The sequence below is a fragment of the Anas acuta genome, chromosome Z, assembly GCF_963932015.1.
Source record: "Anas acuta chromosome Z, bAnaAcu1.1, whole genome shotgun sequence".
NCBI classification, from domain to species: Eukaryota; Metazoa; Chordata; class Aves; order Anseriformes; family Anatidae; genus Anas; species Anas acuta.
In genome coordinates this window covers 41,796,632-41,940,810 of record NC_089017.1, presented here as the reverse complement: position 1 = coordinate 41,940,810, position 144,179 = coordinate 41,796,632, and the positions used below count along the sequence as shown (strand labels likewise).

At 38.4% G+C, this 144,179-nt stretch overlaps 1 protein-coding gene and 1 long non-coding RNA gene across 3 annotated transcripts; both read left to right on the top strand.

Annotated features, from left to right (window-relative positions):
• Window positions 1-26,709: 26,709 nt before the first annotated feature.
• LOC137847888 (uncharacterized) lies at window positions 26,710-88,186 on the top strand. 2 transcript variants are annotated; one of them, XR_011091113.1, is made up of 4 exons: window positions 26,710-27,046; window positions 45,977-46,074; window positions 64,297-64,442; window positions 87,353-88,186. It is a non-coding gene; the product is annotated as an uncharacterized lncRNA (long non-coding RNA). The 2 variants fall into 2 exon arrangements; XR_011091112.1 differs by lacking the exon at window positions 64,297-64,442 and having other exon boundaries at window positions 26,729-27,046.
• Window positions 88,187-107,906: 19,720 nt separating this feature from the next.
• MFSD14B (major facilitator superfamily domain containing 14B) lies at window positions 107,907-138,905 on the top strand. The gene is made up of 12 exons (XM_068666520.1): window positions 107,907-108,200; window positions 119,659-119,754; window positions 123,126-123,188; window positions 125,574-125,701; window positions 126,602-126,716; window positions 128,498-128,716; window positions 130,148-130,261; window positions 130,817-130,888; window positions 132,934-133,046; window positions 134,896-134,993; window positions 136,849-137,006; window positions 137,298-138,905. The coding sequence occupies exons 1-12, from the start codon at window positions 108,057-108,059 to the stop codon at window positions 137,499-137,501; spliced, it is 1,524 nt and encodes a 507-aa protein (XP_068522621.1). The 5' UTR covers window positions 107,907-108,056; the 3' UTR covers window positions 137,502-138,905.
• The last annotated feature ends 5,274 nt before the right edge of the window (window positions 138,906-144,179 follow it).

Genomic DNA, 144,179 nt, shown 5'->3' with positions numbered 1-144,179 from the left:
ATTGTTGGAGCTGTGCCAGGGGGAACAATGGCAAGGCCAGGGGATAAGGCAATGGCCCAGCTGAAGTGCATCTACACCAATGCACGCAGCATGGGTAACAAACAGGAGGAGCTGGAAGCTATCGTGCAGCAGGCAGGCTACGACTTGGTTGCCATCACGGAGACGTGGTGGGACCACTCTCATGACTGGAGTGCTGCAATGACTGGCTATAAGCTCTTCAGAAGGGACAGACAGCACAGAAGAGGTGGTGGTGTGGCTCTCTATATTAGAGAGATTTTCGATGTTGTAGAACTCGAGGCTGGGAATGACAAGGTCGAGTCCCTTTGGGTTAGGATTGGCAGGAAGGCCAACAAGGCTAGTGTCCTGATCGGGGTCTGTTATAGACTGCTGAACCAGGATGAGGAGACGGATGAGGAGTTCTACAGGCAGCTGACAGAAGTTGCGAAATCTTCAGCGCTTGTTCTCGTGGGGGACTTCAACTTCCCAGACATATCCTGGAAGCACAACACAGCCCAGAGAAAGCAGTCTAGGAGGTTTCTGGAGAGCGTGGAAGATAGCTTCCTGATGTAGCTGGTTAGTGAGCCTACCAGGGGTGGTGCCCTGCTAGACCTTCTCTTCACAAACAGAGAAGGACTGGTGGAGGATGTGACTGTCGGGAGCTGTCTTGGGCAGAGTGACCACAAAATGGTGGAGTTCTCTATTCTTGGCGAGTCCAGGAAGGGGACCAGTAAAACCACTGTATTGGACTTCCGGAGGGCTGGCTTTGTGCTGCTGAGGACACTGCTTGGTAGAGTCTCTTGGGAGGCGGTTCTGAAGGGCACAGGAGTCCAGGAAGGCTGGGCGCTCTTCAAGAAGGAAATCTTAATGGCACAGGAGTGGTCTGTCCCCACGTGTCCAAAGACGAGCCGGTGTGGAAGAAGACCGGTCTGGATCAACAGAGAGTTGCAGCTTGAACTTAGGAGAAAAAAGAGGGTTTATAATCTTTGGAAAAAAGATTATAGATTATAAAAGATTATAAAAAGGTCACTGAGGAGGACTATAAGGAGGTAACGAGGCTGTGCAGGGACAAAATTAGAAAGGCCAAAGCTCATCTGGAGCTCAATCTGGCTACTGCCATTAAAGACAACAAAAAATCTTTTTATAAATACATCAACACAAAACAGAGGACTAAGGAGAATCTCCATCCTTTACTGGATGGGGGGGGGAAAACCTTGTTACAAAAGATGAGGAAAAGGCGGAGGTGCTTAATGCCTTCTTTGCCTCAGTCTTTAGCAGCAATACTGGTTGTTCTCTGGATACCCAGTACCCTGAGATGGTGGAAGGGGATGGGGAGCGGGATGTGGCCCTCACTATCCATGAAGAAATGGTTGTTGACCTGGTATGGCACTTGGATGTGCGGAAGTCGATGGGGCTGGATGGGATCCACCCAAGGGTACTGAGAGAACTGGCAGAGGAGCTGGCCAAGCCCCTATCCATCATTTATCAGCAGTTCTGGCTATCGGGGGAGGTCCCAGTTGACTGGCGGCTAGCAAACGTGACGCCCATCTACAAGAAGGGCCAGAGGGCAGACCTGGGAAACTACAGGCCTGTCAGTTTGACCTCAGTGCCAGGGAAGCTCATGGAGAAGATTCTCTTGAGAGTCATCACACGGCACTTGCAGGGCAAGCAGGCGATCAGGCCCAGTCAGCATGGGTTTATGAAAGGCAGGTCCTGCTTGACAAACCTGATCTCCTATGACAAAGTGACGTGCTGGGTGGATGAGGGAAAGGCTGTGGATGTGGTCTACCTTGACTTCAGTAAGGCTTTTGACACTTTTTCCCACAGCATTCTCCTCAAGAAACTTTCTGCTCGTGGCTTGGACTGGCGCACACTTCATTGGGTTAGAAACTGGCTGAATAGCCAGGCCCAAAGTGTCGTGATAAATGGAGTCAAATCCTGCTGGAGGCCGCTTACTAGTGGCGTTCCCCAGGGCTTGGTGCTGGGGCCGGTCCTCTTTAATATCTTCATCGATGATCTGGATGAGGGCATTGAGTGCACCCTCAGTAAGTTTGCAGATGACACCAAGTTAGGTGCGTGTCGATCTGCTTGAGGGTAGGAAGGCTCTGCAGGAGGATCTGGATAGGCTGCACCGATGGGCTGAGGCCAAATGTATGAAATTCAACAAGGCCAAGTGCCGGGTCCTGCACTTGGGGTGCAATAACCCCAAGCAGAGCTACAGGCTGGGAGATGAGTGGTTGGAAAGCTGCCTGGTGGAGAAGGACCTGGGAGCATTGGTGGATAGTCGGCTGCATATGAGCCAGAAGTGTGCTCAGGTGGCCAAGAAGGCCAACGGCATCCTGGCTTGCATAAGAAGCAGTGTGGCCAGGAGGACTAGGGAAGTGATTGTCCCCCTGTACTCGGCGCTGGTGAGGCCGTACCTCGAGTACTGTGTTCAGTTTTGCGCCCCTTGCTACAAGAAGGACATCGAGGTGTTCGAGTGAGTCCAGAGAAGGGCGATGAAGCTGGTGAGGGCTCTGGAGAACAAGTCCTACGAGGAGCGGCTGAGGGAGCTGGGCTTGTTCAGCCTGGAGAAAAGGAGGCTCAGGGGCGACCTTATTGCTCTTTACAGATACCTTAAAGGAGGCTGTAGCGAGGTGGGGGTTGGTCTGTTCTCCCATGTGCCTGGTAACAGGACGAGGGGCAATGGGCTAAAGTTGCGCCAGGGGAGTTTCAGGTTGGATGTTAGGAAGAACTTCTTTACTGAAAGGGTTGTTAGACATTGGAACAGGCTACCCAGGGAAGTGGTGGAGTCACCATCCCTGGAAGTCTTCAAAAGACATTTAGATGTAGAGCTTAGTGATATGGTTTAGTGGGGACTGTTAGTGTTAGGTCAGAGGTTGGACTCGATGATCTTGAGGTCTCTTCCAACTTAGAAATTCTGTGATTCTGTGATTCTGTATATCTATACAATCTAATGTTTTGCTGAGCTTCTTTCTCAACACATTAGAAATAGATATCTTGTATTATTCAGCACAAACTGATACATCTAATGCATATATCACCTTTGGATCATATGTATGTATTCTATTGACATATAAATATAGATGTATATCAGATATATTAAAACCTGTGAAATCAGCTGAGGTGGTTTATTAGACAGTGTATCCGACTAGAAGTCACAAGTTCAGCAAGAGGGAACTTTGACTTGGAAAGAACAAAATAAGCTATAGATGAGAGACAGTAACTTTGGAAACACCTTTCAGAACAAAATCACACACTTCTATATCCTAAATTTAAAGACATTTACATATTGTTTGTAATCTATAACTGTGTAGTTAATACGATAGTTAAGGGTTAACAATAGAATCCTATCCTTTCCATCAATGTCAGATCAAAGCTTTATCTTGCAAGTATTTTCTAAAAATTAGTTGTTGATAAAAGGCAATATCATTAATTGTGTTGTAAGAACACTCTCTGAAAAAAAACAGCTCATTGCACACAACAAACTTACACATCTGATAAGGTCTGGTGCTTTTTCATCCAATTAGTAAGAATACATGCTCTTTCTAAGACTGACATCCTGTACTTTGCCCTCCTTTTCAAAATAATGCATCTTTTCTATACACATATCTCTCTGGAATCTAATAATTTCAAAATTGCAAAACCAAAAGATTTAGTATATGGAACAAATCTATATGTTGTAGAACAGTAATCTTCACAGCCCTGCAATACAGAGCTACTCTTATAAATAGTTTAATGAGAGATAATTGGGTCAGCTCACAGTTATTTTTCCTGACACAGTTTCAAAAGAAAATGATTGCAGAGCCTTGCACTGCTATTGAATCCTGGAAATTTAATTTTGAAAATCAAACATCAAGTTGTGAGTAATTCTGAGAAGAAATCTGGCTACAAGAATGGCAAGTCTGATATCCTGAGAAGGTGGGTCTATATGGTCCCTCACTACAAGAAGGACATTGAGGCCCTAGAACATGTCCAGTGAAGGGCTACAGAGCTGGTGAAGGGCCTGCAACACAAGTCCTATGAGGAGTGGCTGAGGGAACTGGGGTTGTTTAGTCTGGAGAAGAGGACACTAAGGACCCTTATTGCTCTCTACAACTAGGAAGGTGTGGGAAGCTGGGGGTTAGCCTCTTCTCACAGATAACCACTGATAGGACTAGAGGGAATGGCTTCAAATTGTGCCAGGGGAGGCTTAGGTTAGAAATTAGGAGGCATTTCTTCTCAGAAAGAGTAGTCAGGCATTGGAATGGGTTGCCCAGGGCGGAGGTGGCATCACCATCCCCGGATGAGTTCAAGGAAAGGTTGGGCCTGGTGCTTAGGGTCATGGTATAGAGGGTAATATTGGTATTAGGGTGATAGTTGGACCAGATGATCCTGGAGGTCTTTTCCAACCTTAATGATTCTATGATTCTATGTGGAAAAGCAAGGTCTCAGTACTGCTACTTCCTTACTACATTACTGGATATAGCAATTGTATAATGCTATATATATTGCTATGTATAATGGATATAGTACTACAGTACTGGATATAGTAGTTGTATAATGACAGTATGATATAGAAAATTTTGAAGGAAAATAATAACTTACTCTGTAAAAATGCTGTGATGAAGACTTGAGTGGTGTTTGGATTTAGCTCATATTCTATTCTCCCAGGAAGAGTTGAAAAGTGTTGGAACACCTTTGGAAACTCTTTGCATTTTAAATCCAAAATTGCATTATGTGAAGACTGAAAAAATATCTTTGCAGTCAATATTTTGGAAAAATATACATTCACCTTTGCATCTGCTATTTAACCATGCTGATTTAAAATGAAAGAACAGATCCTTGCATCCCATTCAACCATTTGCAAGAGCATGTAGCACTGCAAAAATAAATAAATAAAATAAAGTATCTTGACCTAAGTATTACCGGTTCAAACCATGTAGGATGCCTGAGAGAGGCATACCTTTCTCCTGACCTGCATTAGTCTTGTTTATTTGTAATGAAGAGATTATTAACTTTTAGATATTCCATATACTTTTAAAGATTGAATTTCCTGCATGTAGCTGTTTCTACTTAAGTGCAATTTCATATACTGTTAAAATAGTGGACAACCTCTTTATGGAGGTCACCATCATTTCTCTTTTTATGTTCATAATTGGATCTAAATACATAAATAAAATACAGGTGCTTCTTGCAAGATTCTAGGAAATTATTCATTTCTGAGTGTAAAAATACCTGGTTTTGATATTTTGTATTATTTTCACTAGAAAAAAACAAACAAACAAAAAAACCAATATGTAAAGGAAAAGTACTGTCTTTAAATATTGATTTGGTTATGTATTTAATTTACCAAACACATCAATACAGCACAGTCTAATCTAATCTAAATACTACTACTGTTGTATAATTATATTTAGGTCAACTCATACATATTTCAACAACAGTAAATTAAGATCCTACACACATAATAACATGGGAACAGATTTTCTAATCATAGCAGAAATCCATCAAGATGGTAAAATTTGCATTTAGTGCAGAACTCATTTTTATATTTTGTCAGTTCAAGCTAATTCAGTATTCAAAGTGAAAGGTAAAGAAACTTTCAAATAAATTCTCTTCTCCTGAATTCCTGTCCTCCTAGTTAAAACAAAACAGAAGAAAATAAAACAAAATAAACAAATGTTCAAGGATTGTAATTAATATATAATTACTTTGATGACCCAATAAATAAATATGTGTTCAAGTGATGTCATTACACATCAAATCTTTTGATCCTTTATCCTAAGTTTGTTTTCCCAATGATATTCCGTGGTCTTCAGTCTGGTACATTATTTTTTTAATGCAACACTAGTGTTAAAAGTTATAAATACCTGATCTAGAGGGAGGCATCCCTGCCCCATGGCAGGGAGGATTGGAAATAGATGATTTTTAAGTCACCTCTAGCACTAGCCATTCTATAATTCTATGAAATACAATTTGTTTCCCATGCAGAAAAAGATGGGATACAGTGGTAATGTGTCTTGGCGGTTTGACATTTTCTGTCTGCCAGATGCTAACTCAGTTGGTCTCTTACCTCCCTTCCTCAATAGGATGGGGAAAAAATAAGCTAGAAAAGCTTATGGGTTGAGATATTGGCAGTTGAATAAGGAAAGAAAAAGTTCCACATGGAAACAAAGACAAAAAAAGAATTTGTTCACTACTTCCCATCAGCAGGGAGATGTCCATCCACTTCCTGGGGCTCAGGACCTCTGTATGCCTAACAGCTGTTTCGGAAGTCAAGTGCAATAACCATGAAAGTCTTTCATTCCTTCTCCTTTCCCTCAGATTTTATTGCTCAGTGTGATGTCATACAGTATAGGAAAACTCTACAGCCAGTTTAGGTCTGCTGTCCTGGCTGTGCACCATTCCTACCACTTACCCAAACCCAGCTTCCTGGCCTTGGGGGATGGGCACTGGGAAAGACAATGTTATGCCAGCACTGTTCAGTAATAGCCAAAACATTGGTGCATTACTAACACTATTCTAGCCCCAAATGCAAATTACCATCCAAGCTGATACAAGCTGTTGTGAGTAAAGTTAACTCCAACACAGGCTGACCCAGTACATATACACTATTCCTTTTTTTTTTTTTTTCTTTTCTTTAGTTGTCCTATTTTTTTGAGTATTTACTTACAGAAAGTTTGCTTGGAAATAAACTGTTGCTAGTCAGAATTTATAATCGTATCATAAAGTTCAAGGTCCTGTACCTGAGCTGGGGAAATCCCAAATATGAATACAGGGTGGGAGATGGATAAGGAGCTGCCCTGCGGATAAGGACTTTGGGTTACTGGTGGGTGGAAAGGTTGACGTGAGCCAGCAGTATGTGTTTGCAGCCCAGAAAGCCAGTCGTATCCTCAGCTGCATAAGAAGCGTGACCAGCAGGTCAAGGGAGGTGATTCTCCCCCTCTACTCTGCTCTTGTGAGACCAGACCTGGAGTACTCCCCTTTCCCTGGAAGTGTTCAAGGCTGGGTTGGATGGGGCTTTGGGCCACCTAATTTAGTGGAAGGTGCCCATGCCCATGGCAAAGGACTTGGAGCTAGATGATCTTGAAGGTATCTTCCAATCCAAACCATTCAATGATTCTGTGATTCTATCTTGTATACTGAGAAATTATGCATTGTAATAATGTGATGGATGAACAACTGGCTAATGAGTTAGGCTTAAAGAGTTACAGTAAATGGGGTTATACCAGGCTGGCAACCAGTAACAAGAGGGGTTCAACAGGGCGTCCTTTTAGGGTCAGTTCTCTTCAATGTTTTCATAAAAAACCTGGATCCAGTACTCAAAGCTATATTAAGATTGTGTACTATACTAAATTGGGAAGACCTGTTGACTTCCTCAAGGGTAGAGAGGTCTTGCAGAGAGCTCTTGACAAATTAGAGGGGTGGAAAACCACCAACCACATGAAGTTCAACCAGAGCAAGTGAGAGGTTCTAAACCCATGACAGAGCAAACCATAAAATACTTACAGACCGGGTGGGGGGTGGGGGAGAGAGGCTGAAGAGCAGCTCGGCAGAAAGAGATCCAGGGCTTCTGGTTGATGGCTAGTTGAACATGAGCCAGCAGCGTGCCCTGGCAGCCAAAAGGGCCAACTGTACCCTGGGGTGCATCAGGCACAGCACTGCTAGCTGGATGAGGGAAGATTGTCCTAATCTGCTCTGCACTGGTGCAGCCTCACCCTTGATCTGTCTTTAGTTTTGGGCGCCACAGTATGAGAAGGACATAAAACTATTAGAGAGTGTCCAAAGGAGGGCTAAAAAGGTGGTGAAGGGTCTAGAAGGCAAGACGTATGAGGAACAGCTGAGGTCCCTTGGTTTGTTCAGCCCAAAGCAGAGCAGGCTGAGGGGAGGCCTCATGGTGGCCTGCAGCTCCCTCACAAGGGGAGCGGAGGCGCAGGCGCTGAGCTCTGCTCTCTGGGGACAGCGACAGGACCCGAGGGAATGGCATGGAGCTGGGACAGGGGAGGGTCAGGCTGGGGGACAGGGAAACATTCTGCACCCAAAAGGTGGTCAGGCACTGGGACAGGCTTCCCAGAGCAGTGGTCACAGCACCGAGCTGCTGGAGTTCAGGAAGTGATTGGACACCACTCTCAGACACATGGTCTGATTTTTGAGTGGTCCTGTGTGGAGCCAGGAGTTGGACTCAATGACCATTGTGGATCCCAAGGGTAGAATCATAGAATGATTCTCAGGGTATTCTGTGATTATATGCTTCTGTAAAATTGTCCATAAATACAGTTTTATGATGGATGTGTAAGGTATTAAGTCCTTTGGTTTTACAGGTATCAAGGGCAGAATGAATAGTCCAGCTTTATCAAAGTAACATTCAGAAATAAAACTGAGAAATCTCAACTTTCCAGTCCCTTTTCTTCCTAAAGGGCCAACTTTTCTCTAAAAATAGACTACATACCATGTGATTGCTCTATTTTCTGCATAGAAGATGCTTATATGAGCAGGATGCTTATATAAGGTGTATCTTGTACTAAGAAATTAACCTTGCATTGTGGTTTGAAAATTTTTAAATGTCAGACCAAAATAATGAAAGAATGATATGCTTTGTTGTGTCAGACAGTAAGATGTCCATGAAATCCTATCTGATTCTGTGAAAACAACATTCTGTTATTCAGGGTTAAAACTTGTCAATTTCTTTTCTCCATTGCCATGGCAGCCTTCATCTTCTGCATAATTGCTAATACATTCACCTCACCATGAGAATGAAAACCTCATCTGAAGATTAATTTATAAAATTTAGATATTCATATTGCACACACTTTGTGCCACCTACTGCTTTTCCTGCTACAGTCAGGCATGTCAGAACCACACCTCTGTTTCATTCCATTTCTACTGCTTCAAAAATTAGATATGAAATTTAACAGCAACAATGAGCACAGCTAAGTTCAGCTTTATTGGTGGGCAGGTTGTTTGTGTCTTAATGCTGAAGTAGATATATGAATGCAAATTCCAGCTTGAAAGGTCAGAACACTCTTTTTTTATTTTACTTACTAAGGTATGTGTCGTGGTTTAACCCGGCCAGCAGCTAAACACCACGCAGCCGTTCACTCACCCTCCCCCCTCCCTCTCTGGGACGGGGGAGAGAAATGGAAAGTGAAGCCCGTGAGTTGAGATAAAGACAGTTTAATAAGACAGGAAAATAATAATAACAAAAATAATAATAACAACAATAATAATAATGATACAATAGTGATAGTACAAAAGTAATAATAGTATGTACAAACAAGTGATGCACAATGCAATTGCTCACCACTCGCTGACCGATGCCCAGCCTAACCCCGAGCAGTCCGGCCCCCTCCCCCCGGCTAGCCACCCCTATATATTGTTTAGCATGACGTCAGATGGTATGGAATACCCCTTTGGCTAGTTTGGGTCACCTGTCCTGGGTCTGTCCCCTCCCAGCTCTTACTGCACCCCCAGCCTGCCCGTTGGCAGGACAGAGCAAAAGGCTGAAATGTCCTTGGCTTAGTATAAGCACTGCTCTGCAACAATCAAAGCATTGGGGTGTTATCAGCACTCTTCTCATCCTAAGCCAAAACACAGCATTCCACCAGCTACTAGGAAGAAAATTAATTCTGTTCTAATTGAAACCAGGACATCTATCCACCCCTTATTCCATACCATTTATGTCATGCTCAGGTTACACTCTTTTCCATACATTCTAATTAGTCACCTATAGTAATCATGGTAGTGATAACATACAGTATAATATACTAATTAACATGGTACAATTCAGTTCATGGGCTATTCTCACCCAGTATTAAATCTCCTTGAGGTACACACCGGACCTCTCCGTTCTTTTGCATCACCCACCAAGTGTATCCAGGTCCCTGAGCGAAAACAATTCCACGAATAGGTTTGCCTTTTCCTGAGGCAGGAGTAGCCCAGACTGTTTTACCCAGCATATTTTTTACATGCACTACAGGAACTTTATCCCCATCTACAGTACGTAACAGGTTTGATTGGGCAGGTCCAGCTCGGTTGGTAGATCCCCTAGTATTGACTAACCAGGTGGCCTTTGCCAAATGCGTATCCCAGTTTTTGAACGTCCCAGCGCTCATTGCTTTCAAGGTAGTCTTTAACAGGCCATTGTATCGTTCAGCTTTCCTGGAGGCTGGTGCATGATAGGGGATGTGATACACCCATTCAATACCATGTTCTTTGGCCCAAGTGTCTATAAGGTTGTTTCGGAAGTGAGTCCCATTGTCTGACTCTATTCTTTCTGGGGTGCCATGTCACCATAGGACTTGCTTTTCAAGGCCCAGGATGGTGTTCCGCGCGGTGGCATGAGGCACCGGATATGTTTCCAGCCATCCGGTGGTTGCTTCCACCATTGTAAGTACGTGGCACTTGCTATTGCGAGTTTGAGGGAGTGTGATGTAATCAATCTGCCAGGCCTCTCCATATTTATATTTCAGCCACCGTCCTCCATACCAAAGAGGCTTTGACCGTTTGGCTTGCTTGATTGCAGCACATGTTTCACAGTCATGAATAACCTGTGCTATAGCGTCCATGGTCAGGTCCACCCCTCGATCACGAGCCCATCTGTATGTTGCGTCTCTACCTTGATGGCCTGAGGTGTCATGGGCCCATCGGGCTATAAATAATTCACCTTTATGCTGCCAATCCAGGTCCACCTGAGCTACTTCAATCTTAGCAGCCTGATCTACCTGCTGGTTGTTTTGATGTTCTTCAGTAGCCCGATTCTTGGGCACATGAGCATCTACGTGGCGTACTTTCACAGCCAGGTTCTCTACCCGAGCAGCAATATCTTGCCACAATGCAGCAGCCCAGATGGGTTTGCCCCTACGCTGCCAGTTGTTTTGCTTCCATTGCTGTAACCATCCCCACAGGGCATTTGCTACCATCCATGAATCAGTGTAGAGATAGAGAACTGGCCATTTTTCTCGTTCAGCAATGTCTAAAGCCAGCTGAATGGCTTTCACTTCTGCAAACTGACTCGATTCACCTTCTCCCTCAGCAGCTTCTGCAACTCGTCGCGTAGGACTCCATACAGCAGCCTTCCATCTTCGATGCTTCCCCACAATACGACAGGACCCATCAGTGAACAGGGCATATTTCTTTTCATTCTCTGGTAACTGATTGTACAGCGGGGCTTCTTCAGCACGACCCACCTCCTCCTCTGATGATATCCCAAAAATATTCAATATCTTGGAGAGCTATTGTGACAAGCTCAGGGGATAAGAGGGTGGTGAAGGAGGAAGGCAGAGTGATCCAGGAGGATACAGGGGTGGTGAAGGAGAAAGGGAGAGTAATCAAGTAAGAAAAAATATCTTCCCCTTTCCCCTCCACAGATTGACTCTCTAACAGAGAAAAACAATAGGTATAATTGCTAATAGTTCCCAAGATACTGTTTCCAAAGTACAGAGTCCACGATGTTACTGAGTATAAATACCAAGTTAGAGTCATGACCAGATATCTTATCATCTCATAAGCCATTGCTATAACACTCAGTACCATAATGATCTGAAACCAGGGCCCGGAGAGGATAAACAACACGACAGAGAGCAAATACGGAAAATAATGTACTATAATACTCAATTTGGAAAACAGGTGCAGCAGAGTTGAGATTAAAGCAATCAGCATCATGACAGGTGACTATTAAGCAGGTCTAATCCTTACACCAATTTTAGTTTAACACACTCTGGTCAGATCTGCCGTTATCTCAACCTTTCGGGCCCCACGTTGGGCGCCAAAAAGACTGTCGTGGTTTAACCCGGCCGGCAGCTAAACACCACGCAGCCGTTCGCTCACCCTCCCCCCTCCCTCTCTGGGACGGGGGAGAGAAATGGAAAGTGAAGCCCGTGAGTTGAGATAAAGACAGTTTAATAAGACAGGAAAATAATAATAACAAAAATAATAATAACAACAATAATAATAATGATACAATAGTGATAGTACAAAAGTAATAATAGTATGTACAAACAAGTGATGCACAATGCAATTGCTCACCACTCGCTGACCGATGCCCAGCCTAACCCCGAGCAGTCCGGCCCCCTCCCCCCAGCTAGCCACCCCTATATATTGTTTAGCATGACGTCAGATGGTATGGAATACCCCTTTGGCTAGTTTGGGTCACCTGTCCTGGGTCTGTCCCCTCCCAGCTCTTACTGCACCCCCAGCCTGTCCGTTGGCAGGACAGAGCAAAAGGCTGAAATGTCCTTGGCTTAGTATAAGCACTGCTCTGCAACAATTAAAGCATTGGGGTGTTATCAGCACTCTTCTCATCCTAAGCCAAAACACAGCATTCCACCAGCTACTAGGAAGAAAATTAATTCTGTTCTAACTGAAACCAGGACAGTATGTGAGAAACACTCCACAGCCAATAACTTAGGCTCAGGCGACGATCTCAGTGAAGTAGTAATTTAATCGCGATTGCAGTGGTGGGTGCCCCACAAGCAGGAGTGCGCACCTACTTTTTACTGCTTGAAGTAGTAATGGTTCTTCACTTACCTGGCTTGACTTAACACCTGTGATTTTCACCTAATTGTTCTAAGGAGTCTGTCTGGTTGTCTACATTTTACAAGGTTGCCTGCTAAGCTTTCTTGTCACTGTAAGCATATCTCAATACCACATTTCTTACCTTTCAACAATGTAATTCTGCAAAAGCAACATTTCTATTCCCACAGGTATGAGTAAGTTGAGAGAAAAGACTTTGCTCCTGGTTGGGGTACTACAGCTGCAGAGTAAAGCAACATTTATTTATTTATTTATTTGTATATATCATAAACCTCTGGAGTAAAGTCAAGACCAATTGACTCCCATTGACTCCAGTAGTATCAGCATTCAATCTCTGTGATAAAAACATAAGGTTGGGGACTTAAAAGTCTTCCTATTACATCTGCAGAAAGTAAGAACTTATTTATATTATTTACATGGAGAACATGTAAGGACCAACAAAATGGAATATTTTCATCCATGCAAACGTGGTGGTTTCGCACTGGTAGGCGGCCAGGCATGACCATGCCTATTTCTCATTCTCCTTCCTTAATAGGACAGGGGGAGAAAGTATTATGACAACAGCTCATGGGCTGAGATAAGCGCAGGGAAATAACACATATACTGCTGTCACCAGCAAAACAGACTCAGCACAAGGGATGTTAATGTTTATTGCCAGTTAATAACAGACCATAGCAGTGAGAACTAAAAGCAAATTAAAAACACCTTCCCCCAGTCCAACCTCTTGCATCTTCTCCCACAGCTGGTGCAGGGGAATGGGAAATACAAGCTGTGGTCAGTCTATAGCACTTCATCTCTGCTGCTCCTTCACAGTTCTCCTCTGCCCCTGCTCCCCGTGGGGTCCCTCCCATGGATGCCGTCCTTCCCCAACTGAGCCTGCAGGGCCTGCCCACAGGCAGCAGCTCTCCAAGCACTGCTCCCACACAGCTCCGTCCCACGGGGTCCATCCATCCATCCCCCAGGAGCAAACTGCTCCAGCACGGGTCCCCTACGGGTGGGGGCAGCTCCCCCCAGACCCCCTGCTCCTGCGTGGGCTCCTCTCCACGGGCTGCAGCTCCGGCCCGGGGCCTGCTCCTGCGGGGGCTCTCCATGGGCCGCAGCCTCCTCCAGGCCACATCCACCTGCTCCACCAGGGACTCCTCCACCCATGGGGGGGCTGCAGCGTGGAGATCTGCTCCATGTGGGACCCATGGGCTGCAGGGGGACAGCCTGCTCCACCAGGGGCCTCTCCCTGCACAGGCCACAGGGGAACTGCTGCTGCCTGCCTGCCTGCAGCACCTCCTGCCCTCCTTCTGTTGCACTGAGCTGGGGGCTGCAGGGCTGGTTCTCACTCCTCTCTCCCAGCTGTGGTTGTGCAGCAGTTTTGTTTTTCCCCCTTCCTTCAATCTGCTCTCCCAGAGGCCCACCGAGCATCGCTCCCTGACTTGGCTCTCGCCAGCAGCATGTCCCTTTGAAGTCAGCTGGAGCTGGCTCTGCTCTGACATGGGGCAGCTGCTGGGCTCTGCTCGGAGAGTTCACCCCTCCAGTCCCCCTGCTACCAAACCCTTGCCAGGTAAGCCTGTTACAGATAAACAAACACCTGAACATATTGAGCTTATGTTGGTAAGAGAAAGACACTGCTTTATGGAGATGAAGTTTATTATGGCTCCTGATACTGGGAACGTGTATTTTTTTATGTGTCTTTGGAGCTGACTTTATGGGCAACTTACGTCACAGGAGGACTTGTGACAAGATGAAAACAGCATTGATAGAGGTTGTTATGCTATCCTGTTTTGCTCTTGTTGTAGTTCCCTTCCCTTCCCTTCCCTTCCCTTCCCTTCCCTTCCCTTCCCTTCCCTTCCCTTCCCTTCCCTTCCCTTCCCTTCCCTTCCCTTCCCTTCCCTTCCCTTCCCTTCCCTTCCCTTCCCTTCCCTTCCCTTCCCTTCCCTTCCCTTCCCTTCCCTTCCCTTCCCTTCCCTTCCCTTCCCTTCCCTTCCCTTCCCTTCCCTTCCCTTCCCTTCCCTTCCCTTCCCTTCCCTTCCCTTCCCTTCCCTTCCCTTCCCTTCCCTTCCCTTCCCTTCCCTTCCCTTCCCTTCCCTTCCCTTCCCTTCCCTTCCCCTCTCTCTTGTTTTCTCTTTATATGGGCCCATTATATGGGTAGTCAGAATTCCAACATCCCAAATAGCTTTAGCAGATTGAAGACTTATTACCTGTGCTGATTCTTGTTAACTAACAGTCTTTTATAAATTTTGGGATGACCAAAGGTCAGAGGTTTCCATCCAGCACTCTTGACAGGACCTCTAAATGTAATAGGGTTGCTGCTTTTCCTGTATACTTGTATGTAACTGGCTAAGCCAGTTGTGGGATTATTTTATTCTGGTGAGAAAATTTATCTAATCTAGGATAGAAATCATTTTCAGTATTCTCAGATTCATGAAGCAGTAATTTGATTTAGTTTGTTGGTCTGAAGGCAGTATAAGGGAAGGTTAGATGGGACATCTCTGTGTAGGTAGCTGATAAGACACAAAGCTCTGCTGTGCTATGACTCCAGAAGCCTCCCCAAACTGTGTGAGAAGAGCAAATTAAAAGCAAACAAAATAAAACAAAAGAAAAAAAACACTCAACGAACAATAAATAATTGTTATAAATTGTAATAATCTGTTATTAAGATCTTTATGGGGAGCTAAATGTTAAAAATCTATACATGAAAAGAAATATATATTTAGCAAACACTTTTAGAGATTAATATAAGAACTAAAAAAGTATTAAAAATAGTGATTACAACAAAATACTAAATTAACAAATTCCTTCTTACCAGCTGTCTCATCTCCAAATATTCATGTTTCAAATTTACTTAGAGGTATGGATTATAGTGCCAACTGCCAAGTTCTGTATCATGTATACATTTTTCACCAATCAGAGTCCCTTTTTGATCAATTAACTAAAATAGTAACCTAAAAAGCAGCCTCTTCTCACCACCAGTATGAAATTTTTATGAAGACATCCTACTGGTACCATTAATAAGGGGAATTGAACAGCTGGGAGAAAAAATCATGGAAATAAAAGTATCCAAGGACTAGAAAGCAGGATGTTTAGGAAGCTGGGTTTATTTAGCTGAAAGAAGTTAAGAAATTAAGGGAAACTTAACAATCTTCCAATATGCAGAAGGCTGTTTAATTAGGAATGGAATACTTTAATCTATATACCAATGGAGGAGAAAAAAAAAAAAGATTAAATTAACTTAGATTGTGGTAGAAAAGAAGTAGATAAGATATAGTTTGTAGAAAAGCAAAAACTGAATGCAAGTAAGTGCAGGAACAAATTGGTTAAAGAAGTGGTAGAATTGCATGCACACTGAAGGAAGTTGCAAGCAAAATAAAAATGATCTGCCAAGAACAACGTAGGTATGTTGTCAAGGTTTCTCCCAGCCAATTTTTCTATAGTTCCAAGGAAAACATAGAGGAAAATAGGGAAATAGTTTACGGTTGTGACACAGAAGAAAAGTGACACAAGTGAGTTACACTGCTTGACAAAGTGTTACCATAGAATATTTCAAAATTTTCTGAAGCAGGATGAAAGTGGTTAAAGGGAATCAAGACTGGGCTTGTTCCTACAAAATTATTAAACAGACTTCCACTGTAAGGTGGGTCACTAAAGATAACTTTAATGAGACTTCCCTGTCCCTAATCCTTGTTATTTTCAGATGATGTCTCCTTGGTTTAAATATTTGAAGGCTCTCACCAAGATTCACTTGGGAATATCTAAAACTACAATGTTGTTTGTTTGTTTTCAATAAAAATAATAATTGTTATGAGTACTTATTTTTTTTTTTTTTTCAGAAAGATTTATTTGAAATTTTTCAAATAAATTTCACCTTTAAAGAATTGTTCAGCATGGATACTAAAATATAAACAAAATTTGCATTCCCTCACTGTGCTCTGTGATACTACCATTGACTTAATCAGGAATGGATACATTGTAGGACCTGAATGGCAGAAAAACTAGACTTTATTGACAGAGTATGTCTTTTAAACAGCAGTTCGGTTTACATGCTGGAAGGACAGACATCTTTTTTTTTTTTATTTTTTTTAAAAAAAGGAAAATCAAGGAAAATCATCATAATTTTTAACACATGTTAAATATGGAGGGACAAGGCTCAGAAGAAAAGAACTTGCATATACTCTTTCCTCTCAGAACATCAGCTAGCAGTGTTGAAGATGGTTGAAGACAATACCATTGTAAACTAGAAGGAAAGCAACATTTATGACTTGAAACCAAATTTCTTCTCCAAAAATGTGCATTGTAAAGACCAAACTATCAATACTCCAGTCAATGTTATTCTGATCACTGTAGACACTGATTAAACCTGCAAATCCATCAGAGACACAAGGAAATGCACAGACATTGTGTATGTATATACGTGTATATATATATGCCCTTAAAATCAAGTCACTTAGAAAAAGAATAGTTATTAAATGGAATGAATTTAAAACAAATTTTAAAGCTTAGCAGGAAGTTAAATATATCTTTCTCAAAAGTTATTTATAAAGGAAATGAAAATTTAGTCCTATTACAAATGAAATCAGATGATTTAATGTGGAATACATACTGAAAAGAGCTAAAGGAGCACACTAAATGGGCTAAGGTGTAAAATTCCTATACCGGATACTACTTAGAAATATTTTTTTTCTGTAAGCATAGAAAATGCAAAAAGCAAGTGAGTTAGTAGGAAGTGGCAAAGTTCTTTTCATATACTAACCAGCACCTGGCATCATTAAACTCATTAAGACAATGAAACAAACAATGCTTTTCTCTAGTGAAGGTGGATCACAAATGTGAGGTACAAGAAAGCTAAAACACAAAACTCTGGCATTAAGTAGTTGGCAGGGTCCAGAGCAATTTACTAAAATAGTTCAAGCCCTTCCTAGACGGTAGACCCCATTGAAAAAGAATGGGAAACTCTATGTCCCATTCACCATCCCATTTTTATTGTCTGGTTAGCTGGGCATCAATATTTTGTAGATGATGTTACATTCTCAACACATTAAATACCTCATATCTTTCAGCTGTAAGCTAGTGTAGCTGCCTGGGGATGACAAGCGCTTAGGAAACTCCAGGTGGTATAGAGCAGCATACAATGTTTCCTCAGCAACAGCATTATTGGGAGCAGTTGCTCAGTGCCTGCATTGTTTTCTTGTAGGATTGGTTCCCAACCCATCTCAAAGACCTGGTCCTTTTCTTCTAGTCCCTTCATTGCCAGAGCCCAGGAAGTTTAAAAGACCATGTGAAACATGATGGTGAAAAACATAACTGACAGTTTAACTCTTCCAAATCAGTATAATACCCTGGAATGCCAGAAAGACAAAACTCATCTAAACTCACTTGGCAGCTGGCTTATCACTGTGAAATGAATTTGCTTGAACACTAAGGATCATCACTGTCTTATAATTTCCAGGCCATATGCAAAATAGTTATGTGTAACTGTCTTTACAAACATATATGTATATAGGAAAATGAAAGAATCCTTGAACAAGATAATATTTTAAAAATAAAAAGTCCCTCCCTAGCTCACCTCTCGAATAGAAATAAAAACCTGACTGAAAGCCGTGATTGGACTATGTTTTTCTCCTTGGGAACATGGTAACTGTTCACATCACTTCTGGTGGCATGAATCTATGCTTCCAGTCATATGCTTTGACTGGAGGACTCAGGTCATGAAAACCCGTATTGAACTTACAAGTTCTGAGATCACATTTGTAAGTAGACTAAAACTGTGAAAATATATTTGTTTCTCCACATTCTTCTAGTGCAAAGAATGGAAAAATTAGGTTAGAAAGAGGTCCATCTGTATGTTTACTAAGTAAGAGACAGGGTAATCTGAACTACTTGCTCTTTGATCCTCAGATATGTTTCTCTTTTCAAACCTATTTAGAATTTTAAATATTTCCTTTTTGTTATTAAATTGTTCCTTTTTGAAATACTGCTATAATTTCTCATATGATGTATACATGCTTTAGAACAGACTAACTCTATCAATGCTTTTGTGCTGACTTTTCTTTAACCTTAGTTACTGACATGCCTGTTCTTTTAAATAAGAAGAGTTTGAGTGTACCCTGTCACTAACTCCAAAGTGATCAAAGCATGTCTTGGGATTGTGGAGAAATTGTAAAAACCTAACAAAAGAGTCATCCTCATAAATGAAAGTAAGGAACATAATTTAGCTGAAAAATGCTGAGAACATTTTGTGTGAAATATGTTGAAAGTAACAGACATTTCAAATTGTTGTGAGAAATCAAAAGAGGTTTCAGATGCTTTTGAAAGCCCATCAGAAGAGGAGCACAAAAGAATTCAGCTCACATGCATTCTATTTTAAACCTGGTGAAATAATATTCAGATTTCTTTCTATATACATAAACTCACAGTTAACATGCTAATTCAAATACAGGCTTATATATAGAGTATATCATGAAAACACAGAAAAAAAAAAAAAAAGTTTATCTGATATAATACTATTAAAATGCAGAAAGCAGTCAACCAGATTTACTGAGTAAAATCCTGGCTCCATTTCAAACTTGGGAGTTTTGCCAAAATTTTAATAGAGCCTGGATTTCACTATTTGCATTCTATGATAGGAAAAAAAAAAAAAAAGAAAGAAAAAGAAAAAAAAAAAGATTAAATACAAAGAATGGAGGGAAAAAATGTACTTATATTCAGCATATATATATTCATAAAGCTATGTATTTCATGTATAATGATAACTATCAAATTTTGTCAATGTTATTTAATACTTTTAATGAAGCTTTAAATTTATGCTTATAGATGGGAAAATCAAGGTATGCTAAGATCATTGATTTTCTATAGCAACAGTTTTTTTCAAATGTGGTTTGAGAGTCTAGAGACTGAATAAAGATTAATATTGAAAGAAAATAGAACAGAAATTCTGATAACAGCCTGTTTTGTTCAAGAATGACATGAACACATGAATAGAAGTGTCTGTGTCAGTAATTTTTATCTTCATGGATGCATATTTGTGCTTGGGGACAGTGCTTTTGAATCTTGGAAATATAGTTATTTAAATAATCTGCCCATTATAAGACTGTTCTTTTTAATACAGGTAAATTGCCCATGTCTCTCTGGGTGACTCATGCGGTGGCTACTAGCTGCAAAATGATGTAAGCATGAGCCAGAACACTTTAATTTTCTTCCTAGATACAGTTATTTCAATTTTTTATTTCTCCAACCGTTTTTTTTTTTTTTTTTTTTTTTTTTTTTTTTTTTCTGCTATTGTTTTGACTGTGTGCCATTATCCTTTAAAAATAAAGAGAGACTGATTTATTTGCATTCACAATGATTCAGTAATCCATAAAAGAAGTGGTTTAGTCTTTGGCAAAGAAAATAATTTAAGTTCCTGGAATTATTCCAGTTTCCTTTAGCCCTGACAGTTGTTAATGAGCTGGGAAGTAAGAGGAAGAAAAATAGACCACATCCACTGTCTTGTCAAGACAGGAGACTAAAGAGATGGAAGAACTGGTATCTATATGCAATGACCATACAGCAGAAAAATGAGATGCCAATTCCAGTCTGCCAGCCTCTGAAGCAATGGGAATACAGGCACTAGAGTAGATATTCTAGAAAGGGAATGTGTTGGTGTGAGTGACCTGTTTGATCTTTCCTTGTTGGAAACCCTGGAGACCAATACTGTGTGTTTTCTCCTTGGTAGAGTCAGATGGTGTTCTCATTATCATTTCTTGCCTTTGTTCTGCCTTTTAGTAGGCATTTCAAGTGCAGAATTAGCACACAACAGCACTCAATCCATCTGTTTAAAGATAGCACTGTCTCTCATAGTTTTCTTCTTGCAGCTTAGCATTCCACCGTAAGTATAAATCTCACGATTCTGTTCATATCTTTTCAAGAGCATGACAAAAGTGTAGATGCCAACACTGAAATAATCTTTACAGAGCTTTACAAAGATGGTTGCTTTTTACTGACAAGACTGAGGACAATTATAAAATGGCCAGTGACATGAAATTCCCAGCTCTGACTCACAGTCTGTCTTGAGAGTTTGGTGAAGAGACACCAGATTGCTGCAGCCTGCCCTTGTTTTACCTGGTGTCTATGGCAGTGCACTGCAGGGTGCTCATGAGACTTGATCTGCATCCCTGCTTGCATGGTGACTTGACTCGGCTGCTGTGTGATCTGTTGCTGTTAAACCAATTCTCCCAGCTGGAGGACAACCTTTGCATGGAGTTGCCTTCTTTCAGTAGAGGATCATCAGGTTTAATGATGCATTGTTGTTAGACCGGGTCTCTACTGCATTGAGTATCAACACAACCTGGAAACAAAAAAAAACGAAGGTCAGCTGGAAAGTTAGTGGTGTTTCTCAAGTGGAGCATGGAGCAATAATGAGCATATATGCAGCGTGTTCGTGATCTTAGGCAGAATTAAGAAGTAAACACACACACACAGAAGTTATTATATTCTAAAAGTCTTTACAGTAAATGTGGTTAATTAATCATTATCATGCAAGGAAATGCCAAGCTCAGAAGTCTGTTTGAAAAATTATTTTATCTTATGTTTACATTTATGAGAAAGTCTTGCTAGTTGTAATTGTACCTCAGAGGGAAAATTATTTCACATGCTCCATCCTTTAGTTATATGGAAAAATCTGAATAGAAGTAAAAATTGCGTATTAAACAAGCCTGGTTCCAGACTAACAAAGACTCATAGTATCATGAATAAATAGATGGAATTGTTAGCTTTTCATTTCTATTTATTTATTTTTTTCATCTCTTCCACTTACGTGTACTTAGTAAATGCCTGTGTCTTATAAGTTCAGACACAGTGGAACTTGGAAAGTAAAACAGAGACCACTGCTCTCTATAAAAATAGCATATGCTTTTTGTGAGGTTTGGGATTTTCATGCTCATAAAGCACAAATTATGGAAAAGGGTGCTGAAGAATTAGAGGAAAAAAGATAGAAAAAACTGAGGGATGCAGACAACATTGTACTAATAACATACCATCCTGAGTCTCTGGATGCAGAAAAAGACTTTGTTGAGCAGTTACTTCCACACAACTGTTCTTCTTCTTTCTCCTATGCTGATTCAGCATGCAAAGTTAATTCTTCAAAATCAGTCATGTTCATACATGGAAGTGTCATACATCAGTTCATGTTCAGACATGGAAGTGTCACTTCCAAAAGAGTGTGGCAGTGACATTCAGCAACAAATCCCTCTGCAAGTATTGCAGCCTTGCGAGCAAATAAACCCCGGAGGAGAAAAGTAAGAGTATGGAGAAGGTGATGGCACTGAAGCTCTGCCAGAAAGCAGAGCTGGTCTTGGAGCGAAGGTGTAAAGAGATCCAGTGGCTGTCAGATGACATTGGGAAAGTTCATTCAGGAATAGCAGTTTTAACAGGAAGCATAATTAAACACTGAGAAAATCAAATGTATGAGGAATCACACATTACTTGGAGACATGAAAAACACAGCTCATTACAGGATTAGATACAGGACTTGCTAGGTGAAGCCTGTGGCCTGCTTTATGCAGTGAGTCAGATTAACTGGTAATTAAATATTTCTGATCTGAGTGTATGAGCAACTGTGGTGTAGCTATTCACATAAAAACATAAAACACAGAGGAAAACACAGACACAGTGGGGTCTGCATAAGAATGTTTGCTAAAAATATGCAAATAACAGAACTGAGCTATTTCTACATGTGCTGTCTGGCTCTGACATGCATCTGGGAGCCTCAGAAAGAGCTACAAACTAAGTGTAGGCTATATAGGGGGTTGAAAGAGTCCAAAGGCACTATGGAATTCCTACAATTCCTTTTGGTTCATAGATGAGAGCACTGAGCACTATAATATTTCCCACCCTGACCATCATGGAGATGACTTTCTGTCACTGTGAGCCAGGGAAGAGGGTTTCATAGGCAGAACACTGGCCACTGTAGTTTGGGAACAGTTCCAGGACAAATGCATTTGGATTAGTGAGGAGGCCTGGAAAACCTGGCTTTCAAAAGAAAATTTGAATTAGATGGAGACTGGAAAACCAGCCTTTAAATGGAAACAGGACCATGGTGGAGTTATTACCATGAATCCATAAATTTTAATTTGAGCTTTTTAAATTACATAGTTCCACTTCGTATCAAATCCCTGTCTCAAACTGACAACATCTGTTCAGAATGAACAATTACATAGGGAGATCTGGAGGATTTTTAATTTAAGATGGGGATGGCTGGGAACAGGAAGGTGAAAGCCTTGTGTGGAGGATGTTTTGCTCCATGATCATTTTCTACAGGGCGTCGAGAGAGATGGGAGCCTAACATAATCCCACTTAATTCCTAAGAATTCTTCTTTTGATTTGTCACGCCTCCAGACAGGGCAAGGTCCGATGTTCTTCTTGTTAAACAACTGGAGATCAGGACTGTTATCTGAAAGGAGGCAGCAGTGTGTGTGCATGTGCCTATGCTCACATATCCTTTCTCTTACTTCCTGATTCATGGGTTAAATGTGAATGTAAGAACCGTTGTGAACAGAAGTAGAAAGAGAGCTAAATACAGCTTACTACTAGTGATGCATCAGAAATATATCTGGAATTTAGCAGTCTGTCACACATTTCAAGGATTAAAGTGAATTTCAAAATTGCAGGTGACAGGTAATCACCTAATTTCAAAATTACAGGTGACAGTTCACACCAGGTTTGTCGATGTTAAATCAATCTGACATCCTCTGCTGCTACTGAGTCCTGCAACAACACAATCAATGGGAGTTTGACCAGTGCTGTTATTGTCAGAACTCTGGAATTTTAGACCTGTGACAACAACAAATGTGTAGTAACTGTATCTTTATTGGCAGCTGGTCTAAATATATGGTAATATAATGCGTATCAGAATTTGGAAACCAGTATGTGTCTATATTTTTAAGACAAGTGAACATTTACCTTGATGTTTTCAGAGATAACATATAGAATCCAATCCCTGTAAATATAAGTCAGTGCAAAGTAACAACATAGAAAATATTACTTTCTCAGGAACTGAAAATGCATGGTAATTGCAACCAGTGTGCCAAATGGGCTGGTCAAATCCTCACAGATCCTTCAAGTCCTCACAGAACTGGGGGAAAAATATAACAAAGTGTGAACACAAAGTAAGGTACCTTTGGTACAAAACTATTTATTTAGGAATATTGTCTAAGGTCTCTTTTCTGAAAAAGAATTAAATACTGAGTGACAATTTCCAAAACTTATTTAATTTACTGTCTGGTCTGTTCACTCCTAGTGAATTTTCACAAGGTGCTGTTTCCTCTGGATCAGTGACCATTTAAAACTCAATGTATTCATATTTCTAGCTCTGAACATATTTGTATTTGGATTTTGTTTCACTCAAGACTTTTTCTGTTTGAGACCCCTTGTAATGTCAGAGCAAACCATACATTTGCATAGATGTGAATATGCAAATGAAGGCATCATCTAGTGTTTTTTACTACTAAGTAAATTATGAGTACCTTCTGTTCCAAGGAATCTCACATTGTGGAAATGGTAAATCAACTTCCAATCTCTCTAATCTAGTTTTCTTCTTCCCCTTTTCTTTCTTTTATTTCTCTCTCTCACTTTTTAACCTTCTGTACAAGTGGTTTGTAGATTCAGACAGTCCACAAGGAGTCTGAGCAACCGCGCAACAAAAGACAAGATACAGTAAGGAGCATTTAGCAATGAATAGTGCCACAGCAAGGGGCAGTAACATGGCCTAGGGTGTTGACAGATCAAAAGAGTAGAACCTATGATGAGACATAGGCAAGAGAGTGACTCTTACAGTAAATAACCTCTTAAAAATCACCTGTTAATGTGGTGTTTTGAGTGGCTGTCCAACATTTTGGAAGCTTTCCAGCTCATCAAAAGCATTGTTGTTTAGTATTGGTAGTGTAAAGCATATATTTCTTGGAGGACTCAGTCTACTTCAGGGACAAAAGCTTGGCAGAGTTAAGTACCTTCTAGTGAAGAGGCACCACTGCCAAATTTTAAAAGATTTGGTATTACCTGTTCAAACCTTTGTTGAATCTCATTGGAGAAACAAATTATCTTTTTCATGTCCCTCCCCATCCAATTCCTTTTTTTCCTCTCTCTACACTTTACTTTTTATGTTTGTGTGTGCATGTTTTATTTTAATTTGTTGTTTTCTCTTTGTGCTTTTATGCCAAAATGTTTGACCCATACATATGGAACTGGCTGAATCAGTAGTTTGAACCAGGAGGGCTGGAGTTTAGAGTGATGTGACACAAACAAAATTGCTGTATAAAGTTATGACATAGAATTGGCATTATTTCACTATACTGAATTTATATATATTTATAATTCAAACTCTTCACTACTTGACAAGGAAGCTGTAGTTATTGGAAATTCCAATTTTTGACTCTTTGGTCCTTTTTTATTTTTCCTCTGATTAATAAATGTAGTAATTAAAGAGAGAGTTGGAGAATCCCCATTTAAATTATTACCCACACTTTAGTTATCTAAGTTAAACAAAACACAATTTGCTGCTCCTTCAAATCAGACTAATTAACTCTAGGAGAACTAAATTAGTCTTTATGTTGGCTGTATTAAAGATTCTTCTTAACTGGCAGGAGCATAAGCTCATTATATCCCTCAGAATTCATAAGAAATAAAGAATTAAGACCTTTAAATACAGTTCAAAAACTATAAATAAAACTAACTACTTAGAAAGAAAGATAAAAAAATAAAGAAGAAAGAAAGAAAAAATATATTTTTGATAACATCAAAAAATCAAAAACAAAAGCCTTAGAGATGTTATGGTTTTTATGCTCTTATACTTCAACATTTTGTCTTTTTGTTCATAAAAAAGGGGATTTTTTTTTCTACCAAAATTGCAAATAATATTTAAATATTTTAAAATAATCTAATTTTAAAATAGGCTTTTTTTTTTTTTTTTTTTTTTTTTTTTTTGTCATTTAATTTAAAAAATGGCATCTGATGAATGGCTGAATATCTTTTGTTTGTGTGTTCAGATAAGCAGGAGCTCTGAATTACATCTCTCCTATTGCCAGGACAAGAGGAGGATCCATTCCACATTGACTCTTTGTTGTTTATTGAAGTGCAGACTTTTTGTCTGGGTCAAGATGAACTAGAAAATTGTTTTCTGTTTTTCCTAACCATGTATTTAACTTTTTTTTTTTAGTATTTTTCTCAAATTTAAATAAAAAAATCATTTGAATAAGCCAACAGGCCCAACACGTATTTGGAATAGCAAGATAAACAGATGGACATGTAAACAAATTTTCAGACAGACTAGCTGCAGAAGTGTAATTTTCTGGAGGGAGGGGGAAGAGAGAAGGAGGAGATTGCTTTAGTTGAGAAAACAATTTTCATTGAGAAATATTTTCTTGAAAAAATAGGCTACCTCTAACTAGAACCATAACTTCTTGCACCAGGTTTGATGTGAGACCAGAATTTGTAATGGAAATGAGCTGATATATAATATTAGCTAGTCATGTAATAAAAGCAATTATTCCACTGTGTTCAAATATATGCCTTAGCAATACAGATTGGAGGGTTCTCTGTGGAATAAAGATACAGATTTGCCTGGGAAAGCGTGAGATAACTCATAAAAGCTAATGTTATCCTCACATATCAACTCAAAAGATTAGTTGTGTATTTTGATAGCTGTTATCATCTGGAAGAACTTTCTCAGATTTTTGTAAAAAATGTTGCTACATGTATGTAGATAGAAACACATTTAAGCATGACAGTGTGTTCTATAGTGTTTTCTCAAAGACTAATGGCTGCAACAATGATAATCATGAGGCCAAATTTTACATAGTATTTAAGGGGACGTTAATTGATAGGAAACCATCCATCCATCTTTCAAAATTAAAGTTGATACTGTGGGAATAGAAATATTGTTTTTGCAGAGTTTCATTGTTTAAAGGTAAGGAATGTGGTATTGAGATATGCTTAGAGTGATAAGAAAGCTTAGCAGGTGACCTTGTAAAATGCAGACAGACTCCTTAGAACAATTAGGTGAAAATCACAGGTGTTAAATCAAGTCAGATAAATGAAGAACCATTACTACTTCAAGTAGTAAAAAAGTCAAAAGAAATTTGAAATTTAACAGGCCAGCAACTGAAGGCCATGCATTGCCTGTGAAGCATCAGGTAGATTGGGAACCTGCATTACCTACTCAGTGGGGAAACAAGGGAGGGTCTTGTCATCCAAAAGTATATAAACTGTGTTTTGGAACTAGTAGGTGCACACTCCTGATTGTGGGGCACCCACCATTGCAATCGCGATTAAATTACTACTTCACTGAGATCCTCGCCTGAGCCCAAGTTATTGGCTATGGAGTGTTTCTCACAATTTGGGGGCTCGTCCAGGACCCAGTCACCTGCTGGGGAGCCCCACTGCCACAGCAGCAGGAAGGCATGCCCCGCTGATTTCAGCGGTCCTGTGCATCGACGGTGGTGGTTCTGCAGAGAGCTGACAGAGGGCCTGAAACTGATTACAGAGGCAGGATCCGTGAAGTAGTGGGGAAAGGAAGAAGGTAGGCACTCCAGGTTTTAAGAATTGATCTGGTAATTCTGTGCACAGACCAAGGTAAGAAATATTAAGTATTGCCTTGGGGGTCAGGTGAGACTCTGTGTGATGTGTGATTGAGATGTAGTTTTGTACCAAGCAAGCGTTGAGTCTTGATCCGCGGTTCTGTAGCTCCATGAGGGGTGTGGCTGGAGATGGACTAAGCGTGAGATAAGGGAGAGAAAAGAAGAGTCTTGGGAAATTTGGTGTATGGGTAAGCCCTTGTACAGTGAAGTGCTTGGCAATACACCAGGGAAATTTGGTGTATGATAGCCCTTGCATGGGGAAGTGCTTGGCAGCACACCAGGGAAATTTGGTGTATGGTAATCTTTGCACGGGGAAGTCCTTGGAACTACACCAGGGAATCTGGTTAACTCATAGGTGTGTGGTACCCCTTGCACAGTGAAGTGCTTGGCAGTACACCCCCATTTTCCAGAATCGGAATGTTAGTGTGTGATACCCTGCAGGAGGGCAATTTCTGTAGCAGCACACTGACAAGGGCTAGGAAAAATGGGAAATATGAGTTCCAGGGGACAGGGAGATATCCCTGGGGGGAGTGCCTACTGGCAGTTCTTCCTGAAGAATGACAAGAAATTGGAAAAATAATCTCAAAATTAGAGATGATAAAAAAAAAAAAAAAAGTTAAATATTGTGTATCAGTCTAGACAAAATAAATAATTAAGGAAACAGCAGTATTTTGGCCAAAATACTGGTCTGATGAAAATTCAGGCTTTAAATTTATATGTAAATAATAAGATTCCTTTTTCGGAGAAGGAGCCAAGTTATGCTCCCTATAATCCTAATATTGCACTGGTGGCAGCAGCAGTTGCTCCAGGAAGGGAGACAGGGAAAGCAATTAACACTGTCCCTAAAGAAGGAGCGTACTCTAGGCTCTGGCAAAAATTAAAACAAAGTAGAAGAGATATTGAGAATTTTGCCTTCCCTAATACTAACAGTACTAACACTAACTGTATCCTCTTAAGTGAACTCTCAGCCTAGCTGAACTATTAGACCAGTTCCTAGGACCTAACTTTCACTCCTGGGTGGTGTGAGGTATGTGTGGGAATTATGTCTATAAGTATGTTGTTTACAGGGAAAGAAATGGGAATGATCAGGAGGAGAACTGCTATACAAAAATGGGAAAAAGCTCATCCTCCAGGACCAGGGGTAATACCGGCAGGGCAGAAATACCCACTTGCCGATCCTGGCTGGAATAATAATAGTGTGCAAATCAGAAATCATATGAGAGACTTTGGGTCAGAATGATAAAGTATTCAGGGATGAATCCCAAGGGCTCTTGAAAGTTCATTTTGTGATTAAAGCCTGGCAAGATACACAGAAAATGCTCCAGAAGGTGGGGGGATGTAGTGAACAGTCACTGGGGGGCCCTCTTGTGGAAGGCCCGGAGGGTGTATGCCAGGAGGGGAGATGAGAAGGAAAAGCAGAGAGTGAAATTACTGGTATTGACAGTGCAGCAGGTAGTGAGGCAGAGTTGGAGAAAGAGGAAGAAAATCTTCAGGGGGAGTGAGGGCCAGGATGGAAAGGAGAAGAAGAGAAATGAAGGAATGGCAGGCAAGGAAGGTTGCCTGTGTTGTGGTCTGAGTCCTAGCAGGGACAAGCTTTGATAAGATGTTTTAAGTGTGGTCAGGCTGGCCTCTTCAAATAGGAATATCCGGGGTGGAAGAAGGAGGAAAGAAGGAAAAAGGGGTTAATATGGTATACTTAATATGGTATACTCCCCCCCCCCCTTCCCCCCCCCCCCCCACCTTACCATTGAACCCAATACACTGGGGCAGCTAGGTCATTACTGGCCTGTAAAGTATCAGGGATTAAATTAAATAATGAAACTAAAAAGCGATGGAGGTAGAAGGGGCTGGGATAACAGTGCCACTTTGGGAGGATACCAAGCTGAGACTAGGGGATAAAATGATCACTGGGCAATTATTGTATGTACCCAAGGCAGGAACTAACTTGTTGGGAAGGAATTTGATGATGAAATTGGGCATTCAAATAGTAAATTTTTAGACTGGAATAACAGTGTTATTAATGGAGCGCTCTCACGCCTTCAGAGCAAACTTATATTCACCTCTGATTGGAAAGACCCTGAAATGGGAGTGGAAGCAACAATACAGATTGACAGTTTTACCTCGGATTTACATGTCCACCAATTTATTTGGGCAAGTTCTAGAACAGATTTTGGAGCAACTGCTCCTGAGGAGGTATTACTGTTACAAATGTGTGGATGATTTTTATTGTCAAGACAGGAGAAAACAGTTGTGAAGGAAGCTATTCAATTTTCAAGCTATTCAACTTTCTGGGAAAGCAGGGCTTGGGAGTATTGAAAAATAGGAGAAGTCAAGTATTTAAGGCATTTAATGTCTGAAGGAATACGAAGAATAAATCCAGGGAGGATTCAGGGAATTGTTGAAAATTAAGAAAGAACTAAAAAGTTTTAAAAGAAAGATTTCTTTTTAAGGAATCAGGAACCATGAAGTCTGCAGGAAAATGGATATTCCATGATGGGAGAGAAATGCTGAATAAAGCACCAATGAGGCAAATATTGTTTTACATCAAGAGTCATTGGGATGTGCAAGTAATGTGTGATGTTGTGCTAAGAAAGTACGTCTGTGTTGGAATACATGTATACACTTTAGCAAAGCAAATATGCAGAGGATGTACCATATGTCAAAAGGTAAATAAAAAGGTCATCAGTAACCCACCTAGAGAAGGACGGAAACCAGGGATTCAACTTTTTCAAAGTATACAGGTAGACTCTACTTGTTTGTCCTAATTGACCAAGTGACTGGATGGGTGTAAGCCTTACTGTAAGGGTTAAAGCAGGCCTTAGAGATTGAGTGGGATTTTTACACCCCCTGGCACCCCTCCTCTTCTGGGAAGGTGGAGCAAATGAACCAGACATTAAAGAAGCAATTAACTAAATTAGTGTTAGAAATCCAACTTCCTTGAGTAAAATGCTAACTCCTACAGGTTCAAACAGCACCAAGAAAGGATATAGGAATTTCACCATATGAGATGCTGTTCAGATTGCCCTATCTGGGCAGAAGGGATGAGATACCACAATTCAAAACAAGAGAGTTTTCTTAAGAACTGTATTCTGGGGTTGTCCTCTTCTTTGCCATCTCCTAGGACCCGTGGGCTGTTGGCTCAAACCCCAGGAAATTGGGTCCTGATTCGGACCTGGAAAGAATCACTTCCAGCCTGAATGGGAAGGACAATTACTAACCACTGAAACAGCCATAAGAACTGCGGAAAAAGGTCAGACTCACTATACTCGAGTGAAGGCATCCATTGACCCTAGTACCTGTGAAGTTGTGCCTGCAGAAGACTTGTTGGAGGTTGAAATTGAAGAGAAAAATCTCATAGTGGACTCTGAGTGGGATAAAATCTTACAACTGTAAATCAACCTTTTATTTTCACAGGTAACTAATGAGTGTGGCTTGTGAGTGAGAGAAAGGACTGGCCTATAGCAAATCGAAGTGCTCCCAAGAGGTTTTTATTCTAGTAGTACATATATTTTATTCTTTGTATTGATTTGGAAATCTACAGGTAAAAATAATGACAGGGTAAATTCAACTGTTAATTTTGTTTTTAGTAATAGTAGGCCTTAGAGAAGGTCTTGTTCAATTGGCAACTTGGAAAAGGCATGACCAGATCATGGGAAGACGGGATACCCCATCAAAATATGGGTGACTGTGACAGAGGGTTACGTACCACAATCCATCATGTTTGATGCTTGTGAGATGTTAGCTTGTGGAGATTTAAATGCCCAATGACAATTGAGCAGAGAGAACAAATAACTGGGAGAGACCCAACAGCCAGATTGAGAACAGCTGTATGGAAACAATCCTCTATTGCCATCAGAGAAAGGGAGAAACTGAAGGAGAAAACAGGAGAGAAAACAGGAGGCCCTCTTTGAAATGTGGTAGTTCAAACATTTGAATTGAAACAGGGTATGGGGATGTGAATGCCTGGATAGAATGGGTCAAATATACTGTCCAGAGTCTCAACCGTAGCTAATGCTAAGCTTGTGCCTTGGGACAACTGATTGCCCAGATAGTGCCCTTCCCATGGTGGTGGACGAAGGATTCCCAGGGGATGTGATGTATGATTGCATTGTACCAAGAAAAGACTGCCTGAGGAAATAAGGCCTCTCTCTTCACTGTTCTTTGCATGATCTCTACAGCTATAGGTAACCACACAGCACACAGCTTGTCTCTCATGGCAGGGTGTGAGTGCTACCCGGCATCTGGGAGAATTTGCCTTGTACTACCAAGGACTTGATGGGAAACTGCTCAAGACTTGGGATCCCCAGGGCAGATCACTGGTGGTACTGTGGAGGGAAGATCTTACAGTCCACCCTACCATCTAACTGTGGAGGCACTTGTGCACTTGTTCAATTAGCTATACCCTTCACCCTGGCATTTGAAAGAGAAACATCACATGTATCTGGAAGAAATAAAAGAAGCTTAGGGGTATCATTCGATGATAGAGAGTACAGAGAGTACAATGATAGAGAGCACCCCATTCTACTGGGGTGCCTAGAGGAGCTCCTGATGAACATAAAACCAGGAATCAAATTGCTGCAGGGTTTGAGTCACTGTTCTGGTGGGTAACAATCAATAAGAATGTGGATTGGATTGTTTGTATTTATTATAATCAGCAGAGATTCATAAATTATACAAGGGATGCAATAAGAAGAATTGCTGAACAACTAGATGCCACCAGCAAAATGGCTTGGTAAAACAGAATAACATTAGATATGAAGTTCGTGGAGAAAGGAGGTGTACATGTATGTGCGTGATACTGGGCAACCATTGTTGCACTTTTATACCCAACAATACTGCCCCAGATGGCACAGGAACTAGAGTATTGTGAGGGTTTATCACCTTTGCCAGTGAATTGGCAGAAAACTTAGGAACAGGCACTTCCATCACCAAATGGTTGTAATCTTGGTTTGGTAAACAGAAAGGGATGGTAGTGTCCGTATTTACAGCCTTGATTGTAGTAGCAGGCGTTTTGACAGCCACTGGTTGATGCACTATCCCCTGTGTAAGAGGACTAGTACAGTGGTTAATTGAAACTGCACTATTGAAACAAAATGACCACAGAGCCACTACCTTATTCAGATAAGAGGACAATATGAGAGGAGATGGAAAGCAAAGAAAGTGAAGAGGAAGATATCTACCAAATTAGACCTTAGAGAAAGGTTTTGCAGAAATCAACAATTTATAAAGAAGGAAAGGGGGGAATTGTGGGAATAAAAATGTTGCTTTTGCAGAGTTACATTGTTTAAAGGTAAGGAATGTGGTATTGAGATATGCTTAGCTGGTGACCTTGTAAAATGCAGACAGACTCCTGAGAACAATTAGGTGAAAATCACAGGTGTTAAATCAAGTCAGATAAGTGAAGAACCATTACTACTTCGAGCAGGAAAAAAGTCAAAAGAAATTTGAAATTTAACAGACCAGCAACTGAAGGCCATGCATTGTTTGTGAAGGATCAGGTAGATTGTGAACCTGCATTACCCACTCAGTGGGGAAACAGGGGAGGGTCCTGTCATCCAAAAGTATATAAACTGTGTTTTGGAACTAGTAGGTGTGCACTCCTGCTTGTGGGACACCCGCCACTGCAATCGCAATTAAATTACTACTTCACTGAGATCCTTGCCTGAGCCTAAGTTATTGGCTATGGAGTGTTTCTCACGATACTGAAAAGAGGGAAGACAAGACATGGACTTTTTTATCTTGCTGACTACACCAAAAAAGGTGTGAGATGTCAAACAGGATTTTTGGATATCAGACAATAAAGTGGCAGCAGATGACTAAGTTTGATGGCTTTTATTAAAACTACATACACTGATTACCAGTGTAATTCGGACTGGGTGGAATGTGAGCAGCGCAAGCATAAACAAAAGGGAAATGCCACTTGCCATGAAGGCAAGGCATAACACTACTAACAATTATTCTTGCCTGCTGATGAGCTACAGTTGGGAAAGTTGCTGACCTCTCTTACACCCTGTCATTACACTGGATGTCTCCTTTGTTGGGCAGCAGCCCTGGACCAGGCAATGAGGGTTACTCTGCACTGTTTTTGGGGAGCTACTCTTACAGGGCTGCAGCTTCCCGGCTTTCAGTCAGACCGACAGGCTGATGCAAGAGTATCAGGTGTGTTGGAGGGCTGCTGGTCTGTGAATCACAGGCTATTGTCTAGACTGTCTGTCCCCATCCCTGACGGAGGACATGGTCTAGACAGTTCACAGAGTTAGTGAGTGGGTCAACACATCAGGGAATCACTTTTAAATAATCCATTCATATCTTTAAGGACTACCACCTGACAAATCACAGATCTGTTTGTATAGTTTTGCTATGCAAGCATGTTAGATAGGCATTTTATTGTCTTACTGTCCCATGCAATGCCTGAGGAAAGGTTATCTGTTTATGCTGCTTATCTGTTTAAAGTTTATGCTGCCATGTGCTAACAATGGTGTTTAATGCTTTATCAGCAGAGGCAGTCAGCTCTCAGTAAAAAAAATGCAGCAATTTTGGAAAGCCATATATTATATGCAGCTGATAAATAGACTTACAAAGTAAGATGTTCTGCATATGATAAAATGCAATCATAATTCCACCTTCAGGATTAGCATGTTAGGCTAAATTCAGTCCCAGTTATAATTTCTCTGTACCAGCAGAATTTTTTGCACTAGTCAGCATTATTTCAGGCATAAGAAGGATTTTTATTTATTTATTTATTTTGTGAAATAAAAAACCTTGCAAACCCAGGTACATCAGTGTTTAGGTCTGCCAACCGTTTAAGGTGACAACAAAAATGTTGTGGTTTGGACCACCAATTTTGAAAATCCTTTTCATGATCACCTGAATAACCCATAAGCTGTTATTTACCTGTATTTTTCCTCTGTGATCACTAGAGGCTGCCATATTACTTGCTGGGCAGCAAACAGCTGCTGCTTAAAACTGTTTCCCACTGAGTGAAGAAACACTAGTATAAGCATTGAGTCCTGTGTTACAGGTGTTTTAACAGAACCCTGGAAAATGATTTCCTATCTGGATATTTTTCTTATGTCATCTCCATTCTCCTCTTGGAAGTAACACAAACAAGGATCCATGAGATTCACCATTTTTCACACAATGCAGCTTCCACAGAATCATTGCATTTGGCTGAGTAGGGAGAGCCAGTCACCTGGATCTAACCACTAGCCTTCCTGCATTTGCTAATGTCCTTTTGCAATTTAGAGCTGGACTTTGATAAGGATGGCCTGAAATTTGCGTGGTAATCTTTGTACTCTTGAATCTGGTACTGGTGCTTGCTTTAATTTCTAAGAAAGCTTCAGATATAGATTCTCAGAAGCTGTTTGTGCCTGTAGATGTCTCTGCAGGTATCTCTCAAGCTATAGTTGAAAGAATGGTGGCTATTTTTCAATTAGTACAGTAAGGAAATGGCCAAGAAATTTCACTTTGAAGTTAAGAGGTTGGCTCTGGGAATATAAAAATAAACAAAAAAGTAATACTTCAATGTTTAGGAGTCAGATCAATTGTAAAAGAAAAAAACTCTGTGGTTAATCAGTTCTAATAATTATTTATAAATAAATGCTTACTGTGCAGATGAAAACAGTGTGTGGTATGGTTGCATTAGACCACATCATTCCCACCTGAATAGTGAGAAATGACTGCATCCTGGTGATTACAGAAAGTAGTCAAGGCATTGTTAACATAAACGTACATTGGGAACTGCTTGTCTGCTATGAACACAAGTGAAAACAAATCATATATAAAACCATAAGAAATGAAAAAATAGTTACTAGAGAAAGCAGAGTAGAAAAAAATTACTACTCTGTATTACACCACTTAGTTTTTCTGTTTATAATCCTTTACTGGCATATCAGAGAGAGTTTTGATGTCATGGAACTTGAGGCTGGGAATGATAAGGTTGAGTCCCTATGGGTTAGGATCGGCAGGAAGGCCAACAAGGCTAGCGTCCTGGTTGGGGTCTGTTATAGACTGCCGAACCAGGGTGAGGAGACTAATGAGGAGTTCTACAGGCAGCTGACAAAAGTTGCGAAATCGTCAGCTCTTGTCCTCATGAGGGACTTCAACTTCCCAGACATACACTAGACATTCAATACAGCTCAGAGGAAGTGGTCTAGGAGGTTTCTGGAGAGTGTGGAAGATAGCTTCCTGATGCAGCTCGTTAGTGAGCCTGCTAGGGGAGGTGCCCCACTAGACCTTCTGTTCACAAACAGAGAAGGACTGGTGGGAGATGTGGTGGTTGGAAACTGTGTTGGGCAGAGTGACCATGAAATGGTAGAGTTCTCTATTCTTGGAGAAGCCAGGAAGGGGACCAGTAAAACCGCTGTATTGGACTTCCGGAGGGCTGACTTTGTGCTGCTCAGGACACTGGTTGGTAGAGTCCCTTGGGAGGCGGTTCTGAAGGGCACAGGAGTCCAGGAAGGCTGGGTGCTCTTCAAGAAGGAAATCTTAATAGCACAGGAGTGGTCTGTCCCTATGTGCCCAAAGATGAGCTGGCAGGGAAGAAGACCGACCTGGCTGAACAGAGAATTGTGGCTTCAGCTTAGGAGGAAAAAGAGGGTTTACAATCTTTAGAAAAGAGGGCGGGCCACTTAGGAGGACTGTAAGGATGTTGCAAGGCTGTGCAGGGACAAAATTAGGAAGGCCAAAGCTCATCTGGAGCTCAATCTGGCTACTGCCATTAAAGACAACAAAAAATCTTTTTACAAATACATCAATGCAAAATGGAGGACTAAGGAGAATCTCCAGCCTTTACTGGATCTGGGGGGGAACTTAGTTATAAAAGATGAGGAAAAGGTTGAGGTGCTTAATGCCTTCTTTGCCTCAGTCTTTAGCAGCAATACTGGTTGTTCTCTGGATACCCAGTACCCAGTACCCTGAGCTGGCAGAAGGGGATGGGGAGCAGAATGTGGCCCTCACTATCCATGAGAAAATGGTTGGCAACCTGCTACGGCACTTGGATGTGCGGAAGTCGATGGGGCCAGATGGGAGCCACCTGAGAATACTCAGAGAACTGGTGGAGGAGCTGGCCAAGCCACTTACCATCATTTATCAACAGTCCTGGCTATTGGGGCAGGTCCCAGTTGACTGGCGGCTAGAAAACATGATGCCCGTCTACAAGAAGGGATGGAAGGTTGACCCAGGAAGCTATAGGCCTGTCAGTTTGACCTCACTGCCAGGGAAGCTCATGGAGAAGATTATCTTGAGTGTCATCACACGGCACTTGCAAGGCAGCCAGGACATCAGGCTCAGTCAGCATGGGTTTATGAAAGGCAGGTTTATCCTGCTTGACAAACCTACTCTTCTTCTATGACAAAGTGACGCACTTGGTGGATGAGGGAAAGGCTGTGGATGTGGTCTACCTTGACTTCAGCAAGGCTTTTGACACCATTTCCCACAGCATTCTCCTCAAGAAACTTTCTGCTTGTGGCTTGGACTGGCGCACGCTTCGTTGGGTTATAAGCTGGCTGGAAAGCCGGGCCCAAAGAGTTGTGGTAAATGGAGTCAAATCCAGCTGGACGCCGGTTACTAGTGGCGTTCCCCAGGGCTTGGTGCTGGGGCCGGTCCTCTTTAATATCTTCATCGATGATCTGGATGAGGGCATTGAGTGCACCCTCAGGAAGTTTGCAGATGACACCAAGTTAGGTGTGTGTGTCGATCTGCTTGAGGGCAGGAAGGCTCTGCAGGAGGATCTGGATAGGCTGCACCGATGGGCTGAGGCCAAATGTATGAAATTCAACAAGGCCAAGTGCCGGGTCCTGCACTTGGGGTGCAATAACCCCAAGCAGAGCTACAGGCTGGGAGATGAGTGGTTGGAAAGCTGCCTGGTGGAGAAGGACCTGGGAGCATTGGTGGATAGTCGGCTGCATATGAGCCAGAAGTGTGCTCAGGTGGCCAAGAAGGCCAACGGCATCCTGGCTTGCATAAGAAGCAGTGTGGCCAGGAGGGCTAGGGAAGTGATTGTCCCCCTGTACTCGGCTCTGGTGAGGCTGTACCTCGAGTACTGTGTTCAGTTTTGGGCCCCTTGCTACAAGAAGGACATCGAGGTGTTTGAGTGAGTCCAGAGAAGGGCAATGAAGCTGGTGAGGGGCCTGGAGAAAAAGTCCTATGAGGAGCGGCTGAGGGAGCTGGGCTTGTTCAGCCTGGAGAAAAGGAGGCTCAAGGGCAACCTTATCGCTCTTTATAAGTATGTTAAAGGACAGTGTAGAGATGTGGGCATTGGTCTGTTCTCCCATGTGCCTGGTGACAGGATGAGTGGCAACAGGCTAAAGTTGTGCTGGGAGTGTTTTAGGTTGGATATTAGGAAGAACTTCTTTACTGAGAGGGTTGTTGGGCATTGGAACAGGCTGCCCAGGATACTGGTTGAGTCACCGTCCCTGGAGAACTTTAAAAGATGTTTAGATGTAGAGCTTAGTGATATGGTTTAGTGGAGGACTGGTTAGTGTTAGGTCAGAGGTTGGACTCGATGATCTTGAGGTCTCTTCCAATGTAGACAATTCTGTTATTCTGTGATTCTGTAATTAATAGAACTGCCAGTAAATCAAATGCTACTGTTTTGGGCAGCCTTGACACAAGGGCTTTGACACAACAATGCGCTTCTAATTCAATTAAAGATCCTAGTTAACAATTACAGTGTAAGTATCTGACAGTATTTCTCTTGGAAAGTCATGTGCTCTAATATTTGTAACGTACTGCTAAGAAGCTGAGAATTAAATTCATGTAAAAAAGGAGGGGGGGGGGGGAATGGGGTGAGGGGGGAAACAGACGTTTTTGCTTTTGCTGTTTTTTTATTAGAGGAAGCCAAATATTTAATATGAAATAAATTGTAGTCAAAATAGAGGCCTATTGCACTTTTAAACTAGACATATACTAAACAGACTGTAATTAAAATTTGCATGCCTTGAACCCAGGCATAAGCACACCAATATTGTGCAACTGTCTACAGTATATATAAATTTTGTAACACTGTAATGCTTCTCTTGGTGTAACTGGTTATAACCAATAAGCATTTTGAAACATGGTGAAGCATCAGTACATACATAATACCACAAACAACCACAAAGGGACATATTCAGGCTTGAGGTACAGTTGTGTAAGTTGGGTGCAGGAAAACATGTGAATGGCAATTCAGATGGAAAACCTGGGAGACAATCATCAAGGCTGTGGAAGAAGCAGGAAAACTGTCCCATAAAAACAGAATAAAATAAGCCTGTGGAATAAGCAGGAAAATTATCTGGTGAGACCCAGCACTTGGAGTCAGATAAACAACGTTGAGCGGCATAGATATCCCCACTTTTTTGTTTGTTTGTTTCAGAAAAAGGACCAATAAGGGTAAGAACACCAAAAATATGGAAATGGGAATATAAAATGTTGTCCCTTTCTGTTTTTAGCTTCTTTCCTCTACTTCAACAGACTGTCAAGCCCGATCACCTGAACCTTGGTACCTCAATACAGTCAAGAGCTATAGCCATCAGTGCTGTAAACATGGCATTGACTCCTTACTTAGAAAATAATTTCAGATTAAATTACTAAGAACTAGATTTGAATATGCAGCAATAGTGACAGATAGTGAAGAAAAACTAATTATTGTCAATCTGTATTTTTAGTTAATGTTACCCTAGGGTGTTACCCTTTTGAAAATAGAAACTCACCTGAAATATCAATATGCTACAAACCCTAATTCTCTAATTTATATATATATTTAGTTGCAGAAGAATTTTAACATGGATTTATTTATTTATTTATTTATTTATGTTCCCAGAATTAACTTTAATAGACCTAACTGACTTTGTACCTTGCTTTTTACCATGTCCCAGATGGCTGAAGTTCTTAACATGTTTGTAATAGAACAAAGTCTCAGTCTGGTCTGGGATCATGATTTTCATTGCCACACTGTATTTTTTATTATCATTATTTAATATGAAGTCTAGAGTCATGCAATGGACTTCAGAAATACAACATTTTTTCCTGTTGTCTGAGGTGTGTTAATAGTTGCTGTGCCCTGTCTCTGGAGGATTGCTGTACAAGCTTAATACAGACAAGATAATGTCAAAGTCAGAAGTGAGTGACTTTGTAGAAACTTTGGGTAATGTTGCCTTCCATAAACAGATAGAGAAAAATTGACAGAGATTTATGTGGCCCACTTGTGCACCACATAACAAGCAACGTAACTTTTAAAAAGTGATTTAACTTTTGGCTAAACCTATTGATCAACCAAGTGTATCAATGCTATGAAAGGTATGAAACATCCTAATACTAAACTGGTACCTGAGCTTCTTCTCATTTGGGGTGAAAATGCTGAGCTGTAGCTCTAATACAATTACCTGGTGTTAAGAAAAACAGAACAAAACAACAACAACAACAACAACAACAACAAAACACTGTTGGGGAGATTAAAAAATAATATAAAAGTTAGTGGGATGTCACATAGTCAGCAGACAGTATAAAAACACTTCCGGTAAAAGTCTTTATATTTAAATACTAAATGCCCTTGTTACAGAGTGATACTGATTTTAATAACATTTCCTTATGAAGTTTTTAACACCCTCCTGGTGTTTGATAATTTGATGATATACATAATTATCACAGCAATTAAGAAACATGCTACTCATTTTAATGTCCTAAGTTAGGCAAAACTGTAGGAGGGGAGGCTGTAGGGGTGGTCTTTGTGAGCAGAGCCCAGCAGCTGCACCATGTCAGAGCAGAGCCAGCTCCAGCCAGCTCCAAAAGGGACCCGCTGCTGGCCAGACCTGAGCTAGGGAGCAATGCTGGTTGGGCTTCTGGGGAGAGCAGATTTAAGAAAGAAAAAAAAAAATACCGCACAACAGCAGCCGGGAGAGTGGAGTGAGAAAATGTGAGAACCAGCCCCCTGCCAATCCTGTGCAAAAGTAGGGCAGGAGGTGTGCCAGGCACAAGAGGAGAAGTTCCCCATGGTAGACCCATGGTGGTGCACTGGAAGAGTGTGAGGATTGGCAGAGAAGAAGCATTATGAAATGACAACTCACATTATCTTCTCGTGCATGGTGTTGGGAGAGAAGACCTTCCTGTCCTTATCTCTAACCATGATCTTTTCCATCCTATCTTTTCTCTCCTATCCTGTTGAGAAGGGGGAAAGGGAGAGAGCAGCTGGGTGTGCATATGACAACTAGCCAAAGTCAGCCTAAAACACTGTCTCATTTAGACTTGTCTGTTCTTATTCTTACTAGCATCAGTGGAGCTACAGTGCTACCAGCATGATAAAAAATTACCTATGGTGATCAAACATTTGAAATACAAATTCGCTTAAAAAACAGAAGGAGCTAAGCTACAAGAACATTCATTTGCTGAAGACAGTTTGAAGCTAGAAGTTCATTTTTAAAATGTGTGTTACCATAAAGGTGGTTATTGCAACACACAATTTTAGTGAAGAGAAGTTATTGTGTCAGCCTTATCATAGAAAAGAGGTTAAACCAATCTTCTGAGGGGTAGAAGTGGGAACAGCCTTAGTTAAGATTCAAAATACTGAGAAAAGTTACTCTTAATTCATTTTCCTGATGTAAAATCACTTTTTGTCATGAACGGATGCCTAAAATAATTTTATAAGACTGTCCTGGAACTAGCAAGATTATGAATAGCCTTTCACAGTGAAAAAGGGGGGTGCAACATGGTTGTGCGTTAATTTCTGAGCCATCAGGCTGACCAATCCTATGAAGCAAAGAAGCATAGATAATAAATGTGAGCATACAGACCTGAAGCAAAATTGATCTCTGTCACTGGAACAAAAAAAAAAAAGGAGCCTTACAGATCAGCTGACCACCAGTTGCCATCTGCTGCTATTGTTTTCCAGTAGAAGAAATAATAATTATTATAAGAAATCCTTAGAAAGAGAAGTCAAACTGTAAATATACTTTGACAGTGTAAACAAGTTCCTAAACTCATCTGAATCTTCTCCTCATTTAGAAGCTTTAAAATTGCTCTTCTCTGACTTGCATCCAGGAGGGCCACCTTCTGTGCTGCTTGTCCAAAAGCAAGATATGTTACACACACACGGATCAGTATTTTATTCAAAATACATGTCCAGGAAGGAAGGAAGGGAAGGAGGAAAGGAGGAAGGAAGGAAGGAAGAAAGAAAGGAAGACTACTATTACAGTTGTTCTGTCTTATCACATTGTTTATACACAAGGGTTGCTAACAAGGTAAGTAGTTTTCTATACAACTCTTTAGTTACTAAGCCATAACAATTATATTTTATGATTTCATAACCAGTTGTGGTAGATTAGAATTTGTTTTACCTTCTTTCAGAAAGGTAAGTTCCTTCTCCTGAAAGGAAAAAAATAATTGACTCTGTAGCAAGATAACATCTACTAAGTTACTCCTAAAATCTGTCATTAGGATTTTTTGGACTGTAATCCTTCACTTTTTAAATTTTTGTTTGGGTTTCCTTGTACGCATTGTCTCAGCAGAGGTAAAACTTGGAATATAACACAGCCAGAAGCGGAAGGTATGCTGTCCTTTTTTTTGGAGATATGATCCTTTGTTTCTGGTTTGTCCTCTTCTGTCGTTGCCCAGGAGAGTTTCTCACTATCCCACTGCCATCAGTGATCTGAAAATCCCAGGAACTCCTTTCCATCATGAGCCAAAGTGAGCAGTTAGTTTTCCCCTGGGTTACAGAAGGGTACCCCTTTGATTGTAACCAGTAAAGAACTTACAATTTTCCAAGACCAATCTTGCTTCCTTGGGCTTGTTTTCTTTCTTTCTTTCTTTCTTTCTGCGTCCCCTCCCCCCCCCTCCCCCCCCCCTTCACCTCTCTTTTTACCATATATTTAATATAATTATTCTGATTTATTTATTTCTTTTGTGATGGTTCAACTCAGGAACTCATCCGTTTTGTTGGATACAAGAGCCATCCTTATCTAAGTCCTGTAACACAGAAGTTAAATCCAAAAGCACAGTTATTATAGGGCTGCCAGTGTTTTTTTTTTTTTTTTTTTTTTTTTTTTTTTTTTTTTTGTTTTGTTTTGTTTTGTTTTGTTTTGTTTGTTTGTTTTGTTTTTCTTCCTGCTTTTTAAAACTCACAGAGGGCAAAGAGATACCTGACAAAAAACATCAAGTCATAATGGAAAATGCATTAAAGGTAGTGAGGTGAGAATTTAATTAAAGTATCATCCCACAGATGAAAAGTAACTAGCCTGCTGAGCAACATGCTGAAATTAAACTCCTATTCACTTTGGCTGAAGGTAGACTACCACAATGCTCTTCTAGCCGGGTCTTTATACCAGTACATAAGAGCTCAGTTGTTCATTTAGTGCCACGTTGTTGCTGTGATCTTAGTCACATGATGAGGTTTTCAGCAGGCTGTGCACATTCCTTTAAACTGTTGCATAATAGAAAGCAGTTGCTGAGCATGCTGCTGAATGCTTTACTGTTCTTCTTTTAGCCTTTCTTCATTGCAGAGAGAGTCCTCCCGCAGAGAAACTGGAGATGAAGCCTTACAGGAAACATGCAGATATAGCAATTAGCACAGAGAATGATATTGTACCTTGCTACCCAGTCATTCTCCATCCAGTTGCCATAAGACCTAGAGAACTCCGACTCTGGACCGCAGGCTTTTTTAGCTTTCAAAATTGTCCAAAGGGAGAAAAAAAAAAAAAAAAGAAAAAAAAAAAAGACTCAGAATACCTAGAAAAAGAACTCCACAAAGTTATCCCTATTGGTCAAGTGGAAAATACATAATTTCAGATGGAAAATTCTTTTGCCTTATAGTGATTACCAGGACACATGGGGGGTTTACCAGGACCCACAGGGGATTTTCCAGACACATACAAGATTGCAGTCTCTTCCTTTCCTTGCTAGCAGTGCTCAGTGGTGCACATCACATGCTATAGAGAGGAAATTATTGTACAGCCAGCTCCCCTACCCCCAGTCCCACTCAAACACACAGGGACTTACAGCTTTGCTAAGAGAGGGCCCTTCCAAATCCTGGCAAGTAGAGTAGGCAACACAATGAGGAGATGGCTGCCTTCCTTGGAGTTCATTGTCTGAGCTTTATCCAGATGAGAGAGAGAGAGAGGGTTCTTCCTCTTGGATTACAGGACGGGGACCACTCTGTGTCTTCAGAAGGGCACAGGCACAGGTCAGGTTGTTAGACTTAGATGATCCCTCCTCCTCCTCTGCTGTCTCTCAGCAGAAGGACATCACTTTCCCAGGTTCACAGGCTGAGTGAGGGGGGCTGGGGAAGATTTGAGACAGTAAGCACAAGCTCACTAGTCCCATATACTATTTTTAAAATCCAGGACAGAGCAGTTATTCTAAAGGCTCTCTGTGGGTGTGCTGGAATATGAATCTGTAATCTGTGACTCTGTCATCTAAGCTTCTTTATCAGTATATTTTGACCTTGTTTTCTGTCTAATGACAATTCCTGTAGGTCAGTCACCTCTGAAGAGACTTAGAAGGAGCCCAACTGGTGTCTTGGTGTTGCATAACGGTGGTGTAGATACGACTGTCTCCCGTCTGCTGTCTGTGTGGAAACCTGTGATCAGGGACATGTTTCTGCAGAAAGCGCTTACATTCCAGGAGCTTTTTTCTGTTGCCTTATGCTTGTCATTCCAGAATAAGGCTGAAGCAAAGTCTGCAGAAAATTTAAGGTGTTTGGAGTGGCATTTGCACAAGAATTAACATCCGTAGGTGAGGTGGGGTTTAGAACTGATGTCTTTTGCTGCACAGTCAGCCTCTACTCCAGTCTGAGATGTCTCTCATGTCCAAGGAAAGATCTCTAGACATGTCTTGATCTGTTTATCTCCTGAGAAGGGAAAACACACAAGTTTCATCTTGCAATGCTTCCACTCATTATATCTTCAGAGGGCTGTGCCTGCCCTTGCAGTAATAAAGGAGTTTTAGTAACAATAATAAAATCTGATTCTGCATGGATAAATTGGAATGTTTAAATGTATGTGTTCAGTACAGCAGTAGAAGAAAAAAATTGTTAGCTTCCTACAAAATAAACATATTTTTGGTTCAGTTCTTAATGTGAGAGTTTCATAATAAATTAAAGTTGAAATAAAGCTGTAGTGAAAATAAATAAAAATATGAAGTTTCATATTTATACAACAATTCCATCCTCAATGTCCTCAAAACATAACTAAGAAGTTGAAGAAAAAAAAAAAGTTTGGTATTTGATTTGATTTAAAAATGTTGCCCAGAACTAACAGTCAGTTAATTGTTCTAAGTTCCCTGGAGTATTTAGATAATACTGGTTTTGTATCATCTTGGTATGCAGTGTTCAAGAAAGAGGAAAAACATTTTGCAGTAAGATCTGTGCCCAAAACACATACAAAAGGATCTGAATGGAATCTTTAGTTATATATACAGCTGTACCACCTCATTTGGAAAAAAAGTTTACCCTTAGTTTACAGAACTCTTTTATTTCCCAGACATTCTCCTCTGCCCTGTTTTTAGCTTTGTACTTTCTGAAGGTCTTATGAAGTTCATGATTTAGAAATAAAAGATCACAAAAATGAATATGCATTTTTGCAATTTAATGCATCTATTAGTTTAGTGTGTCTGTACATGATTTAATAGATGAAAGAAAATCCAGTCTCTGGAGAAGTCACTTTTAAGATAAAATTTCTCAGAAAGACATTCCCATATAACTTGAGGTCTTCTCAAGCATTACTTTCTCTACAGTGTATTTCATTCACTTTTCTGTTTAATAAGCAGTAAGAAATGTTTTGCTAAATGCAAGCATTTACCTTTTCAGTGTCTGATCCTATCCTGTCTAACCTGATCTGAGAATAGATCCCTGTTCTCATTTTCTTGAGTAAGCTTTGCTTCTATGGCAAGTGGTAATTTGTGAACCCGTATACCAGAATGGTTGAATTTGGGAGTGAAATATAAAATTTTCTTGGTAGCTTCATTGAAAATCTTTGAATAACACAAAAAAGAGATATAAGCACATCTGGGACCAGTGCCAGGGGTTTCCATGACAGATGCTCTGCAAGTCTGAAGTTGCCCAAATAAGGATTATTTCTGCATGTTGCGTCCACAGATTGGACTTCATCTTTGAAGACTTTGTAGCAAATGGTTTAATGTTACTTGACAAACAGTTGGTCTTAAGTTAATAGGAAAAATGGAAATTAGAATTGAAAGGGATCAAATTAGCAAGTTAAGTTATAGGAAAAATTATGAAATATTATATGGGCACAAAACAGCAACAAAAAACAACCAACCAACTAAACAAACAAACCCAAGAAGAATATGCAGTCTTAGTACCTTTGTAGTCTCCTATGGTTAGGCTAATGAAGCATGCAGACAGAATGGTAGAAATGTATGATTTTGTGAATGGTAGAATTGTATGATTCTGGTTTTGACATAGTATTAACTTTAAATGAACCGTGTTTTAAATATAGGTTTATTTTTCATGTGCACAGGAATTGTCAGCATTTTCTTCTGAAGCCTGTCTTTTTCCTAAAAGGTCCTGGATTTACTATTCTGGAATAGCTGTCATCACGGAGAAATGAAATGAGTACTATAAGGATGTGTTTGTAGTAGTTGTTATTGTTTTGTTATTTCTTACTACTGTGAGGCAGTTTGGAATCTTTAATGTGTACTTAATTAATCATCAAGAAAATATGAAAAATGGCACCTTTGTACAAAATTTATCTAATCTCTTTCATTTATTGTCTAAGACATACCTCAAGATGACAAAGGTCATAAATAGTCAAAAGAAACAACTAAAGGCATGGAGTCCAAGAACATAAGTTAAAGTCGATTAAACTCCTAACTGGATAACTTTTTCTAGTAGTAAAGTGAACTTTAATTTGTTCTTTGCCAGGTCTTTTACTGTTTATTCTTATTAGTCTTACAGAGATAATACAGTCAAGAGGAGCTGAGTTTAATTTCACTGCTGCCTATGTACGTGTGCTGTTAAGTCCAGGGATCTTTATGGTGACAGCTGGTGAGTGACCATGCTTTCTTTGTTCTGCTTACTAACTCTGTGTGCATTCTTGTTTGGTATTTATTACTGAAGCCATTCAGACAAAAAATGTGGCTTTACTTGGCCGTTGTTGGTCTGGCTTAAGGAGGAGTGGAAAAGAAACATAAGAGAACACTGGAAAAGAGGGTGAGCAGCTGAACTCATGCAAGCAAAGTTAGTAGGGGGAGCTCAAAAGACATGAAAGAAAAAAGACTGGCTTTTAAGTTTCCATATTCAGTGGAAGATGTTCTGTAAGAAAAGTGCAGTCAATCCTGATATTGATATTTGATTTCAACTCTTTAAACCTTCTTATGGTCACAAAGAGGTTTACTGATGGAAAATACAGTATTCTGGGGATATTTTTGTGGAGTTGTAAAACAAATTGAATGTAATTACAAAAACAATGTTAGAACCAAGACAAATGGAAAAGAAATAATTTGAAATGAATTTTAAAGTTCTTCCACAAACAGCAGAACTCTCTCACTTGACATACAGAAGACCTATTCTAAAGAGCTATAACAACACATTTGAATTATATTTATTAACCATTAATACATCTTTAACAGGACATCTCTCCAATTCAAACTCAAAAACTAGATGCTTAAGGACTATGTGCTTGTAATTTAACAACTCATTTTGCAACCATATTTCTTCCGTATTGATTCTCAATGCACAAAATTATCTAGTATTAAATACTTAACTACAGTTAACTTTACTCAGATGAATACATTTCCAAGCAGTTTATTCACGTAAGTTGAAGTTCAGCTAGTACTTTAGATTGAGGTAAGCCAGTCCTGCTATCAAATGAATCCCTCTGATGTTCAGCTACTGTGGAATAATTGCCAGAGATGACTTAGAAATTCAACTTATATTCACATTTTTTAAAAAAGGTACAGCATTGAAGACACTTCCAGGGTAGAGTGTAGCTGCATTCCATAGAAGTTCCCTAGGCCTCCAACCTTAGATGTTGACCACACCAGGGTAATTTGGTGTGCTGAAGCTAAGAGGAAATGTATGGAGAGTGGAGTGGAGTGGAGACACCATGGCCAGGCTCTGTGATCGGAGAGCCTGTACTTGAAAGTACATAGGAAGCAATAAGCTGCATATTTTCATCAGTAATCATGATAGTTCAGTACACTGAATGCGACCCGACTTATAACGATTAATTGGGTACCACTCCCAATTACTTCAACCTTAAACGCAACAGCTACACACCACTTGCACCCACTCCCTGGTCCCAGTATAATTGTTTGTGTGGCTGGAACAGTAACTAGATCAGGGAACTTGTGTAGAAGAATAAATAAGTATTTAGCTCATTTCTTACTCCCATCTAGCTCCACAATTCACTTTACTGCACTACTCACTACTATTATTTACTCATTACTATTTGTGCAGGAGCAAGAATCAACAAGCATTAGTAGGATGCCTATTTTTTGACATTGCAAGACAACTGTAGCAGCAGTTCAGCTTTGGCATTTACCTTCCATCTCTCTACTGAAGGCTTCTTGGTGCACTGATATTCAGAATAGAGTTTGCAAAAGTAGAAAAATAATGTGCTTCCACTGCTTCAACATGAAGTACAGCAGCTTATTTGAACTTACTGTCATTGATAATATAATTCAATTTCCCAGACTTTCCACAGAAACATATGTTCTTCCTTCTATGCTACATAGGGATTGACCTCTAGTAAAGAAATGAAACAGACAGTTGAGGAGCGGAACATTTTTAAACTTCTATATGTTTTTATCAGTATCTAAAAGGCAGGAAAACTGAAATAATTATGAAAGGATCCTAGTGCAAACCTAATGAAGAAGACATGTTTTGTAATATCTTATTAATGTCATAATAATGGCATAACACCATAATGTCAGAACAACTTCAATGTCTCCATGCTAACACATTTATCACAGGGCATGAACATGAGAGATGGACGCACACCTGCAGGGCTATGACTTTACTGGCATTATGGAGATGTGGTGGGATGGCTTCCATGACTGGAGTGTTAGAATGGTAGGATACAGGCTCATCAAGAAGAGCAGGCAAGAGAGTTGAGACAGAGGCATTGCCTCTATGTTAGTGAGCAGCTGGAGTGCATGGAGCTCTGCTTGGGGATGGGTGAGGAGCTGACTGAGAACTTAAGGGTCAGGATTACAAGGATGGCAGGGACAGTGGACATTATCCTGAGGGTCTGCTACAGTCCACGTGATCAGAAAGATAACGCACATGGGGCCCTCAATAGACACAGAGAACCAGGCTCATATTCACAAGCCCTGGTCCTCATGGAGGATTTGAACCACCCTGATATCTGTCGAAGGGACATTGGACATCAGGGCATTGGAAATCTATGAAATTCATGGCATGCAATGACGGAAGTTATCTTCCTTCTCCAACTGATAGAAAGACTAATGAGGAGACGTGCTAAAATAGAACACATTCTCACCTACTCTCACCTACAAGGAGGGGTTGGTGGGGAATGTGAAGCTGAAGGGTAGCCTTGGCTGCAGTGACCATGAAACTGTGGAGTTTAGGATTCTGAGGGTGGTGAGGAGGAAACACAGCAAGCTTGCTACCCTGGACTTCAGAAGAACAGACTGCCCTTTTCAGGGATCTGCTTGGTAGAGCACAATGGGACAAAGGCCTGGAAGGAAGAGGGGCCTAGGAAAGCTGACTAATATTTAAGGATCACCTCTTCCAAGCTCATGAGCAGTGCATCCCAACAAAGAGGATGTTGGGCAAAAATGCCAGGAGACCTGCATGGATGAACAAGGAGCTACTGGCCAAAATTCATACAGAAAAAAAGAGGACTACAAAGGGTGAAAGCCAGGACAGATAACCTGGGAGAAATACAGAGAAATTGTCTGAGCAACAATCAGATCAAGAAAGCTAAAGCATTATTAGAATTAAATTTGGCCAGGGACATCAAGGGCAACAAGAAAGGCTTCTATAGGTATGGCAGTGGTAAAAGGAAGATTAAGGAAATTGTGAACCCTTTCTGGAAGGAAACAAGAGATGTGGTAAACTGGGATATAGAATCATAGAATCATAGAATATCCTGAGTTGGAAGGGACCCTTAAGGATCATCAAGTCCAACTCTTGACACCGCACAGGTCTACCCAAGTTCAGACCATGTGACTAAGTGCACAGTCCAATCTCTTCTTAAATTCAGTCAGGCTCGGTGCAGTGACCACTTCCCTGGGGAGCCTGTTCCAGTGTGCAACCACCCTCTCTGTGAAGAACCCCTTCCTGATGTCCAGCCTAAACTTCCCCTGCCTCAGCTTAACTCCATTCCCGCGGGTCCTGTCGCTGGTGTTAATGGAGAAAAGGTCTCCTGCCTCTCGACATCCCCTTACGAGGAAGTTGTAGACTGCGATGAGGTCTCCCCCTAGCCTCCTCTTCTCCAGGCTGAACAGGCCCAGTGCTCTCAGCCGTTCCTCGTACGTCTTCCCCTCCAGGCCTTTCACCATCTTCGTAGCCCTCCTCTGGACACTCTCCAACAGTTTCATGTCCTTTTTATACTGTGGTGCCCAGAACTGCACACAGTACTCGAGGTGAGGCCGCACCAGCGCAGAGTAGAGCGGGACAATCACCTCCCTCGACCTACTAGCGATGCCGTGCTTGATGCACCCCAGGACACGGTTGGCCCTCCTGGCTGCCAGGGCACACTGCCGGCTCATATTCAACTTGTTGTCTACCACGACCCCCAGATCCCTCTCTTCTAGGCTGCTCTCCAGCGTCTCATCGCCCAGTCTGTACGTGCAGCCAGGGTTTCCCCGTCCCAGGTGCAGGACCCGGCACTTGCTCTTATTGAACTTCATGCGGTTGGCGATCGCCCAGCTCTCCAACCTATCCAGATCCCTCTGCAAGGCCTTTCCACTCTCATTCGAGTCCACAACTCCTCCAAGTTTGGTGTCATCAGCAAACTTGCTCAAAATGCCTTCTATTCCTACATCCAGATCGTTTATAAAAATATTGAAAAGTACCGGCCCTAAAATGGAGCCTTGAGGGACCCCACTGGTGACCGCCCGCCAGCCTGACGCAGCCCCATTCACCATAACCCTTTGGGCCCTGCCCGTTAGCCAATTGCTCACCCATCGTATGATGTTTTTATTTAGCTGTATGCTGGACATTTTGTCCAGTAGGATCCTATGGGAAACCGTGTCAAAAGCCTTGCTGAAGTCCAAAAAAATCACATCAGCTGGTATCCTTGGTCCACCATACGGGTGATCTTATCATAAAAGGAAATCAGGTTAGTTAGGCAGGACCTACCCTTCACAAACCCATGCTGGCTGGGACCAATGACTGCTTTGTCCCCCAGGTGCGCCTCAATACGTTCGAGAACCATCTTCTCCATGATTTTACCAGGCACTGATGTGAGACTGACAGGCCTGTAATTGCTAGGGTCTTCTTTCTGACCCTTCTTGAAAATCGGCACAACATTTGCCAGCTTCCAGTCTACCGGGACCTCTCCAGACTCCCAGTATCGTTGAAAAATAATTGAGAGAGGTTCCGCGATGACGTCCGCCAGCTCCTTCAGCACCCGGGGATGAATCCCATCCGGACCCATGGACTTGTAGGGATCCAGGTGGAGTAGCAGATCCCGCACACGTTCAGGGTCGGTTGGGAGTTTGTCATCCCCACCGTCCCGGTCCTCCAGCTCGGGGCACCCTGGGTCCCAAAGCCCATCATCGGCATTGAAGACAGAGGCAAAGAAGGCGTTAAGCGTCTCTGCTTTGCCTATGTCATCGTCTGTGAGAAGACCTTCCCTGTCAAGGAGCAGCCCTATGTATTCTTTAGTTCTCCTTTTTCCATTAACATATCTAAAAAAACCCTTTTTATTTTCTCTCACAGACACAGCCAGCTTCAACTGTAGGTGTGCTTTAGCCACACGAATTTTCTTCCTACAGACACGAGCAGCATCCCTGTATTCTTTCCATGTCACCTGGCCCTCCTTCCAGTAGCGAAACACTCTCTGTTTCCGCCTAATCTCCATAAGAATGTTCCTGGTCAGCCACGACGGCCTCCTGCCCCGCCTGCCTGACTTGCGATATTTAGGAATTGCCTGATCTTGTGCTTCTAGGAGGCATCGCTTAAAGAGTGACCAGCACTGGTGGACATCAAGGCCTTCAAGAGCAGCTTCCCAGGGGACCTTGCTGACTAGTTCCCCGAGCAGCCTGAAGTCCGCCTTCCCCATATCTAGGGATGAGGTTTTGGTGGCACTTTTCCTTCTGTCACCATAAATTTTGAACTCAACCACTTCATGGTCGCTGTGACCGAGGCGGCCACCAATCACCACATCTCCCACCAGACCCTCTCTGTTTTCTAGCAACAGGTCTAGGAGGGCACCTTTCCTAGTTGGCTCCGTTAGCACCTGCACCAAGAAGTTATCATCTAGGTGCTTCATGAACCTCCTGGAAGGTTCATATGAAGGAGGCTGAGGTAATCAATGACTTTTTTTTGCCTCAGTCTTCACCAGAAAGTCCTCCAGCCACATGGCCCAAGCCCCAGAAGGCAAAGGCAGGATTTGGGAGTTTAGTAGGCTTACATGGTAATGTTTTGGTAGCAGGGGGCCATAGGGGTGGTTTCTGTGAGAAGGATACAGAAGCTGCCCCATGTTTGGTAAGGGCCCCACTGCTGATCAGAGCCCAGCCAATAAGCAATGTTGTTTTGCGCCTCTGTGAGAGCATACTTAAGACAGGGAAAAAAACGCTGCGCCACACAGCAGCTGGGAGAGTGAGAGGAGTGAGGAACAGCCTTACAGGTGCGAAGGTCCGTGAAGAAGGAGGGGGAGAGGTGCTCCAGACACTGGAGCAGAAGTCCCCTGCGGCCTGTGGTGAGGACCATGGTGAAGCAGGATGTACCCTTGCAGCCCATGGAGTACCACGGTGGAGCAGGGTTCCACACTGCAGCCCGTGGAGGAGACCACGGTGGAGCAGGTGGACCTGCACCGATGGAGGCTGCTGCCTGTGGAAGACTCCTGCTGGAGCAGATTCCAGGCCGGACCTGTAGCCCGTGGAGAGGAGCCCACGTAAGAGCAGGTGACCTGGCAGGAGCTGCTGCCTGTGGGGGACCCAGGTTGGAGCAATTTTCTCCTGAGGGATGGACCCCATGATACGGACCCATATCTGCCCATAGCAGTTCTGGAAGAGCTGCTGCCTGTGGGAAGCCCACGCTGGATCAGTTCATCAAGGAGTGTATCCCGTGGGTAGGACCCCACAGCACAAGGGACGAGAGTGACCGAGAAGGAGTGGCAGAGAAGAAGCGGTGTAGACTGACCATAAACCCCATTCTCCCGTTCCCCTGCACCGCTTGTGGGAGGAGGTGGAAGAAGGTGGATGTGGGGGGAAGGTGCTTTTGGTTTCTTTCCATTGTTTCTCACTTCTCTAGCTTGTTAGTAATGAGCAATAAATCTTACTATCTCCCTGTGCTGAGTCTGTTTTGCCCATTACAATAATTACTGCGTGATCTGCTTGTCCTTATCTCAAACTTTGAGTCCTTTTCAACTTATTTACTCCCCATTCCTCTTTGAGGAGGGGGAGTGAGAGAGCGTCTGTGGTGGAGCTCGGCTGCCCACTTGAGCGGAACCACAACAGGGAGAATGATGAACTGCCCTCTGTAGGAGAAGATCAGGTTGAGACTATCTAAGGAACCTAAAGGTGCACAGGTCCGTTGGACCTAGTAAGATGCATCTGAAGATCCTGAGAGAACTGTCAGATGAAGTTGCTAAGCTACTGTCCATCATATTTATGAAGCTGTGGCAGTCCAGTGAAGTTTCCACTGACTGGAAGGAGGGAAACATGACTCCAAGTTTTAAAAAGCAAAAAAAAAAAAGGAGGACCCAGGGAACTACAGGCCAGTCAGTCTCATCTCTGTGCCTGGTAAGATCATGGACCAAAACCTCCTGGAAACTATGGTAAGGCATGTGGAAGATAAGAAGGTGACTGGGGACAGCCAACACGGCTTTGCTAAGGGCAGATGAAGCCTGATGAATCTATGGTGACCTTCCAAGATAGGATTATAGAGCTGGTGGAAAAGGGAAGAGCAACTGACATAATTTACATGGACTTGTGCCAAGCATTTGACACTGTCCCCCATGATATCCTTGTCTCTAAATTGGATTTGATGGATGGACCACTTGGAAGTTAAGGTATTGGCTGTATGATTGCAGCTCAACAGCTTGACGTCCAAGTGGTACGATTGATGAGTGACATTCGTGAGAGGGGACCAACACCTCTGTCAGTGACATGGACAGTGGGATTGATTGCACCCTCAGCAAGATGATGACACTGAGCTGTGTGATATGGTCAACACGCTGAAGGGAAGGGATGCCATCCAGAGGGACCTGGACAGGTTTGAGAGGTGGGCCTGTGCAAACCTCATGAAGTTCAGCAAGGCCAAGCGCAAGATCCTGCATCTGTGTCAGGGCAATTCCAAGCAGAAATACAGGCTGGGTGGGGAATCGATTCAGAGCATCCCTGAGAACAAGAACCTGAGGATGTTAGTAGATGAGAAGCTCAACATGACCTTGTTATATTTGCTTGCATCCCAGAAATCCAATCATATCCTGGGCTGCACTGAAGTGCAGCCAGTGCAGCAGTGTGGTCAGCAGGTCGAGGGAGGTGATTCTCCCCCTCTATTCTGCTCTTACGAGACCCGCTTGGAGTGTTGTGTGCAGCTCTGGGGCCCCAACACAAGAAGGACACGGACCTGTTGAAGTGAGTCCAGAGCAGGGACGTGAGGATGCTCAGAGGGCTGGAGCACCAATCTTATGAAGACAGACTGAGGGCTTTGGGGTTGTTCAGCCTGGAGAAGAGAAGGCTCTGGGGAGACCTTATAGTGGTCCCGGATGAGGAAACTATGCTATATGGTACATTATACAGGTATTAACAGGTATATTCCTGTTGAAGAAAACCACTGCTTACACAGCAAGCTTCTCTGAATTCCATTACAATGTTATGAAAACTACTCATAACAGGCACTGCTACAAATAAAATATAGTGTGGAAGAGATATGAAAATTTAAATAGAAAACAGCAGGGACAATAAAGTGGTCCTAAGTGGACAATAAAGTGCACCTAAGTCTCATTTAAAAGAGCATGTCTGTACAATGAATTAGGTACCACCTTATTTTATTATTATTTTTATTTAACATCTCAATTATTCAATAAGAAAGCCATATTTGTCTTTAAGGTTTGAAAAAAAATTAGGAGAGCTTTCTTTTGTAGACCAGGCCACTAATTCAATCTCAGAAGTAAGCAGCAGCTCAGATCTGAGCTCTGAAAGCAAAGAGATGAATATACAGTAATAATCATCCTTTTCAAGATTAATTTGGCAAAACTTTCTCCTTCCCCTGCTTCTACCCCTAAATTTAAGCCAACTAAATGCTGAATGAAAGCACTCACCTTTGCTTCAGTGCTGCGGGAGAAAAGTGTCTGGCATATGTATATTAATATACTTAAAGCCTAGATTTGCACTCAGGCTGCCAAAAAGCAAGCTACATTTAATTACCAACAGTACTGTTTTGGAAAACAAAATGTATAAAGCGTTGTCTGAACATCTCCAAGCTAACACATACAGAAGATAGGTGAGAAAATTGCTGTGATTCACTGACAGTTTGAACAGTGAAATTGAAACTAGTGTAGCTTGACTTTCAGCTGCAGAAAACATTGTAAGTGAAATATTTCTTTTAGTGTCCATGTAGTAGTAGTCTTCAGAGAAGTTAAGTATACATAAGGCCCATGGTGCAGAAGCACTTAAAAGTAGGTGTCAAAACTTTTAGCAGTGAAAAGGAAGCATTTTTAGAATGCTACCAAATTAATTATTCTTTTAGATCAAATATATAATCAGATTTTTATGTAAGAAATAAAAATACAAAATCTCCGAAAGGAAAAAAAAATTAAATCCCCTATCTCCAAGCTCCTTCCACAGAACAACAAAAAAAAAAAATAATGTGGAAACAAAGTTGAATGTTACAGAAAGAAACCCAGACCATTAATCTTTCAGAAGAACAGCAGGCTGCCTTGGAATTTGGTAGCCAAGGGACATAACAGCTGGCTAAGTTATGTAGTGGCATATTACATTGTCTGTGTAGAAATAACCCTCAAATAGCATACTGTGGGAAAGTGTTGCTACATTTTACATCTTGTCCTTTGCAGTGGTAAACTCATACAATAGGCAATCATTTCATCCCCTTCAGCAAAGGGTGCAGTGCAGAACAGGTGTTGAAGTCCTGAGGACAAACCAAACAAAGTAAGCTCCAATGCAGCCGAACAGAGAAAATGTTCTGGAAGGAGCTTGCTAATGCATTCTGTAAAAGAGTGATTAGGAATTTATGGAAGTGCCCAATCTATTCATTTTTTAGCTGATTTGCTTCTATTCCTTCCCGGGTGTTGACTATTTCCTCCTGAAGCGACTCATGTCGGCCACGTCAAGACCCTGGTCTGAGAGTTATGTAAATTTGTTAATATGTTGTAATGAATATTCTTGAAGTAATAACTGCATAACTCCATGTGTGATTTCTTTATTTTATTTTATAGTTGGGAAAAAAGAGGAACAGGGCAGCCCATGTTGGCTTAATTCTGTTTTGGATTTATTAATTCTCTGCCTATCATATTCCTTTTCCTATCCCACAAGGATAGTTTCTATGTATATGGGTTGAAGAGAGAAATTGCATCCAGTTGGTTGTTGGCCAAGAAAGTTCCTTCATGTAGCCTTTAATTAATGGAAACTTTTTTCAAATTCTGAGTTAATGGAGAAAATACACTGAGGTATCTAAATACCCTGGTGGGTAACACCAGGAAGGTCATTCTGTCATGCAGACCGTGAGAAGTATCTGGAGAAAAAAAGAGTGGCCATACTAGTCACAAATAAAAAATATTTTATGCCAGTACAACCAGGATTCAAGAGGTTTTCTGCAGTCAATGTCTAAGAGCGGGGATTCTAGTTTGTCTCACACCACAAGAAGTTCTTGCTCACCTTTATATGGCAATAACCCAAAGAATAAACATTATCTATGAGAATGAAACCATTATTATTATTATTTTGCATCATCCCTGCCTGGAAATGTGCCTGTTTGTTTCCTCATTTCTTTTTCAAATTCCTTTTCCTGTTGAAAAGTAATGGTTGTCTGAAACAGTTCAGATTTTTCTCTGTAAAAATTCCTAGAAAGATAAAAAGAGAATATTTGTTGGTTTGATACTTTGTAAGTCATAATGCAAAGATGTTAATGTTTTCAATTTTCTATCATAAAATATAAAGTATCAGTTGATTTGGAAATATTCAAATGACACTTTCATTTTCAGAAATATAATATTGGAAGTCCGTGTTTCCAGTAAGTGCATATGCAGAATAGAGTAGCAGAAAATATGATAAGACATCTGAAACATGCTTGCAGCCTTTTATAAACTTTTGAGAATGTAGTAAGCATCATTGACTCTTTTCTTTCTAAGAAGGACGTACATACAGAAATTGAAGAACAGCAAAGAATTGGATTTCATATTACTGATGATATACTTTAAGCAAACTGTAGGACCACAGCTTGAGCTGGTTGTAAGAATTCACTTTGTGAAGGATATTAGACACCTTTTTGTTTTTGGCCAAAACAAACCCCCTAAATCATGAGTCTCATCTTCACATAGTTATACAGTAATACACCAGTCCTGTAAGGGAGGAAATTTGGCACCTTGAACACTAAAATATCATTGCAGCTCGTAGATATTTCCTTTCAATTTTAGAAAACAGCCATCTTTGACTTTCCAAATCCACATAAATGTTGGACAAGTTATTTGTATTAGACACTTTCTCCTTTTTTTTTTTTTTTTTTTTTGACAGTCTCATGCAAATTCCCCCTTGTAACTGGAAACAGATTAATGACAGTGCAATATAGCATTTTAGGAGGAAAACACCATAGAAATTAAAACGGTTATTTGCAGTACTTACATTCTAGCTTTTCCTCACTAAGAAAGAGTTTTCTGTTCTAGTACTCTACATCTCACACCAGTTTTGAAGAACTTTTCTGCAGATACAAAACACTGCCCTTGTGTTCAGCTTTTGAAACTTCAGGTCCAGCTAGACAAAAGCTCTAGTAGTAGGATTCACTGTGTGGTTCTGCACTGAAATGAAATCTCTGAATAGAAATTTTTCTGTAGAAAGTCATTAGTTAACACAGCTTGAGCTACCATAGAGAGCTACAGAAGAAGAGAAATAATTTAATTATTTTTACCTTCTTCCTATCTCTAGTATACTATGTCAAAATCAATCATCAAGACCCATTGTTCTACTATTACATTATCCCTTTGTAATGATAAATACAGACAAATGTGGCGATCATTATTTTGCAGTAGGGAACTATGTCAGAATTTTTAGTCTGCTGATTGATTTCTAGCCTACTTCTATGATTTTTTTCACCCCATCTCACTTGGTAGCCACTTTACCTTTTCTATTCTCAAAAGGGATTTATTCTAGTATGCATTTTCCTTGTTTAATCCATTTGACAGCATCTTCTATTAAATTCCAGTCTGTCAAGTAAAACAGGCTTCTACTAGTCCTCGAGAAAGACCTGCAACTCTTTCCAAGTTCAGGCTTGAATTACGTGTACTCCTTCCAAAAAGAAGTAAGTCTGCATTGAAACTAATAGTAATAATAGAATAATGCACCCATTCTGCAAAGAGTGGATTGGTTAGTAATTTTAAGTCATTCATGATGAATTAATTCCTTTATTGAGCAAAGTCTTAGTAATTAAATCGCTAATTAAATATTTTACTAAGTAAATTAAATACTGAGTAATTTAGCTGCTCAATAATGTTGTTACTGGATAATCTGGGAAAGCAAGATAATCTAAGCTAGTAATTTAAGGAACATGTGACCCATTTAAGTTGTTCCCTCCAGCAAACAGTTTATATAGAAATTGTATTGTAGCAGTGATTTTGAAATTATATCCCCAGAAGCCTACATATGCAGGTTGTACACTGAGCTTGCAAATCACATTTTCTTGTGATACCATAAAAATGTATGAAATTAACCTGAATGACTTCTGCCAAATGAAGAACTTATTATTCAATAATTTGAAAGTCATTGCTGAAATTTCTACATGTGTGCCAGTGCTGATAGAGAAATGATATCTGCCCCATTTTCACTGTCCTTTGTTATCCATTAAAGCCCTTACACAGTTGAGTGAATTCCTTGTTGAACTGGGACCTTAACCAGCAAAAATGAATTTTATTTTAAGGACAGGAATCTAAATGTCATTCTTGTAGGTTCTTCACTAGTCATCCTAATCTAAAGGGTGTACTGATGCTGTTGGAAAAGTGTGAGTCTAAGCCAGATATCAAAATGTGTCCATTGCACACTCATTAAACAAGCATATGTTATAATTTGATGACTTAACATGGTTCTTGCTTCTCTTGTTCATGTTTCTTGATGGATCAAGTCTTGATGGATTGGTAGTGTTTTGATCCAGCACTCAGATTCAGGGAGATACTAAAATGCATAGCGAAATTCTCAGTAAAAACACTGGCTTTATTTCCATTTTCCTGAAGTCATTCACCTCTTCAGTGAAGTTACCAGGGTCATTTGCATATTTAGCATTATCAGCTCTAACATGAGGATCTGCATGGGACAAAAGGAATATTCTTGCTTTTTGCAACATCACCCCTTCCTTGCCTGGCATAGACATGTTCCAATAGCATTTCAGTCTGTTCATATTGAGCTCTGTTGGGCTCGTTTTATGAAGTCTGAGAATAGAGAAATGGGAAGACTAGTCTCTTAGCCACAGAAGTTTGCTAAGCATGGGTCTGTTTGCAGATATCTAGGTGGGAGCAATATGGATATACTAGCTCCCTCTGAGTCACCTCTGCAGCTGTTATTGAACAGTCATAGATGGACGTCAGCCAAAAATAGTTCAAGTCCTGTGGGAGTCATGTTGCCAGAGGTTAGGGAAGCAGAAAGGAGCAGTCACTACTGCAACATAATTCTAGTTCTCAATACCTATATTCTCTCCACTGGTCCTCAAGGGTTTTTCCAAAGAAAAAGTTCCCTTTCCTACTGTGTTCTCTGAGCAGCATGCAAATTCTGATGTATGTTTCTCCTGTGATTGTTTCTCTCTTATGTAGAGACCTTTAAATAAAATGTGCATCTTAAAAGCAAAAAATGAAACCCAGTTTTGAAAACATTAACAAATAAGAAAGTACATCTGCAAGAAACTCCATTGTATTTGTCCTGAAACATAATAAGATTCAAATCATGTCCAGTGGACTCAGTGGACTCAGGAAACCTGTCTTCCTTCCTTGAAATAAACCTGAGTATTAGTGCCACACAAAATGAAACACACCCAGCACTTCACACTTTCCTAGTTACTATCAGGCAAACATACACTTCCTCAATGAACCTAATAAATCTATAACTCTATTAAGAGAAAGAAACCAACCATCTAGTTCTACTGATGCTATGAAGGTGGGTGTCCATCTTAATATGGAGTGATGATTTTTTAAATTTTCTTTTCACTTTGGGGATTTTAGTGGGAGTAAACCTATATACACACATACACACACATGCATGAACACAAAACGGCAATTCAACATATTTCAAAGAAAGAGAAAATGGCTCCACAGGGAATTGAATGTTACTTTTCTCTCTTTTCATCTAAAAATCTGATTTAGTGAATGGAAGCTCAGTTGTTTATATCAACAGAATTGTTTGCCATAGTTGGATGAAATGAATAAAACTACTGGAAAATTAGGGATTATTTGAGAGCCTGAACTTTCAGCATTGTAATCAGTTTTTCTTTTTACACTGAATTCAATATCAATGAATTTTATTTTATATCAGCATGATGACTTTAATTACTAATCCCGGTAAATATTATCAATAGGTCAAACCCTACTCATTTCACCATACTTGTCACACTATACCAGATGGGAATATGGACAGCAAAGCAAAATTTATTCATTGTATTGTAAATTATCCAGAGTTGGAAACTTTGAAATGTGAAAGCTGACTGTCTCTGAAAATTGATCATGCTTACAAATGGTGAAAATTGTATATACTACTATAAATGTGTTGTATTAATATATCTTATTAATATATCTGTGTCAATAGATTTATCTATTACAGATCTATACTTTAATAATAAAAAGGAAATATTTATTATGCTTAATAATAAAGAAAACAGCAACAACAAAAAAGTCAGTTTAATTTCTAAATATGTGGTCACTCTTTAAAAAAAAACTTTGCAGCAGCCTTTAAAGTAAGACTTTTTTTTTTTTTTTTTTTCTCTTCTTGTGGAGGAGCAGGGCTGCAGTGCTTTGCTAGATGATCCCTGCCAGAATTTTCATCTAAGGATGCTGAAGAGGTTTTTGCCTGGTCATCAGCTGTTACATCTAAATCAGACAGGACTAATGAATAAGGGCTTTCAGCAACTGGAGCTCAAAGTATGCAGTATTAACAGACTAAAGTGTTGTTTTGTTTTAATACAAGAATTGAATTCTCTTAATGAATGTATGTACAGCTGGCTTATTTATCCATTTAGCTGAATAGTAACCTTGCTACAGATACAGCTTCTCTGTGTAGTAATGTAATACATGTAATGGCACAATGAAGAAGGTACAAAATTATTTCAGACTAACATATGCTCACAGCTCTGTAAAATCACAAATCTATTCCTGCAATTTTCACATACTTCTGTAACTTGGAAGTAACAGAAATTACTACATCTCATACTCCAGCCCCACATTATTTATTTTTTTTTTTGTAATCTATATAGATAGGAAGACAGGAAGCTGGTTCTTCCACTCCTGTTTCCTTGCTCTTTGAAAAACTCCCTAGAACTTCCTGATCTTCAGAAAAGGAAGACATATCCGTTTAGTGTTTGCCCTTATTTCTTGGCCATCATCAAAGAATAGAATGAAAACTAATGGTCTTCAAATATTTTCAGGGAGCAACTGGTGGTCAGCCTGCTACAAACCTTTTTTCCTGATATACTTCCAGATATAGAAGATATATATAAGACAGATATGCTCTTTTCAGTTTCTTAGTAGTCCAATGAAGAAGGTAAGCCTGAGGTGGAAGTGGAGAGAGTAGCAAAATTGAAAAGGTAGAGAGAGGAGAAAAGTGTAAACTTCCATATAAAATATTCTAAATATCAGGACTTATATCTAGATATCATCCCATTCTCTCATCGTCATTAGGAACTGGTCTCTGACAAGCAAGGGAAATTAGTTAATAACCTATTTGTGCTACAATATTTCTCAGTGAAATATGAACAATAATTAGTGATGGGTCAAAAACAACAAATCACAATAGCTAACCACATATTTAAGATGATTTACAAAGACAAATTATCTTGCTACTCACACATTACAAGTTAGTGGGAGAAGCAATCAGTATGACAAAATCACAAGTTTTCAATTTCATCCCTGCCCTGCTTAATACCCTTTAAGAGAAGGAATGAAACAACAACAACAACAAAAGTTTAAGTGTACCTGTGCAGCTACTGCTTACTCCTTGAATTCTAAATTCTGAGAGAATCATGTTCATTACTGAAATTGTCACACATTATCTCTTAGTACGTCAAGGTAATTTATGAAAAAGAGCTAACAGAGCAAGCAATGAACTTATCAAAACTGTTTTTTTTTTTTAATTAACTCCTAAGCCCCTCCCCCCCCCCTTTTTTTTTTTCTCCAAGCTTTAATTTCCTTTTAAAAGTAAAACACTAAAATTTTTATAGTAACGGTTGTAAAGATTTCTACCTTAGCATAAGATTTTCAGAGGAAAGGGATTCAGCTGACACATTTATGTATTTATTTATGCTCTAGCTTGGCTTAGACTTCATATGTACTTAGTGTTAAAAAAAACACATGCTGGGAATTCACTGTAACTGTATATAGACTTTGATATACATATACATATACATGTCTCATTGTATATTGTAATTCATATGTATTTATTAACTATTAATATATTTGCCCCCTTTTGCACACCTAGTTAATGTCCACATGATAATGTTGATATTCACAAAATAGAAAGATAGTCCTTTTTTCCATGTTTTGGTTTAGTATTGCTTTTGAGCTTAAACTTTCACCATATTCTACATGTATGCATATCCCATTCGAATAGAGGGTGTATACAAATGTGGCAATGCTCAGTTCCATCTGATAGTTGAAAAATATGTAAATTAAGCATAATGAAGGTCTGTTTATAACAGAAAACATATCATCATTCTGTCCATACTTTGTAGTTTCCTTTCCATTGAACCAAATCCTTTCCTTCATTTCCATTTTATTCTACCTCCAGGAAATTTACATGATCATTTTTTATACACTGTGAGGAAGAGAAATATGTTTACTTTCTTGTTCTAGGTAAATTCAATTATTATATTTATTTATTTATTTATTTATTTTCATCTGTTTTGAATATAGCATAGCTCTTTGGCATGTTAGAATTAGCACTACTCTTTAAAGGCTAAGTACATCCTTGATAATTTTAAAACTGTTTCTTTTGTATATGAAAAAGTAATGAAGATCAGCAGAGTTTGCATGCACCACAGGCATTAGTTCAAGCTCTTACTTGGGAACTCTAGCTTGAAAACAAAGGCAGACAGAAATAAAATTGATGTGGGTGACAATTGAAAAATTTTTTGTCACCCTCATTATACTCCTAGTTTGACAGCTTGCCCATGGGCTTACAGTCTTCTCTAGCTGCTTAGCTAATCAGCTGCAGGACTACAACTTCATAGCATTGACAGAATATGCTCCTTCTTAGGTCCCAGAATGCATCAAATATGAGATTACACTTGGTTTCTGACTTTAGAAAGACTTGTGGAAATGCACTAGAATGAAAAGCAAAAGAAATCAGATAACTATGAAGAGATGTTAGCAGGAAATGGATCACTCAGAGTTTAGGTTTTTCCATCTAGCTATTTTCTCCTGCAGGTTGCAGGGTTCTTATATTAGAGGTTTACATATCTTCAAAAATAACAAGAAAGGAAACAGCCATCAGTGAAGGTACAGACAGCCAAATACCATCCTCCTCAAAAAAAAGACCAGCCACCGGAACAGGAGAGTTGGTCACATCACTGGAAAAAAATGTCTTTTACATCTTAATAGAAGAGCATGAGTCTGATGGGAGACTCAGCTATGCTACAAGAAAAAGAATCATGGCCTATTCAGAGGTATGGAGTATTACATTATAAATGGTTCAGAGCTCTGAGAACCATACTGCTGCACTTGATGATATGTTCTTATCACAAATAGTGATACATAGTGAAACAGTAAGACTGTGGGGTGCATACCGGTGAAATGGCCCATAATGCAGACGACAAAGAAAGCTGGAGCAAGTTCCTCTCTTCATATCTAAGAAGTGGTATAATGTGATGACATTTCATTACAATTGAGGAAATTGTTTGCTCCTTAATGTGCAGTTTTAAGCTAGAAATACAGGAGATGCATATTACTGGGATGTCAGTGACTAAGCTTTGTAATTCACAAAATTAACATTATGATGTTTAATGACTCACACAGACAAATGGATGAAATACTGAATTTAATCTCTAAGGTATTTTAGTGGTCTTAACCACATCACAAATTAAAATCATTCCACTATTACAAGTGATCCAAAACCATTAAATATATATACATTTACAGTCCCTATATTATACCACTATAATAGTGTCCACTCCAGGCATTATTTCAATTATTTCTGGAGACAGAGTTGTTTATAAAGTTCCAGTCCCCTTTCCTGGGCTGGGACACATCCCACTAGACCAGGTTTCTCAAAGCCCCATTCAACCTGGCCTTCATATATGATTCTATGATTCTATGATTCGAAATAGTGTTCAGTTGGTGTCTTAGTTCATTGTGTCTACTCATTTAGTTGCTATTCACTAGACTTAAATATTGTTACACCATACATTTTGTTCTACAGTCTAAGTGGGAGCCTCTGAAGATTCTTTTGACTTATGGTAGAATATTTCGAGCCAAAGCAGCACTTCCTAAGTTTCTTTCACAATATTCATTCAAGGAGCCTGCCAAGCTTTTACGGAGAGAATTAGTGGTATTTATTCAAGCTTTTTCAAATAAAATCACAAATACAGAGAGCAGAACTGGAGGCTTGAGCTGTCATCTACACTAGCTGTTGTAGCAAGACAGGAATTTTTATGGATTTGTAAACAGACAAAATAGTCAAGAGTATACATGCTGACCTTTTGCTGTTACAGATGGCTGGAACATTGCTAAGCTTGAAGAAGTTGAAAGTTGAAAGAAGTTGAAACCTGTAGTTTGTTCACTATTATTTTTCTCGGAAAGTACCAAGAGTGGAGTTGTTAGAAGATCTTTAGAGCATTTTCTTTTTTCCAATCAAGAGGTAAGGTCAACTTTATTATCCTCATGGACCTAATTTTCATCAGGGTACAATAAGAACTTGTTCTAAGATTTGGCTCAGTGTACGAATGTTCTACTGGAAACGTGGATAAATATGCCGGATTCTATTTCCTGATTTGACTGGGTTCTTCTTCTTTTTTTTTTTTTTTTATATATATTGGCATTCAAATCTCAAGGTGTGCACAATTCTTAAAATCACTAGTATGACTTGAGCCTTTACTTTCCCCTTTCTGGTCAGAGGTCCTCCCTGGGGACATGTTTCTCTGGCTGGTGCTGCACTTTTCTTTTTGCATTTTCTTCTTTCAGTTAGATATGAACAAGTTAGGGTCTCAAAAAGGGAAATCCTGTGTATTGGTATCTATTCATTTTTGTTTGATGTGTGCTTCTGAGCCTAATGCAGGATGGTGCAGACTGATCTGTTACCACAGTGTGTAAGGGCATCTGCTTCTGGTCTGAATTATGACCTGAACTCAAAGGCTGGGTCAGTCTTTTACTGCGTAGCCACAGAGTGCTATCCTACTGAAACTAAGAAATATTCTTGTGGAATTTAGCTTAAGATGGGAATAAGGAGAAGACAAAGATCTCAACTAACTGGCTCAATGTTGACAGAAAGTTAGGAATTTTCGAATTGTCTGTTAGAAGGGTTGTAAGTTTCATTTCCATTCCATCACTGAACTTTGTTTACTCAATCAAATGGATTTCAGTTCAAAAGGAAGTGATATAATGCCAAACAACCATGATAAAGTGTTCAGAGTTTGCAGGTAGTACATATACACCAAACAGGTTTTACATTCTATAGTCAGTAGAAGACATCAAGCCAGCAGAAGTACTAAATATTTAATAATACTAGGAAACAAAAATCCAAATGATAAAGTAGTGCTAAAATGTGGAAAAATGTCCCAGGAAAACAATTCTGTAATGCAAAAACTACACCAGATATGATTGGCAAAGATAATAAAAACTCAGAGACTGTTTGTGAAGGTCTTTTATACTGGATAGTAAAAACTGACGTTGCTGAGATACAGAGAGAAGACCAAGAAAAATGTAAGTAGCACAGCCCTTACCAAGTGCTCAGTCTGAAGATGAAAAAGCCAGGAATGCTTGGAATCTGCAAATTTCAGAAGTGGTGATAGTGCTAGTAAGCCAAAAGCTTTGCTCATCTCTCTTTCTGCTAGTAATATGTTGCTAATAGAAAATAATCTTTAATTTATCCCAGGTTTTGTGACTTACTGATGAATTGTGATTTTAATTGTTAAATAATACTATGAAACTACCATCAGTTCCACATATAAAACTACACAAATTAATGAGTTTTGATAAAAACGGAAGTGTAGAAAATGACAGAAAACAGATAACTAGTAGACAATAAACGCATATATAAGAACTGAAGGGATTGCTGGGTTGCATGTTGCTTAATTAAAAACCAATTACATGTAGAACAATTAAATCAGCAAAACCAACTGTTGTCACTCAGGTTTGGCAGAAGTCTTCTTCTAATATTGTTTTCATTAACACATGAAGAATAAATGTCACATGGTTACATTTACAAATATATAACATTTCTACGTAAAATTGTGTCATCCATTTAAAATATTTAGAGGGTTATATTGGTGTTAGGTGGATAGTTGGACTAAATGATCTTCGAAGTTTTTTCCAACCTTAATGATTCTGTGATTCTATGATCTTTGCTGTAAAATGCAAAAGAAAACAAGCAACAAACAAACAAACAAAAAAACAAGACACAAAACTGCTAGAGCATTGACAGACACTTCTCTGCAGCATCGTATCCTAGCTGTTCATATTACAACTGAATTATGCAATGGTTGCAAGCTTAGAATATTAACATAACTATATGACTTATCAAGGAAAGAATCGTAACAATACAAGCTATGGGGAAAGGAATACGCAGGTCTCTGGGTACTTTGCTAATCACAAATAGGAAAGTTCTGTCAGACCTTTCATTATTACAGTGAAAGGCTGAACTTAAGAAGCTCAAAATACCTAAAACTGAAGCAACAGTCCCATTAAAAATATACTATATATCTCTCTCTATAAAAATATATATAATATATGTATATACATACATGGGTGTTATCATAATAAAATAACTGTATTTAAAACAAGTTGCTAAGAAAATGTTCAGAGGATGACAGATGAAAAGAAAGTATTGTAACATCAAAAAGGATAGAAATCTGTGAAGACAGAGTAGATTATTGTCCAAAATATTTTACAAATTATACTCATGAATCATTTTCTTCACTTGTGGAAGTCACTCACAAAACATAACCCCTTCAGCAGTGCACTGGCTTGAGTCATTTCCTCCCTGACAGAAAAGGCAGTTTCACTCCAGAGGATCAGGTGGAGTTACAGTGTAGTGTAGAATTTAGGAAAGGGCAAAGAAGTATTGGCACTAATCTCCACAGTTCAGTATTACAATACTTGCTATCTGTCTTGGCATCCCTGGAAAAGGTGAATCAGAGCTATTCTGTACTACAGCTCTCCTTCTACACAGTCCTTCTGCCATCAAAGGAATCAGATGTGGGAAATATCCCCTTATGGGAGTGTAGGCAGGAATTCCACACAGTAAAGTAAGGCACAAGAGTGAAGATCACAAGAAACAACGATACATACTCTGAGGATTTAAAAAGGTGTGATAGGCACCAGGGCTGGCTGCAGAGATAGGACAGAACACGTGCAATATAGCATTGTTATGCTGCTATTCAGAACAGTCAGGAGAAGGGCATACATTGTTTTAATTTTTGGGAATTTAAATAGTGAAGCATAATAGTTATACAATGGAAGAGAAAAGGGAGAAAAAGTCATTAATAACATCCTATTAACATGATGAACATGACATTTTTATATGATTTACTTTTTTTAATAGTTCAAAATAATGATAGAAAAGTGTCATAAACAGTTACCTCTCTGTACTGCATGGTATGAGTCCATGGCAAATTCAAATTTCATTATTTCCATTTTAATTAAAAAGAAAAAAAAGTAAGATTGTGAGATTGCAACTAATTTTGCTAGAACTGTGTTTGTCTACAACCTTTTTTCCACAGTGGATCTCCCAGAAGAAAAAAAAATATATGCTAATTTCATTGGTTAATAACTGTATGTCTAAGCTGACACATAGACTCCTTCAGTACAGGTTTTGTGTTCACCACAAAAAGGAGGCACAGGGCTCTCAACGTGTGTCTCAGTATTTGTGTTATCAGAGATTAATCAGAGATTAATAGTCTCCTGAGAAGAATAAAGTGGTGGATTAAAGTTGTTTAGAAAGTTTGAGTAGCCTGATTTAACCCAAAAAACATTGTCCAGACCAGTATTAGAGATTGCAGACAATAATCAGAGTACAGTAGCTTCTTTGAAGAAGGTGCAAAGAAGTGGATTTTGGTTTACAGTCCAATATGTATAAGTATTTGTCAGTCACTATTACATCTCACAGATCTACACTTAACTGGTAAATGAGTGATCACAACTTCACTAGTGGCTATTGTTTGATATAGTACCAAGCAGATTCAAAGAGGTCTACAATCTCATTGTGTTACCCCGGTGTATGTTTCTGTATACTATGCTATTCTATCTAGCAATTATAACTGTGCTTCCTGACTAGCCCACAATTTCAATTTCACTCACCTAGACCTGATTTCATCATATGGTGCTTTATTGCTATCTTTGTACACGTGTTCCTCCAAACAAACAAACATATACTATAATGAAGCATACATGTGACCATACTCAGATTAGAATTTTACGTAAAGTTTTTCCTACACATATAATTAGTCAGACAAATATTTACAGCACTGTGAAAACATCCCTGTCAGTTTCAGACAAAAGCAAAAATATGTGGAGGAAAGAATGAAGTAGCTCGTAAGTTGATATCTCTTATTACTAAGGAGAGCATGTAAGTATGGGATTTGATGAAATCTACTAACACTTTAAGTACATCTTATTTGCTAGGGAGCTTCTTGTGTACTATGATGAGGGCTAACAAATAACCTAATATAATTTCAGTCCTCAAGCATCCTGTGTGTTTTCTGTGTTGTAGTGAAAGAAAAAGATAGCCTCTGTTGCTGGAATGTGAGGAGCATTTTGGACTGCAGCTAAAACAAATTACCCAGTCCTCTGATCAGGCACGTGGATTCCTGGATGACAAAGAGCAGGCTAGATTTTCAAAGAAACAGACCTGCCAGTTAGCACTCTAACAGCAACCTCTGCAGGCAGATCTGCAGTGTGGTCAAAGAGGAGATCACAAAATGTGACATGAAGAAATTATTTTTTTTCCTTTTTCTTTGAACATAGTGTTTGCAACACTGCACTCTTGCAAATTTTTTCATTTACACACCCCTAAAAGGGAGTGAAATTCAGGAAATGTCCATGTTGTGCTCCTTGTGGCCCTCAACTTAATGCTTAGTAAAAATGCCACTGTTGGCACTGGGTGAAAACAGTATTGATTTTTATAAGTCCTGTGTGTCTTATAAGACTTTCAACTGCAGTGTTATACATTCAGGTGGACTGCAGCTCACTTTTGTGTTTGTTTTCAAAACTCAAAGACCCACTAGAAAGTAATGCTATTCATTGTTTTCCTGGCTTAAATGTGAATAAACTAAGGCATCAAGTGTAACATATCAAGCTTCCTTTTTTTTTTTTTTTTTAATTATTATTATTTTTTTTAATGAGGCAGTACTAAACAGAAACCCTTGCTCTTACATGCAGATTAGCACTTGAAAGCAAAGACGTTACATTTTGCCTATACTAACAACCACTCTGATAGCACTCAGTTGACGGCTATAGTAAGAGTTATATTTTTCACGTACGGGAAACTGAAAGTAGATAATATCCACATTTTCTCTTAGCAATTCAAATTCCGGCTGTTAAGCTGAAGTGGCTGTGCTTATTTTTCAATAAACTGTTCTTAGCACTTAATGTCAAGAAGAATTGTAATTGTGGTACAACACCGAGATACTGATATTTTGAGAGTCAAATTTTGGACATTCAGGCATACAACTTGTACCCAAAGCTGCAGTCTAGCATAAGAATGCCAGAGGCAGGATCAGAGCATGGAAATGCTGTCTTTTGATCCTCTGCTCAAGCTGTTTGAGCACACTGCTATTCAACAAGACAGAGTGGACGATGGTATAGAAATCTCTATTAACACTGTCTCCGTTAGAATTCTGAAAATGAAACATTATTATATTTTTTACACACCATAAGGAAAATCATTTTGGACAAAGCAATGAAATCAGTATTTACCTTGTCATGGTGTGCTGTAAATGCATGATTTATCCTTCCAAAGGGTATTTCTCCTTTGATTTTGCATTGCTGGCACATCAGTTTAAAGAAACATAGCTTAGATTGAGTATGTATTTTACATTACTTCCTTTCCTGTCTGAAAATTATATTTAAAATTCTCCCTCCTACCCCACAAATCACAATTCTTTGAAATGCAGCTATCAAGGGAAATATAACCATAAATAAGAAATAGTACTAGCTCCAGTCTAGGGGTTGGTGAAAAATGAAATTAATAATAACAATAAAAAACCTCCCTCTACTTCTTTTTTAGAGTCCTGCTTTATATGAAAGATTATGACAGGAAGTCTGCAAATCCCACAGCCCAGAGAAGACTTGGAGTCTCTGGTGTGACATTCCATAGTCACCCAAAAGGACAACAGACATTTTTATTTTAGAGCAAATCTGTTTCATTATAAAAATGTCAAGATCTTAGCAAAAACAATCAATTTCCAAATGAACCAATTGACTGAAACCATGAGTTGCAGAGGGTGGGAGTAGGTAAAGTGGAGAAGAGAAGAATGGTTCATTAATAAGTCTCAAAAGATAAGTATTTCAGAGAAGCAAAAAACTGTAAGATACCAGAGTTGGCTGCAAAATGTCCTCTCCATCTCCTGAGATGCTGGTATTAGCTATGAGCAAAGAATTCTTCTCTAACAGTAAGAAACACAATAACACTGTATTTTAGAGGGAAATTTGATGTCTTATGATGGAAATAATTTTGTTATTGAAAGCTACCTGAATTCAATATGTACATACCAGTAGAATATGAATTTTCATCAGAAAATTTGTCACACTGCAGTAAAATTGTGGCCTGATATGAAAAGAATGCAGTAACTCCTGATTCCAAAAGTGTTTATAGAACTAAGTAAATTAGCACAACTATTAAAAGGAGGCTAGACTAGATGAAAACATGAATAATAATGCAGAAAATCTGTCCTGTCTGTATTGCTGTCAGGAGGAGTTTCTTCGCCTTTACTAAAGAAGTGATAAATATTAATTCCATACTCTTGTTTTTTTTTTTCCAATATTATCAAAGATGAATTTCTTTTTGAGTTTCCCTCTTCCACTTTTCTACATCTCGTGATAGATCTCCAGATGTACAAAATACATGTACTTTGCATGCTTTGAGGGTGGAAATTATTGGTCAAGAGTTGGAACTGGAGATATGGTAGCAGAGCATTTTTTCACATGATCCAGAGTATCAGGAGATTGCTACCACTTTTCAGACCATGTTATCTCAGGCCACACAAAAATAGATTTAAGAAACGAACAGTAAAGCAATTTCTACAAAAGACTATAAAATAATATTTCAAAAGAATGAAAAAAAATATATTTTCTAATTAGGACATAACTAATGGAAAGCAGACTTCAGTATGTAGAAGAAAGGTAGTAACTCCAACATGGCAACGTGAAGTTTAAATTTACAAAACAACAAATCAAATTAATAAAATATAAATTATATATGGTAAAATACTATATTGAAGAATGCAAGTGAAAATTGTCTGGGTAACATGTCCTTGGAGGAAAGCTCCTCTGTGTTGACAAAACATATGGCCTTTCTAGAGTCCTTAAATTCTGTACTTTAACAGATGTTGGAAAAATATGTCATGTTTATCATGACTTTTAACATCTGAAAAAAAAAGTATAGACAGTCCATTGATTTGCCATGTTAATTACTGACAACCTACAATCAGAAGGTATTTAAAAGCATTTTAGTGAGATTAAAAAACATTATAAATTATCTTTTTCATGTTGAGAATTTCATTCTCTAAAAAATAAACATTTAAAATGTCATTAAAAATATCAAGAAGCACTGTTTGAAAACACATAGTGAATGTTAGTATTATTTTCCATTTCTGCAATATTTTATAACGCATAAGATACAACATGATATCCAGGCTCCCTGTGTTTGCAGTCACTGTCAAGAAACATGGAAATATATATTTTTTTAAGCTTCATTAATTAAGAAACAATACAAACATAAACCAAACAATAGCTAAGAAGTTAAACTGAGAAACAATTGTCAAATGATTGTGCTATACATGTCTTTAGAGATATTCAGTGTACAGCTGGACAAGGCTCTGAGCAACCTGATTCAAATTTTCCATGAACTGGGGGCTGGACCAGATGTCCTTCAGAGATCCTTTCCAACCTAAATTACCCAGTGTTTCAGTGGTCCAACCAAATGAATGTCACTCTCCAGATGCGATACAATGCTTTGTTCCAGTTATTGTAGCGAAAGTTCACTTTTCATAGTGTGCTTGTTACTAGACTGAGAAAAAAGGTTGAATAACCACAGAAAGATACTGGGAAAAAAAAAGTAGGAAGAGAAAACAAATGGCTTGTTAAAATTAAGTACATACATGTAAATAGCATTATCATTTGGTTTCTTTTACATTGCCACACTAACTTCTCTAATGGACTCAGTGACTTATTTTCCTCTCAAATACTGTAGAATTTAAGCTAAGAAAGATAGCATTTAAAATCAAAGAGCTATTAATTAAAAGATAGAGGAAGAAAATGTGTATATTATTCCCTTGCATAATCACTGAATCATGATTCATGCTCTACTTGAGTTTATAAGAGCTCATGGGATTTCTCATTGAATCAAAAATATAAAAGTGTAACTTTGCATCTCCTGAATGAAATAACACCCATTTCCACATAAAATTATTAAAAAGCACTGAAGGAAGCACAGTTTATAAAATGGACAGACTACTATCTATTTGAATATTTATTTAGTGTCTTTAAGACTTTTAAAGAACTTTCAGAGATCTTACATAAGAAACTAACAGCAACATGAGGATCTTTAATTGAATAACCTAGGGTTTTGATTTCTATCATAATTTATAAATTCCCTTAAGGTCTGTTCCAAAGCATCTGTTTTCCTAACAAATATATTAGCTAGGATAAATTAGCTTTTAGCCTAAGTGGTTGAATTGGAACAACTTGTTATAGTACTATCATCATGGTTGTTTCTCAGTTGTATTGTGGGATATCACCTAGGATCTTTCTTTATTGACAAAGACCACACTGTGCCAAGCACTGCATAAACAAAGCACAAAAAGACATTGCTTATCCTTCTATTTTGCAGTCTGTAATGCATGGCAAGGCCACTGATTCCACTTGCTTGTGTACAAGTGAGTAACTGTGTATATTCAGCGGTCACCCATGCCTGATCTACATCAGCAACAGCCATGGATAAACTCTGTTGCATACTTCCAGGACTTTCAGGGTTGAATGCTGCTCGCTGCAGCTCCGCAGAACTCTTTTCTTCAAAGCCTATTTAATATAGCCTTGTTCAGGTGAGAAGATTTAAGTCTATTCATCAGCTATGTTAGACCCTATTGTTTATTTGTAGTGAATAATACTTTGTCATGGAAATGTAAATATGGAGCCAAGGTCAGAATGCATTCTGTAGGACAACCCATTCTTTGTACCTCTTCATAGGTCATAATAGGTCATAAAACAAACCTTGTGATTTTTGCTGAATAGCTTTTTATGGAAAAGGTGAAGACATGAAAAACATTTTTTTTCTTGAAAATTACCACTCTGAAAAACTGCTACATACAGGGTAGCTAATTAGTGACTTGATTATACAGCTGGAATCATAGCCATGAAAATTTCTAGTCACAATGTTCTTAAATTCTGCATTCTTTATGTATTCAAATTACTTCAGTAACTCAATTGCAAAAAGAATAAATTCAGTCCTGGTGTAGGCAGGGTGCTATGATGACTGATCTGTTTCTGATAGGGGTAACCATGGCCTAAAGCAATTTATTTGCTATTGATAAATACAGTGGAATAATTCCTGTTGTTAACAGCCATGTTTTCTTCTTTGATTATAGTACAATCACATTCATACCTGTTCATTAGATACCTAATTAAACTGAAAGTTAAAAGCAAGATTGGTAAGAAAATACATTTTGTACCATTAATACATCTGAGTCATTCTAAAACTTGCAGTACTTATGATTCTGTCAGTCATTACAAATGTATTTAGCATAAAACAGAAACAACAATGCACAGAGGATGACAGATAGTTATAAAATTAATTTTACAACTAAACTCCCTTGATTCTGCAAGCAAAAAGGCAATAAAGAAAAGAATCCATCTCTGTGTACATTATATAATTTGATTTTATTGATATTAGAAAACCCTTAACTTAAAAATATGTTCAACCACAGTATTTTTCTATATGATCAAAGAAATCTAAAGCTTCATGTTAAGCAGAAAAGACATCATATTTCTTAACACAAACATTTTTTTTTCCAGGATAACTCATTGTCATAATTTCTTACATGAGACAAAGAGAAGAATTATTTGTTTTATCAAAAGACTAATTTGCCATATTTGATGGCTGAGAAGACCTGCAAATTAAACTAAACTTTTAAATGTCAGGAAAATATGCTAAAAATAAGTAGGAATCTGGTTGAGCTGGCAACCTTTATGTTTAGCTAAGAAAATATTTCATTGGTAGTTGCCTATATTTTCAAAGACTCTCCAAATATTTAAAAAGCTTGCCTAGATATATTACCTTAACGTTCACTTTATGGGTTATTTAATTTCTACTGCATAGTTTAGGATTTTTATTAACTACTGTTTGGTTTGTTCCTACTTTTCTTTTTTTCTAAAAAGACAAAGGTGGGAAGTTGTGATCTACTATGACCTTGTTGATTTTAGTCTTCTTTATATAAGCAGTATGATACTGAGTCAATTTTGGCTGCAGAAGCAGTTTTGGGTTTGGCTATTTATGACATACAGAAGCCCTATAAGGCTTTTTAATTGTTTGAAAGGTTTGATGACCTTCCCTTGATGGTACAATGCAGGAGCACATTTGGACTTCAGGGTAGAATATACTCCAGATATACCGATGAAAGCCTTTGCTGAGTTCAACATTTATAGAACTACAATTTAATTTCTGTGTGAAGTATGTAGAACTCAGCATATCTTCCTCAAATATTTACATTTATTCATTGAATAATAATGAATTTTCTTAAAATTTACATATAAAAATGCAAACTAAATAATAGATTTAAATGAACTAAAAATGAGTCAGATATTTAACATCTGTGCTAGCTCTTTTTTTGACCTGGATATCCAAACAGTAGAATGTATCCCTTTCACACTCTTCTTATAACAATTTATTGTTTTGTTTTTTTTTTTTTTTTGTTTTTTTTTTTTAATAAAGGCTATATATGAAGACACTTAAGAATTGCTGTAGTCATTTACTTGGAAAGACTGAAAGAGGTCAACAACTCAGATGACCTTTAAAAAGAATTGCAGGATACAGATTAAATAATAACTTTTTGGCTTCTCAAGTTAACTCAGTGAAAAAGTTCTGCCAATCTCCATGATTCAGTTTAGAATAAAGCCAGATCCTCATGTCATCTCACTACCAGATTACATATTCCATTCCCGCCTGCTTTTAAATATCCTACGGCTGCAGACCTGCTCTTGTATCTGTGTCTGATGGACACCTGGGGGCAGCAGTCGCTTGACTGTAAATTGATTGAGTCCAAATGTTTTTCTTAAGCATGATTTTGGCATTTGTGAAAATTGTTGAATTGTTCGATATTCAGACTAGAATCTTACAAACTCAGCCAACCACCATCCTGCCAGATTTGTTATACATGTACGTGGTAATACATTATATTACTTCACCAAAAGGTCCCAGCAGTTGCTTAGACATGGATTCATATTTTAAGAAAATGTATCAATCTTTATTTCTACACTGCTGTTTCTGTACCAGTGCTGTTAAGATAGTTGTTTTTTGTCTTATTTGAACAAGAGAAGAACCATTAAGTATGCTTCACTTAATTTCATTACAAAACTAACAAATTATGGTCCCTGCTAACGTAGGTAACATAGTATCAGAATGCTGAAACATTAGCCTGCCTATTGCCCTGTAATTTTTCTTGTCTCCTGTAAATTAAAAAGTTATAGAAAAACAAAACAAAACAAAACACCTTATTTTGTATAACAGTAATGCATTATTTATGTGACTGATATTGATTTTGAATATTCGGAGAAATAGAATAAATGGAAGAGGTTCTAGCAAAATTTTTAACAGCCCTATCCCCTGGCCTTCTAACCATTTACAGTCGATTTATTATTGACTTCAGAAATTCAACTAGTAAATGAAATATATAGTTTTTCCCCTACAAAAGGTGCAAAGTCAGAAAGCATGTGAGACTGATACAGATCTCTTTAGTACATACTCTGATATAAGCTGTAACTTTATAAGCCGTCAGTGTACCCAGATTGCCATGAAGGTCAATAGTGTCCCGGCCTGTATCAGAAAGAGTGTGGCCAGCATGACTACAAAAATGATTGTCTCCTTATATTTGGTGTTGGTGAGACTGAACCTCAAGCACTGTGTTCAGTTTTGGGGCCCTCACTTCAAGAAGAACATTGAGTTTTAGCACGTGCAGAGAAGGGCAATAAAGCTGGTGAAAGGAGACTAGGAAACATGACTTGGAGAAATAATTGAGGGAATTGGGATTGTTTAGTCTGGAGAAAAGGCTGAGGATTTCTTCACTGCTCCCTGCAACTAACTGAATGGAGGTTGCAGTGAGGAAAATGTTGGTCTATTTTCAGTGGTAACAAGCAACAGAATGCAACAAAACGGTCTCAACCATGGGAGGTTTTGACTGTAAGTTAGGAAGAATTTCTTCATGGTGAGAGTTGTCAGACACCGGAGTCTTTAGCACTGGAGGTGTTTAAAAGGGATGTGTACATGGTGTTAAATGACATGGTTTAGCTCTGGGACTTGGTAGGTCAAGCTGATAGTTGGACTTCAAGGCCTTTTTTGAAATAGAATATTCTACAATTCTGTGATTCGTGTGTACCTATTTATTTTTTCTTAAAGATCTTTGCCACTTTCAGTGCACAGTATAGGCAATACTCATTGAAAAGGAAGGAAGGAAGGAAGAAAGGAGGGAAGGAGGGAAGGAAGGAAGGAAGGAAGGAAGGAAGGAAGGAAGGAAGGAAGGAAGGAAGGAAGGAAGGAAGGAAGGAAGGAAGGAAGGAAGGAAGGAAGGAAGGAAGGAAGGAAGGAAGGAAGGAGGGAGGGAGGGAGGGAGGGAGGGAGGAAGGAAGGAAGGAAGGAAGGAAGGAAGGAAGGAAGGAAGGAAGGAAGGAAGGAAGGAAGGAAGGAAGGAAGGAAGGAAGGAAGGAAGGAAGAAGGAAGGGAGGGAGGGAGGGAGGGAGGGAGAAAGAGAGAAAGAGAGAAAGAGAGAAAGAGAGAAAGAGAGAAAGAGAGAAAGAGAGAAAGAGAGAAAGAGAGAAAGAAAGAGAGAAAGAAAGAGAGAAAGAAAGAGAGAAAGAAAGAGAGAAAGAAAGAGAGAAAGAAAGAGAGAAAGAAAGAGAGAAAGAAAGAAAGAAAGAAAGAAAGAAAGAAAGAAAGAAAGAAAGAAAGAAAGAAAGAAAGAAAGAAAGAAAGAAAAAGAAAGAAAGAAAGAAAGAAAGAAAGAAAGAAAGAAAGAAAGAAAGAAAGAAAGAAAGAAAGAAAGAAAGAAAGAAAGAAAGAAAGAAAGAAGGAAGGAAGGAAGGAAAGAAAGAGAAGGAAAGATTACACAAGATTATAATATTATCCACTCAGGCCACCAGTTGACTTGGAATCTCAAAATTCCCTGCACAAACATCTGTGCTGAAACTAATAACATCAGTCTACCATTTTGTCAGCCTTTGTTTAGGTAAACCCTAAAGGAAGGTGAGCTACTTTTGTATTTTTTAGCACCAAATAAATACTAAAGTTCAGGAACATTGAGTTACACGAAGGTGTCTTCCCCCCTCACAGGCTAGAAACTGACGAGGTAGTGAAATGAGAAATTAAGAACACAGAACAGAAAAACAAACAGTAAATGTTTCCCCACAAAATTTCCTGTTATATCCTAAGCCTAAACTTTTGAAAAAGAGACTGTGATTTTGATAACCATAATGATGATTAACTCACTTCTATAGAGTATAATTCTCAAACTAAAGGTCAGGGCCCTCACTCACATCATGAAGTGTTAGATGGCAGAAGGCAGAAAACAGCAGCAGCAATTTAATTTCCTGTGAGCTGTCCAGCTCAGTTCTGCCAATGTTGGAAAGTGAGAAAAGGCTGGAATGACTGACAGAAAGTGTTAGTTAAGGAATAACCTTTCATTACTGGCAATAGCTTGGTTTCTCCAAAGAGGGAAAATAAACGTAAGCATTTGGTAACAGTTATTATTACCATTTTCCAAGACTCTGTTTTGGAAGATTCAGCCTGCTAGCTGCTAGCTAGTATACCTTCACTGTAGCATACAAAGGAAAGGTCTTGCAATGAGTATGAGCCCTGGTGAAACAAGTAGGTCTTTAGCTATAATAATATCCAGATTCTGTCCTTATACTGGATAAACCAGAAAATCACATTGCTTTCAAGTTCCCAACTTCCCCTAAATAAAATTCAAAAATAATGATGTTTAATGAAACTTTTAAAAATGGTTATCTAACATTCTGCTACATCTATTGACATGCCAGTAAAATGAAATCAAGACTCCAAATGTCACGATAATGTTTTCAAAAAAAAAAAAAAGCACTGACAAAGACCGCAAATTTCATCTTCATTTCAAATTTCCCTCAGAGTCTGAAGAATCTCATTCAGCTCTTCCAGGCAGTAGATGATGAACAATAATTTTTTCAGCATTTCTCCAGCTGAATTGCAGGCTTAACAACATTAAATTGTACATATTTTTGTCAAGTTTACTGGGGTTTAGTCTTTAATTTTAAACTGTACGAAAGCCTCACTCTGAATGAAAGCCTGCAAGGAGTCTGTCTGAGGAATGAATAAAGATTTTTACCTTTAAAAACACTACATTTTTTTGTTGTTGTACTTTTTTTTTTTTTTTTATTTTATAGCAGCCACATATTCATCACTTACACATTTCTTATGATAAGAAGTGCTTTGCAGAATATTGATAACAAGTGTTATTTCTTATTCCATAAGAATAAAAATATGTACAGCCCTAAAATTATGTATTATGTAAGAATTATAGAGACAGCAATAATGACAAAAAAAAAGTTGCTTTCCGATTTGCATTTAAAGCTGCTTTCAGAGTTTCTTCTTTCTGTTTTCTTTGTCATGATCATTTTTTGAATGACAATTAAATACTTCTAGTTAATTAAATTGCAGAAATATTTGCAGAAGATTTTTTTTTCCTTCTGTTGGTCTTATTCATCCAGTTCATGTAAAACATCAAAGAATTTGCTATTTTGAATTCAGTTTGTTCAGTTTGTTTCAGTTAATTGACTTTTAAAATAAGGTTTATTTTAGTAGCACAAGAGTGCCCTATTTTTTTTTCCATTAAATGATTCATAAGTACACATGTTAAATTATCATGTCATTGTCTAAATATAAGAAGGCTTTATTTCTCTGTGTTTAAATGTAACAAACAAACAAACAAACAAACAAAACAAAACAAAACAAACAACAATGACAACAACAACAACAAAAAAACAGTTTTCCAGTGGGAAATTTGGAAAAAAGTAAATAATTATGCCACATGTGTTGCTTAAAGCTTGAATTTCATCTTGAAGCTGAAATTAGTTGAAAATTTCTTCATCATTTGTGAGTCCATTTTACTTTGAAACTTGTAATTAAGTAATTCTTTATTCTCAACTATGGTAGTCCTAAAATAACTCATAATTAAACTCTTACTACATTTTGAACTAGTAGTTTTCAGGGGGATTCAACTAAAAAGTAATAAAGTATAGTATGGAATTTTACACCAAAAGTCATAGTAATAGCAGAACAATTGATTCAACACATAACTGACATCCAAAAGCTGTGGATTCTAATAAAGAATTTGGACTCTCTTTGACAGCACATATATTAATTACTGACAAGGAATTGTCATGAATTTAACAACCTTAAGAAAATAATGCTTATATCCAATATAATCAATATTTAAACAACAACAACAGAAGGTATCCAGCTGTACAGTTGTATTTGTATGTGGTAAGAAGGAGGGGTGGGACAAAAGGGGTAATGGAAAGACAGGAAGCAGTTGAGTGTATTTGAATGTGTGATTACAAATGTGTTAATATTTTTCTATAAATGCATTAATTATTCTATAACAACTTGACTTTTATTTATAATTGCTTTTTTAGAGATACACTTACCTGCAGAAGTCTAGTGGAATCACTGAGGGGAAAAGCCTAATATTTTCTGGATCAGGCTAGGAAGCATAAAGAGCAAAAATTGAGAGAGCAGCTGAGGCATTAATTAAATAACAAAGCAAAAAATGAGTTGTTAAAGATAGTATAAATTGACAAACGAGAAAAAAAGAAGAAAAAAAAAAAAAAAGAGGAAGAAATTAACACTGTAGAGCTGCAAAAGGCCTGGGAAAAACAGTAAAGAAGATTCTGCTTGGCACAATGAAGCAATGGAAACCAGCTGCAAGACTAAAAGAGTAAAGTGAAACAGACAGAGCAGTACAGATGATACTGTGATGTTGTGTTAGAAGCTAAATGCTAGGGAAGACAAAAAGACAAGTGGAGCAATTATAACTACAAGATTTTGAGATAGCAAGCTTCAGCCAGAAGATTCGACTCTCTGGAAAGGAATCTAAATACATTTTTTTAGCAATATTAAATCATAAGATTGGGGCAGACATGTTAATGAATAAAAACATGAAAATTTTAAATCTTCTGGTTTAGTTCTTCATACAGGTCTAGTCTTGAATTACGTCTGGAGAGAAGCAAAAGAGGCAAGTTTTACATAAGTACATCTAAGACAAACCATATTATTGTATTTTACAGAACACCTGAAAATTCAAGTCCATAGTTATGTTTTTTGCTTAAAATAAACAAATGACAACAAACAAACAAACAAACCCCTCTCACAATGTTATCTGTTCTTTAATAGTGGTGGCAATAAGCTTGTATCAAGCAAATGAAGTGACTTCCCATGTGCTTATCTCTGACTTTTAAACTCCACAGTTCATGTCAGAGACAAACATTTTGTATACAATAAAAAGAGGAGTCTATACTCTACCTGGTCAGACAGAAGTGGGCAGTGTTGATGCAAGAATGATTATTTCTAGAATCCCAGCAAATGATCATGGTCCTTCTTTAGCAATGCAGGTTTTTGGACCTACATTAAATACAGTCTGAGATCTGAATTTAATCCCATAGTTATTTTTCATGAATTAGCACAGTGACAACTCATGCATCAAGTTGATTGAACTTCATAAATTTATGTCACCTCTTTAGAAGTGATAGATTTTACACATGCTGTTCATCTCAGAATAAAAAAAAAATCATTTAAAAGAATATAAAAAAAAAAGTGAATGATCAAAACGAAATGCACAAAATGTCACCATGCATGAACAATGCTAACAAAATTCTTATACTCAAAGATATATGTAAAAATCTGAAGGCATATAAATAGTAATTAGAAGGAACTGTAAAGCAAAAAAACATAAATTAAGTTACTCATGTTCTGTCTACTCATCTACCCAAGAGCAAACTAAGTCAAGAAAACCACAGTCAAGCAAAATAAATTAACAGGAAAATAAGTAAGTAAAACTGCACAATCCTCTTGGCTGTACCAGAAGTCTGTAAGCTGCATTCACAGGATCACAGAATCTCCCAGTGTGTGAGAGGTTTTCTGTCAACCTAAGCATTTATGCTGCTTGATTGCTAAAAAATGTGTTCATAGAATCATAGAATATCTCTAGTTGGAAGGGACCCATAAGGATCATCAAGTCCAACTCCTGGCACCACACAGGTCTACCCAAAAGTTTAGACCATGTGACTAAGTGCACAGTCCAATCTCTTCATAAATTCAGTGATGTTTTTGTTAAGTTGTATGCTGGATATTTTGTCCAGCAGGATCCTATGGGAAACTGTGTCAAAAGCCTTGCTGAAGTCCCAAAAGATCACATCAGCTGATTTCCCTTGGTCAACTAGATGGGTGATCTTATCATAAAAGGAAATCACATTTGTTAGGCAGGACCTCATGAACCCATCTTGGCTGGGACCAATGACTGCATTGTCCCCCAGATGCGCCTCAATAACTTCAGGGATCATCTCCATAATTTTACCAGGCACTGACGTGAGACTCACAGGTCTGTAATTGCTAGGCTCTTCTTTTTTAGCCTTCTTGAAAACCAGGACAACATTTTCCAGCTTCCAGTCTACTGGGACCTTTCCAGATTCCCAAGATCATTGAAAAATAATTGAGAGAGGTCCCGTGATGACATCAGCCAGCTCTTTAAGTACCCTGGGTGAATCATACAATAGAATGAATAGAATCATAGAATATCCCGAGTTGGAAGGGACGCATAAGGATCATCAAGTCCAACTCCTGGCACCACACAGGTCTGCCCAAAGGTTTAGACCATGTTACTAAGTGCACAGTCCAATCTCTTCGTAAATTCAGACAGGCTTGGTACAGTGACTACTTCCCTGGGGAGCCTGTTCCAGTGTGCAACCACCCACAACCATCATTAGTAACTGTAATGGTAAATGGAAGCAACCCAGACTTAAGAGCTCTTACCCTGCTATGTGTGATAACATGTCATTCATATATCAAGAAAACAGAATAATTGAGAAGAAAAAAAATTTCTGTATCTGTTTGGAACTTAGATTAGTTCCAAAATTCCCATGCTCCATCCCATTCACATACAAAGCACTTCATACAAAGAGCCTGATTTTGCCCTCTGGCTCTTCACTTGCTATTCCATCTTCACAATTGCTTTAGTGATGAATTTTCCACTGCCTGTCTTGTGACTGCATACTCAGTGACACACATATACAGTGAGCTTTCTCTCCCTTTCTTAAGTCAGATCTACAACAGCCACTGGAGCATCTGTTGGAGATGGAAATTACCCATAAGTGTGATATGGAAGAAACAACACATAATGTATACGCATCTTTTCATATAAGTTGTCTGATTCAATGTCACTTTGCCTGCTGGAGTTTTGCCTTTCAGTTTCCCATTATTTCAGGAAATCAAAATGTTTTCTTTATTTGTTTTGTATTTGCCTTTTTATAATTAGCTCATGTACTTCTCTTGATGTTTGTTTGGAGGGAAGGGAGAAGTTAGGCATTAACATTCAGAACTTAACCCTGCCTGCTTGAGTTTGGAACTTGAAGCTATCTCTTTCACATCGTAGGTCCATAAACTGACTAGAAGACTTTATTATTTATTTATTATTTATTTACTATCTACCTACCATCTATTTATTTATCTATTATTTATTTCCTCTTTTTAGCCTTTATTATTTATTTATTTTCAAAAAAATAGAAAAGTTTTGGTATAGATCTCATGATCTTTGCTACTACAATTACTCCATTTATATAAATTGACCTGAAAATAGATCATGAGAGAGAGAGAGAAAGAAAGAGAGTGAATACATTCATAGTCTAGTAGGTGGGTGGGTACCTCAGCCACGGACCATTCTGATTCAGAGATGTGTTATGCCAGTGTATCCCATATCCTATTGGGATAACCCAGTCTTGTCACTGGGTTACATATTCTTGGTATCTCAGTGTTTTGTTTTGTTTTGTTTTTATTTTTTATTTTTTTGCAGATGAAAGGAAAGGGATACTTCAAAATTTATTGAGCTTTCCCTGATGTTGATGGCAATACTTTGTAAATTCTGAAGATATTTCTTTCACCAATCTCTATGCACAATATATGGGAATGCTTTTAAAGGTGCATTTCTTAAAGTTACTGTTTATATATGAACTTTGAAAATGATACTGTTGAAAGGACCTGTGCTGTGCCTGTGTTTTGCTTGCCAGTTCAAACTGTCCCTCTGTGGAACTATTAAGCTTGAAGTGGGAACTGAAATTTTGTACACTGAGAACTGACATATGGCACAGAATTTGCCTTTTATTTGGAAAGCTTTCAGCAAGGAACCTCCCCCACTGTGCTAAGCTTCTTCCAGTGAATGAAGTAAGCAGACATGAAGAGGCATTCCTAAATAAGTTACATTCCAACTAGGTCTCTGTGTGGCTTGGGAAAATAAGCTCTAGACTTATAGCAACAGCTACACCAATAAGGATGGTTAACCTATTCCTATCTTCATTCTGTTAAACCACTAAGAAACTCACTCCCTGTAGAGCTAAAGTCCAGTAACCTGACAGAATTCACTTAATGGAAAATAATATGATATACATTCAGAATGCAAAATAGATTTTGTTAAGTTTTCATATTTGTAAAACCATGATATTCTAAGGCTTTTTTTTTTTTTTTTTTTTTTTTTTTTTTTTTTTTTTTTTTGGTCTGTTGTACATTATAAGAATTCAATAATGTATAATATTATAAGATCATAGAAATCATAGGATATCCTGAGTTGGAAGGGACCCACAAGGATCATCAAGTCCAGCTCCTGGCTCCACACAGGTCTACCCAAAAATTCAGACCATATGACTACATGCACAGTCCAAACACTTCTTAAACCCTGACAGTCTTGGTACAGTGACTACTTCCCTGGGGAGCCTGTTCCAGTGTGCAACTAGCCTCTCAGTGAAGAAACTCTTCTTGATGTCCAGTCTGCACCTCCCCTGCCGCAACTTGACACCATTCCCGCAGGTCCCATCACTGGTCACTATAGACAATAGATCAGTTCCTGCCCCGCCACTCCCCCTATTGAGCTGTAGACTGTGATGAGGTCTCCGCTCAGCCTCCTCTTTTCCAGGCTCAACAGGCCAAGCTGCTCCTCATATGTCTTCCTCTCTAGGCCCTTCACCATCCTTGGATCCCTACTCTGGACACTCTCCAACAGTTTCACGTCCTGTTTGTACTGTGGTGCCCAGAACTACACACAGTACTTGAGGTGAGGCCACACCAGTGCAGAGTAGAGCGGGACAATCACCTCCCTCAACCGACTAGTGATGCCATGCTTGATGCATCCCAGGATACAGTTGGCCTTCATGGCTGCCAGGGCACACTGCTGGCTCATATTCAACTTGCTGTCAACCAAAACCCCCAGATCCCCTCTCTGCAGAGCTGCTCTATAGCATCTCACTGCCCAGTCTGTACTTATAGCCAGGGTTGCTGCATTCCAGGTGCAGGACCCAGCACTTGCTCTGGTTAAACTTCATGTGGTTGGTGATCATCCAGCTCTCCAATCTGTCCAGATCTCTCTGCAAGGCCTTTCCACCTTCAACAGAGTCAACAACTCCTCTCAGTTTACTATCATCAACAAATTTGCTCAAAACACCTTCTAGTCCTACATCCAAATCATTCATAAAAACATTGAAGAGGACTGGCCCTAAAATGGAGCCCTAGGGGACTCCTCTAGTGACCATCCACCAGCCTGATGCAGCTGCATTTACCATAACCCTTTGAGCCCTGCCCATCAGCCATTTTGTACTGCAAAATCCTATGGCCAACTATGTGAAAAGCTTTACTGAAATCCAAAAAGGTTACATCATCTGGTTTCCCTTGATCAAATAGATGGGTGATGCTATAATATATAAGATATTATAATATATATCAATATGTTGGCATTTACTATGCCATTTATTATAGCTTTATAGCTTTGATATTTTGGGAGGTGATAAGGATATAGGTGGTTCTATTAGGCCACAAGCTGAATGCATGGGAATTCTCATTGCCAGTTTATATTACCAAAACAAAACAAAACAAAAACAAACAAACAAACAAAAATCTGAAAATTTATTGAAAACAAAACAAAACAAAACAGTCCTTTGCATTTGTCATTGCCTTAGAAAATTTATAAATGGCATTCACTTTGAACTATTGTATTTCCTAAGAGCTAAGATGTAGCTTCCTGGAAGACAATCTTCAGCATCCTGCACTGAACACCCTGCAAATAAATACAACTTTCCTTCCACTACACTGAAATGTACACCAAACATTGATTGATTGGTTCATAAACCAATTTCCCAAGTTAATGAATAGAACACCTATAAAATCCGGCATGTTTTCACATTTATCCTTCATAGAAAATCATGTATGTAAAATGTTTCTTGGATTCTGGCAAAATAAATGTCATCTAATGAAAATTTCTACCTTAATATTGGTTGCATCTAAAACTTCCATTTTATTCTTCAGCATATTAGAAAACCCTCAAATAATTTTATAACCTTCAGAAGTGTTAGACAAAAATCAATCCTTTGAGTTTTAGAATTAAAATACATACTTGCAGCTCATTGCTGAATAAATGAAAAAAAAAAAAGTATTGTTTGTTCCTTACGATATATTTTTAAACAGTGTGAACACCCTAAGCAGCTTGTTCATGGCATTTTTTTAATGGGGAAACATATGAAATGCATTTTATTGTTAAGTTTAAAAAAAACCAAACTAACTAAAAAATAATAGAAAGGAATTTTGCATTAAGGGAAGTAGTACTTCTTACCCCCCCCCCCCCCCCCAAAAAAAAAAAAAAAAAAGGAAATCTGTCAGTGTAACTGAAGAAAACTATTCTATAGATTTAAAACCTGGAAACCAAAAAGCACATTGATGCCTTCATTATTGATGTTGAAGTGGAACCATATGATTCTTACTTCACTTCACCTAATACAGCGATTTGGATTCTAGTTGTATTTCCATAGATTTTCTTTTTTCTGTTTTGTTTCAATTTTTATAGCAATTGTTGACAGTTTTCATTTTTCTACAAATACCATTCTGGATAATTTACATCATCTTCCTGACACTAAGATTTCATATTCAGCGCTTTGGTGTGATGGATATGTTTAAGTACATTTTATTTACAGAGATTTTTTCCTAACCTTTTCTTGTTAAGGAACACCATGCTGCTTTTCTGTGTACGTACTGCACATACTTAACTGCTGCATACTTTTTCTTGATTAAACATAGCTGATTTTTCTACAGGTATATTGTTTAAAATGTGCATATGCCATGTAAGCATTTCAAAAGCATATACTGCTTTTGAAAGCTATATATAATATCTGATATACTTTTCTGTCTAAAGCATATGTCTATATAATGATGCAAAATTAGACATACATAGGAAAAGTAACCATCTAGATGGTTACTTTACTATATAAGATTATTAATATGTGACTATTAATATATTCAATTATATTAAGACTATAATATTCATTTATATTAAGACTATAAATATGTGTTTCAGAAACAGATGATTTCAAAATACAATGATGTCAGTGGTTTTCCTGTCAGTTCTTCCACATGTCTCTCATGGTTAAGGACTCCCTGACATGTAACCACATGTAACCATTCGGCTGTTTTTTTGCTTTTTTTTTTTCTTTTTTTTGGTTGCACCATATATAATCAATTCCAAGCAACAAAATAGGAAATTTTTGAAAGTAGAAAACAGTCCTAAGTTCTATGAACTTACTACAGTTCTTCTATTTATGAGGATACATATTACAATTGTTAGGAACGTTTTAACAATTCGTGTCCATAAAGAACAGTCCTGTCTGCCTCTGGGTCCTGCACTGGCAATTTAATTCTTGAATCACAGATGCAGTGTGTCCCAGTCTCCCCCTCATTCTAGTCAATTTATCAAGTCTTCAGAAAATACTCCCCAAATTTATGAACCTGTTTGCCTTTGTTATTCCGGACTTCTATTTCTAACAGTTACAGCCTTTTTTTTTGTCTTCTTCAAGATTAATTTAACACTGCTATAGGTGTGACTGTCCCCATGAATGGCTGGTGAAGAATGTTTTAATTACTGGTGAAGTGTCAATAACAAAGCTATTTGTGTTTGTATGAAGTCTTTGATGTCTGGGGTTTTCAGAACAACCGATAACAACTAGTGACTGTTATGGGATACTATGCAGGCCTCTGATATCTGGCCAGGTGGCCAAGAGATTAAGAAGAAGAAAAAAAAGAAGCTTAAGGACGGCTAGGAGACAAGACCTGCAGGGGATGCTGTATACACTTGACACGGTGCCAAGGAGTACAAAGGGGAAGGACGAGAAAAAACTTGGAGGAAGACTACGAGCCTTCAGCATGAAAGACCCCTAGAGACCCTCAGAGGGACCACCGGAGACTGATGCGCATGCTCCGGTAGGAGGGACTGGGCCCCGGAAGCTAATTATAATAACCTATTTTTTTTTTTTTAGAAGTAGTAATGAATATGTATTAGTCTAGGAGCATAAAAATCAGCTGCTTGACGTAACTGGTGTGCGTCCTGGTGGAGCGGAGACTCCCGGTGCACCCAGCACAGTTTGCTTACCTCTATTCTTTTAATAAATCCTATTTTTTTTTATTTAATCCTATTTTGAAGAACGAGTCATTTCTAACACAATGACATGTGCACAATTCAAGGGGGCATACTGAGAACAAAGGCTCCAAGCTTCTGGGCCTTATCTAACCATAAACTTGGAAATAAATAAATAAATAAATAAAAATAAACATACAAAATCACCAAAACAGTCCTGTTTCTTACTCTCTTTATCTCTAAAATGGATGATCTTTTCTGCAGGAGGAACACTTCAAAGATCTTTAGGGCTCTTCAAAATGCCAAAATGTTCTGATTCCTGAAAATTTGTTTTTAAAGAGAAAAACTAATTTTTTCTTTAAGAATGTATTTCTCTACAGTGCCCTAATTGTCTCCGTATGGTAAAAGCCTGTGCAAGAATCAGTGAAGACAATGGCATAAATCAAGGCTAATGTTAAGGAACCTTACAAATGATTTCAAAATTGTTAACAAATGTGATCTTCTGCTGTGGGATGTTTTCTGTGGTGTGTTTCCACTTAGCAGTCAGAATGTTTACTGCACTCAACCATATGGAGTTCTGTAGATGTGTGTTTCCTGAGAAGCCTGACACTGAGAGGAGAACTTTCTCTAGATCAGAGAAACTTGTACTAGCAAATACTCTGCTTCACTTAATTGCATCATGCTGCACTGCAGAAGTGCATAGGAATATATTGACATTATTATACAAGAGCAACTGTCCCTAACTGTGGTGTTTTAACACCAGTAGATAGCTAAGCATGATCATTCTACTGTCTCGCACTCCTTCAAAATGATGGGGAGAAAATGTGGAAAGAGCTTGTGGGTTGAGGTAAGGACGGGGAGATCACTTACCAGTTATGGTTGCAGGCAAAACAAATTCAGCACAGGAAAGGTTAATGTTATTTATTGCCAGTTAATAACAGCCCACAAGAGTAAGAAATTAAAAGCAAACTAAAAACGCCTTTGCCCCCATCTACAGTATACTACCTCCACCACCCAAGCAGCGCAGAGGAATGGGGAATGGGGGATACAATCAGTCTATAGCACTTCACCTCTGCCACTCCCTCACGGTCCCTCCCTGCCCCTGCTCCCCATGGGGTCCCTCCCATGGATGCCGTCCTTCCCTAACTGAGCCTGCGGGGGCTGCCCACGGGCAGCAGCTCTTCAAGCACTGCTCCCACACGGCTCCGTCCCACGGGGTCCATCCATCCATCCCCCAGGAGCAAACTGCTCCAGTACGGGTCCCCCACGGGTGAGGGCAGCTCCTCCCAGACCCCCTGCTCCTGCGGGGGCTCCTCTCCACGGGCTGCAGCTCCGGCCCGGGGCCTGCTCCTGCGGGGGCTCTCCATGGGCTGCAGGGTATGAGAAACACTCTGTAGCCAATAACTTAGGCTCAGGCAATGATCTTGGTGAAGTAGCAATTTTATTCATGATTGCAATGGCAGGCATCCCACAAGCAGGAGCACACCTACCAGTCACAGAGTACAATTTATATACTTTATTCCTTGACGACCTGGACCCTCTCTTGTTTCCCCATTGACTGGGTAATCCAGGTTCACAACCTATCTGATGCTTCAGAGACAATACATGGCCTTCAGTTGCTGGCCTGTTAATTTTCAAATTTCTTTTGACTTTTTTATTGTTTGAAGTGGTAATGTTTCTTCACTTATCTGACTTGACTTGACATCATGATTTTTGCCTAATTGCTCTAAGGAGTCTGGTTGTCTGCATTTTACAAGTTTGTCTGGTAAGCTTGCTTTTCACTGCAAGCGTATTTCAATACCACATTCCTTACATTTAAACAATGTAACTCTGTGCAAAAACAACTTTTTTATTCCTACAAGGGGAACTGCTGCTGAGTGCCTGGAGCACCTCCAGCCCTTCTTCTGCACTGACCTGGGTGTCCAGGGGCTATTCATCTTCCATTTTCTCCCTCCTCTCTCCCAGCTGCTGTTGCACAGCAGTTTTTTCGCCTGTCTTAAATTCACTCAGAGGCCTAACAAGCATCACTGCCTGGCTTGTCTCTGCAGAGTGGTGGGTCTCTTTTGAAGCTCCCAAGTCTTAATGGTGCAGCTTCTGGGTGCTGCTAACAGAGGCCAACACATGCAGCTTCCTGCAAAACCTTGCCAATTAAGCCCAATTCATTAACTTATTCAAAGTTGGGAACCTTGCACCACACTATTTAAATTTTATTCCCTTAACCAGTGTTCTTCAAGGTTTTTAGTCTATAGATCATTTAGACTTTTAAAAATGCACTCACACAACTGCAAACTTCTACTTTTAAAGCAGCTGGCAAAAGAGCTGTGTCATGTAGGTAAGTAAAAAGTTACTAGTATATATATAAAATCTCTATATTATAAAACAACAACAACAAAGCCAATAACTACTTGTAGAGTAGCAAGAAAAAAAAAAAGTGACACATTATGCCAGAAGATACTCAAGGCAGTCACAAATTGACTCAGTTGACTCAGTTGTCACAAATTCCCTCAGGCACTTGATATTTCTCTGAATGCAATATTTTTATGGATTATCTTCTACTGCCTTGTGAATAACTTGTGACTTAACGGTTGTTGGGCTAAATGACACTGAAGATGTTCTAATGAGTTCCCCAAAAGAGAATGAAAAGACCGTTAGCATCTGGTTTTAGGCTGGACTATGAATACATCTTTAAACCTTTAAATCTTTTAGGTCTAGGTCAAAGAAGGTAACTACAAACTCCACATAGATGTTTAGAGAGGTCCATACTAGCCTTCTAATGTGATCTATGAAGTGTCCGGTTGATTGCAATTAAAGCTATGCCCCTGTAAATTTCAGGAGATGTTGGTTTATACTTCTATTGAGGACTAGTGACTTCAGGCAAAGTCTTAAGGGTGCAGGCTATAAATTATATTGGTTTGTAGGAAACAAAGAGTTCATTTTTTTTTGGATCCTCAGAGCCTTTAGAGGCAAGCCAGATCTACCGTGACATGAAATGCACATCTATCACGCTAGCAGAGGGAGCACAAGCCTGAAATCTCTAAAGAAAAAGGGAACCTTCACAAACATTTTGTGTGTCAAATGAGTATGTGAATTCCTTCTGTGAATACAAAAGATGCCAGTTAACTTAAAAACAGAAATAAAAGTCATTTTTAATTGTTCCTTTATTGTTGAAGAAGGAGAGGATCCAAAGGTGTTGTCGCTTTGGGAACAGAGTACTTCATTTATTTTAATTTCAATATTTTATTTATTTATTTATTTGTTTTAATGGTAACACACACAATTGGCTGATCTTTTTAGCCCCTCTCCATCTTTTGCCATGGAGGACTGTGAAGAAGAATACTTCTAAATGAAATAGATCCTTGAAACAAGAGTAGTAGTACTTGGAAAAACAATTATCAATACTCACATGTTTTTTGAGGAGGAAGCAACACAGAAGTGCATGGTGATCTAAAATAATTATTACATGACTGTCTATATTTGAACTGCAAATAGAGGAGGGAATCAAATTTTGCAAAACTACTGCTCTTCCTTTCTGTCACCTTATATCTCTGGAAAATTATAGAGAACTCCAGGTCTCTCTAAAAGGCGAAAAGCTTCTAAATTTACTACAAAATACGCTTGCCCTAGCAGTTCAAGGACTGTTTTATATTTAAGCTTTTCTGAAACTCTGAAAGTAATGTCCAAGGCTTTAAAGATATATCAAAAATAAAAATAAAGGTACAAAGGAATTATAAAGGAGAGCCAAGTAATCACCCTAGAGGAATTCTGAATATATATATATGCATAGTTGTAAATACAGCTGCAAGGGAATTAACTGATTCTGCTAAAGCTTAACATGCTCTGTCCTGGAGGCAGATGTTCTTAATTTTTAACTTTCTGAAAATAAAAAGAGACATCAATAGGTGTTACCACCAGAATTCACAATTTCACTTTACCTGTAACTTACATAGATATATCTATACTACATACTGTGAGCATACACATTAATTTTCATTAAGTTGGTTCTTTATTAATCACTAGCTATTTTTGAGAGCTTTTTTTTCTAGTGTATATTTTTTTAGGACCTTTTTCTTCAAACTGAAAGGGGAATTCAAAATAACAAGCAGTTTATAGAATGGTATCAATTGTAATGTTCCATTAAAAACTTTAAGATATACCTTTGCAAGACATTTGTATCATGCATTACAAACCAAAAACTGGAGATAGTTACTTTCACAGTGGAACACCCCCTTGGGAAACCTCCATTTAGGGGCAAGCTGTGACCATCCCAGTTGCAGTAAGCCATTGAACACTGCTCTACAATGTTTGACAGTATATGAATCCAGCATTCAAAGAAATGTGCTGTGAGTGCTTCAGCCTCTAGGCTTCTATAAACAGCTTAAATGACTGCTATAGTTCATATTCTTTTATTTAAGTAAGACTATATATATAAAACAAAACAAAAACAAACAAACAAACAAACAAAAACAATAACTGAATTTTTCCTTACTTGGTGACATATGTGTGTAGTGGGTTTCTGTGGCAAGGTTTTGGTTTCTTATGCTGAGTCTGTTTTGCCCGTTACAATAATTACTGCATGATTTTCTCATCTCAACTTTTGAGCCCTTTTCACATATTTTCTCCCCATTCCTCTCTTTGAGGAGGGGGAGTGAGAGAGCGGCTGTGGTGGAGCGCGGCTGCCCATTAGAGCGGAACCATGACAATGTGATACATAAGGTCAGGGATATACACAAAAAATATGTTGGTTTTGCTGCCTTGGTATGAATTTAGAAGCCATAATATGTCTCAGTAAACTTCACTTTCATACCTGAGAAACAGAGGAACAGTAGCACAAGCAACAGATAGTCATAACTGGATAAGGGATATGCTAGCTGAAATTCCAGTAGAACACCGATCTGGTTTGTAGCTGTATACATTTTAATTCTTTATAATCAGATTTTCTGTCTGTTGAGCAGTTTTAGGTTTAAGCAAAAAAGTCACATCTTCTTGGACTTTGTCAATATTTCTAACAGACTGTATTTTTTATGTAATCTGTTAAATTACACACGCATCAACAAGCTGTTGAACTGCCTTTTTCTCTGGTGATATCAAAGGAATCTGTGGTCACCCAGCAGAGCTGAAAAATATGCCTATTCCCTTTAAGGTGATCAATTTTGGATAATCAGCCTTTAAAATTTTGGATAGCCTGCTAGTTAATACATGTTTTATTACACAATGTGTAAACGCTTATCACATAAGGCCGTTGTCTTGCTAGGCATATCAGTATCTTGATCTCTGATGTTGTTAAATCTCCTTAATTTTAAAGTAAGAGTGTAGTGTTTGTTATGCAATGTGTTCTTTTAATGAATCAATTAACCAGAATAACTGATACAGTACTCCCTTAAGGAAAAAAAAAAAAGGTTTTTGATACTGTCTCCCGTGACATCCTACTAGCAAAGCTGAGAAAGTGTGGGATAGAGGAGTGGACAGTAAGGTGCGTTGAGAATTGGCTGATTGGCTGACTGGCTGAGCTCAAAGGGTGGTGATTGGCACTGCAGAGTCTGACTGGAGACCTGTGACTAGCGGTGTTCCCCAGGGGTCGGTGCTGGGTCTGGTCTTGTTCAACATCTTAGTTGACGACCTTGATAAGGGTCCATCCTTAGCAAGTACGCTGATGATACAGACCTGGGAGGAGTGGCGAACATGCCAAAAGGCTGTGCTGTCATTCAGCGAGACCTGGAGAGGCTGGAGAGCTGGGCAGGAAGAAATCAAATGAAGTTTAACAAGAGTAAGCACCAAATTAAGTTTAACAAGAGTCCTGCACCCGGGAAGGAACAACTGCATGTATCAGTACAGGCTGGGGGATGACCTGCTGTTGAGGAGCTATGTGGAGAAGGACCTGGGGATCCTGGCTGACAACAGGTTGTGCCTGTCATGTATGCCCTGGTGGCCAAGAAGGCCAATAGGATCCTGGCATGCATTAAAATGAGAATGGCCAGCAGGTCAAGGGAGGTGATCCTCCTACACTATTTTGCCCTGGTCAGGCCTCACCTGGAGTACTGTGTCCAGTTCTGTGCTCCCTGATACAAAAAAGGCAGGGATCTCCTGGAAAGAGTCCAGTGAAGGGCCACAAAGATGATATGGGGCCCTATGAAGAAAGGCTGAGAGACCTGGGTCTGTTCAGCCTTGAGAAGAGAAGACTGAGAGGGAATCTTATCAATGTTTACAATATCTTAAGTGTGGGAGACAGTGGGATTTGGCCAAGCTCTTTTCAATGGTTTGTGGGAACAGGACAAGAGGCAATGGCCACAAAATGGAGCACAAGAAGTTCCACACCAACATGAGAGAGAACTTCTTCATGGTGAAAGTGACGGAGCAATGGAACAGGCTGGCCATGGAGGTTGTGGCATCTCTTTTTCTGGAGATCTTCAAGACCTGTCTGGATGCCTACCTGGGCAGCCTGCTCTAAGGAACCTGCTTTGGCACGGGGGTTGGACCCGATGATCTCTGAAGGTCCCTTCCAATCCCTACAATTCTGTGACTCTGCGATTCTATGATTCTGTGACACCTCCCCTGACCCCCCCAAACAAAACCAACAAAACCAGAATTATTTTGAAAAGGACATAAACATGGAACTATTAGTTTTAAGTGACAGATATAAAGCTTTTGAAACTCTTACAGTGGGTAGAAAAAATAATTGTCTTTATTATTCTGACAAATTGCTGCCTAATACGAGTCTTTTACAAACCTTCTAAAGTAAGTGGTGCAAGAGCCTGTCAGGTTCTGGACCTGGATATGCTTAAAATAATTAATTAAATAAATAATAAATTAGATTATTATTTTTCTTCTTCTTATCATTATTACTAATCTTATTTGGGCACAGTTTTAATATGTCTCATTTGTCTTTTATTGTTGATTTCTCATGATCCTAGTATTCCAAATTGGAGTGCAATGTATGATTACACTAAAATATAAGGACTTTTAATTGCTTACATTTCATTTTCATTCATTAAAATTCATAGATTTTAAGGTAAAATAAACCTAGGATAGGTAGGAAGCAGCATTTTCTATTTAAAAATGTGTCATAAATGGAGCAACCTGATCTGGCATATAAATTTTGAACAGCAGTTGTGGTATTGCCAACGTATATATGTATACAAATAGATGTCTTAGATTATATATACATGTATTTATATGATATAAAATATTTATTTATATAATAGTTTATATATATATGTATAATATATGTATGTAAAAATATATGTCATAGTCCTACTGTCTGTGTGTTTTGTGAAGTGTACTCATGTCTGCTTTTATTTCCTCTTTACTAAGCATTTGTGGGGACATGTCTATATGGAAAGGATAAAACGATAAAGCATGGAATGATCACTTTTCCCTCAGTTCTTGCATTTTGAGTAAATTACAGAGATTACTTTAGTAACTCTAGTGAGCTGATGACCAGACAGACATGTCTCTCCATTCAACATTAACTGGAGCTATAGTACATCCTACATTTTACAATATAGTGTTGTTATATTGAGCAACTCTTTTCTAATTGCCATAGAAATTGAAATATCAATACAGTAATGGAAAGTGATAACATTCTGTTGCTTTTTCCACAGTCCCTTCCCCTGCTATGAGGTAATTTTACATCAAGCTGCAGAGAAAAACATTCAATCCAACTAGTTTTTATAATTACTCTGGACTCTAACTTTTGAAATGCCTGCTTGCTAATATTCCAGGTCTTCTTCTCTGATTACACTAATAATTCATGAGTAAGACCTGTTATTCATTAGCAATGACATGTTTTACAGTTTTTAAAAAGACAGTTACCTAAGTTTGTTTTAATTGGTTATCACATTTTCGTATACTTAGTAGCAAAATACCTAGCAAAGAAGTACCCTCAAACAGTTTTGAGTAGAAAACCTAACTGAACATCTACTCCTGAATGTATTCCTATAAAATACAAAGATAATATGCATAACGCCTTCTTCAGTTCACAGGCAACAGTGTTGTTGATTATTAACTATATTTGCATACAATCCACTTCATGGCTATTAATAGAAATGTCTGAAACAAAGTCTTTATCGCTGTACAGATAGCTCTGAAGCTAATCCATGAAAAAAACATTTTTGAGTATTCATGCATATCACTGTTATGGCTGTACACAACTTAAAGTCAAATCAAACTGCAATTGGCTTCCACAGTGGCTGGTCAAAAGTGGGAAGTTATCCATATCCTGCAGCTGCAGATCACAGAATTACACAAACTTTCCTTTAAGCATCATGGCCTGAACAGTTGCAATTTACCTCTCAGAGGCATTGATACAACACAGGCAGCTGTAGGTCTTATGAGCAAATGTTTTGATTCTTATAACTATTTTTTTCATTGTTTTTATATGTTATGCAGTCCATCCATAATAATAGCCTGTGCTGCTTAATGCAATAACTAATTCTGACCTTTGCAACTTTTGTCTAAAGAATTAAGCAAATGGTCTAACCAAAGTGCATATCCTTCTCTGGTACAAGCCGCCACCTGCGGTATAGTATGCAAAGGCATAGCGGTGGGAATGACTGTTGAATAAGAATGTTATATAAATAATTTACACGGTAAATTTCCGTTAAGATACATGGAAAATCAGGCGGTGACTGGAGACAACCAACAAGGCTTCAGTAAGGGTAGACCATGCGTGACAAATTTGGTGGCCTTCTATGATGAGTTTACAGCATCAGAGAATCAAGGAAGGGCAACAAACATTATCTACCTGGATTTGTGCAAAGCATTTGACATTGTCCCACACAACATCATTGTCTCTAAATTGGAAAGACAAGAATTTGATGGATGAGTCACTTGGTGGGTGGGGAACTGGCTGGATGATTGCACTCAAAGAGATGCATTCAATAGCCTGATAGCCAATAGAGACCATTGATGAGTGGCATTCCTCAGGGGTTAGTATTGGAACTGGTGCTGTTTAACATCATCTGTGACACTGATAGTGGGATTGAGTGCACCCTCCACAAGTTTGGTGATGACACTGAGCTGTGTGGTGCAGTAGGCATGCTGGAGGGAAGGGATGCCATCCAGAGACACCTGGACAGGCTTGAGAAATGGGCCTGTGCAAACCTCATGAAGTTTAACAAGGCCTAGAGCAAGGTCCTGTGTCTGGGCTTGGTCAGTCCCAAAGCACATGTACTGTCTGGGTGGAGAATAGGTTGAGAGAAGCTCTGAGGAGAAGAACTTGTGTGTGTTGCTTGATGAAAAACTGAAGAGGAGCTGGCAATGTGCATTCACAGCCCAGAAAGCCAGTCATATCCTGGACTGCATCAAAATAAGCATATTTAGCAGGTCAAGGAAGGTGATTCTCACCCTCTACTCTGCTCTTGTGAGAACCCACTGTAATGGCTTTACCCTTTTGGGCAGCTAAACTCCACCATAACCCTTCACACTCCCCCTATTCAAAAGAAAATATACTGGAAAGAAAAAAAGGCATGTGGGTAGATAAAGGTAATTTAATTAACAGAAAAAGAAAGAGGGAAAAAACAAAACAAAACAAAACAAAACAAAACCCCAATGACAAGCAAAGGCCATATGGAAGCACAGAGGGAAGCAAAAAAAATCTCTACTTCCAACGAGCAATGTTGAGCTGCACCCTGGGAAGCAGGGCTTCAATACATATGTTGGTCATTTGGGAGGACAGACATCTTCATAACAAGACCTCCCCCTCTCCTTCCCCTTTCACACCTTTTGTTGCTGGGTGTGACATCATGTGGCATGGAATATCCCGTTGGTTGGTTTAGGTTAGCTGCCCTAGTGATGTCCCCTCCCCACCTCTTGCCCACCCCCAGACTACTAGCTTTGGGGGTGCTTGGAAGGAATCTTGCTGCTGTGCCAGCACTGCTCAGCAACAGACACAACACTGGTGTGATACCAGTGTTTTTATAGCTAAAAGTGCAGAGCACAGCACTGTATTGGCTGCTGCAGGGAAAGTTAACTCCCAGCTAGACCAGAACACCCACCTGGAGTACTTCATTCAGCTCTGGGGTCCCAAACATAAGAAGGACACAGATCCACTGGAGCAAGTCCAGAGGAGGGCCATCAGGATGATCATTGGGCTGGAGCACCTCACTTATGAAGACAGGATGAGGGATTTGGGGTTGTTCAGCCTGGTGAAGAGAAGGTTCCAAGGAGACCTTATAGTGGCCTTTCCATACATAAAAGGGGCCTACAGGAAAGCTGGGGAGGGGCTCTTTAGAAGGGAATGTAGTAATAAGACAAGGAGTAATGGCTTTAAACTAAAAGAGGGTAGATTTAGTTTAGATAGAGGGAAGAAGTTCTTTAGTCTGAAAGTGGTGAGGCACTGGAACAGGTTGCCCAGAGAAGTAGTGGATGCCCAATCCCTGGAAGTGTTCATGGACAAGTTGCATGGGGCTTTGAGCAACCTGGTCTAGTGGGAGGTGTCCTTGCTCATGGGAGGAGGGGTGGAACAAGGTGACCTCTAAGGCCCCTTTCAACCCAAACCATTCTATGATTCTATGATTCTATGTTTTTCCATATAGTTTCACCTTGGTATTATTGCAATAATTTATCTTGTGTTTAGGAAATAACACATGCTATGTCTGGTGACATGGATGCTTCTAGAATAAATGGATTATCTGTTGACTGGGAAGAAATTTTCTTTGAGCTACTAACTCACTATCTTTCCTTCCTGTCCTCTCCAAAACATGTCAAGATTCTCTGCAGCATTGTTGCAGAAAAATCCAAAACTCAATTATATATTTTAAAAGGCATTACAAGAAAAAGTATTCTATATGCTAGGTATCTGGCAGGAAAAGCAGACTGTTCTAACAGAATTTGCCTCAGTCTTTATTAGCAAAACCAATTGTGCTCAGAATACCCAGCCTGTGTTGCAGGAAGACAGAGACAAGTAGCAGAATGAAGCCATTGTGATCCAAGGGGAAATGGTTAGCCATCTACCACACCACTTGAACACATACAGATCTGTAAGGCCAGATGGGACCCACCCAAGGGTGCTGAAGGAGCTGGTGGAAGTGCTCACCAAGACACTTTCAATAATTTACCAGCAGTCTCCTGTTGGCTGGAGGTTGGTGAATGTGACATCCATCTACAAGTAGGCCAGGAAGATGGATCCAGAGAATTACAGGCCTGTCTGTCTGACCTCAGTTACAGGGAAGGTCATGGAGCAGGTTGTCCTGAGTGCCATCGCATGGCACATACAGGACAATCAGGTGATCAGACCCAGTCAGCATGGGTTCATGAAAGACAGGTCCTGCTTGGCTAACCTGACATCCTTCTGTGATAAAATAACCCACTCAGAGCAAGGCTGTGGATGTTGCTTACTCAGACTATAGCAGAGCTTTTGATAATCTTTTCCACAGCGTTCTCCTGGAGAAACTGGCTGCTCATGGCTTGGGTAGATGTCCTGTTTGCTGGGTAAAATCTGGTAGGATGGTTGGGCACAAAGAGTCGTTGTGAATAGGGTTAAATCCATTTGGTGACTGTTCACAGATAGTGTTTGCCAAGGCTCAGTATTGGGGTTAGTTTCATTTAATATTTTTATCAATGATACTGATGAGGGGATTGAATGTACACTGTATAAGTTTGCAGATGACACTATGTTGGGTGCGAGTGCTGACCTGCTTGCATGTAGGAAGACTTTGCAGAGGGATCTGGATAGGCTGGATTGATGGGCTTTGTCCAACTGTATTCAACAAGGGTAAGTGCTCAATCCTGCCCTTTGGTGATAACAATGCCATGCAGTAATAATAGGGAGGGGGAAGATTGGCTGGATAGTTGACCAGCAGAGGAATACTTGGGAACACTGTCTGACAGCCAGATGAATACGGGGCAGCAGTGTGCCCCGGTGGCCAAGAAAACCAAGAGTATCCTGGCTTGCATCAGAAACAGTTTGGCCAGCATGATTAGGGGAGTAATTGTCCTTCTATACTCAGCACTGGTGAGACCATACCTTGGGTACAGTGTTCGGTCTTGGGCCCCTCACTACAAGAGAAGTATTGAGCTGCTGGAACATGCTCAGAGAGGAGCAACAAAGCTGGTGAAGGGCCTAGAAAACAAGACACATCCCTTAGAGAGGCTGAGGGAACTGGGGCTATTTAATCTGGAGAAAAGGAGGCTGAGGGGAGACCTTATCACTCTCCACAACTACCTGAATGGAAGCTGCAATGAGAAGGTGTTGGTTTATTTTCTCAGGTGACAAGTGATAGTATGTGAAGAAATAGCCTAAAGTTGTGCCAGGGGAGGTTTAGATTGTATATGAGGAAGAAATTCTTCATGGAAAGGGCAATCTAACATTGGACTGGGCTGCCTAGTGAAGTGGTGGATTTGCTATCCCTGCAGGTGTTGAAGAGACAGGTTGGACATGATATTCAGGATATCTACATATCTACTACTATTTTAGTAGTAGACTTGGTAGTGATAGATCAATTTGTTTCTTCTACTTGAATCGTGGAAGATAATAACCACGTCACAGTTGTGCAGCACTAACTGGGCATCAGCCCTGGTGTTCACAGCCAGCAGAATGTTGGCATTGGCTGTGCTGTAGGGAGTTGGTGACACTGTTTGCCCAGATAAGCAAGGGCAGGGAGGGAAGAGCATGGAGGGAGACAGTGGAGGGTGGTGGGTTGTGCTGTCTTTTTTGGGAAACCTTTCAAGACTTTTCTTTCTTATAGTTATTTCCTTACATTTAATTTATGTACATTTGTATATGAGTGCATATACATATGTGTGAGATACACATATATTTAAATATGCATACATAGAATATCAGTGTATAACTCAGGGAGCTGCACAGAGACACAGGTGGGCAGAAGGCACCAGAGCTGAATGCTACAGATGCACAGACCAGCAGAGAAGCCATCTATTTTATATTGACCCAACTGTTATTTTCCCTGTTAGCAAGATTTCTACTTTGCAGTGATGGTGAAATAGCAGAATATAAAAATAATGAGATTTAAAAATGCTTTTTAAGTGGTCTGAATCTTGGTCTCAGCAACATTTCACATTTCTGTGGTGATAACAGTCTATCTACATCCTGAACATCTGTCAAATTATTGTGAAATATGTGTAAATCCAAAGCAAGAAACAAATCTATGAATACTTTGCCAGCTAAAAAAGATTAATAATATCTCCCTTGTCGACATGTAGAAATCATTGAAATATGCTGGCTGAACATCCCAGTAGAGAAAGACAGAAATTGAATTTAGTATCTTTATTTACAATAATTTAAAAATGCCACTTTTATTTTTTTTAATATTATTATTATTTTTTAGTTAAAGAGGTATGTAAGATATCACAAGTGACTACAAGTGCCTAGGATAAGAAACAACACATAAATTGCTACTGAAGAAGCAGTCCATGAAGAATAGAAATATACAGCAGCATGCAATGCATGAAATGATTCTACGGTGACTACATGTAAGTAAATATTTCTGTATTCAGATAAGGGAAATAATATCTATTAGTACTGAAAATAAAAGTGTAGTAGTGAAAAAAAAAGGCTCTAAACAACATCACTGAACACAGCATTATAGCAAATTTAATTCAAATAATAATAATAAAGCAAATCTAATACAGTTATATCTACAAAGATGTTAGAAATGGAACAGATCCAAACATTAGTGTTACGTTATTTGCTACTGCAAAGTCACATCCATCACTTTCCATGAAATGGAAAGATGAATAATCATATGGATTGCTGAAAATATTGATATTTTTTTGCCCTTAATTTGGTTGCACAACTTAACATGCCTACATAGCAGAAGAAATGTATTTGAATCTGCATAGGCTGAGTACAGAAATGATCTCGAACTGGTGACTTGCTAAGGACTCTGGCAGGTGTTGGATAAAATGGGGATGTCTTGCAACCACCACTACATTAAAGAAGGGGAGTCCCGAGAAGTTAAGACACCTACCCCTAAAAAGGATTTGCCTCTCAGTGAATGCCTGAATTGCATTTACACACCTTTGTTCAGAACTTGAGAAAATTTGAATTATCATTTGGCTGTGTAACTTCCCCTCCTGACAGTACATAAAACCTCCATGCACAAATCACTTGGAATCGCTTCTATGGGAATAGATTCCTAATATTTAGTTTCTCACCCTAAATTCTTTTGGATTTCTAGTACATATATTTTTGAAATATCACAGCCTGATCCAGTGAATATATATGAACATACATTTCATTTCTGCTCTGAGATGTCCCCTCAGAGCAGAAGTTTCAGTTTGGCTGTAAGCATCCTCTGTTGGAATATGGACCTCTGTGTACCCATAAAACAAAGGATTTAGGCATAAGCCTAGTTAGAGGGAATACAGTTGGACTATCCAGAGACCTCGTCTAAACATGTGCATAAATTCTTAATTCAAGGAGTAAAACTTCAGATAGCAATTTTTTGATCAGTCTTTTGATCAGCTTTTTATTTGCACTATAGTAAATAGAATAATTTTAAATCAATAAAACCTATATATTCAAAATAGCTGGGCTAAAAAGAATGGTGAAAATTCCTACTGAGAAAGGTATTCCTGGATAATTTTATTACTAAAATGTACTGATCTTCACTTATCCTAAGCATCTCCCAGGTATTCTATTTATTTTAAGAAAAATAGATACAAAACAGATAAAAAACTAGAATTTTCCTGGAGGTTAGTAAAGCTATTCTGTAGCAACCAATAAAGTAAAATAATATGCGCTTATTGGATTCTTAAACCATAAGGGCCCCAAACCACTCTGCAAGCTGTTTATATATTCAAGAGGTGCATTCATATATATATTATTTCACTGTGTATGTACTGTTGAGTACTGTTAAAAGTACAAACATTTTTGGAAGCAAAACCAAAATCATAGTTTGATAAGACTGTGATGTTATACACCTTAGTTGCGTAATAACAAAAAATAATTATAAATGTTCAAAATCTCAATGTATTAAAATATTTGAGGGCCAGATAATTTTTAACTAATGTTTAAGCAGAGAAGAAATAAAACCATTAAGCAAAAGCTGAATTTATTATTTGCAGATCAAACAAGAGTAGCAACACAAACAAAAATCTCATCAAAGCTGGATTATATATACATTGCATACATTATACACATATACACATAATATAATATATAATATATATGCACATATAATATATGTATATGTAAATATGTGTATATAATATACACACATATACAATCATATACATATACAAAATTATATACGTATAGTTATACATTATATATACATTGTATATTTTATATACAATCAGAAATGCAATTGGAAGACACTTGACAAGTAATAGCTAAATTAATATAACATATATGGTGCTTGGATGGTCTCCGACAACCTCTTTTTAGTCCCATGTCCACTTGCTAATGTTTCAACTACATGGAAAAAAAATATTGTTAAAAGTTTAGTAAGAATATTTGGAAATGCATTAACTAAGTGATTTATTTATTATTATACATCAAAAGAATTTAGGAGAAAACAAACACCCACTGATTGTTATGAGTATTATTGTTTCACGTACTAAAGGACAGGATTTCTGACAGCTTCCAAGCTACAAAACTCTTCTGTTGAGGGAAAAACAAATAAAAAACAGCTTAGATATCAGAAATCAGTGAGTTGGAAGTGAGGTCAAAAATATCCCCTATGTTATTACTCTCTTTTCCTTCATCCCAAATTCTTCTCACTTGCTGTATCTGTTGTTTTCACTCATAGTGTAATGAATATCTACAGGTTCTACTGTCACAGATTCCATTCTTAGAATCTGACTTATTCTCCTGCTACAGGTGGGGAAGGGAGATGTTAAAAGATGTTTCAAAAACTAGGTTTTGACACATTTCAGGTAATTTTAAAAATGTTGATTAATTTTCTAGTACCTCTTACTGGAACTCACTACATTTGGTATTATCACTAGATTGCTTTTAATTTCCCTGTGTTCCCTTTCTTGTCCACACAATCCTCTTTTTTTTTTTTTTTTTTTCCCCAGTGATTTTAAAAGCTAAATTTCATGTGGTATCATTTGTATTAAAAAAATGAAATACAAATGGTTTAGCAGTACATTCAATTAACTTTATTACAGTGCAGAAGACCCTTGAGATTTCTATCACCATTCTTAATGGATAGGCATTACTATATCGGAATTCTGTTATAGGCATCATTATAATAATTAAATTGATGTAGGAATGAAACTGTGCAAGTATAAAAACATCAAATACAGTACCATAACATTAGTATGGAATTTAAAATAATCACAAACTAGGCGATGTTAAAAATTAGCTTTGCTTAATGACCTCAGTTTGTCTTCTGATCTGAGAACCATCTTTTAAAACTATAAAAAAACAAGGACCTAAGAATGCGGTTATTATTTACATTCAATATTATTTTTCTGTATTTGCCTTCTGAGGCTTTTGCAATCAGCTATAGGGCACCCCTGTCTACACAGTCTTCCCTTATAAGAATGAATAAATAAATAAACCTCTCTTCCAAACTGTTTCTAGATTATGACACCACCTATGCTACTAATTACAAAGGAAGATGATTTGTTCCAGATATTATTTTCTGTAAATTCTATGCTACGTGTGGAAAAGAAAAATCATGCCAAGCAAAAATGTAACCGACCTTTGGCCACTGAAATCTATGAATGGGGACAACAGTGTCCTCCATACACCAATAATTTTCTCAAATAAGCCTATAATAGCTTGTGCAGAAAGGGTATGAAATAAGTAAGAATGCTCAAAAAATTCTAAAGAGAACTTACTCTAACTGCACAGAATTACGTAAGTTAAAATAACATGAAAAAAAAAAAACAACACGTCCTCAAGACAAAATGCTTTTCATTTGAAACTATATCCCCATCTAGTGGGGTTCCTTTTTAATGGCTGATAGGGTTTGATCTCTTTCTTAGTCTCATTTTGAGAACAGTGTAAAGACCAACAAATAAAAGCTGTTGCCAGGTTTGCCTACAGCACATTTCTGCTTAAAGTATTCTATCTTTGCTACCATTATGATTACTTTATCAGTAAGAAAGGGCTGATGCTTGCAGGAATACAATCTACTGCTTTATCTGAATGAGGTTTGATAAAGCTTAGAGTAACAGTGGAAAAAAAAAAAAGCATCCAATTTATGAGAAGTGGCTTTGGGTAGGAAAGTACAATGCAGAGGTAGTGCTGGTCAATGGTTCCTAGAGTACACAGACTTCATGGATTTCCCTCTAAGCTGTCTGTAGACATAAGACATTAATAAATTATAAGGAGATCCAAGAGTGCAAAATAAAGTAATATTACTGTAGTGAATATTGGGGATTAGATTATAATGAATTTGAGCAGTTCAATAATGAATTTTGGCTCTGTATACAGCTGAACTGCACTTTAAGCACATCCCAGTGGCTTGGTTCCTCTTTCCTTTAATAACATGATGAAACTGAAAACGAAAGTTGGCTTTTCAATTCAAGACACTTCTCACTAGGAACTGCGATGTATGGAGCAAGCAGAGGCTGGAGGGTGCTACAGGTCTGTAATATACAGTAACATGGCTCACATGTTACTGTAACATGCAGAAACTATGGTAAGAGTCTACTCTGCAGAAAAACCTGGCCCAATTCTTGCACACACCATTGTTTCACTGATGAGCTTTCATGTTGTTTTTGTTGACGACTCACTGAGCATTGTCATCAGCATCATGCCAAGACAGCTGTGCAGAGCACTCTCTTAGTTTACAGAGAATATTTTCCCGAGCCTAGTCTCACTGGACCCAACCAAGAATGTCAGTTTCTGAATGATGCTCAAATGATTGTGTAATGTCTTATATTTATTTGATCAGTGACAATGGTTATAGGCATTGACATACAAATTATCATCAGTTATCTCCAGTATACACCCAGTGACAAAAAGAGGGCAATCATACCTCTGCTAGACCTGCTACTGGATACTTGTAAATCTATTTAGATGGTACTGCTGTGGTTTCTGTTTCAAAGAATGAGTGTGTAACAGTGCAAAGATTCATACCTTAAAATACAAGAACAATTTGCAAAGCTACATCAATTTCCACGTATCCTGGTTCTGAGACATTAGTTTATATTTACAGAGCAAAAGAGTAGAAAAAGTGAGCAAAAGAAGTCTGATATTTTCTCTAATAGACCTGCCCACCTTCTTGCAGTCAGCAGTTTAGGAACTTTCTAATGCTAAAAAGCCCTTAATTGGTACCAATTCTGAGCTTTCAGAAAACTATTTACTAGGTTCCTAGCGTCTTTCCTAAGAAGAAATAGTTAATTCAGAGATCTATAAACCCTATAACTAATTAGAATTCTTTTCCCCTAGATAACTGAACTCCATTCATCAGGCTACTTTCAGCTGACATTTTACCATTTATTCAAGCTTATGATATTCCTTTACAACTCTTTACAGTTTTGATCATGCTGAATTGGATTCTGTAATAAACTTTATATCTTTGTTATTAATTGCTTCTTCCACAAAATTTAAAAATATTGCTTAAGAATATTCTAAACATCATAGAGCACAGAGTCAATGGGGGCTATACTAATTACTCTCTTTATAAACTGACTATTTATTCCTCCTTTTTTGTATCCAATTACTTTTTTAACCAATTCTTAATAAATATATCTAGCTTAAGACGTGAAAACAAAACAAAACAAAAAACAAACAAACAAAAAAAACCAACACCTTTCAACATCAAATTCTGTATTGGACCAGAATGAAATTGGACCGTCATGGCAAAATTACAAATAGATGCCTTTATTGGGCCATAATAGTTGATGGAAGATATTCTTTTGATTTGTATCTAAATTGGATTAAGCCACCTAAATGAAATGTATTTTTAAAAATTTTCAAAATACAAAGGTAATGTTTCCACAAAAGTGGAAAGAAAGCATGAAACCCTACACAGGGAAAAGTCATTTTGAAGAATACGTGTTGACTTACTAATTCTTACATACAATACAATAAAAAGAAATAATTTTGCATAGGTATTTTGTTCAGGGTATCCAGTGTTATTAAAATGCTGATACTTAAACAAAACAAAGCTTCAGGAAAGGTCACATAAAAACTGAGGAATGTTTTCAAGTCAACACATGCTACTGTGTTGAAAGAGAATGCTTGTTGAATTGTTGTGCAATACACTGAAAGGAAATTTTGAAATGTGCTGTATTCTATTTATTGAAATGCACAAATACATTGCGTTCTAAAAACTGAGAAAAGAGATATATAACAAACACAAATGCCCTTTTAAATTAACATTTACTACTCCAGCAAACAGAACAATTGTGGTCTTGGAAAAAAAAACCTCCTTTGTATTCAGCTGTGAACATCTGAAGTACTTCTGAAAATAATGACTTGACTCCAATAGTATATGGAGATGCAAGGAATGCATGATGAAAGTCTTTTTGAACTCCCAGGTCAACACTTCATCCTGGACTGACAATTCACTTCCTGCGCTGATTTTTGATGGCCTACTTCTAATAACAAACTTTACTTCCAGTACTACATTATCTCAAAATCTCCATTTGTGCACACACAGTGAGCTACGAGGTAAGACGCGTCAAAATAATTCTTGACCAGCTGGCCACATGATACCTAATGAGAGGAAACTCAATTTCTCATGAAAAAGTGGTGTGCGGATGACACTGCTTGGAGTCCAACACAGCGCAAGAATCACAGAACCATTAAGGTTGGAAAAGACCTCCAAGATCATCTGGTCCAACCATCACCCTGCCACCAATGTCACCCACTAAACCATGTTCCCAAGCACCACGTCCAACCTTTCCTTGGTGGAAGTCACCAGGGGCGGTGACTCCACCACCTCCCTGTGCAACCCGTCCCAGTGCCTGACTGCTCTTTCTGAGCAGAAATGCCTCCTCACTGCCAACCTGAGCCTCCCCTGGCACAACTTGAGGCCATTCCCTCTGCTCCTATCACTGGGAATCCCTGGCAGGCCCGGCCAGCCGCGGCTCCCGGCGTCACGGGAGCCCGACGGCAGCGCCCCGCCCAGGCAGCGCGGCGGAGGCGGCCGGGGAGGAGGGCGCCCTGCACTCCCCCCTCCTCCATCCCCCGTCCCGTCCCGTCCCGTCCCGTCCTGCCCTGGCCTGGCCCGGCCCGGCCCGGCCCGGCCCGGCCCCTCGCGGAGGATGGTGCGAGCGAGATGAGCCCCGAGCCGCCGCCAGCCCCGGACGGGGAGGACGGGGAGCCGGAGGAGGAGGAGGAGGCGGCGGCGGCGGTGCGGGAAGGCGGTGTCTGCGCCATGCTGCTGACGCGGGCCGGCCTGAAGGCGGGCGGCTGCGGCGCGGTGAGTGCGGGGCCGCGGCGGCCGGGGGGGGGAGCGGCGGCAGCGGGCGGCCCCCTGCCCGCCTGCCCCCACGGGGGGGCTCGGCCCCGGCCGCTCCGCGGGGTCGGGCGTCAGGACCGGCCTCCCGGGGGTCCCTGCCCGTGGTCCGGCAGCCAGCGGGCAGGTGGCGGTGCTGGGGTCGGGAGCTGCACACGCCAGCCTTAGCGTGCCTGGAAAGCCGGCTGCAGGCTGGGGACACCTCCGGAGCAGTCCCCAGCAAGTGGGGACAGGGGGGTGGCTCGTCTGCAGGCAGCGTGCTCCCAGGCCAGCAGGTCCAGCCCCTTCCCTGCTGTGGACTGTGCCTGTAGGGAGCGGGGAAGCCCGCGGGGATGCAGGCGGTGAGGGAGCAGATGGACGTGGTGTTGTTTCTGAAGGGGTGCGGATACAAAACTGGGCAAAGCCCTGCGATAGATCTGTTTCTATAAGTTGGAATCACTAAATTTTTATTTGCAGCCCGGCCTGCTAGTTGTTAGTGTTTTGAGACTAAATTCATGTTCGTTTGTTCCTGAGTGGTGTGTTTCATATTTGTTTACTCATAAAATATTTTCTGAAAGTGTTGTTGGTGCCAAGAGTTTATAAACAATATTAAGTTCATGTCAGGGAGCCAGTGTCTGCTACATGTGTCACCCATCCTGCCCTCATCTCCCCCACAAATCAGAATCTCTAGCAATGGAGAGAGGGTAGCTTTCTGTTTTATGTTTATGTTATGTTTATGCATGCATTTCATAAAATCACAGAAACATGGAATGGCTCAGGTTGGAAGGGACCTTAAAGGTCATCAAAGTCCAAACCCCTGCCATGGACAGGGATGCCACCCACTAGAAAAAAGTTGCTCAAAGCCCCATCCAGCCAGGCCTTGAACAATTGAAGAGATGGGGCATCCACAGCTTCTCTGGTCAGCCTGTGCCAGTGCCTCACCACCCTCTGAGTGAAGAATTTCCTACTAGCATCTAATCTAAATCTATCCTCTTTTAGTTTAAGACCATTCCCCCTTGACCTGTTATTATCTACCTGAGTAAAGAGTCTTCCATCTGTTTTTATAAGACCCCTCTAAGTACTGAAAGGTTGCAGTGAGGCATCCCCAGAGCCTTCTCCAGGCTGAACATCCCCAGCTCTCTCAGCATATCTTCATAGGAGAGGTGCTCCAGCCCTCTCATCATCTTTGTAGCCCTTCTCTGGACTCCCTCTAACAGCTCCACATCTTTCTTTTGCTGGGGTCACCGACCTGGATGCAGTACTCCAAGTGGGGCCTCACAAGGGCAGATCAGAGGTGAGCAATCACCTCCCTTGACCTGCTGGTCACACCTTTTTTTCATGCAGTAATATTTGTAATAGCTTTAGCTGACCATTAATGTTACAGTGTTAATGTGGTACCTTGGCTGGAGATTTTTTTTAATTCCTGAAGCCACCTGTTTTATATCAATATATTCTTTGTCTCTTACTCATCAAGGTTATCTGATGAAGATATGGAAGTACTTTTAATGTTTAATTAAACCCAGTGAGGATGTTAAACAAAATATTCCTATTAAATGGAATTCACTAGTCACATGAACAAGTCGTTTTATGTAAGTTAATTCCAAAGTGACTGTTTCACATTTCTTGTAACAGACCACTTCTGTATTTGAGTTTTGGTGTCACTTTTAGAAGCAGTTATGTTTTCCAAAAGACAGTATGGTGTCATTCAAGAAGTGCAACTGGTGTCTTGCATGATTTGCTGTTCTAGGTTTCTGTTCAGGAGTCTGGATGTGTATGTGATTCAATAACCTAGCCTGAAGCTGCAATGGGAACAAAAAACTTGCAGAGAGCTATTAGATTCTTAGTTAAAAAAACGTAGTCTTTCAGTACTGCTTTCAGTTCAGGTTTTATCAGCATGGATGATGTAGTGAAAGAAAACAAAGGATTATGTCAGTAAATAGAAGAGAAAAAAAAAAAGGTGAATTTACTTAACTTTGAACAGAACATAAGGTATGGAAGGTAGAGATAGAAAAATTAAAACAAACAAACAAAACAAAACAACAAAAAAAAGCAAACAAAAAGCTTTGTTTTCTTACTCCAAATGTGAAGAGGATTAAAATAAATGGGAAGTAAATCTATAGCTGACAAAGGTGCTACCCTGTATTCCATATTAAGGGATTGTATGTTTGTTGCTAGAGGATTAAAATACCTTTGAGTACCAAAATATGCCGTGCTTTTTTTCTCTTTTAGTTTCAATTTGCAAATTTAGCTTTTTAATTCTTAACTTATAAAATGGTCACAGGTTTTGATTGCTTGACTTTCCCCTTGCCCCGTAGTAAAGGAAAAGGGAATTTGCGTTCCTGCAATGCATCTCCTACCAGAGAGGAAGATGTGGGGCTCTAGCCTTCTGTACTTCTGAATAGCAGTAACACAATTATATTTTTATCAGCGTAGAGTCTGCTTTACAATTTCTGACAAGTAGTCTATTTCCTTTTGTTACTGCGCTTCCTGTACCTCCCAGTTGTTCTCATGTGGCTGTCATATTGCTAGAACATGAATTCTGCCGACATGTTAATGAAAGAGCTTATTCAGACTTATGTATGAGGGTCCAAGTCATGGTTTTAGATGTAACTGCAGAGATATCTTTGATACCAACTGGAGTGCAACTCTGGCATTTGAAAGAGAAAGCTTGCATTTCGGCTTGCTGATGAGAAGTAATTACAGAAATGAAACTTTGAGTTGCTGCTTTGGGCTGTGAAGGATGTTTTCATTTTCATTTCCCGTCTGATTCTTTTGTCCTACCAATTTGATGCAACAGACATGAGAAATATGAGCAAGTCCATTGGGCTGCACAACGCCCAAGCTCTACCCCTCCAGGCAGAATAACAAGATTCTGCTTTTTTCTGTCATCTGTAGCCAACTTCTCACTGTTGAAAGCACTGGCTTTCTTCAAATGAAGAACTGAAATCGAAATTCTGAGCAAATGACTTGTTTTGAATTGAGTTACTGGCTCTAAATAATAAGAACAATAGTATGTTTAAATAAATTCCATTGGAATTAAATCAGTTTCTGCTGGCTGCACTACCTCAATTTTAGTGAGATTCTGAAGTTGAAGTAAATGATGCTGAGAACATTTTGTTACTGGTTAAGCAATCTTGTTCTATCGGCACTGTGGACACTGATATTCTCCATCTCATACATTTCTGTACAAATAGTGTAAGAATTACTACTTCATTTTTATATAACCTGTTGTCAGTAAAATAATGTCCCACTAAGGAAGCGTTTTAGCAAAAACGTACGATGTCTAAATAAAGTGATATTATGAAAGGAGTTTCAGGATTGGATGTCTCAAATATATGGGCTGGTATATACCCAAAGAGTTGCAGGTTTTTAGCCTTAGTGATAACACTTTTCTTGCTACTACTTTGTAAAAAATGCAGTGTAATGAAACTGATGCAGCATGAAATGTTACGAGACTTCACCAAAACTGCTCCCAGTCCAGTAAGCCGGTTTCTTAAATTTCTTGCTTGTAGTAGACCTAATTGGCAGTTTGGATATCTAGTCCTTTATGGAACACTACTTTTCCCACAGAAGAAACTGTTTAAAAATGAATAATTAAAGATACATGGCACTGCTTTCTCAAGCAAAGTTATCAATGCTCAATTTTCACATCAAATTAAATGAAAGAAATCGTGATTCTGAATCATTATCTGGCATGACTAGCTGCTGTCTTAACAAAAACAAATCATTCTTGCTTATATTCCTGCTTAGAGGTCAGTTTGCCATTGCTAATGCTTTAGGTTCTGGCAATTTGGAAGGTTTTGTGTCTAGAGAAAAGTTTGCTAGCCTGTAAGAGTAAGTACACTTACCAAACTCTGGTTTAGTGTTTCTATTACTCTTGAACAGAAACAGAATGACAGTAATTGTATAAATTAGACTTGGTATTTTAATAATGAGGATCCAGGCTTAACCAATGGGTAGTGAGCTTGGGTAATTGTCTATTCCATAGGGAAGCATATGAATTAACCAATTGACAATCTGTGTTTTTAAGAGAAATTTCTGTGTCTTGCATCTTTCTTCACTTTAGGAAGAAAATTTCTCAACAATAGAAAAATTGGCTTGCGGTTTGGTATTTTGTAAAATCCTGTCTATGTATTAATTCTATGAGAAATATTAAATTACAGCAATGCATTGCTGCCTAAAGCCTAGCTTTTAAAATGTAGCAGAGCATATGACAGTCCTTCTCTTGGATGTTCTTTCTGCTTACAGTGGCGTAAGGCTCAAATGCTGAACCAGAAATGGTGTTTTCTTGCTTTACACTCCTCAGAAGATCCCTGTTTCATGAGCTTGTCCAGACTAAACTTAAACAGAAATTTATTTCCAGGAGGGAAAATAATGTGGTAAAGGATTTTACGCTCTGACAGTAAGTTGTGTGAAGTTCCACACAATTTAAACCTGATGTCTTGGGTCCTGCTTTACGTAATTTCTTGTATTTTTTAAGGTATCAGTTGTCACTGAAGGCAGTGACTATTGTTTTCTCTTCACACCCTTCATGTCACACCCAGTTTAATAAATTCCAGCTGTACCTTTCATCAGATGTTTCAGCTGCTGTTAGGCAAAACGTACTTCAGCATTTTCTTCTCCTACCGTGGGCCTCGTCCACCTGTGCACTGTTCAACAATATGCATTGCATAAAGCTTCTGAACAAAACAAGCAGTCATGGGATAAGGAGAATTATCTTCACATAGATGCAATAAAAATGGTTAAAACACCAGAAGCAGAGGGTTAGTAAGAACAATCAGGCATGCACATCACATGGTTGTGTAGTAGTATGGTGATAATCTTTTTCCTAATAGCGTGTCTTTGAATACATTTTTTTTTTTTTTTAAACCATGGATGAACACTAATTTGGTGTCTTCCATGGAACTGTCCTATCCAGGATCACATTCCTAAGTAGTCATTCTGGATGTGGAGTTACTTGTTACTTTTTTTTTTTTTTTCATGTTTGTGGTGGATAAATTAATCTGCCATTTAATTTGTTTTCCTGACTACATCAATTTCTCCTCTTCATGATTGACATCTAGCTTTTCTAACCTGAATTGCATTGTGTTCTCAATGAAATTTGTCACTTTGCTTTCACTCTTTTTACAGCTCACTTAGAGTATGTTGAACTACATAGGTCATGGGACAGTGCTGGGACTCTGCTGGTAACTTCTTTTTACTGTGGAAACTGTTTTTCTTTTTTTCATTTAATTTTAAATTTTTTACCTTTTTAACATTCCTGGTAAGAGTTTGCTTCACATTCTTTTTATTTTAAGACCTTTTGGTGAGGGCCTTTCAGTGCTTACTTAAACTTTCAGAAGGCTTGTTAATACAAACGTCCTTATGGATGTAGCCAACCTCTTCTCAGTGGTTTGTGGGGATAGGACAAGGGGCAATGGCTGCAAGTTAGAGCACAGGAAGATCTGCGCTGACATGCGAAAGAACTTCTTAACAGTGAGGGTGACGGAGCACTGGGACAGGCTGCCTAGGGAGGTTGTGGAGTCTCTTTCTCTGGAGATATCCAAGGCCTGTCTGGACGACATAATCACCTGGTGATTGCTTCAGTGACAGGGGCAGCCAAGGTCTTCAGGGTGCTTTTTTTGAACTGAAGTGAATTTTTGCAAGTTTGAACAAAAGGAGCTTTTGTAGCGAACAGGTTGGAACTAAGATTGTTCCTAAATAATTCTTTCTGATCACTAGACAATAAACACTAGGAAGATGAGGAGAGCAAGGTAAACATCTAACATGCTTAGAGAGCTACCTAGGCAAAATGTACAGAGTAAAGAGCATCCATGTTTTAGTGGGATGGAGTGGTGACATAGGATTTCCCACAGTCTTCTACTAGACAAGCTGGCAAGGTATGGGCTGGATGTGGTGGCCTGCAATGTAGTTATGAAATTGTCTTGACAGGTTGCATTCAGAGTGTGGTGATCAATAGTTTTTACTCATGCTGGCAGCCTGTTACAGTTCCTTAGGGATCAGTGGGATCAATGTTCCTTAGGAATCGGGCATTGCTATTCAATGTCTTCATAAATCCTCTGGATGATGGGATCAAAAGCACCCTCACAAACAGTGTGGTGAGTTGCATGCCTCATAAGGGAGAGCCATTTATGGGCTCTGGACAGGCTGGAAGTATGGGTGAGCAAGAAGTGTATGATGTTTAACAGAGACAAGTGCAAGGCCCTGCACCTGGGACACCACCACCAAAGTGCCCAGTACAGATCTGTGAGATCTGTGTGGCTGCGGAGCAGCCTTGCCAAAAGGGACCTGGGGTCCTGGGGACAACCAGCTGAACAAGAGTTGGCGGTGGGATGCTGCAACAATGAAGGCAAATGCAATCCTGCACTGCATGTGTAGGGGATGCTACAAACGGAGATCATCTCAGTCTGCTCAGCACTTCTCAGGCTGCACTTGGAGCACTGTGTCCAGTTCTGGTTCCCATACTTCAAAAAGGTCAACTGGAGAGGGTTCAAAGGAGATACATGAAGATGATCAAAGGGCTGGAGAGCCTGCCCCATGAGGAGAGACGGAAGGAGGTAGGTCTTGTCACCCTGGGGAAGAGAGTCATAGAATGGTTTGGATTGGAAAGGACCTTAAAGACCATTTAATTCCAAACCCCTGCCATGGTCAGGGACACCTTCCATTAGAGCAAGCTGCTCAAAATGATAAGTGTCCCTGCCAATGAAGAAGAGAAAGCTTGGGGGAACAATATCCCAGTACTTAAAGGGTGTCTACAAATAGGATGGAGGCTCTCTCTTCACAAGAAGCCACATGGAGTGGACAAGGGGCAGTGGTACAAGCTGCACCAGGAGAGGGTTTGTCTTGATAAAATAAATTCTACACACTGCGAACAATCAGTCACTAGAACAACCTCCCCAGGGCTGTGGTAGAAACCCCATCACTGGAGGTTTTTAAGACCTGAGATGACATAGTGCTACATAATCTCATGTAAACTGTCTTTTCCCACCAAAGGTGTGACTGGATGGTATGTTGAAGTCCCCTTTCAACCTGTGTTATTTTGCGACTGGAACAATGTTTGTGCTGGAAAAAGCTAAAATGATTAAATAATGATGCAGGAAAGCATACTAGGAAATGTTTGCATTTTATCACGGACCTTGAAACTGTTGAAGTTCTTGGGGAAATAGAAAAAATAGCAGTGAAGGTAAATGTAGAAAGGGAGTGTGCTTTATAGTTTAGCATGAATGTCAAAGTTTGAATGATTCAAACAGGAAAGCATGTGGAACGACAGAGAATACTGCTTGCCAACTCTTCCCCTTCCTGGATGTAGAACAACCTACTAACATAGTCTCCTGAGATACCTTACTGTCTGGTGGTGAAGAGTTTTTGGGAGAAGGGGGAGAGGAGAGTGGAGGAAAGTTCCTGTAATCGTCAGTTCAGAAGTTCAACCTGAATTTGGTTGTTATCTTCCTGAGAGGTAACAAGAAAATTCAGTTTGGAAAGGGACTTCATGTCTACAGGCCAACTTCTTTCTCATGGCAGTTGCTGTGAGGCCAGAGCAGGTTGCCTAGGGCTCTTCCAGGTGTGTATTGAAACCATCTGATGACAGAGAATGCAGAAGTCAAGTATGGCTCAGTGGGCAATGGGTTCTGATGCTTAACTGCCCCAAGAGGGGGAAAAAGTATGCTGTATTCATTGAACCAACTCTTTTTCTTAATCCAGCTAGCTATTGTGTCCATCATCCTTGTACAAATTTGAAAAGCTTGAAAAAGAGCTCTGGAAGATTTGAGCACTTGAGGAGTTAGAAGTGGTTTTATTCTGGAATAAATTACATACAAAAAGTAAAATAGTGAACAGTGTTTGAGAATCCATGCTGAAGTGCCTTTGCAGCCATTCAAGCAATGTTCATTGTTTAATTACTGTTTAGAATTAATAGAGAAATATTTACATTAAAATAGTGTGAATAAATAAATGCTACAAACCCTACCTGTGCTCCTGAAGATCTGGAGCTGGAATTCGTATTGTGGAGTATTTTAGGGTGAGCTGTACTAGCTATCCTTCAAAACGACTAAGATGAAGTATTCTTACTGGTGCTGTATTGCTTTTTTTCCCTACTTCCCATAACCAGATCCTCACCGTTTGGATTTATGATCTTGATATCTTCTCGTGGCTTTATTTGTGTTCAACAGCTGTAGTTTGCTTTTTTTTTTAAAAAAAAGAAAAAAAAAGAAAAAAAAAAGAAAAAAAAAGAAAAAAAAAGAAAAAAAAAAGAAAAAAAAAAGAAAAAAAAAAGATTGTTTCCTAATAGTTCTCCCTCTTGGCTTCAAATTAATGTTCTGGATTCTTCTGCCACTAATAGAGGCAGGAGAAATAAAATGTTTTTCAAAATTTGTTATAAGCTAAAGAATTATAGAAAAAAGCGAAGTGTAAAATCAGAAATAGTAGATATTTTGTCAGAAATTCTGGCACTCCTGATTTTTATAATAATTTTTAATATAAGTTTAGCAAACTTTTATAGTTAAAAGCATTTGATATTATGTAATATTTTGCTCATTATTGATTATGCAAGTGCAATAGCTTGACCAGCAGCTGCATTTCAAAACAATGGTAGTGTTCATACATAGCTTCTCAGCCCACACACTGGGCTGTCATATGAAAATCTGTGTGGGGAGAAAATAGTCTCTTAACAGATTTTAAGACTTGCTTGGGGGCACTTAATTTTTATCATTAGAACTTTAACATTTGGCAGAAAGGGGGTGAGACGAGTTGGTGGTGGTAGTAACAAAAACAATTGGTAGATAGACCATGCACTATTTCTGAAACTATTTACATCTTTTTATATGCAAAGAATTCAGTATGTTATCTCTGCATCTCCTAGTTCAAGAATCCTGAAGGTCTTTGTACTTCCAAGTTTACAACCACTTTTTGTGTGTCTGTGTCTCAAGTTCTTTCTTTATGTAAAATGCATGCAGTTGCATCCTGTTACAAAATAGTTACCGGTATAGAAATCAACCACACCTATTGCTTTAGCAGTAGTCTCATCCTGAAATGAAGAGTGAAGTGTTTTTAGGGAGCTTTTTGTTTCTGAAACCAATAAAAAGTTTGAGTTTTTTTTTTTTTTTTTTTTTCCTCTCCAGTGGTCCAGGTTTATCAATCAAACTCTTCTATTGTAAATAACTTGATGCGTGCTTATTAACCAAAAGCTTTTTAATGAGAATTTTTAGGACCTTCAGAAAAGATGGGCATCAGAATTGGTATCTATGTTGGTCCATTTGACACTGTTGGTGAATTTTCCTGTTTGCATGATCTGTTGCAGTTAGCTGCAGTCATTTGGACTAGTGTTTTTGAATTAGTCTAGACATTCAGGGTTTTGTAAAGAAAACTTAAAATCATAAATTACAGTCTGTGTGCCTCACAGATTGGTAACAGTATATCTGATTTGGAATGTTTGACTTCACTTTGGCAGGGCATGTTCCTTTCAGGATTTAAATTCTAATTTTCCAGGCTATGTCTTGTATCCAAAAGGCTATGGATTTTTTTTTTTTTTAATAGTTCAGTGCAACAAACTGTAAGCTGCATGGTGCTGCCAAAAGTGATTTGACTATTATTTTAATATCCACGAAATAATCCTTTAGTATCAATAGAATAAAAATACGTTTTCACAAAAGTTTTTAAAAGATTTCTGAGGGGAAAAAAAGGCATGTTTTTTGGATATGTATGTAAATCATCTTTTGGTCAACCATGTAAATCTCAGATCAAAATTGTGTGTAATAAAAGCATTCTCATTAGTAAAACAAACAAACAAAACCTGTATTGAAAGTATTGGAACAGTTGTATTGGAACAGTTTGCTGAATGCAAACCACAGCCTTTTGGTACAATGTAACATTTAGTGTTGTAGCAGTGAGAGGGAGTAAGTAAAGTCAAGGGAATGGCTGGGGAGTCTCTTACCTAGAAGAAAAGTGCTTGTCTTTTCCAGAGGAAAGTGCTGTTGGAAGGGTTCTTCAGACTTCAGTGTGATCTGTTTTAAACAAGCCCTATTCTTACTGATACTCTTACTGATTCTTGGCCAAACAAAACAAAACAAAACAAAAAAAAAACACACAAATTAAGCATATTCTTAAAATTATTATCCTATTAGGTTATATAGAAGTACTTGCAGTCTTCTTACATGAGATTTTTTTTTTTTGTCGTAATCTCTTGAAATCTTCGCAATTTGGAAATTGAAAACTGTGGAAATCTACAGAGAAATGTTAATAATGCTTGAAAGTTATAAGCTTCCTGAAGATAATCTTTCTAATTGGAAATAATATGATCATATCATAGATCAAAGACAATGCTTTTCTTCAAAACTTCAAGCTATGAAATATGCTGTAGTGTAGAAATATGCTTTGAATCTTACCAGGTAGAAAGAACACTATCTGTTTTACTTTGTGACAACAGAGCTTGATAAAATCTGATAGATTTAAAAATTATTAGAGATACAAACAATTAGACTGTCCTGGCTATAGGGGTTTCTTCAGTAATTTTAGTATTAGATAAGAGCACTGTACTTCTCTGTTCTAAGAAATACCAGTCCCAAGGGAGTTTTGTGGCTTTGGATTGGCTGGAAGCACTGAAAAACAATCTATTACAGGACACGTGTTAGGGTAAAAAGAAAAAGTAATTATAGAACCCAGAAACTTAGTGAACAGTTAGTATGGCAAGGGACATAGGAATGAAAGACAGGAACAATTCTTGATAATTCTGCTTTACCCAAGGGTTCTGTCCAGTTTGTCCAAAGAAAAAGCTTCTGGATTCTTGTGTGGGGATCCAGTCCTGGGGTCTTCACAGTTTCCTGTTAAAACTGCCATGGCAGGTGCTCGTGATGGTTAAGCCCGGGGCTACGTATTAACCAGCTCCTGGATGTCTAGTCTGCGGGCACTCCAAAGAGTGAAATTAATCGATCATTTGTCATCAGAAAGTAGTTTTATAGACTACAAGAGCTATCTGTTCTTTGACAGTTTCAAGTGCAAAAACAGGTGCTCTTCTGGTTATGCTTGTTGTCATACTTTAGGTCTAACAGTAATGCAATCTTTGTAAAACTTATTTGTTTGCTTGCTGCTTTTGTAGATATCGGGGGAGTTAGTTTGTTGCACTATTGTAGAAGGGTTGGGAATATTGGTGTAGAGGAAGGAGTCCTAAAGGCACACTGGAAGTGAGAGTAGCTCAAGACAATGTCAGAATGAGAAAATAATTTTCTTTTGTCAGCAACAGTTTGAGGGAGCAAACTTTTTGAACTTCCTTGGACATCGTTAGTCATTTTGTAATGATTTTTCTCCACCCTTCTTCAGCTTACTGTTGTTCCCAAGGATTTGGTAGTAGGTCATCCTGAATGCTAGTTATACTCAAAATACATTTGCAAGATACCTTTGAACATGTAATGAGCTGGATGTGTACAAACTCTGTATTTTTTTATTTTTCTAGCAACAAGGTATTGGTCGGCCAAGTGTATACCATGCTGTGGTGGTCATCTTTCTAGAATTCTTTGCCTGGGGCCTCTTGACAACTCCAATGTTAACAGTAAGTATCACTGATCAGCTTCTTGGAAGTAATAACAAAAATTAATTTGTTAATTCCTAGGGGTCATGCTTTTAATTTGTTTTACACTTCCAGCTTACCCTGTTAACTGAATTTCAGGAGTCTGAACATTCTTCATCATAGAACAGTGTTACACTACAGTTGAGATGTAGCAAGATTAAAAGACAGTCAAAATATATTAGTACAATACAGTACTACACTCTTTGTGTAAATCTTTGTAATTCTAGGTACTATTAAGTAGTTTTTGTTTTCCTTTTAGAGTAACTCAGTGGACTGACGAAAGGCTCTCTGTGGAGATTTTGGCTTTTATAATGACTTCATAGTTCAATTGATCTGCCAGTCACAACAATTGAATAAACTATACATCTCATAGTTATCTTTGTATTCTATTGCAGTTGGTTGTTGTACCAGTAAGTAACTTGGAGTAAAATGTAAAGGCTTTTATATAATAAGTAGATTTAAAAACATATTCAATCTGTTCTGGAATGCAGCTGAATAGATAAATTTTCTAGATTGAATGGATAATTGAGTGTTTTACCAGAGCAGTAATAGGATATGAAGCCTTTTATCTGAAGATGTGGATCTTATTTATTCATTGAAAACGGGCCTGCCTAAGAGAAACAAAAGTCTCTTAGTCAATTTTTTTTATCAGATAATACCAGAGAACAATTTGAATACATGACCATGAGGATTTTGTTGGATTTGAAGACCTTGTTATTAACTGTTTTCTACTTCCCCAATCTCCAAATTGACTGTATCACTTTTAAAAGGAAATAATGCACTGATTTTTAAAAATATAGTTTATTAATAAAAATGTTCGTATAAATAGATTTTCATAAAGCAGGTGTCTCACTAAATTGCTGTCCTGTCTTGCCAGTATGAAAATACGGAGAAATTTAGTAGGTGGTCTTTTTTTTTTTTTTTTTTTTCCATTGCTTTTTAACCAAAAGTGCTCAACTTCAAGTTGCTCTAGTGTGGCACTTCTTGTTTAAAGGGATAATGTACAAATAGTAACTTCTCCTCTGTGTTCAAAACCATAGTTCTGTATTCTTACTGATCTTTTTATTTTTAATCAGCATATCACTCACTGATAGGCTGCCATTTGATTTAAACCATTTAGAATCTCACTTGATACTCTATGCACGTATGATACAGAGGAGCTTGCTGATCAGTAGTACTGTTGAATAGTACTGGAGGCCGTGTAGAACCTTCTTGTAAGCAAGATCCAACTTTTGAATGGGCAGCTTGCTGGTCTTGCTCAGGCAGGTTTGTCTGGAATGAAGAAAAGGGCAGAAATGGAAATATCTGGCCCGGTGATCAAATCTCGTGATCACTCTTATTTTTTTATTTTTTTATTTTTTTGACTTGGAGAATCAGTATGCAACCACATTCTCACTGTGTAGTCAGATTAAAATGACGTCTTATACTTTATTACATTAAATTGCTGCACTTTAGCTGAGATCACTTAAATTTAGTAAATGTGCTTTAGATTGTATTTCACTTTGATATCTGTTTTTTCAGTGAAGCCGTACTGTTTGTTACGTGATACTATACTTAAACACTTCAGATCTTTTGTTGTTTATAAAACATGTGAAGAATATTCTGCTCACAGAATGCCCAAAGCTTATGTGCAGTACTCTTGTATTTGGACTTGTAGTCTTATGTTAGTAAATCACCATAATCACATTAATCTCTTAATGCCATACACTATCCTCAGTATAATCTTTTATTTTGTATATTGGTATTAGTAGCAGTAGAACTTGAGTAAGGAACTCCTCCCTTCAAGTTTGTAGGTTTATATTTCTCTTTTCTATAAAATAACATAAAATAATTTCAAAAGCTAGAAGCAATAACACCAGTGGTTACACCCTAGCAAAAATACTGGGAAGTACTTTACAGAAAAGTAGATTTGACTCAGTGAGTTTCCTGGCTTTTTCTCTTTCCCTCTTCCACTCTATCCTTCTCTTCTTTCTTTTTTTTTTTTATCTCTCTTGTGACCTACTCTTCCTCCTTGCCCCAGTTTTTTTTATTTTTTTTAAAAGAAGACATCTGCTTTCTAGAGTGGCTTTCTAGATCTCTACCTTGAACCATGACTGTTTTTTCTCCATTCGCATCAACAGGAAAACAGGTTAAAAAATCTGTTTTGAATACCTAAACAGAAGATGATACCAGAAAGAAAAAGGAGTATTAAAACAGAATTATCTGACCACTGTTTAATGTGGGAACAGCTGCCTTTGTTAAATCTGTGAAACCTATGGTTGAGAAAGTTGGTTATCCTTGAAAAATAGTGTTGGTGTTTCTCAGTGACACTAAAGTAGTATGTTTTTTTTCAGGCTAGTGGTTTTCTTGATATACATGTAAATTTTGTAGTTATTGATGCTTTGGCCTATAAATTAAAAAAAAAATCATTTATAGATAAAAACAGCAAATGAATTTGAAATGTGCATATGTGTATGCACTATGTTTTTTGCAGTAACTTTTCAAATTCACACAGTAGCACATGTGAGGGTTTTTAACTCTTCCATAATTATGGCAAATCTGTTTAGTATAGATTAACGTGCTTGCCCTTGAATTGAAGCTGCCTTTAAAGCACCTCAAATTAATTCACAACCATAGTTAAAGAATGCATAAAGCACTCAGATCTGTTGCTAGTATTTATATGCATCTATTTGTTCATTGTGTTTGTAGCTGTATGACTATTCAGTATCTGCATTTTGTGCTCATGACAGTAAGTTGGGATCTGTGCTTTCTTCCTTTCTTTTTTTTTTTTTCTGTCACAAAATCACTCTCAGGGCTGTGGTAATTACTTTGCATGGACTGGGTAATATGCGTAATTGCAGGGGGACAGGGAGAGGTGGAGTCAAAGGGTACATGCAATTTGGAAACAATATTCACAGTTGCCCAAGAAGGCACTATATAAATAGCTCTGTTTTACTTGAAAGAATGTGTCAAAGTTCATTTTTACTTCTAATTAGTAACGATGATAGAAATAAATTTTTGAAGAAGTTATCTGTCAGAATTCTATGGGTACCACATGGAGATGTTTTTTCTTGTGTCAACCCCTCTTCTGAGCAGAGTTCCCCAAATCAAAACATTTATGCTGTACCGTACTCTACAGTCTACTTCAAGAGAAAAAATTATGCCAGTGTATTCTTGGAAAACCTTGTCAATATTTTCCCATGAAGGTAGGTAGGTAGGAGTATAGTTCTGGGGTAAGATACATTTTTTAACAAGTCTCACTGTAGCTGTTCTGTTTTACAAATCCAGATTAAACCTTGAAGCAATTTTCTCCTTTCTCTCATAATTCAAATACTTTTTTTTGTTTGTTTGTTTGTTTGATTTTTCTCCTTTAGGTTTTACACGAAACATTTACCCATCATACGTTTTTAATGAATGGTCTTGTTCAAGGTGTTAAGGTAGGATTGTTTAAAAACTCATTTAAATATTTATCTTCCTCTATTGTGATGAGTCTTCCCTGCGTTCTACATAAGAACATCTTGCACAGTGAGGATATAATTAGTTCTTAAACTGATTTTCCATTGTTGTAGTTGTTTTCTTATCTTGATTCAAGATTTACAGCTACATGTTAATATCTTGAAACAAGTAGAATACATCTTGAAGTTTAGATGCCTTATTTGAACGTACCAGTTGTAGTATCGTAATCTTGTTAAGGATCCTTCTAAGAATGCAGTTAGTTTTTTAATATCTGCGTCTTAATGTTAGATGAAATATAGCAAAAGCAAGTCAATGTAGCTCCAATGATTACACTGAGATTTAAAACAATGAAGTACTTAAACCACTGAGATTTTGTTTAAGATGCAGTATAAAAGCTATTTTTTTGTTTTGTTTTGTTTCTCTTAACCTCCTCCTCCCGACCTCCCTCCCAAGCTTGTCTTTCTTGAGTTAAATTTTGAGTGCTCTGTGATGGTCAAAAGATACGGGATAGCTCATAGCTTATGTCTGAGACCATTGCATTCCAGTGGTGGTTGTGCTAGATTGTTGTCACAAAAAAAGTTTGTAAAAAGTTCTGTGGCATAACTAAAACTTGAAAGACTCTTTGCTAATCATCTTAAAAAGAGACTTCAAAGCACTTATCGTTAAGATGATTTATGATAGATAAAAACTATTTAGCTTTGTGTTCTGTAACAAATTGTAACAGCATGATATCTTTAGGAATAACTTGCTATCTCACATGGTTAATGGCAGAAAACCATGCACTATGAATGTAGGGATGTTTCAAACTGAAAAAAATAACTTTGTTTTAACTTTATTAAAGTTACTTCTTAGCAAAGCAAAGTTCTTGTTACTCCTAATGTTTTCTTTCATCTCTTACATTGTAAAAAGTGCAATGTAATGAGGAACATCATTTAAAAGAAGCAAGCTGAGGATTCCTATTACAGAGCATATCAGCAGAAAAGTGCATAAATCTCATGGTGTAAATGTATGTATTGCTGTAACAGGTATAATAAAATGGAAGATAGACTAGAGTGAACTTGGACTACGGTGTCTGATAATTTTCTTCAAAATGTTTGTGAAACATTAAAAGTGTTCTGGATGTTAGTTGGCAAAACATATTTACATTTTACCAAAATCTGCAGGGAGCAAAAACATTAATTTTAACTGAACAAGACATCTAAATTTGCTGGGTTTTGATGGTCTGGCTTTGTAACTTTTGTAGCAATTTACTTACTGAAATTATAGGAATTTGAGAAGTTCATGAGGACTGGGCATAATGATTTCTTAAAACAGTAGCCTACATGCACATGTTGAAATGGAACATCATTAGTTAAACTCTGGAATTTAAATATAAAGTTAACTGGAATAGTCTTTCAGAGTAACATGGTGTTTACAAAACCATGTATTTAATAATGTTTGTGTTTATGGCAGAGATGGATTGATTAATTAGGAGGAAGGTGTCACTTCTGAGGGTTTTGCAGAGTCAAATACATAAAAAAACTTTGCTTACTATAATTCTTCTATGTTATACAAAACAGATCTGAGGCCTCGATTCTAAGATTTTATGAAATGTTTTGTTGTCCAAATGTGGTAACTCTTGATTAATGCAATAGAGAAAATGTGGTTACATACAAGTATTTTCTATATCCCATTTTCCTTATTGTCTGCTCTCCAGTTGCATGTAGTAGATATTCAAGATTTTAAAACACCCAGTATATGATCCTTAGTTTTTTCCATGACAACTCGTATTTGTAATCTGTCATGTATCACTGAACCATCATTATGGTGTTCCATTGTCTCAGGTTGTCAGCCTTGCTTAAATGAGCCTCATAGTTGTTTCAAAGTACCAATATCCCATGCACAATAAATTGTATGAAGCCATAAGCATCCCTCCATTTTCACAGCTCAGTTTGGTTTGTTTCAGAGAACAGTCAAATTACATGGAGGTTTCCCTTAGGATGTTCATGTCCAAGTTAGAGGGAATTTTGTGTTCTTGCACTAAGAAGTCTTGTGATAGAAGCTAAGAAGGTCCCCTTTGTGAAACTTGACTGTAGGTTTTGGATGTTTTAAGAAGCTTTTACAATCTGTGTTACCACTATATTGAATCAAATTGAGCATGAGAAATGTTATGCCTCTTTTTTTCCCCAGTCCATTTAAGTTCAGTGAATTTGAAACATAAAATATCTAAATCACAGAAAAGTAGACTGCAGAAGAAATTGTATACAATTTCAATTGCATTTTTGCATTTAATTTCAAATCATATTGCCAATTAGGCTGAATTTTTTTTATATTTTGGTTAAAGTGAAATGCAAATGTAATCATCAATTATTTTTCTTCTATTACAGGGTTTTTTGTCCTTTCTCAGTGCTCCACTAATAGGTGCTCTATCAGATGCATGTGGAAGAAAGTCTTTTCTTCTTCTTACTGTTTTCTTCACCTGTGCCCCAATTCCATTAATGCGAATAAGTCCGTGGTAAGTGATACGTACAGTAAGAGGGATATTATATTTTAGTATAGTATAAATTCAATCACAGGAGTAGTTTGGGAAAGTGGGATGAGGACAGTAAGGCAAGAATGAAGCCACTTTTCTTTGAAGACACAATTACGTTATTGTGGAGCTGTTTTTGTTTAAAGGGTGCTAAAACTGTGGATCTTAAATGTAGAACTTACGGAAAGTGTTTTAGGTTACTGTATTTGCATAACTAAAACTTCTGAATCAGTTTGATAACCTTAATTCATTTTTAAATTTAACTGTATTTTATCCCCTGAAGGACGCACAAGATGATGTAATAAACATTTCTAAAGCTAAGGGAAACTTACTTTTCTGTGGTCAGTTCTAAAGCTAAGGGAAACTTACACTTTTCTGTGGTCAGTAAATTCTAATTGCCACAAACCAGATCCCTTAACTTTGGTTAGGAAACTTGGAAGTCGTAACCGAGTGGAAAAGACTTGGTTTCAGTTTAATTTGTACTTCTTGTGAAATTTATCTCAGTTAAAGGACTTTGAAAGCAAAACTCTGAACAAAGCTATGTACAAAGCTTTACATATGATAACTGATTGAAAAACTGAGTTCTAAGATAATTCATTTTTCATAATTTAAGCATTCTTAATTTTGAGAATGTGGAAATGTATAGGTATCATGACTGGAAAAGGCTGTTTCTTTTATTTGCTGTAAAGTAAATATTAGGATATCAAAAATTAAAATACTGTTTTCCAATATTTAAGTCAAACTTCACAGTCCTGTTTTTATTCATCTCCTGTAAAGCTCTAAGTAGTTAGTTTTGGATGATTGCTTTTCATAACCAAGATACAATCTCACTTGAAGAGAAAAGCTAAAGCTTAAACTTTCTAATTGTTGTTTTTAAATCATTAGGTGGTACTTCGCTATGATTTCGGTATCTGGAATCTTTTCTGTTACCTTTTCTGTAATATTTGCCTATGTAGCTGATGTAACACAAGAACATGAAAGAATTACAGCCTATGGACGGGTAAGATACACTAAACTTGGGGAAAAAAAAAGGTCAGATTATAACCTTTGTATTGAGTTTGTGTTTTGGTGCAGTGTCTTTTGACTTTAAGTAATAAAGTTAATAGAGAAAGGAATGAACCGCGCATCAAGACATATTGTTAGAATGTGGGAAGTCTAATTTAGACTTTTTTTATTGCTTCACAGGATGCTCTGTGCTCAGAATTTAACACATTTACTTGCATGTAGGGCTTGTGGAACAAAATATCTTTTAGGTTTTGCAGGCAGGATAAGAAATACTGATGCCAGTGCAAGTTGTTTAGTGCTGGTTTTAAAATATCTCTCCCCCACTTGTACTTGTATGTGATTTCTTTGTAATATAGAAGGGCTTTTTTTACAGTCAAAATAGTGTGGGAGGGTGAAAATTCATAATGGAGACTGTTTAGTAACTTACTGATAGGCTTTTTTAATTAGCAAGGGAAGAGGAGTATAGTTCTCTTTGTACACACTAGCCTTTCCAGAAATAATATAATTCCTGGTTAGTTTGTTCTTCTGAATATCTGTATTTAGATTTTGTTCAGCTGGTGGTCTAGTATGTGGATATCCTTAGCCTTTTAACTTCAGTTATCCCTTCATTTATCCCTGCATCTGTTTTCACCATACAGATACTAATACATTGATTCTTGGCAGTACTGTACATTGGCAGTATTGTACATTGTACAATAAGGTTTCCCTTTGTTTTTGTCCTTAAAAAGGTTCAATTTTGAGAAGATAAATGATTTAGTTCTCTTGAACTGGTGTATATTTTTTGTAGAAGAACACAAAACGAGATTAAAAGTTCTGGAATTCATTATCACCTGTTTTTTTTTCCTATCTGTAAGGGGACATAAGTGTATTTGAAGCATCCATTTGCCTGCCTGTAAAGCGAAAGAAAATCTGAAATTCTATAAAGTATTAGACTGAAGTGCAATTGTTTCCATGAGGAAACACCTCCTTGTAGTCATTTTGTTACAGCTTTTTCTTAGGACTTTTTTTTTTAGCTAGGCATAAAGCTAAACTAGCTTCTGGTGTTAACTGTTCTACAGAATAGACATGCAGTGTTTTTGGTTTGGAGGCTGGAAAACAGTGGTAAATAAAAAATCTAGCTTTTTAATACACTTTTCTGGTGATCTTAGTAGTGAAATTTAACTACAGTGCTTGTGATTTTTTTTATTGTTTTCCACTGTATATGAATGTAGAAAGATTCGTTAGTAGCTGCATGTCTTTACAATGTAATTTGAAGCAATACAGCTGTTGAATTTGTTGTTAGAACTAATTATAGTTTGCTGTGCTGTCCAGTGGTATAGTTGTACCTACGTACTTTTAACAAAAGCACAACATGCTTTTTTTTTTTTTTTTTACAATCTCTTTCACCCAGATTGGTGAGGCTCAAGTTGAGTTAGACAGGCATTAAACATGCTGACAACTTTTTAGTGAAAGCTCATCAAATTTCTCATATTTAGAAAATAAAATCCATTTATTCAAACTCAAAGTAAGAGCTCCCTTCCTTGCTTCAGTCAAAGTTGGACTTTGAATGCATATGTTCTGTATGGTGGGCTGTGGAGGAGGATGGAGACTTTTTATTAGGGCCTATATTCACTGTCATAGTAATTTTTGACTTAAATTTTGACTTCTTTTTTTTTTTTTTTTTTTTTTTCCTTAGAACTGTGCTCTGGGGTGAGGGATATTGGTTCGAATTTGGGTATTATTCTACAGTGGCAGAATAACTACTTAAACAAGTTTGTAAACTGTTCTTGTACATAGGTATCTGCCACCTTTGCAGCAAGTTTGGTAACTAGTCCTGCCATCGGAGCATACCTCTCTGCCAGCTATGGAGATAACCTTGTTGTAATAGTGGCCACACTGGTGGCTGTTATAGACATCTGTTTCATCCTGCTAGTTGTACCAGAATCCCTGCCAGAAAAAATGAGACCTGCTTCATGGGGAGCTGCAATATCATGGGAACAAGCAGACCCTTTTGCAGTAAGATGCACTTCAATAAATAATTTAATGAATTATGTTTTGTAAGCTTTAGGAATCTTTAATCGTACTGGTAACTTGACTGTTAGTCATGTGTAGTCTCAACATGGTAGTCCCTGTTCTCTGCTCATGCACAAAAAGATCTAGCTACATTAAAAAAAAATATCAACCAAATAAACTAAACTTTGTGGATTAAATGCTTCTTGAATTGAAAATGTTTGACGCGAACTTCAAAGGGAAATGCGTTACCTCTCTTACCAGCTCACTCTTTTCTATGGCAAGAGAAATGCTAAACTCTTACGCAGCTACAGATCACAAAATCTGATACTGTAAGATTTTTTCAAATTCATTTTATGCTTTGTGCTTTATTTAGGTTTGTTTGTTTGTTTGTTTAGTGCTTGTTTTTGCAATATCTCCTTGCCATTGATTTGCAGTTTTGGTTATATTATAATTTTTTAGTGTAGAATGAATTTATTAAGATTTTTTTTTTTCATATAGCCATATACCGAAGGGTTAAAACATGTAATGCAGTCTTCCTACTGACTTGTTCATCTATTCACACTTACTGAGCTGATATTGTATTACACCTTGATATCTAAGTGAGGAGAGAATAACCTTAATGAAATTATCTTGCTGGGAACTTGTGAATGTTGAAAGATGAGTGATGTGCTTGAAATAATGCAGTTGAAGAATAGTTTTTCTACAATGTATTTGTTACTTAATATAAATCATATGCATAACAGGTGTAAGAAATGTAGAAGGAAAAATATTCTCATAATTCGGCAAGAGAAGCAGTTGTAATGAGGTTGTAATATTAGCTAGCATCTTTCAGAACAGATTATTATGGAGATGAATCATTGAATCATATAGGTTGGAAAAGACCTCTTAGATCATTTAGCCCAACCTTTAACCTAGCACTGCCAAGCCCACCATTAAACTGTCATGAAGCACTACAAGTTCTTTGAAGACCTCCAGGGATGGTGATTCAACTACTTCCCTGGGCAGCCTGTTCCAATACTTCACAACCCTTTGAGTGAAGAAATTTTTCCTAATATCCAGCCCTGGATATCCTATAAAGCTCCCCTGGCACTACTTAAGATCGCTTCCTCTTGTTTTTATCACTTAGTGCTTGGGAGAAGGGAACAATAAGTTAGATGCAATGTATTTCCGTAAGTGTTATATCATGTTTTCAGTGAGTACTTGCAATTTGACATAGAACTATAGCTTCAAAAATCAGATAGAAAATTTTGGAATAGAACTCTGGTGCAAAGCACCTTATATAAGCTTCAAACTTCAGCTTAATTATTTCCTTGTATGATTTTTGGACTAGTATATGTGAACAAAAATGGATTGCAAAAAGTGAATGTGACATCTACTTTCCTTAGTCTTTCATTAGACTTCATGTTCTAATACTTTATTTGCTTTTTCTTCCAGTCTCTGAAGAAGGTTAGAAAAGATTCTGCTGTTCTCCCGATCTGCATTACAGTGTTTCTCTCCTATCTGCCTGAGGCTGGCCAGTATTCTAGTTTTTTTCTGTATTTGCGACAGGTAAATGTTAGTCACTTCACATCTTACTAAGTATGTTTAAATAGGAATTGCATAAGACCTATTTCTTGTTGAAGGCTTTCCTTAGGAAACTGATTTTTGTCAAAATACATCTTGAAGGAGTAAAGGTGGGATACTTTGCTAAATCAAAAATTGAATGATACTGGAAGCTTGACTTCTGATGCGTAATCCCAGCCATAGTTTAAGCATGTGTTAATAAAGTAAAGCAGACCTTTGTTCCCACTGAATGTGACATTTTGCATGTCTCGAGGTGGGGTCCTGCCTGTTGAAGAACTATTGTGTCTGTGGGAGGTCATAGAGAACTTCTTTCTATAGATGTATGACTTTCTGACTTTCTCTGACTCCTTTTTCTAAGGCCCACTTTTTTTTTTCTTGTTTGCATTTCTTTGCAAGCAGTTATTCTTTAACATGAACACTTCCTGTATGAATTCATGTTACAAGCAGGGATCAATATTTTCTTCTGAGAAGTTACTTTTTTGCTACTGATATTTCTGGATTGTTTGGCATTTCTTTTATGCATTTTCTGCTTCTCTTTAGATTATTGGTTTTGGATCTGCTAGCATTGCAGCATTTATAGCAGTGGTAGGCATCCTGTCAATAATAGCTCAGGTAAGCTTTATTGTTTTTAGTGTTTTGTTGAGTAGTACAAAACGTGATGCTGGGGAACACTCTTCTGACTATTAAGTTTGTCTATATACTTAAGTACTCTAGAACATCAATATATCTTACAGTCAGTAAAGGTTACATTCATGTAGATTGTGTAAATATCTCTTTAAATACCCTTTCTTCAGAAATACTGGAAATGAAACTAAAAGTGAATCAGTAAATGTACTGAAATGCTGGCTTGAAATGATCAAAATGATGCAAGAAATTGCATTAACAATTGTTAATGCAAGACCTTCTGAAAGGAAAATAAGGTATTTGTTTTAAGCAAGTCATCCTACTTGTACCTGTTCAGTTGGCTCATGCTGTCTAACTTGTACAAGAACATGCGTGTATTGACATATGTATGTGGTTATTTAGGCTCAATGTGGAGGTTGAGGAATTTTGAGACTTTGGTCTATTTCTTTCTATCTCTTAACTGGCAACAGTGAGCTGTTTATTGGAGGTCTTTTATACTTTATAGTAAGCAAACAAGTGTTTCAGTGAGATATTTTGTCTCTTTCCTTTATCCATGTAAATCTTGTTGCCAATGGTGTATTTCCTCATTTGTGTGTCTTTATGGCTATAGTTTGCCTTCCTGTTGTGACAACAGAGGGGAATGGCACATGTAATATGCTGTAACCTTGTTGCCATCCTTTGCAGAGTGGAACTCTTATTTTGCTGTAAACAACACATTTCTTGGTGTTTACTGGTTCCACTGATTTCAGTTGTCCTTGATTATCAGTACAAGTCATTATTTTAACCCTTGCTGTGTTTTGATGTTTTTATGTGCACTCACATTTGCTAATCATACTTTATTCAGACCAGCATTTTTACTAAAACTTTACTAATACTTTAGTATACTTTAGTATTTTGCTAAAAATGGCTGCCATTTGGCTTAATAATTTTCAATATTAGAAGGAGGAAATTCCACTGTTTTTTTTTTTTTTTTTTTTTTAACTCTTTCAAGAATGCAGGTTATTGAAATAAGCTTTGCTTCATAAATACTGATTTGAAATGGCATGCTGGTTGTCCTAAGAAAGAACTGATAACATAGCCATGGCACTATCATATTCTTGTTGTTTAACTTTCAAAGTATTTGCATCTAAGAATGGGGACACATAAGAAAACTAGTGTCAGTAAGATGTATATGAAAGAGGAAGCATGCTGTGCTCTGCAATCCTTCTGGTTCCTGTTTTGTGGCTTTTTACTGATGCATTGCTGAATTTCTCATGTTAAAGAAAAGTGCACTTTTAACTGAGTGAGGCTGTCCGTATGGATTTTGCCGTTCTGAGATGCCGTTCTGAGAACTGTCATCTTCTTGCCATGGGTCTATTGCTGTTGTATATGAATTTGGCTTTCCTTCACCCTTAGCAGTAATGCCTCTTCAAACAGATGAAAAACAGCAGTCCACTTTTAGAATTAGTTTCTATGTGCATATAGAAAAGAAGTGGTGTAAAGAGTAAGCAGAATATGAAATTAAACGTAGTAAAAGGGCTTGGCCAAATTTTAGTGCATGTAGTGAACTCAGAAGATCAATAGGATTTACATATTAGTTTTGACTGTAAAGCCAGGTAGTAATTCACCTAAAGTTCACTTAAAGACTTTTTTTTTTCCCCTAAGCCAACAGTCTTTTATTCTTGAGAATTTGTTGATCTTGGTAAATTCATCCTGTATCTTAACTTGGCACCAGTGTTTTTCTGTGGAACTCTCTAGCCTGTAAGGAAACAGTATTTTAGGAGTAGAAACGGAAGCCTGTTTATAGTAACATTTCAGTGTCTGTTTCTATGTATGTAGACAAGGCAAAACATACACTTCCGGATGTTCTGAAGTAGAAACACAGTAATAGTTAAAAAGAATAGCATCAACTTTTGATATTAAGGTAGTCTGCATTTTAGACTTGCATAAATGGAAAGTACGTGCATGAATAGTATGAATAAACTCAGCCGCTGGAAGGTCATTTTAGCGATCAGACTTTTTTTAAACTTCTGGATGAACAATTTCTCTTGCAGACCGTGTTCCTCAGTGTCTTGATGAGGTCAATAGGGAACAAAAATACGGTTCTCCTGGGTCTTGCCTTTCAAATTCTTCAGTTGGCTTGGTATGGTTTTGGATCTCAGTCTTGGTAAGTGTGTGTTTTCATATGTGCATCTCTGATACAGAACTAAGAGTATCTCTCCAAGAAATCCTTGCAGTTAATTCTGTTGTAACGGATATTTAAATGTTTTCTGAATTAAACATGATTATTTGCATTACACTGCCAAAGTTCAGTTTGTATTTTGCATGTATAGTAATGATAGAGTTTTCCAAGTGTGTACTGTACATTGGAGAGTAACAGCCCTTTTGAGAAATTAATCTTTGTAATCTTTTACCATGAGTTTTATGTCCACAAATGGGTGAAACTTCTTAAACTCACAAACTGATAAGTAGTATGTTCTTTCCACTAATTTCTATAGATTCATTTTGTCAAACAGTTTCTGGGCCTCTACCTTTTTCTACTCTTTTGTTCTTCTGCTGTAACCGTTTATGGTCACAGAAACTATCTAGAGCTGCTTTTATTAGAGAAACTGTGTCTAAGTAATGTGAATTGAAATGATGAGCTGCAACAGCTCTTTCCTTAGGAAGTTTGTCCTGCTAACAGAGCCATGAAATGTATCAGAGCACTTCCTAGAGAGTTATTATGCGAGTGGTGTATACTGTGTACTAACAGTAGGTAGCTAAACACCACCATGGTGCTGTTTCATTTCTCCTCTCCTGTAGAATAGGGGAAAAATGCAATGAAGAAGCTCCTGGGTGAGATAAAGAGAGGGAGATCACTTACCAGTTAGTATCATGGGCAAAATGTACTCAGCACAGGGAAGATTAATGTAATTTATTGTCAATAACAGATCAGAACACTGAGAACAAAAAGCGAACTAAAAACACATTTTCCCCATCTTTTCCTCCCACCCCTGAAACCATGCACCTTCTTCTATTTCCTCCCCACTAAGCAGCACAGGGGAATGGGCACTGCAGTTAGTCCATAATGCTTCGTCTCTGCCACTCATGCTCTTCCCCAGCTCCAGCATGGGGTCCCTCCCATGAGATGCAGTCCTGGCTAGGAATCAGTTCTTGCATGGGCTGTCTATGGGCTTCAGCTTCTGACAGGTCAGATTTACTCTGTTGGCCTTCTCTGTGGTCTGCAGCGTGGAGATTGGCTCCACTGTGGCACCCATGTATTGCAGGGGTACAGCCTGCTCTACCATGGGCCTTGCCACAGAGGAACTTCTGCTCTGGAGCCAGGAGAACATCCTGCCATCCTGTAAGGAGACCTGTGGGTCTGCAGGGCTGTTTCTCTCCTATTTTCTCACTCCTTTTTCACAGCTGCTGCAATATAACTTTTTTTTTTCTTTTTTTTATTTTTCTTTTTTTTTTTCCCTTTCTTAAATATGCTGTCATAGAGACACAACCAGGTTTGGTTATGGGCTCAGCTTTGGCCAGCAGCAGGAGCCTTTTGGAGCTGGCTGGCTCTTACCTAATGTGGCTCAACTCTTAGTCTCTTCTCACAAGGCCACACCTGCAGCCCTGCTGCTACCAAAACCTTGCTGTTTAAACCCAATGCCACAAGTTACACTGTTTCACTGGAAAACTCAATGAAAAACTTTGTACAGCCTTTGGAGACAAGAAGCCAGTATAGCACTTCATTTGTTCTCCCTTTATCTCCATTGTAATAGCTAGCATAGATTTAAATGCTCTTTTATTTCAACAAGCTCAGAGTAATTTATGGGAGAGAAACAAGCAGAAGGCCCTGACCAGATAATTACTACTCTTTAGGTATTATAATAAGAGCATTTTTGAAAATGCATTAAGCCTTAAATGTGCATGCACTTGTGGCCCTTCTTGCAGCGTGGATGTAGCAGGGAGGGAAGAAAAGTGACAGGGAAGTAATTACATGGGTATTCTCACTTCTAATTCAGATTGTGTACTTAACACAGGATGATGTGGGCAGCCGGAGCTGTAGCAGCCATGTCAAGCATTACATTCCCAGCAATTAGTGCTCTGGTTTCACGAAATGCAGAGTCAGATCAACAAGGTGAGCACTGAATGAATTTGTTTCAGTATTTTGAATGACGTTCCTGTTCAGAAAGCAGAATATTCACCTAGGTGTACTTTTTACATATGTTGGTGAGTAATGAGTTTTGCTGTTAGCAGCTGTAGAAGACTACAAACCCATGTAGAGAGGAAGCAGGTGCACGCATTTATCAAATTTGCAGTGCAAAATACATAGTTTGTGTCTAACCAGTTAGTTCTCTTCTAGCTTCCTCTAAAATTACCGCAAAAGCAACAACAAAAAATAACTTCCATGTTTTTCCCTTCCTTTTTTTTTTTAAGGTAACCTTCAGATAGTGATAGTACTAATGAATACTCAGATAGTGATACTAGTCAGTACTTCAGATAGTGAGTACTAATTTAATAGTACTATGTTTTTAACAGAAACTAAAAACATATATTAAAACCAAATTAGAATAAACCTATACAAGAAAATGATCTATTCTGCGTGGAAGAGTTTGCCTTTTATCCTATAATACTCAGATTTTCAGGGAATAGAAAAGGGCACTTAATTAAATAATCTGAGATAACAGAAACATGAGGAAGATATGATACGTGACTGTGATTGATGGGAATAAAAATCAGAAAGAATCCTCTTAAGTGAATTGAATAACGCTGCCACACAGTAATTGAATTTAGTGTTCTCTTAAATAATCCCGTACATATAAATCATAAGTATAATTCTTGCTTTAACTCTTAAACAACTTAAAATTAGGTAAGGGCAGTTAATATAGGAAGCACTAAGGAGGTACTGTTCTATGAGGTAGATTTCTACGATTTGAAGGGCGTGTAAGGCAGTATTTTATGTGTCTTTTTGATCATTCTGCCCCCTCCTCTGCTCTAACTTTTGTTTCTAACAAAGACATTTAAAAGATTTAAAAGACCAATTTTCTACCGAAGTTGTGACATTAATAGTTTAATTAAAAGATGTTGATCTTTCATTTTACATTGAGGAAACCACTGCCAATAGCTTGATCATATAATTCTGTCCAGAGTGAAGTTTTGCCACCTAGTGGCAACAAAGGTTTTTCAACTTACTTGTCAGCCTATGATGAAAGAACTTAACTTTCTTTTTGGCATATTTGCTTTCCTGTGGTTCTACAAGTTACTGCCACAAGGAGAGCATTATGCAGACAACTAACATCATAAATATACTGCCATGTAGCATATTAGTCTTTAGTACTGTCAAAATACTGCCTCTTTTACGCTCTCATCTCTATCACTTTTTGAGTTTGGAACAAAAATATAACCATAGAGGTTTGATAAATGAAGCTTTCTAATCAGCATTTCAAAATACTTCAGGCTAAAATTGCAAGCAATATAGTATTATGAATTTATTGTAGTACTATTGAATTTACCACCACAAGTAATTTCAGTACCACACCTGGTACTGAAATCCTGGTTTTAGACTGAAGAAGGAAAGCCATTTATTACAGTTTGTGCATATTTTGCTAATAACATTCCTTAATATGTAGATAAATTACTTTAAATTTCACTTGAAAATAAACTGGGCAAGTACCATACTTAACCTTTGCCACCTTCATTGGATGAGGGTAGAATAACTGCAGTGCAGAAAATTAGACTTGCACATAAATTAAGAACTCAAATGGATTCCAGTGGAATTCAAGTATAATAACATACATGTAGCTATGGTCGTATAGATGATACTTTAATCCAGAAAATTATTTTCAAAGTATTTAAGAAGTTAGCATGTAGAAATAACTGTAGGATGTGCTATTTTGAAACAGCCATAAGAATACACTTTGAGCTGTTTGCTTTAAGTATTACATTCTTGATTGTAAAAACAACAACAAAAATATATTTTTTTTCTTCATTAGGTGTTGTCCAAGGAATAATAACTGGAATAAGAGGTCTGTGCAATGGCCTGGGACCAGCAGTGTATGGCGTTATTTTCTTTCTCTTTCATGTGGAGCTCAATGAATTATCACCAGATCAGACTTCTGAAAAAAATGCAATGGTAGATCCCAGGGAAGAAGTAAGTTTAAAATTATGTGAAGTTTGCAGTATAGAATTTTGTAGAGTAAAAGTCTGCCACGTGTCAATTGTTTTGTGCATGTTTCTGGTTTTCTTATCAGTGTGCAGATCAGGTGAAGAGTTATAGATGCACAAAAGTCATATTGCAGAGCACATATGAACTGGTTTGCATACAGTTTATAGTCAGTGTAAATGTCTCTTAGTATCTCTAGTCTTAATGGTATCGTTCTTAAGACAGAAGTCAGTGTACTTTAAACTTCATGAATTCTTTGTTGTTCTTACTTCCCTGCAGAGAGCAGTCATTCCTGGTCCACCATTCCTGGTAGGAGCATGTATTGTTCTTCTAGCTTTTCTAGTCGCCGTATTTATTCCTGAACACAGCAAAGCCAGCAGCAACAGAAAACACAGCAACAGCATCAGCAGTGCTCTGAGCAACAACCTAGACCGAAGTAGTGAAGAGGACATTGAACCATTGCTGCAAGATAGCAGTGTATGAAGGCTGACTTCTGAGGAGACTATGGAAAAAATTAATGCACTGAATTGTAGATTGGCAAGCTTGGTAGGATGTGTGTGGACCTCCAAAAGGAATGTAGCCATGTGCAAGGGAAGACCACATTATTATGGTACTTCAGGTTGATACCACACTTGCCAGAGGGCTTGTTTAGTTTATGAGGTCACAGCTATGTGTGATTGTATTCAATGTGACTGCAAGTGCTATGTCAAATCCTTATATTGGGCAAAAATGTGAATATTTTTCAAAGATTGAATGTTTAGTTCCCAAAGTCATATGCAAAATGATCAGACTTGAGGCAGAACAGTTTCTGCCATCACTGCCGAGGTTGTTTTGCATTTTTTTTGCCTTTTGTCTGCACGTATGGCCCATCTAGTCCTCATGGTATGAGAGGGACTGATCTATATATTTCTGATTTCTGAAATACTGTCTATCAGAAAAGGTCTTTATTTCTCAAAGACATTCTCAAACATTTTTTAGTAACAAGAAGTCCAGTAGTTACCAGAATGCACTGATAAAACTGAGATGACTTCTGAGGGTGCACGATCACATGTGGCAGTCGCTACCCATAAATTAAGGTCATATTGAAGTCTTAAACCCACTTTCCAGAGAAATCAGTTCTGCACAGTTGAAGCAAATCCAGGTGGCATCTGAAAGCACTGGTTGCATTAATGTTTTGCCAATTTTAAAATAAATAAATAGAATATTGCTTATAAAATGAGCAGCATTGGAAGTGTGTACACTCCTGACTTCAGAAGCAGGAAAAGCAGTGGGTGTGAGAGTAGTTTACAACAATAAGTATGTATATTTATTGCATTTTGTCACTTTATCTGCCATATGAAATAATCTTTCCTATTAATTCTTTTCACCCCTGCCTTAACTGCTATTTAGTGTTTGGTTATTAATCATATTTAGCCTTTATATCACTGTCTTACCTGCTGAATCTTATGGATATATTCATATCAAATTTTCCTTTCTAAAAGAAGCTTTAAAGGAGTTATGGCTACAAATATACTAATTTTTTGAGACATTTTATGAAAAATATACAGATTTATATATGTATTTTGCTGCAGTGTAAATGGACCATTAAACCCAACTTTATTGAAATACTCCTATGAATGTTTTATATGTATGCAATATATGTAGATATTTGTAAGGAGTTCTAATTTTTCCAGATGGGTGCTGTGTAAATCATGTATTATAAATGTAATGATGATACTGACAGATATACAGTTTTTTAAAAGGATTGTGTATTGACTGAACAGATTTTAAAAATATATATTTTGAAACTTGTTCCATGTTAAGCAATGATATCAAACCTTTTGTACTATATGGTTTGGTTTTTAAGTTAATAAGCTTCCTAATGCATAATAAATCTTGGGCTTTCTAGATTTTGTCTGTGTATGTACTTCTGGTTTCACTATTGTGTCCTCCTTGCTTCAGAATGGACATGGTTTGATCCCAGTGTTGTGGCACTGAATCTGTCATCAAGCATGGTGCAATGCATAATTTGCTCAAAAGTCCACATGGTGTCCACTGGGGTAGAGAAGTGGGAAGAGTGGAAAGGAAGTAAGCTTAGAAATAAAAAGTAAAAAAGGCACTTCTGATCTGAACAGTACTACAGACTTTAGATGCTTTTTCTGATGAGGCTTAGGTATTTTTTGTTTTGAATTATTTGGAATTCAAGCCTAAGCTTTTATGCTGGGTATTTCAGTTTTACTGCATACCAGACTGCAGTCAAGTAAGTTTTGCTGTGTACCAGTGTAGAATGTCTTAAACCTGACAAGTGACTGAACGGATAATATGGTATGTTAATATTAAAAGTGGTTGTCAAATTTATTACTAATAGTATTCCAGGAATGGATCACATTTGAATTTTTAAAGAACAACTTATTGTTAATATAGAACAGCTTTGGATAGATTGACTGGCTAATGCAAGTGCATTTTCCACATGCTGTGGTTTTTTAGGACAGTCGTCTTGACTTTTGATTATGTATCTATATCAGTCAACATTTTTTTTTTCTGAGTATGCACACTTACAGCATATATTTGTTTAACATTACATTACAACTGTTTTATAAACCTATGGAAAAGAATTTTCAGGACGTTAAAAAAAAATAAAAATCTTTTTTTTAAAAAACAAGAAAATTCTTGTTACTTCTTAATTTCTTTCATAATAACAAACTATTATACCTGGTACTGCTGTGCTAATATACATCCTAAAACCTAAAAATTGAAATTAAAAAAGGATGAGATACAGATGAAGTAAACAATTTAAAAGTGTTTTAGTAGTTCAAAAACCTCTTTGGTCTCACTAGAGACCATTGCTCACTGGTGAGTAATGTGACAGAATATGGTTCATAAATTTTGAAAATCTTGTTTTAATGTTGATACAGCAACACTGTGTTGTTCTATGGTCAGTTTATTTCAGTACTTGGTTTTAATGGCTGTCATTGCTGAAAAAGATACCTCAAAAAAGTATGTAGAAACAATTGGAAAAATTGCATTTCTGGATGCTCTTACTACATCAATACTGTTTTTTAAATCCCATCTACCAATTATGTTGATTTTTTTAGTTAAAATTCTACTAGTAAGTTTGTCTTTCCGGGTGTCAGTCATTTGTTCTTGCAAGCTAACGAAGGTGTTGGATTTGTGTTTTTAACAGACAGGTTCAAAACCCAATTCAGATTCTTCATTTGGAAGATTTTTAACCAGGTTAGAAAAATTCTTTCAAAGTTCAATTGTACAGATATGAGAGTTTTTATAGTTGGTACTTGCACAGGTTTTGGCAGCAAAGTCAAGTGATGCTCTAAGCATTTCCAAATGTTTTCTAAAAGCTCTTGCAATAAAACTGTTTTATTTTATTAAAAAAAAAAAAAAAAAATTATTGCTAAAACTTAATCTTGAAGGAACAGGGTTTTTTTGTTTGTATAGTCTGTTTATGTTTTAAAGTATCTGCTAGGTACCGTAGTCCTGACAAGCATTTGCCATCACTGAAAAGGTCAGCAAATTTGGAATGCTTGCTTGTCGTCTTGTGAAGACGCATACTCATCCTTCAGTTTGGCAGCTGTTTCAAGTACTGTGCCTCTCTTGCTCCGAAGTATTATAACTATTCTAGTATTTAAAGGCTTTGTTTTTATAAAATTAACAACATTGACGACATCTGGTAGCAATTTGTGCGCTTCCAGTTCAGACTTACTTGCTGCAGTTTCTTGTCTATGAATGATGTAGAGAAGGGATTTCACTGTAAACTTTCTTTTTTTTTTTTTTTTTTTTTTTTTTTTCCCTCTATAAAGTGAAGCTGTTTAGAATGCATCTTCTCCAGTACATCTTCCCTTTACTGGCTCACTAACAAGCAGTAGTTCATGCATTGCATCATTTAAGCAATCCAGCAAATACCATAAGCTGAGACCCGTTCTTTCGTAGCAAACCTTTCATACTGCACGATTTGTTCTAATACGTATTTCTTCAAACACTCAGCTGTATTTTCTGTGTATTTTCCAACAGTATTTTCTGAAAATGGATGTGTTTTATTTTGTCCCATATTGTTTTAGGGGCAATATTTCAGCCATTTTAACCCAAGCATGAAGAACAAATGATGTTCCTAGTGGTATGTGGCTTTTTGTATTCTACGTTGGAAGCCTTTTCTGAAGTATCATAAATTAATCATTATGTTTAATGAAAATTTTTAAAGTACTGAACTGAATATTGCATGACTTCCAGCATCATTGGGTGGCTTGGGGAGAGGGGGATGTAGGTTGTCTTCATGCTTTGGATTTTTTGTTTTAATTGTATTGCTAATCCTGATGGTTTCATACTGCCATTAGCTAATATCTCAAGGCACAACATAAACTTAGGATCATCATTAAAATGAGTGGATGTAAATCTGTATTTCAAGTAGTCTTGATGATTTGAGTTCTATTTTGTCTAGCAGTTGTTGAATCTGATTAGGTTGTCATTGTCAGCCACATTACAAGGTAATAACAAAGAGGTTTTACTAGGAGTAAAAGAATCAGCTCTGCAATTTTGTTTACTCCTGCTTGTATTAGTACAATCCAGATTCTTCAATCTATAGTTCCTTTGAAGGAATCATTTTAAGCTATTTGTAAGTTACTTTAAAATGAGAAAATACAGTCCATAGAGCCACTTAATTAGGCATATGTGAACTGCAGTATGTCTCAATATCCTGAAAATGAGTGAATGAGGATGCCCCTGAGCTGCTCCATACTGTGAAGCACCCACTCTTCCCATGGGATACCGTATATGTGACTGACATAAAGACCAAGCAACGGTGCCACTGTCAATATATGTATTAAATGTTAATAAAGCTTCATTTCCTGCCTTTTTTTTTTTTTTTTTTTTTTTTTTCTTCCTGCATGACAGTGGGTTCTCTTGAACACCCTGTGGGACTGTGTGCTCCCCACTTCGGAGACCACTGTTCCAGAGCATGCATTTTTGTAGTGTAGCAGTGTGCAATAACAGCAAATGCCTCACTTTGTCAGGGAAGGAATAGGTGTGCTTTAGGACAGCTGCTCTTTTCTGCTTGTACACCCTGCTCTCCCCCCCCATCACCCCATCATCTTCAGTAGAATTGTGTCTTGGGAGGTCTGTGGTGAGAAGATTGCTGAGTATAAACAAAGGCTTGAATCTCATGTATTTAAAGAAATATATGACACAAATCTGTGTTCTGGACAACTTCTCTTGAAGAAGTGTAGCAGAAAAAAAGACAGTAAGTCTTCTCTCATGGTGCAAAGGTGTAGTCTTGCTCTGCTCTCCGAAATAATACACTTTGCAGTAAGGGGAAGGAAGATGGGCTGGGTTCAAACTACAGTTTTAGGCTTGAGATTCTTACTCCCTGGCCCTTACAGATTGTCATATATGTTGTGTTGGTGTAAAGGTAACTTTACCTTATGTATTGCATATGCAGCATTAGTTCCTAAAAGCAGGAACATTAAAATACCTCCTTGAATTGAAAGAAGGTGCTGGATCACTTGCTGAATCCCTGAGGATTATAAAAGCAGGTAATATAAATTCAGTCAACTAAATTAAGTCCTAACTATTTTCATTCCAGGATATTTTTTATAATACTTGGTTCTGTTGGCAGCAAACAATGGACACTTATGTTTGTATATACAAATGAGAATTAAGGCTTAGAGATTTCAGGAAGTTGTTTGTACCTCAAGTGTCCCTTGCTGTAATAAATTGTAATTACAGTGTTGTAATGCTTAAGTATCAATATAATTGTGTAAGAAACAAACTTCAATGGAAAGTGTGCTTTTAGCTCTACTCTGAAAGCAAAAATTTGGTCAGAAGGACATTTTTTAGATATGATGCAACAAAAACTGACAGAGCAATGGGCAAGAAACATGATCAATGTCAAATGATTCTCCTACATGTATGGAAAATGTTGATACTCTTGAGACCTAGCTGTAATAGCATTTTCTCCAGAATATCTTTTTAAGAGTTAACCATTTTTTCTTCTCTTCTCTATCCAGTTTTGATCTTAAGTTATGCTTAAAATATCTAAGCACATTTTTAAGCTCTGAAGAAACATATTGCATTTTTTGGAAGTGATGAATTCTTCGTTGCTAAAGAAACTTAATCATATGTGGAAGTGTCTGCTCTAGGGCACGCAGCTGCAACTTTTTTCAACCCTATGCCTTTTCTCAGAGCAATGACTCAAACACCTCTGTGGAAAAATAGGGAAGGAAAATAAACATGACTGAATCTTCTAGTAACAGATTGGAGTGTTAAATACTGAGATGAAACATACAAATGAAACATACAATTATAAGCATCCTTGCATGTTGCTTAACACTCCAATTTTTTGAGACCATCTTTTTTATGCTTACATAAGCACTGAAGTGTATTTTGTAATCATGGGCTTCATCTGTAACTGGTTTATACATAATTGCAACATTAAGCTTCTGTAGGCTTGCCCAGCTGGGCTTCCAACCTGTGCTGTTTGCTCATGCTTAAATGCACTGGGAGGTTTTAATTCAGTGCAAACAGTGATCCTAGCAAGTTTTAAACTTTTGAGTTCTAATAGAACACTTTGTACACCCATTTACATATTGTTTTTTCTAACACAGAGAAATAAAACCATAAAAGAACATGAGGAATATAAATATTCACTAGACAATGCTGTATAAAGCATTCTACAGATCCTTGTCAGGAACACATTTTGACCTCTGAAATAGGTTGCAAGCCTCTGGGTGGTCCTTAAGAGGCAAAAGCTGTTTTCAGGACTGCTAATTTAAGATCTGAGCTTGAGTGGTTAAGGATTTAATGTGTTTAGAAAATGTGTTTCCCTTTTTCAACAATAAGAGAGTTTTCCCTACCAATGAGTTAGCTTTCATTTTTCAGACGTGAAGGTATATTGTAGAAAATATTTTGCAAAATATGGAATGCTGAAAGATTCTAATAATTATGGAACTAGATAATCACAATCAAACTTATTTTATTTTAATTAATATTATTTTAACACAAATCATATAAAAACAGAAGATGTGGCAAGATAAATAGAAGACTGATTTTTAGGGTTTCAGAATAATTCTGAAAATTATTTATCCATACATGAAATTTAGTAGCAGCAACACACCTACCTTTCCTGGAGGTGAAAGAAAAGAAAGAAAAGAAAAATGTGATAAAGGGCAGGCTGTC

What these genes read in the sequence shown, in the direction of transcription:
- MFSD14B (XM_068666520.1), top strand. Translation starts at nt 108,057, where the DNA reads ATGAGCCCCGAGCCGCCGCCAGCCCCGGACGGGGAGGACGGGGAGCCG. An exon ending in TGCAGAGTCAGATCAACAAG is followed by an intron (nt 134,994 to 136,848) that starts GTGAGCACTGAA and finishes TTTCTTCATTAG; the next exon opens with GTGTTGTCCAAGGAATAATA. An exon ending in TGGTAGATCCCAGGGAAGAA is followed by an intron (nt 137,007 to 137,297) that starts GTAAGTTTAAAA and finishes ACTTCCCTGCAG; the next exon opens with AGAGCAGTCATTCCTGGTCC.